The 144,179-nt window shown below is 39.9% G+C and overlaps 5 protein-coding genes across 12 annotated transcripts in view; all 5 read right to left on the bottom strand.

Annotated features, from left to right (window-relative positions):
- Positions 1-6,954, bottom strand: part of kcng1 (potassium voltage-gated channel, subfamily G, member 1) — an 11,621-nt gene extending 4,667 nt beyond the window's left edge. Inside the window, exons 1-2 of the mRNA XM_005740989.1 lie at positions 6,777-6,954; positions 5,682-5,815 (exon numbers count right to left, since the gene is read on the bottom strand). The gene's annotated coding sequence lies outside the window, so the exon portion shown is untranslated. The remainder of the gene's footprint in view (positions 1-5,681; positions 5,816-6,776) is intronic.
- A 27,818-nt stretch (positions 6,955-34,772) lies between these two features.
- Positions 34,773-53,406, bottom strand: nfatc2a (nuclear factor of activated T cells 2a). Of its 6 annotated transcripts, none has more exons than XM_005740986.1 (10): positions 53,261-53,406; positions 50,631-51,552; positions 50,356-50,524; positions 47,815-48,017; positions 47,543-47,715; positions 45,736-45,876; positions 43,834-43,889; positions 43,579-43,738; positions 42,802-43,482; positions 34,773-36,567 (listed from the first exon to the last, which is right to left on the bottom strand). In XM_005740986.1, the coding sequence occupies exons 1-10, from the start codon at positions 53,316-53,318 to the stop codon at positions 36,512-36,514; spliced, it is 2,619 nt and encodes an 872-aa protein (XP_005741043.1). In that variant the 5' UTR covers positions 53,319-53,406; the 3' UTR covers positions 34,773-36,511. The 6 variants fall into 6 exon arrangements, with proteins under 6 accessions (XP_005741043.1, XP_005741040.1, XP_005741041.1 ...); XM_005740983.1 differs by lacking the exon at positions 53,261-53,406 and adding an exon at positions 51,929-52,358; XM_005740984.1 differs by lacking the exon at positions 53,261-53,406 and adding an exon at positions 51,929-52,358 and having other exon boundaries at positions 42,808-43,482.
- An 8,817-nt stretch (positions 53,407-62,223) lies between these two features.
- On the bottom strand, positions 62,224-96,482 carry atp9a (ATPase phospholipid transporting 9A). The gene is made up of 28 exons (XM_005740982.1): positions 96,294-96,482; positions 93,785-93,929; positions 90,382-90,495; positions 90,076-90,184; positions 88,999-89,057; positions 88,033-88,084; positions 86,953-87,047; positions 86,569-86,649; positions 85,620-85,695; positions 85,098-85,174; positions 84,715-84,875; positions 84,472-84,614; positions 83,754-83,866; positions 82,870-83,079; positions 80,289-80,450; positions 79,619-79,711; positions 79,418-79,501; positions 78,289-78,459; positions 76,779-76,877; positions 73,973-74,062; positions 73,574-73,718; positions 71,987-72,051; positions 69,874-70,029; positions 68,396-68,460; positions 68,083-68,191; positions 67,935-67,992; positions 64,924-65,127; positions 62,224-62,588 (listed from the first exon to the last, which is right to left on the bottom strand). The coding sequence occupies exons 1-28, from the start codon at positions 96,359-96,361 to the stop codon at positions 62,452-62,454; spliced, it is 3,141 nt and encodes a 1,046-aa protein (XP_005741039.1). The 5' UTR covers positions 96,362-96,482; the 3' UTR covers positions 62,224-62,451.
- Positions 96,483-100,213: 3,731 nt separating this feature from the next.
- On the bottom strand, positions 100,214-127,559 carry sall4 (spalt-like transcription factor 4). Of its 3 annotated transcripts, none has more exons than XM_005740981.1 (4): positions 127,480-127,559; positions 101,402-103,834; positions 101,013-101,320; positions 100,214-100,904 (listed from the first exon to the last, which is right to left on the bottom strand). In XM_005740981.1, exons 2-4 carry the CDS (start codon positions 103,776-103,778, stop codon positions 100,467-100,469), a joined length of 3,123 nt encoding a protein of 1,040 aa, XP_005741038.1. In that variant the 5' UTR covers positions 103,779-103,834; positions 127,480-127,559; the 3' UTR covers positions 100,214-100,466. The 3 variants fall into 3 exon arrangements, with proteins under 3 accessions (XP_005741038.1, XP_005741036.1, XP_005741037.1); XM_005740979.1 differs by lacking the exon at positions 127,480-127,559 and adding an exon at positions 105,908-106,135; XM_005740980.1 differs by lacking the exon at positions 127,480-127,559 and adding an exon at positions 105,908-106,135 and having other exon boundaries at positions 101,013-101,317.
- An 889-nt stretch (positions 127,560-128,448) lies between these two features.
- zfp64 (zinc finger protein 64 homolog (mouse)) lies at positions 128,449-132,474 on the bottom strand. The gene is made up of 6 exons (XM_013912894.1): positions 132,225-132,474; positions 131,892-132,059; positions 131,671-131,814; positions 130,565-130,627; positions 130,223-130,474; positions 128,449-130,116 (listed from the first exon to the last, which is right to left on the bottom strand). Exons 1-6 carry the CDS (start codon positions 132,244-132,246, stop codon positions 128,705-128,707), a joined length of 2,061 nt encoding a protein of 686 aa, XP_013768348.1. The 5' UTR covers positions 132,247-132,474; the 3' UTR covers positions 128,449-128,704.
- Between the last annotated feature and the right edge of the window lie 11,705 nt (positions 132,475-144,179).

Raw genomic sequence — 144,179 nt, 5'->3', positions numbered from 1 at the left:
AAGCAATGTTTAAAAATCTCTTTAGCAACAGAGTCCTGACCAAGGTACAGTCAGCAGTATTACACTGACTAGTAATACACGCAGAGAAAGAAAAGTCCATTATTATTTGATAAAGAGTAAAATGCAAACAACAGACAAAGTTATGAGGTTCAATTATAAGGAAGCTTGAGACAAAAAAGTCATGGTGTCCAGGTCAGTTAAAATCATCATATCACTGTGAGAAGTACTTCAATTCACCTGCCAACATACTGAGCAGTACACTCTTACTAAATGAATACCATCACAATGCACTTTACTGCAGCAGGAGGCACTCGGACTGTTTGCATTATGATTCAAATGGATACGTGAAATTATAAGAAAAGCAGAGTGATATGTAAACAATCTCTGCCTGCAGAACAGCCCACTCACTGTAGAAATGAAAGCAAGAAAGCTGCGTGAAACATTACCACCAACACACTTTTCAGCTATTGTAAAGCTACAGCGGGGAAACTCCACCGAGCATAATATTAATATGTGTAAACATATTAGTGAAATCCTAGAAGACTGTTTTCATTAACATTACTTCCATTAAATATGTCACACTGACTTGTAATAAAACCTTAATATTCTTCTTTTTAAACGTGTGATGATTAAATAGATTAAAATATGCGCGTTTCCGCACTTGGATGGTGTTTCCTGCTTGTTCGAGCCTCGGGCTGAAGTTTGAGCCGCACTGAAGTCATGAAGCAGTAGCTTTTATTAACTATGCGCCGCAGAACACTGTGCCTCAGGGTTTACAGGAATCTGCAGCTGTAGGCATTTGTAAATAAAGTCTTTCTGGGTTTTATAAGGCCTTACTTTAAAAATGTCTTTCAACATTTATTTTGTCATAGTGCACTCTAGTTTAGTATCTAGTCCCTTTTAGAACAGCGCCATTGGAAAAAGTTTAGATTTTATTAGCGTTTTCCTACTTTCCTTATTACTACTTTAATGTTACAGCAAATATTTTTCTTTTCTTTTTTTGACTAATTTACCTATTTTAACTTGATATTATTGCTTCTGTTTGCTTCCTTATCTAATGTACTAAACATGAACCTCAAGGAATATTGTTACAACAACAATAAGTAAAGAAAGTATGATGATGATGATGATGATGACAATGATAATATTTATTGCTGTTGCTCTGCCTTGAGGTAAATGTTTAGTATAGTGAATTGCATAACTTTACAAGAGAATGAACTGAGGTGACATTTACATATTGCTGTAGGTTAATTTGCATACTGTTTATTTCCACTCATTCAAACATAACAATAGTATTCTGGTCGTTGAACGATATTTGCAGATATCTCCTTCCAGTGTCTGGCTCGATCACACACACTGGTCTCGGTGAATACACCCTGCTATAAAGCCGCAAGATGCAAATCCCAACGCTGGAGAGGTAAGCTGTATTAGCCAATGAATGGCCACTAGGGGGCAAAGATATCTGGTGGACATAAACAGAAATTCAACCCTGCTTTGCTACATGAGATTGTATTTACTGTATTATACGTTTTAAAATAGAATTTGTCCTCAGTTTAATGGCAAAACTGATACCACTCTGAGGTTTCTGTGTTAATTATGGAGTGACAGAGAGGCACTGTTCAACTTTACTTAATATGAGGAGACAAAGAAGGGGAAACAATGCTTTGGCGACAACAGTTTAACTTGTCATATGTTTTGAGTGGAATAAACTAAGCTTTGGGGGACAATATGTGGATTTGTGTAACTTTGGAATGAGCCTGACTAACTGTGTCCCCATTTCAAGACTTGATTCCATGTATTTACCCCAAAGTCGTACTGTTACTTTAATTTGAAAAGGAGGGCAAATAACAATGAGGCATTCGTTTCTTTGGACTGAGGTAACAGATCATGATTAAATGTTAAACTCTTAACAGTATACATTTATGTGGGCAACTATTTAACTCCTCACATTTTTGTATAAAGATTTGTCACCCAGTGATGCTGTACTGACTCAGTAATTCACTGATGTAACTGTTATCCTACAGATACTGAAGAGGCTGTTTTCAAACACACTTAATAATCCGTCTGTGCTATTTCTGGCTCTCTCACATTTAGAGCGGGAGGCTTTAAAACGCAGTTAGGTGTCGGTTGAGGTGTGTGTGTACTAACGTGCAATCACACAGTTATGCAGGCTGTTCCGAGTGCCAGCTTATGCACATTTACCAAAGACTCTTCGGCAGAACAAGAGACGAGCACGAGAAGAGGAGCAGCACTATATTGCAATAAGAAAGAGAAGGAACTGGAAAATGTTTACCACTTTATCACCAGTGCAGTGACGGCCTTGTGGCCTCTGTCCAAACTAATTTAATCAATTACAGTGATTTAGGGGGAGGCAGGTTAGCCAGTTAGAAATTAAAATGTCAGTGCCTGGATTGCTGCTTGGCCAAATTCTGAGTAAGGATTCTAAAATGGGGATGTGAATGTGTCAACTGAATGGTTATTAGGCACCTGCATTGTCAGCCTGTGTGAGCCACTGATTACAGTCAGCACCATCTTTCACCCCTGAAATCAGAGCAAACCCGCCCGAAGCTTTTCCCTCCAGTGCTCTGCCTTGTTGCATTAACTTCCTGATAATATAGATTTTTGCCTTTTATTGGACTCGTCACATGTGGAATACCCCTGAGGTCAGATTATAACAAAACCCCAGTGCAGTCAGGGAAATCATGCAGGCCATCAGCAGATTCACATTCAATCGCTTCCCACTTTTCTTAAATATAAACGCTCCCTGCAAAATAAACAGTAGTACCATTAAACAAAAGCCAAACACAAGAATGAAAATAAATTTTCAAAAAAGGCAAAATCCCTCCTTTTTGATTCTTCTCACACTCTCCCTCCATGCGGTGGAGGTTATCAATACGCCTACAATGCATCGCCGGTGTGGATGTGCACAAGCCTACGCCACTCTCCTACTAGATTAAATCACACTTAACCCCTTGAGGCTGTTTGATTTCTCACTTTGCCTTTAAACCGATTGTGCTTTTCCATCTCCGCAGTCACAGGAGCATTTTTTTAAACTCTTGTTTTGTTTTGTTTTCCTTTCTGTGCAATGTTGCGCCTCTGATGTTTCCTCTGGGGGACAAAGTCTAGAAGGAGAAGGAGAGATGAAACGCTGCAAAGACAGCGAAGGCTGTTCTCCCCACCAGATCGGCTGAGGTCTGGCCTCTTTCTGTGCCAGCGTTATCACAGCTAAGCCACAGGGCATGTTCTCCAGATTGCCTGGTGAGTCACTGGGTTGTGAGTCTCAGTTGCCTGACAGTATTGTGCATGCATTTCCCATGGTTCCCTCCTCAAGAGTCTTTGGAGACTTTTAATACCACCAATATTGACTGAGATCATTTTAAAGAGCCCACTAGTGATCATGACCACAAGATCAAAGAGCAATTAAAAAAAAATTGTAAGCTTTTAAAAATAAGGAAATGTTTTGTAACTGTTGAGATGTGTCTGTTATTTTCTTTTTACCTGCCTGCAGAGGCATGTGTTAAAGAATTTTGTTCAGTATGGGTGGTTCATATTCAAATTTAATAGTAAAAATGAACATCTGAAGAGTGTCTATGTGTTTGTCCCCGCAAAGAGATACAAATAGTTTACTTAGCGATGCCTATTTATTGCTGCATATCTCCATATTGCTGGAAGTGCTGTGTAAGACAGATTTTACCAATCTGTCTCTGAATCAAAGATTTGCAATTCAGCTTGACTCATTCTGTGAAATACAGACACATGGTAATTTGATGAGTATCGGATTTTTGTCAGTGTTTCTGATGAAAATCGAAACCTCTAAGCTTTCCAGTGGCAGCTGTTCAAAGTGTAGAGTTCGGTCTTATTTTCTTGCATGTAGCCCCTCAACCATATTTAAAGCAATGACGTGCTGTAAAATAAATGCTCTCTATAGAGATGTTCCAGAAAAGCGCATGTCACCTGACAATGAAGTCATGTCAGTCATGTCCTCTCAGGCTTAATGACCATTTAAACCACACAATGTTCCCTTTGTTCTCCCCAACAACCACTTCTGCTCCTATTCCCTTAACAGCTCACTGTTCTCTAATGGACTATAAGAGGATGGTGTTTCCAGAAATGGACCGCAAGAGCTGCCAAGACCCAACTGTCTCTCTCTCTCTCTCTCTGAAATCTGGTTAAACACTGAAACAGTCAGGCATGCCAGAAGCAATCCTACCCCGAAGACCTTTCCTTACAGTAATTCAAGCAGGAATAGTTGTAAACAAAAGTGTTTCTTTTTTGTTGGATGTGGGTGGTATTAATGCATGCCGAGAACCCTGGAAGAAGCTACAGTATAGCTCCAGGGCAATAAATGTCTCCCCAACTCTGTCTGTGGTCCACCACAGTGTGCTGCTCTCTACTTCTGAGGTACAGAAGTATTCTGTGCAGATAATATGTTTCAGTAATGAGCTATCTCAGCACTAATGGCCACTCTTTTTCATCCTGTTCACTGTTCAATTCAACTGGAGTGAAAAGCAGCAACAGAATGAAATGTATCTGTAAAATAAACCACCTTTCATTTTATAAAAATGTCGTTTGAAAAGCTTAAAAGTCAATTATTGAAATGCAATTCAAGTACTTCTTCATGTCTCGCTTGGAATAAAATGTCGTGTAACAAAGAGCAAATGAGAAGCATCACACCTCTGTCATTTTCTGTCCACAGTTTATTTTCCAATCTGTCCTCTGCCCGTCCTTCCTTTTTAAAGGGCTCTATTCCCCAGACACGATCTGAGCCGGCCCACCGACTCTCTAGGCTTCTACCTCACTGCTCCATATCATGCCTCAGCACTTCCCGTCCTCTGATCCCTGACAAACTGTGACACACAATATTTAGTCAGCACACAAAACACCTCAACATTACACCCATCACTCACATCCGATGTATAACGACAGCATGTGTTTTTCTTTTTCATCTCAGGAATTTTCCTGAGTGGATGATTGCACACTCTCACTATTTGCGAGTGCTCATCTAACTTGATTATATAAAGATTGCATAACATTAAGTTCTCTGCATCGTTTGCGTGCATTAACCGATACTCACTTTTCATCTCTTGCTGCCCTTTTCCTGTCGAGCTGCAATCATCCGACCACCTAATCTTTCAGGGCTGTGTAAATAATGTGTTTTTCACAAGCAGCAGATAAAAGACAGCGAGCATGTGTGCAGGCATCACAACCTCACTGCAGAGAAGACCCGACTGTCTGTCACTTTGGACAGAGTGTTTCAAAAGACCTCTGCACTAGGGCGCAGCGCAAGTCCCTGCAGGCTGAAGTGACAGAAGGTGCTCGCACCAGTCGCTTAAAAGATCAGCAAGGAAAAAAGAAGAACTCAACTCAACTTAAAATAAGCTGATGAGATGGTATAAATGGACTGTAAACTAACAGTTGTCCTTTAAGTGGGAAATTAGACACTTGATGGTCAGTGCTGAGTGTAGAAAATAAAAGCTTTCTTGTCAAAGGACACCACATCTGTGTGTTGGTTAAGTTAGTTGTATTTTTACATTTTACCACAGCTTGAACTGGTTAAAAACCTAAACGGTCAAATCAGAACATGAAAGAGCCAAGGGTTTTAGAAGATGGACTAAATTCACATCCAAGTCTGTGCAGATAAAAGACTTCAGAAGGAAAGACGAGGACTTTTTCTTACTTACACTTTCAAAGCACATCCATCGCCCAATTTGTATTGAGTCCGAGCCCTGGCTGCAGATCTCTTTGGGTACCCACTGGTGCTCAGGGAAACAGCAGATCAGGAGATGTCTCTCAAGCACCTTAAACGTAAAAGCACCTGAGAAGCATACTATAATTACTTTATGGATCTTTTTTGTGGAGTAGAATCAGAGAGCCACTATTAGTTATTAGAATAGGAAAAGTCATTAGTTCATCTCATTAGAGTCACAATTACCTGGTGGAGGGAGAGAGGATGATGGATTACATATCATATATCACTGCTCCAAGGTCTCCAAAGAGGGATTTGCATTGCGGACTCTAATCACATTATGGGCCATTATCTAAAATCATCTTCAGAATGAAACCATGTGCTGTGTTTGAACTGATCTCATATGGGTTCACTGACAGAAACATAAGCTGTGATACGCTGTTTGAGGACTTGAAGTTGTTCCCACGTTCAAAAGTTTCCCTTACATCAATTTTCAGTTTAAAATTAGATTTTGAAAAGTGTTTTTCATTTCAAAGGACACTGCAAAGATAATGTATATATATATATATATATCAAATATATGTCCCTCCTCAGAGAGCATGCCAGACAAAATCTGTCTCTGCATCGAACCCTGTCTCAGTAAATGTTTACACATCATACAGTGTCATGCTGCTGCACCCTTGTTACCATGGCGTACATGCAGCACATCGGGCATGCAAGTCTCGGTCATCTGTTCGAGACAGATAATTCCTCGTTCAATGAAAAGTGGACCTCACAGGAAACCATTAATTAGCTCAGTCTGATTACAACTGACACTGCTGATGCACCCTTCAAGTTACTTTAAAGGAAATACTGACAGCACATCAGTGTGACCTAAGAAAACACTAACAGGTAGGCACATGGCGCACACAGTTATAATATCAAGCCTGAGGAAGCAGCTATTTACATACATGATTTGGAATTTAAACACCGAACGCACGAATGAGAAAAACTCCCAAAGTGTCACCTACAACTAAGGAGTATTGTTTGTTTTTTTCTATACAACAAGCATTAAGTTTAAAAACATGTAAACAAAAAAATCCATACTCACTGCGCTCTCAAATCAGTTCCTCTGCAGCTGTTAGTTTGCTGAAGAAGCCTGAAGGCGATGAGAAGAATGTACATGAGGGAAAATGTGAAGTGTATTTTCAGGCACTGCTGCTACCTCCTTCAACTCTGGTCCATCTATGCAAAGGCACTGGGCTTGTGGAGTACGAGAACGCTATTTGATAATCATGAGCAACAGGCTGCCTCCCCTCCTCTCGCCCTCCCTCCCTCGTTCCCTCCTTCCCTTTCCTTTTCCCTCGACTCTCACTTTCTCTCTCGAATCCTTTTTCCTCCCCTTCCTCGAGCGCTGACATCAGAAGTGGGATGTGCCATTATACCAAAACCTTTTGAGAGAAATCCATGGCAACCACCATCTAGAAAGAGCCGTACTTCCCCTTCACCTTTAAAATGAGAATAATCACTGTCTTTTGATTGTAGACTCACACAAAGGTTTATATTTGTCCAGTGGGTTACTTGGCTGAGGGAGGAGGGGAGGGCCGGTTGTAGGCTGGCTCACACTCACCAGGGTGTCCAATTTTAGACAAGTGGTGGGAAATGTTAACATGAAGTATGATGATGAGGTGGAACGCATGGCTCATACTGAGAATGTTCATTGCAACCGGAGCAAATGTATATATGCAATTTTCCTTTATTTTTTTTTCTTAAATAAATACTTGTTTTGAATTGCCTTTGGATGATAATGCCAAGTTTTAGCAGCATATAACCACCAGAAGTGAAAGCCAAACATCATGAATAAACTGTAAAAATAATAAACAAAGAGACTGAGGAAATGAAATCCAAAAGAGTAAACAACATAAAATCAATCCATTCTGATTTATTTAGTTCTGCTATATGGTACCTCCACTGAGAATGATCACAAAACCTATTATCCCTTATTTATCTACTTAAATGGAAACTGCAGAAGTAAAGATATATCCACATGTGACAAGTCAATCTCAGCATATTATTCCCCCTTCGGTTCTGTTATGACCCCATAATGGTGAAAAAAAAATAAATGTGCACATTTTTTTGTATGTAAGAGTCCAATTTTGTTCCTCAGTCAGCGGTGTGTGACTGCAGTGTGTAAAAAGTACTATTATTTTATGGTTGTGCTCAGTATGTTTTATTCAAAAAGACATATTGGAAGGAAAAGCGTCAGGTGTAATTCCTGTGAGCTATTGTGTCTCAGAATAGAGTTGTTAGAGCTGCTGTTAGATGGGTGACTGAAGGCAACTAAAGATTGTGATACAGTCCTGGAATGGAAATAACACACTCACAACATTTCCTAGACAGAAAAAGAGCCAGAAATCCCTGTGGCCAAAAAAATCATAATATCGTTATAATAACCTCGCCTTCTACAATGCCGATCTCATACTGAGGGGCATAAGAGATATGTCTCCTCTCAAAACAAACAAACAAGGTTAAATGATTATCATCTCTGTGCGCTGTTGCAATCCAGACTGCACGTCAGTTTACACAGAACCAATCCACCGCAGCAAACCAGAGTATTGTGTGTCATGTGGAGATGTTATATTGGTTTCACTGGTAAAAATAAATAATTGAAATGGGTATATATTTGTTTTTTGTTAAGTTGCCTAATAATTATGCACAGTAATAGTCACCTGCTCACACAGATATCCCCCTAAAATAGCTAAAACTAAAAACAAACTAAAAACTACTTCCAAAAACATTCAGCTTTGATATTAATGAGTTTTTTGGGTTCATTGAGAACATGGTTGTTGTTCAATAATAAAATTATTCCTCAAAAATACAACTTGCCTAATAATTCTGCACTCCCTGTATGAAGAATGTCAGGTTTATTGATTTAGCACATTCCAAACAAGATGCACGGTCTAAATGTGTTTGCAAAAAAAGGCAGATCATACGTGACAGGAGCAAGGGTGTTGCCCACACTAAAAAAAAGTCAACTAAAAACACAAAACGGAGAAGGTAGCACAGCTAAAAGGAATCAAAGAAGAAGGAATAAAAAGGAATAATGACACTAGATTTTAAAATAAGCAGACCGCAATGAATGAATGTGATTTAAATTTGACTCTCAGTATAGTGAGGAGACATTTGTTTGACTGAGTGTTTATTCAGTGACATTGTCAACAATGGAGGAAACTAAGGCAGTCATATAAAAATCCATTACAAGTATGTCGAGCAGTGCTGGAAGAACATTTTATAATTTCACTGGGGGATTTTTAACACCTGCTTTTGTAAATCCAGGAAAGCAGCATTACAGCAATCTTTACTGGTAATAAATGTTTGAACCCCTTTTCAGACTTTAGTCTGCTTTTAGTTATCTAAATCTCGCAGATATCAACATCTATCATTCACTCGTATGTTTTGTGGCTTTACATAGTTTACAAGTTTACAAGTATGCAAGAGTTTACAAAGGAGTGAATCTGGTGCCTTAAGCCTTGAGACCTACCTAAAGAGTCTCTGATTCACCCTCATTTACCTGTATTTTTTCCATCACTAGTCATACACAGCTATTTTATTTTATTTTATAAAACTTAGCGAATGAATTCTATAAAACTGACCCAAGTCAAAGCATAGAGAAAATCATCCAGCGTAGAAAAAGCTGTGTTTCTTCAAAAATGAACATTTATTCTGTTGGATCTATTTGGCACAGATGCTTACGTCATTAACAGACTAACACGGTCACCTTTAGGGCTATGCTGCTAAAAATATGTGTGTGTTGCAGTCTTTGTCTGCAGAGCATTTTTATTTTCCCATTAAAGACAGCCTGTTGTTTTTCATGACTAAGTCTTAATATATGCAGATATTGGCTTGACACTTGAGTGGGCCAGTTTATGGGTGCTAGGAGAGCTCCAGCTATGCTGCAGCGCTCAAACAAGGGGCCTAAATAGATTCTGAAATCACAGTAGCAACAAATCCACCTTTGTTGGATTTGCAATTATTAATTATTAATCAAAGTATATTAGGATTGAGACACACTGTGCTTTCTCATACATATGAGCAGCAGGCACCGGGTGACTTAGTATGGAACATCATCCAAATATGATACAATAAGAGCTAAATAAAACAAGAATTGGATGCTTAAACTGGATGTTTAGTGAAGTGTTTTCATCAAGCCAGCACTGGCAGTGATTGTGTCTACAGGTGTTCATTTGCTGATTGCTGATTGCTAATTGCTGATACACTTTTAACCTTTTTGTTGAGAATTAATGTACTCTCTGAAATTACACCTCTTCATCACTTCTCTCAATGATTATTATTTTCACCTTGGTTTACTGATTTAAGGGTTGAATTTCCACCCTTCATTGAAGACACTCTGAACCCCTAAAAGTACGTAAAAATAAAATGCAGACCTCAAAGGCAACTTTATCTCCAAATTTTTACAGATAATGAAAAGTGACTTCCTGATAGTATCATAGGATCATTAGATACCACACATGATAAAATATAAAAGGGACCTTTTAGGCTGGGTACATGTGAGGAAATGAATCACTTTCTTGCACAGTATTAAAGCTACAGCCAAATGGCATGCTGTGTCTCAAATGTTGTACTTCCAAACTTGCATGTGCTATTTTAAGTGTATGCACATGTTAAAACTGACAAGTACAGTATCAGGCATTATCATTTCACATCTTGTCACAATTTTATGCATGTTTAATTTATCTTCAAAGGTTTTAATCAGTGCAGCGTCTCACTTTCATTTTTAGGGAAAATTGTTGTAGGCAGATGCACATCTGCTAATTAAAGCTGAGTAGAAAAAGAGATATTAGAAGTTCACTCAACAAAACTGAAGCAAAAAATTATTCTACAGTCTGTTCCTCACAGCGAGCCATGTTATTTGTTCCAAAACACATTAATGGCACCAGCATGATTGAGAGTCCCATTTCAGTCAGTTTGTCTATCTATCATCATTCTTTGCATATTTACCTTCATTCATTTCCTGGTGTTAGTGATGTATGTGAGACTTCTGCAGTTTTATGTTTATACATCTACTGGAACTGAAGTTCAGGTAGCGTCTTCCCTTTCTATCTTAGACATCCGACATTCCACTTCTAATTAGGATGAGTCTTCGGCAAAAGTGGTTGATGTGGAAAGCACTCCAAAGTTCTGATTACTCTGCAAAGTGAAATAAACTCAGCGCTTTCTGTCAAGTCAGGAAGTTTTTCTTACTCACAGCTATGAAATGATGCTTTGTGAATAATGTCTTTAAAGTGTGGCCGCAGTGGTCTTAAGCAGCAGGGTAAAGCTGGGGCACCACACTCATTATTTCCCTCAAGGCTAATTGACCTCAAGGACACGATCACTCAGACTGCCCGGCACATAAGAACTGACTTGTACCCACAATAACTGTGAAGATGGAGCCACTACGTTTCAAGAGTTAAATATCGATTTTATAAAAGCTTGTGGTTCTAAAGAATAAAGCCTGCTGGTAATTATTTAAATGTGTCCAAGCGTCTCTGCATTTATCCACGGGCATTTTAACATTGAACTGCTACAGGGTACTAAAAGCCTTTCGGCCACTGTTTGGCTCGACAGTTTCAACTATGAAGGGAAAAAGAGGAAAAGATACTCTGTGGGAGGCATTCTTTGAACATGAAAGATCTTTATTTCCATTCAAACAAAACAAACAAGCCGTCTTACTCGCACAACTGCATTGTTTCAACAGCCGCTCTTTCCCTTTTCATTGCCAACAGAGTACCCAAAATGGCTTTGCTTTTTTTAAACAGTCCTTTCAAATAGTTGATGCTGGTCATGTAGCGGTCCTGGTGACACTAATTTAAAAAATCCTCTGCAGTTTGAGTTCGACAAAGGCCTTGAAGCTAATGAGAATCACACTCATTATCTCTGGTTATTACCAGTTTTGACTAAATTGCAACATACTCGAGGTATTACTGTTTGGGCTTCTCATAATAATGCTCTGTATGATCTATCCAGCCTTGCATAATTTAAGAGACTGAATGCGAGTAGGTGAGATAAATGAGAGCGGTCGTCTAATTTTCTCATTAGTTGACCTGTTGTGGCGGGATAAGAACGTTTCTCTGGAAGAATTAGCCTGAAGGTTTATGAAGCCAGTGCAACAAGGTGAGATACAATCTGCCGCAGTGGTTACATTATTGAAAGAAATATTCAGATCATTTAACAACATTTGCCAACAAAAGAAAGCTAAAAAAAAAATCCATGTCTTCTAGGAAGAATTTTAAGGTAAAAATGTGTCACATTAGGACTAAAATATTGTTCTTCAACACTAAATATAAATAATATACACTATATGGATAAATATATTGGGGAATACCTTCAACTTTGTTCAGCCCCCTTGCTGCAAGTGTATCAAATCAATCACCTGTAAATGCAGTATGCCGTGTATTAGTCCTTTGAAAGAGTCCTCACTGCAGTAGGTCAGCTCCTGAAACATCTTCTCTCCCCAATTTTTGTAAGTTGTATAACTGCAAAGAGGAAGTGTTTAGGAACTACCACGTAAAGTAAAGGCGTCTGGTCAGTGTTTGCTGAGGATGCATAAGTGTGGAAAAGTCACCAACGATCTGTAGCATTAACATCGGCACACAAACTTTGTGCCTTCATGCATACATATGCTAATATATGAAGCCACTATTTTTTAAATACTTAATGTAAATAGCTTAATGCAGTAGTTCACAATATTTGGGCCTCGCTGAGAGCACACACGATAAATCTGTTGGGCTGTAGAGTTATTACAGTTTTTTGAGGTCTCAAGAATTATTGAAATTAATCTTATAAATCTTAGAAGTTTAGTGAGTGTTAACAGTTTCAACAGTATATCTTTGGTGAAACCACAACAACTGCAACCTGATTACTGCAAGCCAAAATGGCTGGGATCCACTGACTAAATCTTTAGTTTTACAAACGTATGTTTGATTCAATGAAATCACAAGTCACAGTGTATTTATACTACTTGACGTAACACATTTTATGTAATAAATATTCTCTGTTGATAATTGCATAGACAGTAGCTTATAAACAGATGGATAATTTTCAGGATTTGACAAAAAGCAGTCCAAAATGTGATTTCGCCACCAAAGAATCGCAGCTGTGTCTGTTTGACTGAGATCACTCATAAGTCTTTGCAACTTGGCAGCGCAAGTGTCAATATTGTAACTTCTTTGAGTGTGAGAAAATGGTAAAGATGACCTCAGTATGTGCTGGGATAAAAGAAGAGAGAGGAGAATTAATATACAATAGACCAGGGCCAGCTGTCACAGGGTGGAAGAGTATGAACACAATTTATGACAGTGTGTAAATGTGTGGGAGGTCTCTGTGACCCCAGCCTACTTTCCACAGCTAATGGGTCACACAGTTTTTTCAAACAATGCACTGTTAATGGTTTTTACATGTAAAAAACATGCAGTCTTCCACTAATGGCTGCACATTGTAAGCACCTTTGGTTACACAAGACGCTACTGATTAATATGGGAATTGAACTGCCTATTAATTAGTATTTATTTAAGCTAACTTGCAAGCAATTATTATAACTTCTGTTAAAACACTAACTCCACCTGGGTTTAAATCTACCATCTGGCCAGGGCCTGTGTAGTACTTCAGACTCCTCCCTCAGCCCAAAGACATGCAGTTAGTGGGGTTAAGTTAATTGATGACTCTAAATTGCCCATAGAAGTGCGAATGGTTGTCTGTTTCTCTGTGTTAGCCCTGCTGACGGCTGCTTTGGTACATGTGGTTTGTGGAAGGTGAGTCATCCATCTTCACAAACAGACCTTTTAAAACAAGGCAACAGATAAGCTAAATATAACAGAGAGAAAGGAATTGAAAAAGAAACAATATACACATAACGTAAGATATAAAAGCTAAAATGACCACACAGTAAGCCATATAATTTTTCAGATAACTGCATTAAAACACACCATCTTTCTGCACGGGTTTGCTCGAGTCCATAACATATAAAATCATCAACCTGGATGCTCTAAAAACTGCATGTTTCAAAATAACCCAAGGATTTATTTCAAACCCTTTTTTGGCAGATGTAATGGTCCATCTGTTGAGTAAAATAGTTTGGATAGTTTCTAAAATTTGAGCTCAGCTTGAACAGCTTCCTCTCAAAGTAATGCTCTATTAAGCAGGATAACAAAGACTCTGGTGAGCACACAGTGGGCTTAAAAGGCTTAAAAGCAGCCAGAGCACACCGAGGTTGGTGGTAAAAATATGATCATTTATCAGATTCAAGTGCATGGTTTTAAATTATCTTGAGCAGCGGAAAAGTATTATCAACCTATTGGATATGTTAAAACAACCTCTGACAACCTCTCGCCCGACTCACACCTGACTATAAACACCTCTCCAGATTCTGCAGTTAAGGATCGCAGCGTTAATTTACGTATGTGATTGAAAATATCTCTAGTAGACTGACAGTTATGTAATTTTACACTTTGCATCGTATCAGATATCGTTATTTCAACGCCCGTATTCAACATTATAAACACCTTGACAGATGGACCCCTGCCTCCAGTTTTATTGCTTTTTTAATAGAAAGATTAGATTGGAAGCGAAGAAACCACAAGAACATCTCCGACTGAAACAAAAGTGAGATTAATTGCTTTCCAAAGTGAACACAATACTTTTCAAAGTTTTAAATGATCTCAACCACAGAGTAAAGATAAGCTCAGCTCTTGGAACCACATTATACGAGGACCACTTTTTATTAAACATCATTAATCATTTACTAACTAGTCATTGTGGAAGCACACATTACAGAGAGTAGAAAAGAAATAAACAAATAAATATGGTCTTAAATCGATGTGATGGCATGCTGGTGTAAGGATCATGATTAGAAACTAATGCACTTCAGTTGGAAGCATGTCTCATGACAACACTATGGCAGTTATCGCAACTCTCTCTCAATTAGAGTGTAGAGCACACGAGGAAAGGACTAAGCACATCCCACAGCACTGCAGGCTTTCAGCACAACTACAGAGAGGTTTACGATGACCTGACCCAGCCCTGACTATTAGCTTTATCATTTTAAATTTTTTGCAGGAACTGACGGCGGCTCCCGGGCCTGACTGATCCCCATGTACCAAATAGAAGTGAAGAAGTTAAAGAATTGAAAGGGGAGTGAGCTTTTTAACACATTACCCCCACATGAGTATAATTACTCTAATGAAAAAACCTTTAATGCGCAACAATTTTCTCTCATTTTATACATTTTATACATGAATTCTAGTATATATATTTTTTTCTTATTTCTCAGTGACAGCACTGAACATTTTTGTACCTGGCTTCATAGCATAACAAAGCAGGGAGCTTCACAAAATAAAGTAGTGAACCAGCTCATATAGTTTCCCAAGCAGCAAGCTCGTCATTTCCTTTCTCAAATGACACAGGCCATTAACCAGGATCTGAAACAGAGGAAACAAAAGCCTCTTATTATGCAATTAAGTGTAAGGATTGCACAATTCTCATGGAAAGTCCAATATGTGTACATGGCTCTTAGAAATCATAGGAACATAACCTTGTATCGCTTTGCATTGAGTATATAATAACACACTGATGCACAGGGTTTAAAAGCTGAAGAAGCACATTTTATTAGACACTGACCATTAGACAGGGTATCTGTAAATGGATTTTTTGCAAAGAATTTAGAGGAATACTTTTAAAGCACAGAAACCTCCCACAGTTGGAAGCATTGCCCCTGCTCTTTAGTCTCTCAGTATGACTAAGCAGACCTTTGTGTCCTCTCACCAACGCTAGACATTTTCTTAGCCAGGTAAACAGACCTGTGAAGGTGAAAAGAGGAAGTTTAACAGTTTCTTCTGAGTCTCTTTGATCATGTCTTCAGAGGAAAATCAATGGCGGGATCGTGGCATTTGAAGACTTTTGGTAGCAGAAGGATGGTAAGCTAACAAATTTAAAATAAACAGAACGAGCATGTGCAGTGAGACGGGAAAACTACTCTCTTAGTGCTGCCTTTGGTATAAACATTGATTTTTAAGTTCAAGTCACACACTGCTCAAAGTGAAACCATCTCCCCTTCACAGAAAAATACATCCGTACATCATATCACTTTATAACCTCCACTGATTAACAGCTGCCATGTAACCCTCACATTCTGCAGTGGTAAATTTGATATGCAATTTACATGTCACTTTTCACTTGATGGGCTGATAGGGGAGTATTGCAGCGCAAATCTTACTGAAAGTCCAAAGTGAGACGTCTTCTGTCAGTCAGGGGAGAGAACAACCTGCTCAAGCTGAACATGACAGTTGGATGACTCTAACCCACTTGAAGCCCTGTCAAAGACTCATTGAGTCACTTTATTATTATTATTTATTCGTTCAATATTTGTTCACACACATATTTGATCATCACATGGATGGAACTCATACATTTACATTTAAATGTGTAGATTTGGTCAAGATGACCTGCTGACGTTCAAACCAAACATCCAAATGAGGGATGCTAAATATGCTGCTGTAATATTTTGGAAAGCGTGGATTTACTGGGAGTTCGCTAAAGTTTACAGAGAATCGTCTGAAGAAGGGGGAAATAACCAGCGAGCAGCAGTTTTATTTGTGAAAATGCCTTGTTGTTGCCAGATGTCGGAGGGGAATGGCTAAACTGCTTTAAGCTGAGAAAGGAAAAAGTAATCACTACTTACAAGCAACTATGCAGAGCATCTTTGAACACATAGATCAAACCGTGAGGCAGATGGGCTAGAGCAGTGTTTGCTCTAGCCCATCACATTAGAAAGATTACACGGCACACCACCAAACAAGAAATGTCACAAAAAGGATATTGACCTTTTGGCACGCACCAGGTATAGTGGAATTGGCTCTGTTTGTCCCCAGTATACCCCCAGTATTTTCTGCTTTCTTCTGACCACGACTATAGGGCCTTCATCTCAGTCAGAATTTTCTCCAGGACCAGGTCAGACTGACTACTTTTTCTTTTCAAATATTTATCCATTGCTATTACGTACTGCGTTGTCTCACTCCCAGCATGACTATTATGTAATTTCTTCTGCGTCTTCTTCTGTTTTACTGGCAGTTGGCAATCCATTTAATTAGAGCAGGTAGTTGTACTGCCCTCTAGTAGAAGAGAAGGTAATTGTTCTGCCCATTACTCACACTTCTCGCTTAGATTACTAATCAGGTGGAACCAAATAATCTTCAACGACACACCTGACCATTTCTCACAGCACACCTATGTGCCACGGCACAGTGGTTGGGAAACACTGGGCTAGAGCAACAGAAGACCACACCGGGTGCCACTTCTGTCAAGTATGACTGGAAAACTGTGATTACAGTTCACAAGGGCTCACCAGAACTGGACAATAGAGGTTTGGAAAAACATTGCCTGTCCTGAGTGTTTCTGCTGAGACATGGTTCCATCCTGGCTTGCATCAGTGGCTCAGGTTGTTGGTTCTTAGCACACTTTGATGCAACTTTAGTAGCAACTAAGCATAAAGTAGCCTACCTGAGTATTGTTACGAATCCTGTCCATACCTTTCTGACCTAACTATACAAATCTTTTGATGGCTGTCTCCACCAGTATAATGCAACATGTCATTGCACTCAAATGCCCTCCACAGTCAATGTATCTCTATGGGACAATCACATCATGGGCATGCAGCTGACAAATCTGCAGCAACTGTGTGACTGTCCTATCAATATGGACCAAAACTCTCAGAAATATTTGTAGCACCTTGTTAAAATTATGCCACAAAGAATTATGTGGTTGTGAAGGCAAAAGTGGGTCTAAACTGTACCTACTGGCAACTGAGTGTATATGTACCTGATACATAGCACAGTACCTCTAGGAATAATTAAATCTAAGTGCCTAATTAAAGATCTGCAAACCCTCTGCGAGTCCAGTAAATAGGGTAATTTCTCTCGGATTAGATTTGTTTCAGATTAATTTTACAAATTAAATTAATCATTTTCCCCGTAAGTACCATGCAGTAACATAAAGCATTATTTCATTTCTAATTATAAAACTGAGAAAAGCTATGGATTGTGACAGGTTAGAAAAACACCATCTGAACTACTGAATGACTTTTGTTTAATTAAAGATAAGCTTGGTGATTATGTGTTAAACAAATATGTCTGTAAATGGGAACACACTCACCTTGAAGTCAGTTTGAAAAGTGAAAATATTGCTTACAAATCATAGATTAGTTCTGCTGACTTCCAGTTATTATTTATTCCTTCTGTAGTCATGCAGGAGTAAAGTCGCTGTGTGATAACCGAATTATTAGATTGGTATTAAGTTCAGTTAATTTTTTAAATGTAGAAATGCTTTTTTTGTCAAAAAAATCTGTGAAACGACAGAAGAAAAATAACAAAAGAATCGTGTTAGGAATTCATTACAGCTTCACAGCGAGATCGCAATTGTAATATAACCTTATTCTTTGTGTTTGAAGCTTTTGTATTAGCAATAATACACATTTTAAAATAAATTGCCCAGAATTCACAAAACCTTATAAAACCGACATGACGCTGTGAGGATATGTAAGAATCCAGCACTGGGGAGCTAGCTGCAGCTGTTTGATGACAGAGTGCAATTATATCACGCCTTCACATAACACAGAGTCGAAAACACAGACACCATGGTTCTGTCATAGCCTCTGTATTGGCAGCACACATGGCCATAAGTCAGGAGCTCACAATTGGGCACCAATAATAGCAAAGTGTCAAAGCCAAGCAAATGATTAACCCGAGATGATGCGTTTGTTGTAACAGAATAATGATTTCTGCTTTCATCACTGTGTTATTAGCTGCATTTTTGCTGTGGACGAACTGGTTTTTCTCTTCCCAGAGAATTATTCTCCTCTCCAGAGAATAAATGTTCAGTGTGACCCGCATAACTTTATCCATAATTCCCCTAGTCCCCTAGAAGGCTAATGCTAGCACTGGAACTTCTGTTAATGCAATGCCATTAGTGGGCTAATATACAGAAAGAAACATCAGAATTGTGTATACAGTACTGTTTATGCTAAAACTGTTTCCAGTGAAGTAAATTATGAGGAAATGTTAGAATATATGGCCCTATTAGAGATAATTGTCAAGTGTTCCACAACTGCAAAAACTATTACAAGATTATTGCAGCAAGCCAGATTTTAACCCCTGTAACGCCAAGTGTATCATATTTGACACATGGGTTTTTTGTGAGTTTTTGAAATCTCTCCATCATCAGTGTGATTTTGTTGTCCCCTAAAAAACCTAAACTAATTCTACAATACATTTCTAAGCCATAAATTGGATAAAACTGCCAGATGTAGACATTTTTCATGTTGTGTTACAGATGGAAAACCCCATTCGGAACTAATAACACTAATGAACCATGCTTCCCGACATTGCTGTGTAACTGTCAGAGTTAATATGATTTGAATGTTAGTTTCAGGATGTGATGTGTGAAGCAGGCAGATTTAGGACTTGGAAGCATGACTAAACTTAAAGGCAGCTTTATTTTTGGGCAGAGACAGAATACAAGGAACTTAACTAGGACGCTATAAATGAAATACTGGACACAAAACTAGAGGAGAGATGAGAGAGATCAGAACATACGATAAGGGGAAACAGAAAGCTTAAATGTACATGATGTAATCAGAGAGATGGAACACACCTGGGAACACAGGTGAACTAAATCAGAGTAACAACAGGGGAAGCAAAACTGAACACAACACACACTGGACAAGAAACAAAATCAAAATAAATCAACAACAGGGACAGACCCAGAGTTCAGACATACCAACTTGGCACAGGGAGGAAAGTATCCCAAACACAGAGACGAGATTCAATTCAATTTTATTTATACAGCGCCAAATCACAACAACAGTTGCCTCAAGGTGATTTATATTGTAAGGTAGACCCTACAATGATATATACAGAGAAAAACCCAACAGTGAAATGACAACCTATTAGCAAGCACTTTGGCGACAACGGGAAGGAAAAACTCCCGTCCAACAGGAAGAAACCTCCAGCTGAACCAGGCTCAGGGAGGGGCGGGGCCATCTGCTGCGACCGGTTGGGGTGAGAGAAGGAAGACAGGATAAAAGACATGCTGTGTAAGAGAAACAGAGATTAATAACAGGTATGATTCAATGCAGAGAGGTCTATTAACACATAGTGAGTGAGAAAGGTGACTGAAGAAGAAATACTCAATGCATCATGGGATAAGGCTGGATAAGGAGATAAGACTCATTTAACAGTACAAAGACAAGACAGAGAAAACAAGATAGGTAAGGGGACACGACAGGAGAGACAGGCAGGGACCACTAAAAATAACTAAACAGATGAGACAAGGACAGACACAGGAACAAAGGCTGATAAGTAAAACAGCCAAATTTCCTTATGGATTACTAAAGTCTTCGGATTCTGATGGTGTGACAGAAGAGGATGCTGACCATAGGATGAGATGAAGGCAGATGATTCACTGTGGCGACTGCTTAAAAGGAGCAGCTGAAAAGCGAAGAAGAAAAAGACTTTTTATTTCTGAGTAATGAAAACAGATGAAGTCATGCTTTACCGGAAAACTGCAATCAAGTGGGAACACACACCCATCCACACAGTCAAAGGCCAAGAGACCAATAAGTAGAGAGGCTGAGGTCACAATAGTTTTTCACTGCAGCTTCATATTAAATAAGCATTACACTTTGAAAATGCTGTTGACAGTCACAGAGTTATTATCCTTTCTGACTCTGGGGACACCTTGGATCCACTTTTTAATATAAGTTTACCTCTTAGTAGCCACTGTGTCTGGATTTCATTTTAATTTCTCTTTTGTCCATTAAAAATATGTATGGAGGGATGACAGTGAGCTACTTTAAGAAATGAAATGGACATGCAATGGAAATTTCAGCCAGCTTCACCCTGGGTTCTCTTATGTTTAACTTGAATGAACTGGAGAAACACCAGAGAGGTTCAGCAACAAGGAATCGATGGAGCTTATAAAAGAGTGTTTAACCCTTTAAGACCTACCATAGAACCAAGTCCGCCAGAGCTTATATTATATTTTTACATGTTGTAGAGCCATTTTTGGGAGCATTTCAAGTTGCTATACATCAATACAACCATTACAGCCTAAACTTTAATAATATGCATGCATTAAGTGCATAGTAATTACATAAATTGCAAAAAAGTGCAATAAACTACAAAAAAATTTAAAATCGTTATATATATTTCTAGTTAGAGAAATTTAAGAGGCTTATCCCTCAAAACTGTAAATACAAAAAAGTTGCACAAACTAGTTTCCCACCACAGGAAATTTATTTTGAGTGTCTTCATAGTTTTGTTTTTGAAATACACCAATTTCTATACACTGCAGGAAAAACGAAAATAAATATTATAGTGTAAATTTGCAAAAAAGCAGCATATGCATCAAAATAAACTATTTCCAGCAGTGCAATATGAGTCCTAAGCATCCCAGAAACGACACAGAAAGTCATAAAGTCAAACATAACTTTTAAAAACAGCAGTATAAGCTCATGAGGCCTTGATGGTAAAAACCTACATTTCCGCGAAAATGACCGTCACTTCGGGCAGGGACATGCGATAGTTCAGCTGATGGATGTAGGAAGTGTTATGAACAGCTGATCGGATCCAAAGCAAGTTTCTGGAATATTATGTTTTTGTTGCTGCAAGTGCTTTTTATGCAGTTTTTGCAAAGCTATATGTGGATGGAAACCGTGACCTAGGACAAGCTGATGGCATAAGATGTAAGTACAACTCCTCCGGTTTCATATGCAAAAAAAATTATTGCACTAGCTCACATGGTTGCAGTGCTACCGGGATTTAAAATTAGTTACGCAAAACGGAGCGTGCCCGCTCTGACCGGTTTTAAAGGGTTAAACAAATTAATTAAACTCACCAAACCAAGCAAACTAAATGTATATTATATATAGGTTCAATAAGGAAGATCTGTGGCCTCACATCTGTCCACACGCAGGTGGTGCTGGCTAAATCTAAGCTTGCTCTCTCCGACCTTCCCACGCTGTCAAACTGTTTGTTTTATCACTGGTCTAGTCCAATCACCCTCTCCCAGCCTTCTCCAGGCCAATCGGCATTCATGACGCCTACTTTAAATTTCACTGTCCTTCTCCTTTGCAGACGCCTTTGTGCAATCCACCTCCTCCATATCTCCACCTCTCTTCATGTCAGGCTCCATACAAGCCACCTTCAGCTCCACCACCAGCATCTAGGTTCCAGGGGTCCTGCTCTAATCCCTTTCACAGCTGGGGTGCAGTTCTGCTGAGACACACCATCAGAGTCTAACCACCAACCACCTCTACCTAATTTCTGTTCATCAATAAATCTCGTTCATTCTTTCTACTGATCTCTCCCTATTGAAATAGAATGTTGACGTTGCTTTCGGGTCGCCACAGTAAATCATCTGCCTCCATCTCATCCTTCTATCCTTTTCAGTCCCACCAACTCTCTATCTTCCTTTATGACCTCAGTAAACCAGTGCTGTGGTGTTCTCCTTTTCCTTGTCCCTGGCAGCTCCACATTAAAAATCCTTTGTCCAATATATCCAACATTCCCTCTGCCACCACTGTATAGCCTCCTGTTTCAGATTGCACCTTTTACATACAATTTAGTCCACCTGTGTGCACCTTCCTCCACTCTTCACCCCTGTTCCTCCCTCTTGTTAACATAAGTTATCACTACAGCCATTTCAGTTATTGCAGCAGTGAATGCAACTATTACACAAGTGATTGTAAAGTTATTCGTTCTTCCTCAGCTCTGTTTTCATTCATGATTCCTTCTCAACAAAAAAGAAGAAAAAAAGTTGCTTTCCTGTTAATCGCTCCACAGGAAAGTGAGAGTTCCCACTGTGCAGCAAGTTTTTAAGACTCTCATCCTGCTGACGGTGAGCAGCTGATGACCTTTGGCTTCATGGACAGCAGCAGGACGCATCCCTGCAGAGACACTGTCATCTGGTCACCGGGAGAGTTGTGAAAACGAGAAACATGTACTGTACATCATCTTGAAAATGGTTTAAAAGATCTCTCAGACTTTTCTTTACAGATATACCTATGAAGCTTCTATAAACAACCAGTCATTCAAAGAAATATAAAGCAAACGCAGAGTGGACTTGATATCCTGCCTACAGTGTCTATAGTCTATAGTGTCTGATCTTCATTCTAAGTATGCAATAATAGAACAGTTTAAATCAATATGTAGGGTGGCTATAATTTTTAAATTATTAAACTTGCCAAGAACTGAATCTCAAAGACCAGAGCTGAAGACTATTGTGTTAAAAACGGTATCTGTTCAGGCTCAGGGGAGTTAAATGCCACTGTGAAGTATTGAGTCCAGTGCGAAGTAAAGTCTCAGTAAATCTATTTAGTCTGTTGAATAATTAACTTCTCTGCTTCTTAGTCTGGAGAATCTTTTAACAAGCTTAGAGCAATAAACGATTGAACATCCACATTTGATTTACCAATAAAAAAAAAATAGGCAACTCCATCCATTTAGGCAGACTCGAAATGAGATCTAAATGTATTTTGTTTAAATTAAGGTTTTGCTCAGCTTTATGTTTTCTGGGTTATTATGAAACTATAAAGACAGCTATAACTTTAGTTTCAATTGTCATTAGGACATTAAATAAAAAAAATATGTTGAAAATGCCTAAAAAGCTTTATGATTCCCCCCTAAATAAAGTTTAAAAACCATTTTTCCTTACATTTTTTTTCTATTTAAGATAAAGGGCATTCAACACTAAATAAAGTATATATATATATATATATATATATATATATATTTATTTATCTGGTGTTTTCCCAGCATCTTAAGTGAATGAATGAACCATTATTGCGTTCCAAGTTGCATTTTTTATATTGTTATACCTGAAACGAACGACCAGAACATCTCAGGCAGTCCCTCGATGAGTACAAAAACAAAAACAAAGAATAAGCTTTGCTAGAATAGCATTTTCTATTCAGGGAATTTGTTGATGAAAGTTTGTTATAAATATCCTTTGTTATAAATTTAATTCCGTTTCTATGGAGACCAAATCGTTGCTATGTGACAGAGTTGAGGCATGAGCTGAAGAGTGTAAATGTAGTATGCATGAACATGCGATGCACATGCAGTTTGATGAATTTGTATTTTTATAAACGCTGTATTTCCATCCGCCAACAGCAGGGGAGATCCATCTAATGAAACTGGTGTTTTTGGATACTTTTTATGCAACAGACTGAAAACAAATGTGTGTGTTTTTTACTAAAAAATACACATGAGATCTGTTTTCTAAGTAGATTAAAGTCAATTGTGGGGATTAACCACTCCTGTTGGGCTGAATACTGGATATGACCTGTTTGGCAAAGGGCTTAGAGTAACTGAATACCCAATTAGTTGTGGTTCATTAATTCAGCAAGGCCAGATCCAAGGTCTTCTCTTGGTTTTTTTGCATTGTTTGAAGCCTCTTTGTTTGCCTGGTTAGGCTTCACAGAAACACGTAGTGATTAAAAAGAATTCAAATTACCAGGGGAAAGCACAGAGATGCCAAAAAGTCGTTCTCCTCTCTCCTCCACTCACTCTCTCCTTCTACTCTGCTTTTCTCTAAATCTACTTTAAGCGCCAAGAGCCAACGTCTGCTGTTAGTGTTAAGGAGATGTCAGCTTATAACTCAGCAGGTCTGTTGATCACTATGGCTTTGATTATAGCTGTGCAAAATAACAGCCTCTCCTCTCAGCGCAATCTGTGCAGGCAATACTCTATCAGCTCTGTTGTGTGCCATTTAATGGGGTCCCAGGTCTCTGTGATGATGGCTATTATTAGCAAATTACAACAATGTCATTCTATTAAATGTAATGAAAAATGCATTTACTTATCTATTTTTTATCTTGCTCAAACTTTGTTAGAGAAATATCATTATTCCACGCTGGTCTTGTCACTGTCTCTGTAATTACTGAACGCATTAAAAAGCATTTAAAATGCAGCTGATCAGATTTTATATTTAATCAATGAATGTGAAATTGAAGATTTAGTAGTGGTGCTTTGGTTTTGTTTGTTTGCCAGCTCTCTCTTGGGGAGGTTGCGCAACTACTTAGATATTTATTTTATTTTTGTCAGATTTTTCACTCATTTTCATGTTTCCGCTGGATGTAAATTAGCTCTTGGATTTGATGTATAAGTGAAGTAACAGGACATCTGTGGTGTCAGTTTTCAACTTGACATGTTTTCCCGCTCTTTGCCAGTTTTTCACCATTTTCACCATTGAAGACGATATGGGTCTTCCTTTTTCATAATTAGGAATGATGGTTCAAAAATTAAAACTATAATACACAAATGTAACAAACTGAAAAAGGAACTAATTTTAAAAGCTGTGAAATCTGTTCAAATATTTTTTTTTTTCTTGTAAAGGAATCAAATACGGTATAATGAAGTATAGTCAACACCAAAATTGAACAAGGTCATCCCAAAAACTGTTAGAGATATTATTGATTTAATGTAGTTTGGGGCCAGATGAACAAAATTTTAAAAAGGCTCCATTCACAATTGTATACCCAGCTCTTTACGGACAGGCAGAAAGGAGGTTTGGCTAAATCAGACCTTCCCAAAGTGTGGGTTCAAATCACGGACAAACAGTATCCCACAGTTGTTTATGTTTTTAAACCCATTTTGTACAGAGAGGCATTTTTTTGAAAAATGCATTGATAGCAATGTTGAGTATTATTACACAGGGGGGGAAAAAACAAACAATACATGTAAAATAATCACACCGTGATGCCTCTGCCTTTCTAAATGGAGGGACAGTAACTGCGTGTGTATATGTAAGCGTGTAAAACCTGCAGATAGATTAACAGTATTTTGTCTCTATCTGCCATTCTGCAATTCATCTCATGTAAACAATAACGTGGCCACAGCGTGACGTGAAAAAAGGCACATACCTTTGACATTGCGTGACGAACTCTGTATTCCTCGTCCACACGTAAACGCAAAAAAGGAGTTTTAAATAATCTCCATTTTCGGTGATTCGAAACGCCGTTTACGTGTGGACGAAACAGCTGCGTTTTCAAAAATACCCATGTAGGTGTGGACGTAGCGTAAAAGAGTTAGTAGTTTACTTTCTTACTACCTGTAATTTATTGCAGATTACTTGTATTTGCTTAATTGTTTACTAAATGTTTGAAGTGTGAAATAAACCGCAATGGAGCAAAATATGGGTGTGTGTGGTTGGAGGACGTGTTTGTGCATGGGTGGGGGGGACGAACATTTTTCTTGTAGAACAAAGGGGGGCCCAGCAAAAAAAGTTTGGGAACCACTGGGCTAAATGATAACGTCTCACACTGGCAGTTATGACAGGGCTAACATGCTAATATCAGTGAACAGTCATGTGAAAAAGAAAGTATATTCTCTAAGGTTTCCTCTGGTCTTTACCAGGTTCTAAATTTTTAAATACAACCTTAGATGAATAACAACACATTACATATTGCACTGTTTCATTATTTATTAAATGAAAACTAAGCACATACTCAACAGCTTACAGAAAAACCTTTAGCAGCAGTAATTTCAAGTAATTGTTTTTGTATGACCGCAAGTCGTAATCAGAATTCTGACCCACTCTTCTTTACAACATTGCTTCAGTTCATTGAGGCTGCAAGTATTTCTTAATGCACAGCCCTCTTAAGGTCCCACCACAGCATTTTAATCATTTTGAGGTCTGAACTTTGACTGGAATAACTGGAACACCTTCATTCTTTTCTTTTTAGGCAATTCTTTTGTAGATTTGCAGCTAGCCTTGGGGTAATTGTCCTGTTTAATGACTCAATTTAGCCAAGCTTCACATGCCCTGAAATTTGACTGTAGCATACTTTGGTATAGAGAGGAGTTGTCAACTCGGTGACTGGGGGGTGGAAGATGCCCCGGCCCTGTGGCTGCAGAAAAAACCCAAATCATCCCTCTTTGCACTGACCATTGACAGATGGTAGGAAGTCCTGCTTGGTTTTCACCAAATGTGGCACTGTCCATTAATTTAATTCAAGTTCCTTCAATTTTATTTATATAGCACAAAATCACAACATTTGCCTCAAAGCTTTTTATCTTGTAAGGCAGAGGAGGCCAACTCCAGGCCTCGAGAGCCGGTGTCCTGCAGGTTTTAGCTCTCACCCTGGGTCAACACACCTGAAGCAAATGATTAGTTCATTCCCAGGCCTCTGGAGAACTTCAAGACATGTTGAGGAGGTAATTTAGCCATTTAAATCTGCTATGTTAGATCAAGGACACATGTAAAACCTGCAGGACACCGGCCCTTGAGGGCTGGAGTTCTCCCACCACTGCTGTAAGGTAAAGACCCTACAGAGAGAACAGAGAAAACCACAACTATCAGTTGACTTCCTATGAGCAGCAGAAAGGAAAAACTCCCCTTTAACAGTAAAAAAAAACCTCCAGTAGACCCAGGTTCAGGGAGGGGCCTTCAATTACAGCCTTTCCACAGTGGTCTAGTCTGTCCTCATAAAGCTGAGGCTTTCTCTTGCCAACATTTCCAATTTAAAAAAACCACATACTTATTTTGTATTGCCTTTAATTGTACTGTCATTAACTATAACATCTAATATGCTACCTGATGGATGTCTGGGATGTAGCTTGTAGGTTTTTACAATATCTCTGAACATTACATGGTCTGACCTTGAGGCAAATTTGCCAGGACATACTGGGAAGATCATGTTCAGTATTTTTCACTCGTGAATAATCTTTCTCAGTGCATAATAATGGACCTCAAATTGTTTTAAAATGTTTATAACCCTTCCCAGATTGATGGGCAGCAATAGTCGCTTCTCTAAGATGGTTGCTGATGTCTTTCCTCTTTGGAATTGTGTTGACATACAACTGAATGCTAAAGGTCTGTGTTTATCCAAGTTGCTGGGAAAATTATCATTCAGCTTATTACCATAACTTACTGTAAACACAATAAGTACATTTGGAATGAATCAGTGGTCTAAGTTACTGACTGTAAGTCTTAATCATATAATCATACAAAACAAAATAAATGATGTTCTGGCAATTTTAGTTGTATTCTTGAGTGCAGGACTGGAATACAGACTATTTATTTTTATTTTTTTCTGTGTCAATTTATTGTGGATATGTGTTTATTTTTATAAGCTTTAATAGCACAAATATATGTCTGCTTTCATGTTTTTACTGAGAGGGACAAATACACGTTTTCCAGATTTTGCAGGGCACATCTCCCCTGCTTCGCTCTAGAAAACTGCACATTTAAATGATGATTCCCGAGATAAAACTCCTGATGCCATTTTTATTCTCCTGAGGCATCCACGCAGTGAGTGCATGTGAAATGTGAGAGTCCATCATAACAGAGGTCTTGACTTACTGGTAGCACTTCACTGAAACACTCTCTATGACAACAACTAGACAGGAACAAGTGCAAAAAAGAAAAAAAGAAGGAAAAAGCACCATTGTGGGTGAACATCTTCACACCATCAAGTTCTTACTGCTTCTGTGATAACCAGAAATAATTTGAAAAGTGGAGGAAACAGTCATAGATAAGATCTACTAGTCTTACAGCATTATCAGCCATAGCACCACAAAGGCTTACTGTAGTTTGTAGCTTCAGAGTAGCATGGGCTGATGACTTTAAGCATAACTGTGGGTTAGAAAAATCAAGAAGGGGAAATTAAATTAGCTATTGTGTGCTCCAGAAGTCACCCACTCCTCTGCCACAAGAATAAATGCAGAAATACTTATGTAAATGTCACGTAACCCTCAAATGACACCTGTAACACTGCAGGAAAAGTCACATATATTCTATATTTGCAGCAAGAATGTAGTAAAGATACAGAATTATTGCAGAAATTCCATCATGTCAATATCATGTCAAGGGTAAAATGTTCAGTATGAAAATTCCTACTGTTATGTCTGTTTTCAATTGTCAAAGCATAAAATTAAAGCCAGCGAGAACAGTCTACAACAATGCTAGGTCTTAGATAACAACACTGAAAAAGTAATAATTACATTTAGAAGTTCAGCTCAGATCAGCAAGATTATTCAAGAGACATAATTAGCATTAAACACAACTAAATATATCTGTGAATGGAAATATCCATTTCATTCACTGTGGAAGCATCTTAAATGTGTAGTGTTCTTAATAGCCAGCAGGGGGCGACTCCTGAGATTGCAAAAACAACTCAAGGTTCAAGGTTCTTTATTTGTCACATGCATAGTTATATAAGTATAACACACAGTGAAATGTAGCCTGACACGCTCCTCGACATGTGCAAAAATTGGGGGGGAGGGGTGTAGAGGAAGAACATTATATATATATATATACATACATATAGTATATACACTGGGTGAATGTGCAGTAGTACATGAGCTTAGTGAACCTTTTCCTGGTCTCAATTGGTCGTTACTTCTTATTGAATCAATCCACCATGTTTTTTTGTAAATGATGGTCCAAGTTAGAGTAAAAAAGAAAAATAAAGCATGGTAAGGTTAAGTTTCGACCGAGTTTGTGATGTGATGCTACCATATGAGTCTGCAGTGTCCCATGGTTGCTCATTCAGATCCACCTGTCATGTGAGGTTTCAAAACATCAAATATAGTGATGGTATAAATGCACAGCTCAAAGTTGCACAATACTGAATAATTCAATTTAAATCACAAATATGAAGCTTTTACCAGAATTACTTTCATGATTTTATTATCTTTAATATCCAAAATATTACAGCAATCTCTCCAGTCGCATTGTTTTGAAAGTATTACAATCAGCCTTATGATTAAAGAAAGGGATTCGATTCCTCATAGACTTCATTAACAATACAATGTTGTGTATTTCAAACAAAGGCTAAGTCTATCATAAGCTCGCAAAACTAGATGACCACCAACCCTGCACCCACATGTATGCCCACCTTTAACTGAAAACAACAAACACACCTACTGACAGATGCTGGAAGTCGGTGTGAAAAACAGGAAATTGCAACGCAAAGAAGGCGGCACACGAAGGAAAAGAACAAAACAAACATCGATCATAACAATGGAACGATTGATTGCAGCTGAGTGTGTTTTGAGTGTATTATTATTTCTTCAGGAAAATATTTGCCTTCGACATACAACAGCTGAGATGTCACTAAGCACGGTTTCAAAATAGTGCCTTTTACATAAATCCACATATGTATATATTCAGTGGTTATCCTCCCGATTAGTCCCCTAAGGACTACAGTATGAAGAAAGCATTATGTAAACACAGGACCTTTAACACTGCTTCCTGTGGAAGGAACTATAGAAATGAACTATATATCAGTGCGATGCTTGTGCTGGTGGTGGGCGGCAGCTGTATTTACCAGAGGAGTCTGTTTCCTCTGATTTAATGAGCCTCTGGACCACTTCAGAGCTGATGTCACTGTTAACCTAGGAGCAAGAGTGGGATTTCGCCACCTGGTGATAATAGATAATGAACCATTAGAACAGTTTGTTTTGCTCTCCACATTCACTGCCTTTGTTTTGTCGCTGTAGGTGTAAATTAAAATGTGCTCTGCATCCAGACATTTATCATTTGGCACTAAAAATTTCTGTGGGGATGTAGCCCATTGTATAGCATTTATATATATATATATATATATATATAGTGGGGCAAAAAACTAACAAGCACCCGAAATCTAAAAAGGAGACAGACCCTTGCCGAAGCTCATCCCTCTTTCTTGTAAGCCCCACTAATGACTTGACCACAGGCAAACGCACCTGCTTCTTATGGAATCAGAAAGCCAACCCTGAATTCACGGCTTCACAGGGTTGAAACTCTGCTCTCCCTGGTGAAATTCCTCTGCACTAAACCCATTGCACCACCATAGCCTTTTCTCTGCATGAACTGCTTTGCTCTTTTTACTATTTTAATCTGCTTTCCTGATCTGATTTCTCTGATCAAGTGTATAAGATCTGTGTCCCTCACAGGCTACAAGCATGAAAACAAAGCCTCAAGGAGGTGCGCCAGTCTACTTCCCTCTCAGAGCACTTAAATTACACTGTGCTGAAAGGTTATTATTGATTTCTTTTGTCCAGTGATGACAAAACATAAAGTCTAATAGACTATTAAAGTCCGCCTGTGGATGTTTTTGGCCTTGATCTGCACAACTGAGAAAGCATTTATTTTGTTTCATTTGCCTTGAATGCAAGGATACGCAGCCTGAGGCATTATACAGTTCTTTCAGGATTTTCACATTAATGTATTGAAGGTGTTTTGCAAAATATAATTTGAGGATGTTAGGTAATACATTGAGGTATCAAATAAGGTATCAAATTGCTTGATGAGTAATGCAGAATATAAACCTTCTGTTTGTCAAGTCAGCTCCAGAGAACAAACACTAAAAGTCTAAAAGAGACTACAGAGGAGAGGACAGACAGTTGTACCACAGCCAGGAAGCCAGCCGCCCACTGGTGGAACACTGATGGTATTTTACCTTTGAAAAGAACAATGCTAGCCAAAAACCAACCCTGTAACTGAGTGGACTCCCAGTAACCAAACCAGTCGCACCTAAAACAAAGCAAAGCATTTAACTGTATCACTGTTTGGCATTTAAAAATAACATCCCCTTTCACTGTTCATCTTATAACAAATTTGTATTCTTAATTTATTGGTTGGCGTCAAATAACAATTTGAAGCGCATCGAACAAGAGCAAGTAACCTCTAGGGGTTAAGTTTAATATTATTGTATTATTAAATTACATCAACAGTTTGCTCTGTGCATTTTTATAAATTACTAACAGTTATTTGTATGTAGAGTTTCATTGTGAGCGCTTCTCACCGTAGTCAACTCCACAGTTTCCAACAATTCTTCAAGACTTCCAAAACTGAGGTGCTCAGCACTCACCCCATCTTACTGTCACTACATAACTTTAAAAACACTTAGACATTTAACAAGTTCCACAGGCGTTCAACTTTTAATGACTCTTGAAAACAAGTGTACACACTCAGGTCGTGGCCCTCACCTGACTGGTTTCTGCCCCTGCAAGTATTCCCTTTGACATTTATGCACTATAGCCATGGACGCTCAGTTGAGTTGTCACATAGGTGGAGAATAATCTAATAGAATATAGCATATACAAGTTACATACAGACACATACAATATATGTCATGCGGTTTTTTTTACAGTTAGGTCCATACATTTTTGGAGAATGGCCAGTTTTTAGAGGTTTTGCCTTGGTACATCACTACAGTGGATTTTAAATTAAACAATGGAGATGTGATTGAAGTGAAAAACTTTCAGGTTTCAACACTTGAAACTGCATTTAGATCTTTTCTCTAGATCTTTTGCTGCATAAAAGAAGAACAACAAGGAAGCAGGCCTCACCTGCCCATAAAACTGCTTGTTGGTCAGTTGTCTAATTATTTTTGAGCCTCTGAAAATGGGCAGATATGTATAAAAATGGCCATAATTCCTAAGATAGACTTTGTTAAGACTTTTGATGTAAAGCTGAAAGACTACACTTCAATAATATCTTAATTGCTATATTTAAAACACGTTGATGGTACACAGGAGCAAGAATACAACAAATGTGCAAAAATGTATAGACAGAACTGTACTTAGGAGTTAGATACATGTAAATTAGTTGGAAGACTTAATTTTTTGTCTTGTTCATGATTTGTATCCTGATGTAACAGCCACTGACTCTTAATTTTTTTAAGCTAACACAACTATTCTGAATCAGTTTGATACGGTTTATGCAGGAAGATAAATAATCATGTTAATTGTATTTCTTCTCATTCTCCATTCTCTGGAGTTTACTGTGCAGGCAGAGATTTGTTAACGTTTTTAACGTATTATATTAGTTATTGCAGTGTGCTCAGCGATCAGCTCATTTTCTAATGTAGATCTCAATACATCTTACATTTCTGCATGTTTTACAGTCTGCACAGCACACACATCTCTTACTAACCTATCACTGAGAGTCCTTGAAACACTGATGATTTAGGCTTATGTTATGATTACAAAGTGACATCCGCTGTGTATATTTCCCATGCCAAACACATCTGTAACTGTGCACTTCTAGCTAACCATAAAGAGGCTCTTTCCTGTTTGTCAAATCTATTTTTGCCCATCAGCTCTTTTATGTAATTTTCAGTCTTTTTTGTTCATCCAAGGGAAACTGAACCCCTTTTAGAGCAATGTGATTCAGACTTGCATTTGTATTTCATAAGCTGCATTTGCGGCATCTACTGTTTAGGTGCCAAAAATGGTTTCAGAATGGTATAACATCTTAAAATGTATTTAAAAGGCTAAATTAAGCATGCAGCTGCTTTGTCAAAGAAGCTTTTGTGAGCTGCTCATGTGTGCCCCGTTAAATTCAATTTGCAATTCTGAAGTGAGTGAATTTGCCAGTTCAGTGGTTGAAAAAATACAAAGCACGCTGTTGAAGTATTCCCATTATTCCAAAAACAGTGTACTTGTGTTCTGTACCTCAGTAACTGTCTCTTGATTCCAGTGGAGAGCTGTCAAACAGCCCCTCCTGTTTCAGAGCTCCATTCACAAGTTCTTGTCTCCCTCTGCAGGACATCAGCAGAGCTCACCATTTACTTTTAGTTTTCTCTGGTCTCACTAGCTGTCACTGTAATACAAGCTATAAATTGTGCATGTTATGTTTCATCATTTATAGCTGGGATACGCGATATTTATACCAGATTTAATCTTTTTTAAGGTCATTTCCCAATCTGTGTTTCACCTGAGTCAAAGTGAGATTATGATTAAAAGTTGGTCATTTTAAGTTCTGCTAAATGGACATAATCAAAAGCATATTTAATTTAAATAAAACCATAATATTGCCAAAATGCATCATGTCTAATTATGGTCTTTATTTTTTATTGCATTTAAAGTTTTTCACCCACTAAACCCAATACTACGAGGAGCAGTTACTCACCTGAAGCCCAGGACACTGACTCATGTCTGAAAAAATGAGTCTTCAAAGTGTCTGCAAGAGGATAAAGCCACCTTTATTCCACACAACTGTTGCTCAGCAGCTTCCACTGCCATATTTATTCATATTTCAACGCCATATCAATGCACCTAAACGGCCGGCTAATGAAGTAATTAGCCAGTTGTGCCTTGGGCATGTTTTAAATCTGGATTAAAGTGTGGCGTTTCATTTGCAGTTAACAAAATATATATTTTGTGCTCAGTTGAGCTTGATGGCCTTTTTGTGAGGATGATCTCAGAGCGCTTTTTTTTTTTTTTTTTTTGGAAATAACACAAAAATGAGCTGAATGAAATGCCATGCTCATCATGTATTTCATTCTTAACCGATTTCACACAGTTAATCTGTATGCACTCCAAACTCATTACACCATAGAGTTCTAAAGGGCACATTAGTCATCCAGGCATATCTGTGCGCGAGTGGGCCGCAGACGCCTCATGCAGAGAAGCCCACGTGCTTCTTTTTCACCCATGATGATGTCATATCCAGAGACTTCCTGAACACAAGGTTCATTCACACAGCCCTCCTCCCGAAAAAGGGCCGAACACCAAACAAGCTATCTCCATAGCAACTGCAGCCTCGGGGTAGCATGTGAGTCCCCTTCTTGTTGTTATTTGTTATTTGAAGGAGGATTCAAAACTGTGTGTGTACTGTCCTCCCTCACGTGTGCCCGTGTAAATACCGCATGACATTCAAAGGGTCGAGTTCTGGATATTTTCATTCCGTATAAGCTATTAGCAAACATACAGAGTCTCCGATGAATAGGACTACATCTGTCCCTGGCGCAGTACAGGAAGGGAGTAGTTGATGAGTCACTGTCTTCTTTGGGTCTATTAATTTACAATTTTCCTCTCGAAAATGAAGAGACCGTTTTAGCTTATATGCCCAGAATATTTAAGGTTGATCAGAATCTAAATGCATGTTAAATTATTCATTCACTCCATTAATAGGAAAAGTGACACATTTAAACAAACACCATCATAATGTGTGGCGGGATTATTTATTGCTTCATTCAGGAATACAAAAATGGCATCAATCGTTTTTTTTATTATTTAACTTTAATTTTTTAGAGGCACAAAGGCTCAAACAGATTGATGACAATTCTCATCATAGAAAATTGAATAAGACAGTATTAATAACATTTCCATTACCATAGGATGTAAAATAATAAGACAGACAAAAATATACTATAAAACTACTATAGGTAAGGTTAATGTAAATCCCTTCAGATTACAGATACATGGCAATAAAACAAAGACAACATGTGTATTCTAAAGAAAAAGAGAGAAAATGATATATGACAACAAATTACTTCTCTTAACGCTTTATTTACTATTTACACAAAAGGGGAAAAAGGTGTTTCATACAAATTACATTCAAGAAATGTCAGATGCACTTGTACTGCACTGGCTCAATGAGAAATATCCTTAAATGATCAATATTAGCTTTACGAATATAACAAAATATAGTTATTTTCTATCAAATAGGTCCACATCAAGTGCTAACTCTTGCGACTCAGGCCTACATTTTACTTTAATGTATTTTTACTGCTTTAGAGTTACATAACTGGCACTTTGTATTTAATGTACTACTGTTCACTCAGAATTACACTTAAACTTGTGCTTTCTATTTAAGGCGAGATATATGAGCACATTGGTAATCCTGACTGTATAGCTATTTTGTGCTTATGTTTTATGGCAATTACAGAAAATAATTTCTATGCTCTTTGCATCTGCAAGCACAATAGTTCTGAATAGACAGGCAATTAGCTCTAAGCATAATGATGGCCATTGTGGATAAATTCAAAATGCAGCTATTCACAAAACAATACACAGTTTAAACTTTGGACATTTTGTTGCTGAGTTGTTATTACAATTTTTTAAAAAAGAACAAAATATCAAATTAAATCAAATGATCTCACTTTAGTTTGCATGAGTGAGACTTAAGTTAGATTGTTAGCTGCAATATTGGGAAATAAAACCTCAACTATTGTGCATGGAAATCATTTAAAAATGAAGCACACGTCCCCATAAAGCTATCTTGGCACCTGGATATAATTGAATATATACTATATGAATAGGAAACGGTGCATTATTCACAAATAATATATAAAAATAATAATAATAAACATTGAAATCCCATTCTGAAAAACAGTGCATATTAGGAGATGTCACAACAGTTCATTTGTATATGCTTAAGGCAGCAGTGTGCGCTTCACAAGAAAACTGCACTTAAAATGAGATGATCAACACGTAAGCTTTGGTCAATCTTTACATGTAAAAAAATACATACAAAAAGACAAAACACGCACTTTGTGCACAAAGGATGGAAAAAATGACCAAAAAACAAAAAACGTTGTACGTGTGATGACTTTACATCGCGACATTAACCTGTTGATGTCGTCTTTTATGATAAGGCAAACCAGTGCGGCTTTCTTGTCTGGACATTATGGCTATGCTGTTTGTGGACTTCAACATTTTATGTTTTTTCTCTTTGGTTATAAACAGTGTTTCCACCTGAAAAACATCATGAACAACGTAAGGCACAATTTTCTGCCTTTCCTCAGTGGTGTTATCTGTTGGAAACCTGTCGGGTGTTGATGGCAGACATTACGGGTCAAATGAAATCTTCTGTTTGCCAAATGTTTATGGCAGGAAAACATCCAAAACAAACACAGCAGCCATATTTCTATCACCATGGGTAGCGAAAATAAGGAAGAGAAGGTCTGATTGGTAGTGGAAATGCGTCACCTCGATGGACTGCCCGTTAATGTCTGTCTGTTTGTTTGTCGGCGGGGTGGGGGGTAAGGGTATGTTGTCATTTCCTGCTGGAGTCCCTCCTCTATGTCTGACCTCTGGCCTGAACGCCCGTCAGATCCTTTCTTATGATTTCATTCACTGCAAAGAAAAATAAAGACGACGATATCAGACACTGACGCGATCAGTTTCACAAAGAAATTTCCAAATGATAAGAAAACAATGCCTTCCTGACAACGTAAAACAGTGACATTGATAACATTCCTATTGGAAATATTCCTCAGTGAGAACATTTACAGTCTGACTGATATCCTGTGAAGGGCGTCGATGGAGGGTAGACAAATGCTGCATTTATATAGAGTAACCTCTAGAGGTAGCAAGCAATTGCTGGTTGTTGCTCAGCCGATTACAAGTGTGTGTAAACACACACCGACAGCAGAGGAAGGGGGTTGAAATGGAAACTTTCATGGTGTCACAGCTCTAAAAATAGGAGCACTGTGTGTGTGGGGGGGCATACAAGTTGCATTCGAAATAATAATAAATACACACATAATAGGTGCAGTTGTTTATCTCTCTCAGCAGCACAGGTTTGAGTTCATGGAGTTTTTTTTTTATCTGCTGAGTAAAACAGCCAAATAGTAGAGACAAGGAAGTGTAACTACTTGCTGTATAGTCTTACTTAAACTTCCTGCCTGCTTAGGTAGTTCAGCGTTAAGAAGCTAGGAATGATGACTATGTGTAATATGTCACTGCTTCACAAGTGCCATGCCGTCTGTGTTGAGGTGTGGTGTTTATCTGGCAGCCTGCTGTGTACACTCTGGCTCTCAGACATTGTAGGCTGGTGCCACTGCTTCCACTATGCCCCGGGGAAGTCATTAGGACGGATGAGTAATAAAAGTATTTCAAAGAGGACCAAAAAAAGCTTCTTGCCTGTGACAAAGCCATTACAGAGCATATTATGCCTGTGATTCTGTAACCATGGTAATAGCCTTCATTTTAGGATTGGCTTATTGAACCGTTAAAATGTGATTATCCAGCTAGCGTAGTTCGTATAGCAGTCTGTCAGGTTTGCAGAGTTTTCTGCTAGAGTTTGTTTTTTTCATTCTTTTTTAAAAGGATGCTTCTGATTCTGTTTGACTTGGTATTCCTCATTAAATACACCTTAGTCAGATGTTTTATTTAGGAAATATGCCTCCTTATTAACAGGGTAAACAAGAAACCCACAACAGTCGTGAGCCAATTAGCTTAGGGAATAAAAGCATGCTAACCAGTCACCTAAGCTGTCAGTCATTTTTTATAAGAACCCAAACAAAAAATAATATGTTTACTTGTGTCATTTATAAGGATACCCAACCTTCACACACATTTTTACCTTAATTTCATGCCACTCGAATAAAAAACATGCTGGGTTTTTCTGCTCTGAGCGAGTTTTTGGCTTACAGCTGTTTGTAGGAGTCTTTCCTCTGATTTTATTAACTACCTGCAGCTTCGTGCGGTGCTACAGCAGCAGGATCCAGATAGTGAGACATCTGCATTTTTGTGTATGGCACAACAGTCATAATTTTCATGACTTGTTATTCCTAATACACAAAATAGTACGTTGCAATATGTACTTTTTTATGCCATTTACTGTTACTGTTGAAGTTGGTATTTCAGTGTCTGTGAAATCAGCAAATCATACATGAACCCAATAAAATGTCATCTATGAATGAAATATTTGAGTTATTGTGTTGTGGGAACCCAAGGTTAACATAAGTTGCCTTCTTTCTAACCTTACACAAAATGACTTGCTCATGCTCATTGGGCTACATATGTAATAATTATCCATTGACAAGAATACAAAAAAGTTGATATATATTAAGCTGCCTCTGTAACTTCACACCTACGAATATGAAATATTCAAATCTGATTTTCTAACCACTGTTAGAAAAAAAACTGCCATCTTGCTTTAGATAAAGATAGATTAACTCAGTTCAGCCCAACTGTGTATGTTCTATTTCCATCTTTAATTTACATAGTGTCAAAGCTAAGGGTGCGACTACATTTAAGCTCATGTAAAACAATGTCTGACATTATCTCACCCACACAGCTGCACTTCTGAGCAGGCACTGAGCAAACCGAAGACCACAAAATATATTAGAAGCTAGGAAGAGTCGTGTTTTGTTTTTTGGTTTGTTTTTCTGACTCGTTTTTGGTGGAGTGTTGTGTGGTTTTTAGGAGATACAAACTATAACTCTAATTCAAACTTAAAGTACCTTTAACCTTAACCCAGTCTTTGTTTCTTTCTCTCAGCCTCTCCCTTGTCTTCCTTTGTGAAAGAGCAGCTCAGCGCTGAGTGCATTTTTTCAGCCAAAGCAGCTTCTGAGACTTCCAGCACTGCAGGAGTAGCCAAACTGGATGCTCTGCTGTCGTCACAACATCGGCCTCCCTGTTTATTTTAGTCTGTAGTGGAATTCCCTCTGACACCCAATGCCTTAAAGAAACTTTCATCTATCCAGCAGTGCCACAGGATTTTTCCTGAGTATAAAACCAGCTTAGAGAAGGAGCAAGAGTGCCACAGAGGAGCGACATACAGTGGGGCTTTACTGATTCGAATGAAGGGTTGGCACACACTGGCAATTTGAGGCAGGCCTAGGGAACACTCAGACTAGTCTGTTCAATAGGTGAGTGTCTGGCTCCTGAGTTCTATACCAATGAGCTGGACTGTTTACCAACCAAAGGTGGGAAGAGAGGGGAGAGAAAGAGAGGGAGAGAAAGGGGAAACTCTGTACAGTAGCTGACTCAGTTGCCTGCTGTGAGCTGGAATGTGTGCGTTTGTGCATCTGCAAGTATCTGCATGTTTATACAGTGTACATGTTTGGACATACAGTATTTTTAATATTTTCATATGACCGAATCTATTTAAATGAAGCTCTTATTTCACTGCAATGACACTGAAGCTAAAAACACATCCACTGAAAAGAGAAAGTGGAGGGATCGGACTGACATCTAACTGCTATTCTAACTGCAGTTCTGGTGTGTCAGCACTTAGAGTGACAAGCTTGCATTTTCAACCAAAGCTCACACACACACAGTGAAAAAACCTGCTCGCGAGTGTTATTGTTATTTTTCTTGACGCTGGCATGAAGGGACTGATTTGAATCTGATTTGCATGAAAACATTCTCTCCATAATTCATTTTCTGTTCCTATGAGAGTCCAACTGTCAGATTGAGCCTTAAGTAAAAAAAAAGAAGAAGATTTTTTTATAGGTGTTAAATCCTTTTTGGTTTAATACATTTTGTTGCACATTAGCATTCAGGAGCAGTTTGAATTAAAATTAATTACTTCCCCCCCCCCCTCACTTGTTACTAAAAACATTTGCATTGCTGTATTCGTACTGCACACAGTGCAGACTGCAGATTTTCAGCACCTGAAAGACAAAACAAACAGAGGTTGTTTTGTCTTTCAGGTGCTGATGCAGCAGTTGGAGACCCAGCATGTCTGTTAGATTCATCCTAGACAGCATGTCTTTTGTCCCGTCTTCCTTCTCTCACCCCAACCAGTCACGGCAGCCGCCCCTCCCTGAGCCTGGTTCTGCTGGAGCTTTCTACCTGTTAAAAGGGAGTTTTTCCTTCCCACTGTCACCAAAGTGCTTGATCATAGGGGGTCATATGATTGCTGGGTTTTTCTCTGTATGTATTATTGTAGGGTCTACCTTACAATATAAAGGGCCATGATTTGGCACTGTATAAATAAAATTGAATTGAATAGACCTTTGTCGCCCCCACCCCTTTTTCCTCTCTTTTTCTATTCCTCCGCCACCTTCTCCTTACTTTAGCCAACCTGGCCTTCCCCCCATGTCTGCTCCAGCATAATACCCACTCTGATATTAATGCAAATAATAAAATAAAATAAACAGAGAGTCTATAGTGCTCCTCTTGGCAAAGCAAATGTGTTTGGCACAACGAAGCATTCAGACCATGATTCTGCTTGCTAAAAATGTCGGACTGGACAGGTTTAAAAAAAACAAAAAACAATTCGCATTACCGTATTCGTATTGCACACAGTGCAGACTGCAGATTTTAAAGCTGTATTGTAGCATAATCGCATCTGGAAGGGCGCGATTGAGTCTTTAAGTCTTTCAAATGAGATGTAAGTGAGCTGAGACTAATGCACGTCCACCAGGCTGTTGCTATGTGCTTTATCTTTCCTGCGCTGATCTCTACCTGCTGGAACAATTTCACCTGCTCCACTGCCTCCAGGCTTTATTCCACACCCACCAAATCTGTCACTTTCAGCCTTTGTACGCTGTGCCAGTTGTTCTATTTTTGCTCTGACAAACTATATGATATGTAGTAACTGATGGGGGTGATTCTTGACCTTTGCGGTTCATAACAAGGCAGGCTCTGACAGGCATCTTTCACCAAGTTGACTAGATAATGTAAATAAATACCAGTCAACAGAAGAACGGTCACGTCTGAATACCAGCAGAGGGCACGGGAACTTTTCGAAGGGCATAAAAATTCAAGCCCTCTGCATGGGAGAAATTAGAAGCCACACTTTGTAAGAGAACAAATAGCGGGTTTTCATTCAACACTCGTCTCTGGAGTTGACACACTTTAAAGTCCCTCTGAGATGTGACAGTTACGGACCACAACAGTGTGACGATACCAGGATGTGGCATCACCTCTTTTTCAAAAATGACTATAGACTTTAACACATGGCTTGATGAGTAATGTTGACAATCTCACTTAGGGCTATAAAACACTTTTTTACCTAACATAAATGAGTGTTATGCGGTCAGGATCAAACTTCAGCAACCTTCCACTCAAACTGGAAGGGATTTTTTCTGCCTCACCTATCTTCTCACCCCCTAAAAATGTTTTGACTCTTGGGTAATCCCCCCTCTTTTTCTCACTAAATAGCAATGATGGCATGCGTAGGTGGCCTGTCATCTGTTGGGAGTGATAAGACAATGGCAGAGCAATTGAGCTACAAATGCTACATAAGGTTAATAAGGTTTTTACATTCAGGAATGGTGTGAACTTATAGAACTGGCATTGTCATATTGAAAATTGTAAAATCACTTGACGCTCAGATTAATAAAAGACAGTTTTTAATCCCAGGAACTGCAAGTAGTTTTCATGAGATAAAGGGTTAAAGTTAAACTCAAGCAGGGGCACCTGGGGAAAATGACTGACCGTCATCAGCTTTTGATGATGGGAGGATGAAAGAGGGCCCCAGTTTGACCATTTCTCTAACTCCTTGTTAATTCACCAGCTCACAGCCCTGTTGCTGTTTACTGTGGAGGAAAATCCTGCAAGTTCCATCCAAAAAACACAAATTCCATTGCTAGCCTTTTTTCTTCGTTTCATTTTTTCCATTGAAGCACGCACATGTGCAAACACACACAGCTCCTTCCCTTTTCCTGCGAACTACCCTCCACCCTCCTGCTATCTTACAGGGATCAGGCGGGATCTCTGGAGGACAGCAGCTGCAAATAGGAATTTCTTGTGCCAGATTGGCAGAATCCCGTGGTCGGAAAAAACCTAAACCTCTGGTGGGCTCCCCGACAGAATTGAGGGGCATAGGGCCAAGGAGAAATCCTGGCCAACTATAACAAACAAAAAGGCTTTCCCCAGTTCTCCCAGGCAGCACGTTCCACTGTTTGACAATGGTTGCCATGGAAGTTGTTTTTCACTTCATAACAGTGTCAACATGTCCGGGCGGTCAGCACAGTGACACTTTTTTCTCCCTCTCGCCCTGTCTTTAATGCATGAAAAAGCTCATTTCCTGATGTTTGCCAGTGCCAGATGAACCCCTACGACCAGCAGAATGAGCATTTTTGAATGGAGCAGAGCATTGACGAGCAAAGTCTAACTTTAAAAACCACCCGGCTGACAAAAACCAAAGGTAAGAAAAATACTGCACCGCGTTCAGAGCTGCTGGTTTTATTTTAAAAGATTGGAGGTTTGGAGAAATTCTAAGGAAGAGGTATAACCTCATGCCTGCTGCTGGATGTGGCCTGACATTAATTTTGTCAGAGGGTAGTGGGGTTGACAAGCACAAGTATAAACATATGACTCACAATCCCTGTTATTTCCACCTTGAATGGAACATAACTGCACCTCCCGGCAAGGATTGTTTTAACAGTGCGAGTTTGTTCTGCTGGCTTTGTTCAGAGGAATACTATAGCACACAGACTGGATCAGGATATGTGAAAAGGAGATACTGTAAATATCCTTGAATTGTTCTTGGGAAAAGTCATATCTTTGTTAGTGGATCTTATCAAATCGGAACTGCACCTATCGATCACGTTGTCTGGCCCTGAATCTGGAGACTCAGACACAAGCTGCAATTGACCACTCACACTGAGTATAAAAGCATTAACTTACACTCACCATCATCTAGGTAGGCCTGGTCCAAATTCTCTTCCTTGACAGTCACTCGTCTCTGTCCATCTGCCGAAGCGTCCATCTGCCCCGTCCCAGCTGGAGTTCTGCCTTTCTGCTGCTGAATCACGGTGGGGTAGTGCTGCGGGTGGGTTACTGCTACCTGGGGGGGTGTGGGTGAATGGGTGGCAGCTGCCTGTGGGGAATAGCTATCGCAGTATATGATCTGCTGGTTGTCAGGTTGAGGCCCAGTAAGGGGTTGAGGTTCACCTGCTCGGATCAGGTGGTGGTTGGTGGGAGAGAACTGGATGATAGAGGGGTGTTGACCTGCATTGATTGGCCCCACAGACTGAGCCGGGGAGCCCGTGTGGACCAGGACCGATCTGTGGGGGTCAGGCATCATCCCTCCGGTCTGCCACATAGCAGGGCTGCCACTCAGACTCTTGCCTCCACGTGAGTACACGATGGCCGGGCTCTGCTGCTGGAAACGTGCATCCTGGTTTGGAAGGCTGGAGCTGAGGCGCTGGCAGGGAGCCATGCCAGAGACCAGGCCATTGTCTGGGTGGAGAATGCCACGTGGGCTATGGTAGTAGGAATGAGGAGATAAGCCCAAGATTTGAGGCATGGCAAAGCCCATGCGCTCTGCTTCATACTCATCTATAGGCTCCGTCTTAATGGATGGAGCTGAGGAGGGGAAAAAATGAGTAAGATGGCTGAGAACAATACCACGAAAATCATTTAAATATAATTCTTTAAAAGCAGTATGTGAAAAAAGCATACCAAAAAGAGGCTGAGCAGCATTCTTACATGCCAGTGGTGTGTAGGTGAAATGCTGAGGCTGGCTGCGCTTTCTTTTGCCATTGATGACGTAGAAGTTTACTTTGACAGGATGGCAGACAGATGCATCCCGGTAGGGCGGCACCTCCACAAACAGCATACTCTACAAGACAATGCTCTATTATGTACTGAAAGTGATTCATTTATTTGAACTAATGGGTAGATATCCAGAATTTAAGTATCATGTTTAATACATACAGGTTGGCTTTTGTCTTTATCCACCGTTGCTTCCATTTCCCAGATTTGCTGCCCATCTAGAAAGAAGGAAAGAGAAAGCGAAAACCTAATTACACTTAAGAACATGTGGTAATTAATTCTACAGGGTAAGTGAGGTCGATTGCTTCCAGATGTACTTGACAACGTGTAAATTTGGAAACCGGTGAAACTAAAACGATTGAGAAATTAATTTTCTTTCTTTTTCAAGTGTATTTTTGCTTATTTTATTTCACCAATTCAAACGTAGGGACGTGCATTACTAGACAAATCTACTGTATGTCCCCACGAGTGCCATTTGAGTTACAGTTCATGTCGACAGAAAAGGCATCTTTGTGCTTGGAGATGATATCACTTTTGAAACCACTTCCTCTTACCCCACAACGCACGCCCAACGATAGAGGATCGGTAGGTTTACCCCAAACACACGTACAGCCTTCCATTGTTCGGAAAGACATGTGACTTTTGAACGTCCTGAGCCGACTAAATAGTAACGTAACAAGGTAAAACACCTTGGATTATATCTATGGCGGTAAAGGTTTACGTTATCTCACACTTCATCAGATTTAGGTGCAGCTGTCATTTATGTGCAAAAGTTGAAAACAACATGTGCCTGCGAACGTAAACTCCACATGCCCCAACACATGACAGGACATGTGCTGCAGCGAGTTCTGTTTGGAGTGCAGTTGGGAAACCCTCTGTCAGATTGTGAATTAATAACACATGGCTAAAATGAGTCAGCAGGAGAAAAGGGGGGATTCCACACATGTTGACAACTTTTTTTCTTAGCTTTCTTTTTATGATCAACTTTCTCCACTGCTACAAAACGTGACCATTTCTGCTTTCTTGGCATTTCTATTTGTTTGCATTTTGTTGCAATTCTACTCCAAGGGATACCCCTGACTGCGTGTACTTTTGGAGATAATTGCATGTGGAGGGGGGGGAAAGGGGGCAAGGAATGGAGCTGGAAACAGAGAAAGAAAATTTACTTGGACAGAGAAGCTTTCCTTCTCTCCGTACAGCTTTCCCTGTCCAAGCACAGGAGTCAGGGGAGCTCCAGCCAATAGCAGCTGAGGGATTCAGAGGGATTTCACAGCCTCACTGATCCAGAACTTTGTGTCATACACAAACTCTTCAAAACATCGGCAACCCCTCTTTGTAAGATTTCTTTTTCCATCTCTGTATTACTATCCATTGCTGTTGTTTCATAACACAGCAGCAGGGAACCCCAAAGAAGAAGAAGAAGGAGGAGGAGAGGAGGGGAAGCACCTGCGATGTGCATGTCCAAGTTTTATTTTAGGTAGCCTGTAGATTTAAAAATACAGCATTGATGCCATTTAATCAAAATAAGGGAAACCCAGAACAGCAGAACTTCTGACCTTTGACCTAAGACAAGAACCATAAAAGCTCCCAATCATAGTACAAATGCTTCAGCCTGGCGTAAAAATGTCAGAAGGCAAGAAAAATTACTGCACTTCCTCGCTGCTAAAAATAAATCCTTTTGTTCCGTCCATTTGTTTCAACAAATAAAACAAACTTTTATGTGACACCATTGATCAAATAACGAGAGGCCTGTGTGACTGATAAGACATGAAGGTGAGGGAGAAAAGGTCAAAAGGAAGTCAGGCAGCAGCGTTATCCTTCAGATCATGCAAATAATTCACACAGATTCATCTATTAAATGAAAGCGAAGACACGTAACAGCTATGACCTCGTGCACAGACACGGCCAATTATGACTCATTAGTTGTCGTTCGTGTCGTGTTGTTACTGTCACACAATGTTGTGCAACAGTGGAATTGACAAATCGACAGACACCACAAAGATTTTATGAATTCAGTCACTGATTTGGTTTGAAAGCAAAGCATGTTTTTGGAATGCCGCTTACCCTGTGTTTTCTCCATAAAAATGACCTTGGAATCGGAGCTGAAGTTCTGCCCAGTCAGGATCATCTGCTGGCCACCCAGAACAGAGCAGCTGTCCATGTCCTGCTTCTCAACCATGGGAAGCTCGTGAGCTGAACGCTGAGCTGCAGGGACACACAAACGGGTGGCGTGCAACATTTACTGCCTTTCTACTGGTGTCACTTTCTCCAGTGTGTGGATTTTCTGTTTTTGTGAACATCTTTGCTTTCTATGCTGTTACTTGGACGCTATGCAGCAGGTATTGGCAGTTTTCCCCAGCTCTGACATATCACAGACTACATAACCAATTTTTAGTCATAGCCCAATACTGCAGAAAAGAAAAAAAAAGGCATGTAACAGATGATCTGAAAGTTCACTATTGATTTCTCACAAATGCAAAACAACTCATTACCAAGAAGTGACAGTGTTTGGCACTAAACATTTGATGCTGAGTCATTCAACAATCTCACCCAGTGCTTTCGGTTTTAATCAGCCGAAGCTTAAAATCAGTCAAATCACAACCTGCAAGAGCAAAGGGGAGTTGTTGCTGTCTGAGCCCATTTACAATCAAGTACCGTACAGACACAAAGAACAAAATAAAACTAACACCGAAAAGAATGATGCAACCTTTAAAAACTGTAAATGTGCTGTGCAGTCAAATCATTCAATCCGACAAATATTTCCAGTTGATTGAAATATGAGAACCGAATTGAACGTTTAGATGAGGCCGATACAAAAATGCATACAATACTCAAACGTGCGGAAAGAAATACACCTGCTTAACTGGAAATGGACATGTTATGTAATATGTATATGTTAAAGGGAAACAGATAATATTCCCGTAGCCATCAGCTTTGTATTCATTTATTCAATTTAAAAAAAACAAAACAAAACAAGACAGTTCCTCACTGGTGCCCTATTGTCATCAGTTCAGCCGTATCTCCTGTTCAGCTGAATCTCCACATTTACTGATGGGAACTGAGCTACTGACAAACACGCCGCTGACCTTTAAATCGGCCGGTTCAACCTACTACACTGCAAAAGGGTAGAACAAAGAGGATGACACAAGCAGGTGCCTCATCTCCTCAAACACCCCATCACTGACCCTCTGCTTAACAATACGCCTGACAGATGCAGCACAGGTGTTACTGTGCGCTGCTTTACGCTCGATTGGTTTTCACATACAATGATTTTTCAGAAATTCACCCTTTAAAAAAAAAAAAAAAAAAAAAGAGGTAGTAACTGTTGTTTCTCCCTATCTGTGATCCGCGAGCAGATGGAAAAAAATACTTACAACATAATATTGTATTCTGCATCATGACTTTTTACAATGGCAGGAGCATATTGCACGCAGATGGTGCAACACTTGACCAGGGTGTTGATTAAAGCCAGATAAAGGCCCTTCTTGTTTGAGTTTTGATTACACCAGGTGCTTTAATAACACTGTGTACACATTCGCTGATGTACCCAAACACAGACTTTACTACTGTGCACATACAAACAGGTACACAGACACTGTCACATGCTGTGCCCACCAACTGGATGGAAGCCCTGGTAGCATAAAGAGGTCTTTCATACTATCAGGCAAGCTCCAAACTCATTTGAATGTGGGTTCTTTTTTTATGTTTGTTTTGTATGAAGTTTTGTTAACTCTTGAAAAGCAGTTTGACCTCAATGGGAAGCGCACATGCTGAAATTCAAAAAGCTCATGGTCTATCAGGATGATATTAGTAGTTACAATAACGCAAAAATAAAACATATTGTTAAATGAAATTGTGTGCAGCTACTTACAGCACTCAATGGGATGTGAGGCCACCTGGAGAGAGACGTGCTGTCCTCCGGGCTGAGGTATGTGCACGCGAAACACAAGTCGGACTCTGGTGTTTTTCCGACCGACGTCCGTCTCGCCCTTCCTCAGCTCGATGTCGGCGTTCCTGAGCTTCAGGATCCCAGCACAGTCGATGCTGCGACGAGAACGAAATGTTCAGAACTTTAATATTTAAAACATTAGACTGCGAAAAGACAGATCTGGGGTTTAAAAGTGGACACTATGCTTATCTCACATTGCTTTCATGTTGTTCTTTGGCTCCAGCGGGATCTCGAGGACTTTGGTGCCGTTGATAATCTTTTCGAAGCTGGTGGTCGTAACTGTTTTGCCAGTGATGCGGTGGACTTGGTAAAAGGCATGAGGCTTGAGGATGCGCTCGTCAGCTGTACCGATAAAAATCTGCAGGCCAAGAGGCTCCTTGCCTCTATAGCCATGTAACTGTAAACGAAGAAATAGCACTCAGTCATTTTCTTTTCTTTTTTTAACTTAAAGCATCCTCTGGAAAGCAAGGAAGCAGAGATACAGTACGAAGGAAATATTTCAGTCACGTTTAACTGGTTGTGCTTCTCCATAACCGCTTTCTCTAACTCTGCATTTCCAGATGTTGCCCCCCCCCCCTCCAGTGATGGCAAATCTGTGTCAGACCCACGTGCAAACACATGAGTCTTTTTTCTGCAGCCTTGAACGGAAGCCAGCAGAGAGCTCAAATCCTACGGCCTTGTGCTTGTTCTTTCCGATGGGATGAAGGATTAAGCGGGGATTCTATCTTTTAAAGTTTAGCTGAAATGACAAGTACCATATTGATTAAACCGTGAACATGAAAAGACCGAGATGCTACTTTTAACCTGTGACTGCCTCCTAAGGAAACCTGCAAAAACCACAAAGCATCAACTTGCATCTAAATGCTGTTTTTATGCAAACTGTGTAGTGCATAACCTTTATCATAGAGCACAAACATGAATTGGATTGTGGGTAATGGAAAAAAAAAAGGCTTCGGGTCCCTCTGCCATTAGCCTGCAACACGCAAAGTTAATTTAAAGTTGTTTCGAAACATAATTTCCATTCAAAAGAGCTCCGTTTAACTGCGGTCAGGGAAAATAAAATCAACTTGTTTGAAGAAATTATCATCTCAGTGGATGCAACTGTCAGGCTTGACAGCAGCTGCTCAGTGTGAACAGAAGCTATGGCAACATGAATGAGCATGCTCCCCTCCAAACAGAAGGAAGCTGACTGCAAACACTCAAAAGGCCATGTGAGCAGCCGGCCAGTCGTCATGGCATTGGCAGGACCCGTGAGTCATGACAGAGCGCAGTGTAGGAAAAGTAAAGTGGAGGGCAAGAAGCTTAGAGAGAGGCAAAGAGAAGAAGAGAAGGAGGGAGGGGGGACACAGAGAGTGAAAGAAGGGCAGAGGAAGGGAAAGAGGAGGTGAAGGAGTGCAACCGTGGCTAGCCAGGCCTGACCATCTGATTGGCCGGCAAAGCAGGCAGAACTGACCTCAGGGTGAGGCCTTTGGGGATGGGCATAAAATGGAAAAGAAGCATTAGAAGCTTAATTTCCACAAAGTCCCCACAGTCACAGACAAACACAGCAGTGAAATGTTGCCACAGTAACACAAAGAAAAGGAAGTTGTATCTATTTATGGACCCCAGCTGTAACTGTGTCAAGGCTAATTTTAAAGTGGATATTTGAATCTTATTTTGTGACTAGAGAAAAACTAAAATATTAGTATTTTTCATTTTCGTCTGCAATCATTATAACCACAGGCCGTATTCAGTTTCTACACATAGGGGCTGAACGCTTCGATACTTCAACGCAGCTAACGCAAGAACCACACAGTCAAAACCTCTTACACAGAGTGCAAGAGGAAGTCAGAACAGCATGAGAACAAATATGTACATGTGGTTAAAACCATACGGCGAAGGTGCACTATTGCAGACTATTTTAAGCTTTAACACCAAAAAGAAAAAAAAATCTGAGTGTTAGAGTTGATGAGTGACCCGAGGGTTGTCCTGAGTGTGCACCCTGGTTTCAATGCGTCATTTGTCTGGGGTTACAGCAGCTATTTCAATTTGTTTTAGAAAGTGAAAAAAAATGGAGAGGTGCCATGACAGTAGCCACAATAACTAACACAGACTCATTTTCATACAGATGACCCCGGGCAACAATACCACCACTACCGCCGAGTGTATAATGAGTAGGAAATACTATTACACGCAAGCCCTCCCACCAGGGTTGCCTGAGGCTCTCGAGCTGGACGGCTAATTTAAAGCGGAACTGTTACTAGTTTCCTTATTCCTTACTTTGCTGCTGTGTATACTGTCACAGCAGTGGACGATAACAGAATTCAGACTGCTCTAGAAACTGTTCTAGGCACTTTTTTCTGTGCTTGGTTCTGTATGATGTCAGTTAAACGGACACCTGTAATACAACGATTTGAGGCACACAGCTCTGTATGTGAACACAGAATCTCCACCCGTGTTCAAACCTCCTGTTTACAAGGGCCAGCCAATCGGAAGAAAGTTGGCAGACCAGTATAAGAAAAATAAGGATTAGGTTTAGCTGTGAATCATTAGACTACTGAAGTAGAGCCCAAAATATGGGAATGGAAATAACTATGAATGTGCACTTTTATGAATAACCCTGACAACATGACTTCATATGGTTATTCACCAAAGTAAAAAACAGATTTATTCATATTTACTGATTTAGTACTTAAAAATAAATCATAGGCTTAAGAATTTTACTTAATTTTTTATAGTGATGCTTTTGGCCATACCTGCACAACAGGATGTCCTCCCGTGGGGGCTTTGACTGCACCCCTGCTTCCTTCTGTTTCATAGTGAGCTCTGTGATGTGGTTTAGGCTGCACATCAATGTGCAGTTCATACTGGTCGGTGCGACGAGGAATCGGCCATTCCAGCGGTGGGAGAGAAGCCACAGGGATGCTGCAAAATATTAATTATTCATAAAATTATAGAATTATTACATAAATAAACACACATGGAGAGTGGGAGCTTATCGGAGTGAAGCCTCACTTCATGGCCAATTTACCTGCAGAGGCTGGAAACCAAAGGCTTGGGCCAGACTGAAGGAATAACAAAGAAAGGCTCTGCAGCAGGTTTGGTCTTTATGTCCTGATCACAGGACACCATGTAGTTCCCATCACCATGATTCTCTGGATACAGAGTGTAAACCTGGTTGGATGTCTTCACTATTTTAGTGGGAACCAGGTTTGGATGATTGGTGCCAAAACCATTCATGGCATCAGTAAGGCTGGTGTGTGTATAGTGGGCGCCTATGTTGTGATCTTCATGGCCGTTATTGGGGGAAGGACTGCGGGACCGGTGCCCAGGGATTAATCCTGGGTTTCTGTACATGTCGTAGGTGCGTTTTCCCTGTGGGGAGGTGGAGCGAGAGCCTGGTCTTGGTGAGGGAGAACGGGGTCCGAGGCCGTCGTCACCTAGGCTGGTGTGAGGAGAGGTGCCTGGGGAGGTGCGAGGGGAGCCAGTGTGGATGTTCTGCAATCGAGGGCAGAGATCTCCAGGGTTCTGCGCACTGCTTGGGGAGACGCAAGGTGACGCCCAGGGAGAATAGTTCTCAGAGTGCCAGCTGGTGGAGGAATTGCTGCTGGCAGGACTCAGGCACTGGGGCTCACGGTAGGCAAGGTTTTCATGGCCCGGGACAGTAAGGGTAGGTCTGGGGCTAATGTTTAGATGGTGGTTCTGCAGAGAGTCCCGACCATGACTGTAGTGCTCACGTGAGGGGGTGATTTCAATGCGAGGGCTCAAGGCTGCAGGTCGGGTACTGTCCAGGTAGTTTCTGGCTTCCTGGTTCTCGTATCCTGTGAGAACTTCGATGTGCTCACTGTAGGCGGGGCTGCACGACTTGATACCATAGGGTGAGGTCTCCTCCAAGGGGTAAGCCTGCTCAGATTCAGGACTGAGGACTTTTGGGGGTCCAAGGTTGGAGTCATCTGCAGGGAACAAAATGTTTACATTTATTACAATGCACACATTTGAAAGAGAAACGGGCACGTTTGTTTTTAAAGAAAAGCTCATGTTTTTCTTTACCAATATCACTCAATGAATGAATGAATCTTAATCAAAGACGTGTTTCTTTTCAAAAACAACACAGGTTATTTTTAGCTCAAATACATTTATCAGCTGAAATATTGACCTTTTTTCCACATGGCGAGGCGTCAGAATCCTCATTGCGAAGTCAACTTTACTTCCTCATTTTTCATTTCATTCACATTAAGCAACTTTAAAGGCCTCGCTAGTGGTCAACACAGCAGAGAAAGAGAAAGGCACGCCAACTCAGAGTGCCAAAAAGAAAAGTCTCGGACAAACCTTGGTGCCCCCCTGCAAAGTCACTGCACGGCGGCTCATATTCAAACAGGTACTCAAACTGCAAATCCTCATCGGGGCAGCTGACTCGACTGAGCTCTTCCACCAAATCTTTTTCGTCGTAAAAGGAGGTCATCTGTCTATTTTCTTCCTAACTACTCCTCTGAGTTCACACGAAGCGGCAGGGACGTGGACGGCGAATTGCGGTGTAGATGTGGATTTGGGGAACCTGTTGTCAATTCATGCATCGGTGAGCAGCAGAAGGTGAAGCGCACACGTTTCCTGTTCAGTTCGCCGCGGTTATTTTCGTACGGAGGCGGGTCTATTTACACACTGAATACAAACTCTTTATGTTCATCCCCGAGAGTCCGATCACGCCTTCTCTCTATGCTGATGCGTCAAACAACAAAAAGCGCAAGTGCAGTTTGGACGTGAATTAACTGCTCAGATCAAACAGAATACTGATTTGACGGGCTACACAGCCTGTTGCTGCCCCCGGGTGTTTGACATGGTGACATAGCAGGGTGCCGACTATGTTCGACACCTGTCAAGCTGAGTTACCATTAAAACGCGGTTGTGCATCGCTTTTGCGTGGACTTAGATTAAAGAGGATAGATGGCTGAAAATAGAAACGTTTATTTTATCTGATGCATTATCTCGTCAAACAATAAATCCTGTCCCGGACTGGATTTCGTAGTGACGTACTGTTTTATTGTCACTGAAAACCCACGGGTTCTCCTGAGGGTATCCCCGGATTTACGCACGACGCAGCACACATACCAGGGCGTTCCTTACACCGGTAGCATGTGCTCTGTCAGCAAAAAGCTAAACAACGGCAGTAAACTTTAATTTTTCTGATCTCGTTGGTGGTGTTATATAGAAATCACAACTTTATTAAATCGTTGATTATAGGCTTATTTGTTTAAATCCTTAATGAAGACGGAAAGCGTGTATCCCTATCAGAGAAGACGATAGCATCTTCAAGTTTTCATTAACTGATGAGAAAATCAATCTCTGCATGAGCCTATCGGTCTTTGCTACGTTGCATTTGGTAGACTTGTGCAGAGTGCCCTTCTTTCTCCCGATCAGCATCGTGCAATCCAACAAGTAATTCTCAATGGCAATCAAAACTTTGTAGGCGACCGTGATTTCAAAAGCACGCGCTGTATGCTGATTTAAAGCGCCATCCCAACATCCCAGCTGTCTCCGAAATGTTAGACAGACAGCCGACAAATGACTGCAGCATTTCAGGCATGAACACACTAGTTAACACTAGTCTATAAATTAAAAATCAAATGGGTTGATTACCAGATAATCACAACACTTCAGCAGTACCTTGATCCATCGACCTCATGGTGTGGTACTGTGCCAGCCTCCAAGTCTCTCTGAACATCTGGATACAAAAAACTGGAAACGGGAATGTAAAAAAAAAAAGAAAAAAGAAAGAAATATCTGGAAAAACTAGTGTCCTCTAATAACCATAGCAGAAGAAACTCTCTTCGGTTAAAATGCTGAAAGCGGAGTAAAACAGGAAAGAAAAACTCTGTAGACGTTCAAGTTAAGGCTGCGACACGGCAGCTGCGCGCAAACTCCTTTTCTGTTCAAAAACATGCGGCCGCATCAGCAGTGGCTCTGGTATGAAGCCCCTCTTCCTAGAGCTCTATAAGGATTACTTGAGTATCGAGAGCAGCTTCCTTCCCCGCTCTGGGTGTTTATAATGGTCCAATGCTGTAAAATAACGGGATTCCCTCAGTGTTTCCTCCTGTTTGTGCGGCTTTGCCATGGAAACCTGGAGCTGGTCCATGTCGGAGACTCAGGGCTTTCCTGCAAAGCCCCACACTCAGGAATCCATGACGTCTCCAGCTCCTGCGCCAAGGCATTTCTGCGGTTCTCTCAGACAGTAGCACACAAGAACCTCATTGTGGGTATGAAGAAATTACTGTAGGACATTGTAGGAAAGAGAGAGAAAAATGAAAAATAGCTCTGAAGTCTAATCACAGGCTACGCTACGTGAAATTTACTTAACATAGTTCACCCTACTCATTCTTCTACAGTTCAGTTTGAACTATGAGAGACCAGGCAGTAGTAAGATGTAGCTTTTTGGAGCAAAAACTAAATCCTTTTTTAGGCTATGGCTAATTTTGAACATGGAATATGGAGAATTCCATTGCTTCCATTGTGGGAAGACGTTACTACCCATTTCCATTTTAAAATGGAAATCTGCTGCATCTTCTAATACTTGGCTGGAAAAAAATCTGAACAAGACCAGGACATAGCGTGTCCCCAACAGACCTGTAGACACATTTATAATTCATATAGAAGTTATATAACCCAGCATCTGAGGAGAGGAAGAATAATGCTATTTTGGATTTAACTGAGCTAAAGATTTGTTATGTATGAAGGTTTCTGCCAGACATCTAAATCACAGGCTCACTTCTTCATTCCAAGAAACTTCATTTACTGCATTGTGGAGGGAGATCACCTGAGGTCACAAAGACATGGGACTTTACATTGTAGACTTCATCTTTTTACTCCCAGACGTGATCTTTTTGGAATAAATCACAAAATAATGAATAGGAATGATATTTCACACAGCACAGTTTTTCTCGTCTCATAAAACTTAAAATCGCACTCTTGGGAATTCGGGGGGGTGGGGCTCATCTATCTACCTGCTGAGGTTTCCAGCTTCTGAACAAATACTGACAGAAAACTTCAGGAAGAATGGTTGTGAAGTTTTATCGTCATAAATCACCCCTAGCAGCAAAAGGTCTTTATTTTTCATTTGGACAGGAGAGAAAAAGTTTACGTTGTAGATCAGTGCTCCTGCTAAACCGCTACTGTTTCACGACCATATGTGATGAATTGCGATGTTTTTAAGAAGCTGAAGTTTATCCAGAATATATTTGCATAATTAAGAAACTGGGAATAGAACATTAAGACTTTCACATATTGCCCAGGAGAGGAAGACATGCTGAATAAGCCATCGAGAAGAGCCAAGTTAAACTATACATTGCCGTGTCAGTGCCAAGAACTCAAGCCTACTCTGCTGCATTAAGTGTAGTGTGTTACTTATGACATCTGTGGAGTTTGTATGTATGTTCAAAATACCCCCAAAATAAAAATTTGCCAGAAAAACTGAAGTTTTTATACTATTTCATTGTACAATGTACTACTTTCTTCAAAGAACAGCACTGCTGGGATGTAGGGGTTGAGGCCCTGCGAGGATACCTCTCACTTATCTTTGTATTCTAGTCCTTACTTACCACCATATGCGCTCTTCTGTAAAGGGAATTATGCACACTGTTATATGAATTCTTAATTTCTTTCAGGCACTGAACAGTCTTCATTTATAATAAGAACAATCTGAAGTGTTTCAAAAGATTTTGTGTGTGTTTGGCTATTTTGAGACTATATTTGTAACCAAACCCACAAAGGTGCTCCAGCTCAAACAGTCAAATGTCTCACTTCTTTAGTTAGCAAAATGGTTTTCAGCAAGTTCAGATATAGCCAATTGCATTAGCTAACACATTGTGCTGCTGGAACACAGGAGTGATGACATGTCCAGTTCATGTTAACGTTACCGGTTAAAGCAAATTTAAAAAGCACATTTGCTTTGTCTCAGACTGCATCTACATTTGGAATGCCGAGCCTCAGTATAACCTCAGGGAGTGATCCCATGCTTACGTTAGTCATATTAGTCCCAAGGCCAGTCAGAGGAAAATGTGTGTACTTGAGAGAGAGAGAGGGGGGTGTAATCAGAGGATTTATTTTGGATTGAGATATTGATCAGTCTGTGTTAGGGAGTTTGTGCTAGACAGCTGGGCGAACAAGGTGACTGCAATGAGTCTGTAAACCACAGTGGCCAGAGCCTACGTTTTGGGGGTAACCATCCAGCAGGCTCGTCTACCAGCTCTAAATTCCTCCACTGTTACGGAACACTTATGCAACTTAAATCATGAATGAGTAAATGAATATGGCACAGGCTTAAGAAAGGAAAACTGCCTGTGTCCAGACAGTCGAGTTTGCACTTCCGTTTTTGTCTTTTTTCATGAGCCCACTTTTTCCAAGGTCATGCAGTATTTTCCATCACTGTTAAAGAGCTAATTGAGGTAAAGTTGTCTGGGTTAGAGCACTGCCCTGTTAGAGTTTTCCAAGGGTAACATGTGCCGCTGAGCTCCTAAAACCAAGCATATGGAAATATTAAATTGTCCAATGGAAAGCTCTCCCAGGAAATTCAGGGGTCAATGAAAAGCATGGACTTTTGACTTTGTTTGGGTCTTTTGATCACCTCTCTTACTTGCCAGGTAAAGTATAGCTGCTTTCTATTTTGCAATAGCTCTGAACTTTTCACCTCTTGACAATAAGTGGAGTAACTGTAAATTTTCTCAGGTGAGCAGCAGGATACAGACCATAACAAAGAAAGAAAATTAAAAACATAACAGTATATCAACAGGTTTATTAGTTTTAGTGGGCTTAAGTCCATGTCATACACCGTTTAAAGCATGCAAACAATGGCTAAATACCAAAAAACAATCATATGAGAAGACTGACACCACTGACATGTTGGTACCCTGCAGGAAAAAAAAAAAAAAAAAGGCCAGAGAAAACTGGCAGTTAGCTTAATCCAAAGACTGGAGATAGCAAGTCTCTGCAAGAATGGAAGGTACCCAGTTGAATCCCCCGTCCCACATTCTTCTGTCAAGTCAAACATCTAAGTGAAGTGACACGAAGCAAAATAAATATGACTTTAATATTAGCACAAAGGAATCATTTTCAAAACTTATTGCAGAAGCTGTCAGCGCACACCTCAAACATTTATGGATCGCCTTTTAATGATGTGGAAGCCTTAAAAAATTAGAATGTGTTTCACAAGTATCACCAGATATTAGACAAGTGCTGCGGTAGCTGGCGAGACCACTACTGACAAGATTTCAGTTTGGGCAGTGCTGCCTTGTCATTGTGCAATAAAGAATCTTTATTTCCTTCCTGCCACAACTTGAGATCTGTGGAAAACATTGTCCTTCTTTTTCCAAATCGTGCAAATGAACTAATATGTTCCACTAACATGGAAACTACATACATCCACGCTGGACGAAACCAGCTCATTATGTAATAGGATTCTGATCAATACTGGAATGTCTGTAGAAAGAATTCAAGTGTCTTAAATCCAGTGGAAAAGTGGCAGACTGCAGCTCACGGATTTTCCCCTTTTCAGCACCACATAAAATCTCACGAAACAACATCGCCCCCCTTGTCGACACTTCTTTCTGTCTGTCGTCTTGAAGTTTCCAGTTCAACTCAGCAGTGTTTCATTAGATCTCTCTCTCTATCTATTATCAGTGCAAAAATGAAAGCATAAAAGTCAATATTTGGTAGTCATAACAAAGTTAAATAAATCCTATCCAAAACTGCAGCTAAAAAAAAAACCTTACTCCTCCTATTACAACTCCATTTATAACAACAATTGAAGGTATTTTGGGCTCAACAATCACAACTAATCACTCCATTTTTTTTAACTTATATTGCAACGAAAGTCTTAAAGTGTTTTGGGCGGTTTTGTTTGATTAGTTTGGGAGGTATTACCCAATGTGATTAGTGATCGCTGGGAGAGGCAGCGAAACACATATGCAGCCCTTCTTTAACAGTGGTGGGTGCCGAGACAAATCAAAGCATTCCAGGCCCACAGGGTTATAAATAGTGTCAGAGAAGGGTGTGTGTTCATGCCTTGCAAAGTTTCTGTGAGGAGCCTGTCATTGCCAAAATCCAGTGTTTACACAGAGCAATAACAGCGAGTAGTAAACAATTCATCTGCAGTGGCGTGTTCATTATTTTGTGTCGTTTCAAATAATCCGTCAATGGTTTCTGTTATTTCAAAGCAGCTCAGCAGATAAGCTTAATGTGGGCTATAATCCTAGGAGTGTTATTCAAATTTGGTCTATTGCGCGAATTCATTATGCCTTTAACCAATCCAGAAGCAAGGCTGACCTCAGGCTGAAACCATGCAGCAGAAGTTAGTGTTGTCTGTAGGAAATTGGCAATGGCTTTGGGACCTCGTTGATGTGGCTGCCTTGGCCTTAAAGTTGGGTATAGATCCCACATGTTTCCATGCTATCATTTGTATTAACCACTCTAGTCAGGGGCCTGTTACAGCTGGTGGTATATTCTGTAGCAGATTCATGATAGTCTGCTTCTCTATTGCGCTGTTCCACTGGGAGCTGTGTGGAGGATGTTTCCAAGCTGGAAACAAATTCATGTGTTGAAGTGCCAAAGATAAAATGCAGCGATGTTGTGGTAATTAGCTTAGATCTGTTACATAAAAGCTATATGCTACCTTTTTTTTCAAAGCCTTAAAGTCAAAATCTTGTGAAATACTAAATGTTAATTTGAAGATTTACTGAGATTGTTAACTGGATAGTGAACTTGGCAGTGAGCCAGCAGGAGCTCTGTAGCTGGCATCGGGACAGGAGGAAAGACCAAAATGTTGAGGTTAGCAGGCAGCTCTGTTGATTCTGGAGTGGAATTTCAGTTTTCATGGGACAGATTAAGTTAAATGGTTTCTTTTAATGGTATAACTTACGCATTTGGGCATGGAACAAGAAAAAAAAGTTGGATAAACACTGTAGTTTTAATTTGAACATGCCGTTCTGAGGCGCTTGACTGCATTTTGAAAAAAGGAAAAGGTTTTATGACTGAGAATCTAGTCCTGTTTAATCCTTGAGCTGAAATGCCAAGCAAACAAACACTTTTAACTTACATGAACAATTAATAAGGTTGCTTCTAAAAATTCTCACAGAGCATGGACATTGATTTAAAACAGATGCGTTTTCCACCAAGTTATGGATTTTATGAGCTGTGATAATATTTCTAATAAAGTCAGATGATATTTTGTGTTATATTATTTCTCATTAAGACTGAAATGAGATTAAAACATGCAGGTCGTGACCATGAATGGAAAACAGAAGTGTCTCTAGGTACCAGGGACTCCCTCCTCTGGTGAGAGAGAGCCAAACATCCAGGCTCTGTGTGTCCTGTGTAACTTGCACCTCATCAGAAACTGAAGTGGAACACAACCAGAGAAGCCAGGATTGCTTCAGCAGACAAACATAATTTGGTTTCAATCCAAACTCCATTAACAAGGATCGCTCAGAGGAAATGAAAGCATGAAAGTTTCATTCACAAATGTTTTCTTTATATACTCTTCTTATCATAGCCTGTTGCTGACCACTGACGTTTGGTTAGGCAACGCTGAGCAAAAGGGATTACAGTTATCACCTTTATTTAACAAGGAAGTCCCATTGAGAGCAAATCTCTTTTGCAGGAGAGGCCTGGCTTAGGTAGCAGCCATATCTACTCAAAACATCTCAAAAGCTCTAAAAGAAACCAACATAAAATAGAGTATACAAGTAGCCTTATCAGTGGCCTCTCAAGAAAAATAATCAAGAAATCTCCTTCATCCCCTTTTTTATTTTTTATTTTATTGGATAGTAGACCAGTGAAGGGGGAAGACACACAGCAAAGGGCCAAGGGTCACACTCAAACCTGGGCTGCTGCACTCTGGCAATGCTCACCTATTGAGCTAAAGTGGTGCTCATTTGTGATGCTTTTAAATTCACCACCAAATATATATCCATGTTTAAGTTTAGGTTTTTTGTAAATTATGCCATGTCCGGTGTGCATAGTAACAAAAACAAACACCCTCGTTAATTGTAACTGTTGGTACTGGGACAGAGAAGGGTACAAAGGTCAAATATAGAAGAGAAATATACCAGTGCTGTTTTCTGCAAGTTGTATTTGATGGCCAAACTACCAAATCATAAAGACATGGTAAGTGACAAGCTTTGTAATAAAATAATCCACAGTACAATAAAACATTTTTTTTCTTATAATAACAAATAAATTAACTTTAGTTTCTAAAAAGAACAAACAAACTTTACTTTGAGCTTAGAACTCAAAGAAAATTTGTGACATCTACATTAAAGAGAAACTTGTCATCTAATCATATACTGGTAAGTATGTACCCGTTCATTTACCATCAGATGTCACAAATTCCTGCATCAAATCATCAAATTCCTGCAGGCAGGAACATAAATTTTGTTAAATATTTAAAAATCACTTTTAAATACAGTTTGTAATGAATGAGTGAAATCCAGCCTGCCTGCCCCACAGAGGCAGCATGTGTGTACATGACAGTATCGTCAGCATAAAAATGTATTTTCGCAGGAATGTTCTTTACTAAAGCATTCATAAAACAAGGCAATAAAATAGGCCCCACAATAGAGCCCTGCGGCACACCCTTAGTTAACTTTAGGGTTAACAAATTTAGGGTCCTCTACATAAACACAGAGTTCAATTTACAAAATAATTTCAAAATCCTTTAGCCTAACAGCCTCAGGACCAAGAGTAGCATTAAAGTGCTTTTTTCAGGGGCAATCCTTGAGCCACTGAATCAAATGACTTAGATCCAGAAACAAGACAGCACAGTGTACTTTCCTGCCCACGGCACCTATGAGATCATTTATCACAGTTGTAGCAGCAGTAATTATACTGTCCCTAGTCGTAAAACCAGACTGAAAATAACCTTAAAATGTAAGCAGATTAAAAACTTTTATAATAGCAAACTTACCTAAGATTCAAAGATTTCAGGATGATCTCCACCTTTAAAGAAAGGGAGAATAGAGGCAGCTTTCCAAATATTAGGTAGGGAGCTGGACTCGTATTAAAAATGTGAGCGATTGGCTCGGCAATGATATCAGCTGAGATCTTTAAGATATAAGGATCAGGATCGTCTGGAAATCATGGTGTGAAGAAGAATAGTAAAAGTAAAAAAATATCCCCAAGGATGGCACAATTAAAGAAAACATGTTTATTAATTATCATCACAACATTAACATCAGCACAGTTCTCCCTTTTTTGTTCTGCTCATTTGAGTGCAAACAACATTGTTAAATAAAACATGGCAATAAATTAAAAATTATGTTATTTACAAGCAAGCAAACCATTTTAGCATCATTTACGCTCTGCACTTCAATTACAACATAAAAATATACTAATTAGTTGTACAAAAAAAAAAGATTCAGTGCAAACAGCTTGCTGTAGTCAGTGAAGACTGAAATTCCCATTTAGCATACAAAATTAATTATGGCACCCTGGATACTGACATATTAATTACATAAGAGAAAAGTAACGCCTTTTTAAAACTGAAACAATGTGGTCATGTTAGCTGCTGATTTTTCACAGTCCACCATCACACCACTAGTGAAATGAAATATGAGGAGTGTAGCATCGTGAAGCTTTTCTTTGAAGGTGCAGTACTAATACTTATTGACAATATTCACATTTGGATGAGTAGTGTGTTGATTTGATCCCTTTTTTTGTTGTTGCAGTGAGAAGTGAGGGGGCCCTGGATTAGCTGACATGAAAGGTGGCGGCTGGACGCCGGTCACCGGGGTATTTTCAGTTATGGCTTTAGGTCACTGTTACAGTGAGTCATCATGCAATGCTGAAGCGTGGCCGTTGCTGGCCTGCCCAAGTGGCCACATTAGAGACTGTGCATTCTCCTGTGAACAAACAGCCTGTCGGGAGCCCCGGCGGAAGGCTCGGCTGCAAATAACCGGCACTCCTTTGTGGTCGTTTTGACCACGCTCCACAAACAATAACAACTCAGGGTCCGCACAATGAGACAAGGACAGATTTAACATCAGACACCACGGGTCATGCTAAAATAAACTACCACACCACCTCCGCCGTGCTGGGATGTAGCTTCGAGGTGACGCATAAACAAATGCACAAACTTGCAGACGTCTGTTTTATGCAGTCTAGCCAGCAAACTTAACCGTAACCGTACAATTCTCAAACTCTGTTTAGAAATAACTGTTTAAGGAGAGTGTGACCCAAGTCCTGAGTGAAAATGCTACGTCAAATTCCAGTTCTTAGATTAAAAACTAATTTACTATTTAAGATGGAACTGGAAATTAGACCAAATTCCTTTGCAAAACCAGTGATACATCTACAGATGTCTAAATGAGTTAACTTTCCAGTGTAATTTCCTAAATATAGAACAAATTGGACCTGCAAAATTCACTGAAAGCTGTTTGTATTTTGCATTTATTACATTCAGACTAAATGGTTTCAGGTATATTAATGTTAGGGATGTTTTTAATGCTGACAGGACAACTGAAACCAGTCTAAGCTGGTCAATCTAATCCATCCCACAATTTGTTGCAGGTGCTCTTCACAATAACGATCAATCAGTCTGTCCTTTCATGAAAATACATGCAATTAACACAGTTTTGTTGTTGTTTTTTTTTTTTAAACTGACACAAACTCTCCCAACCAGTAAACAATCTGTCCCTGTCGATTCAGTCTACATTTGACATTTCTAACAAGAGTTTTTCAGAGAAAATTAAAGGGCGTTTATCTGTATTTGATTCTCTGGTCAAGGTGCAGGTTTGCAGTTCAAAGAGAGGAAAATCTTTGTGTTTTCCCGCAAAAAACAAATCCTGAGACCTCTCGGAGGAGACCTTGGTTTAAGAGGTCAGCTTGGAGTAATTGGGTGGAGAGAAGCGTCTGCGCAGGTACTTGAGGATGTACAGGGGCAGACAGCTCACCAGCGTGATGACAGTCACTTTCCACAGGAACGATACGGTGGTGATGAAATAAATATCTGACACAAAAAAGAGGTAAAGGTAAGATCGTTGTTATAGGATACAAACAGACATGTCCCACCATCATACAAGAGTTCAGGATTGAAAACATTTCTGTTCGCACCTGCAACTCAGCTAATTTTGCTGTGTTAAGAGTTCAGTTCTGACTTCTTTATGTCTGGGCTACAAGCTGATTGTTGTTGTTTTAGAGTGTCTGCAGGTACAGAATTTTAAATATCTTTTCAATGCCACTTTGAATTAAAATTAAGACTAGACTTTTAATAAAAATGCAAACTTGCAATAGAAATGCACATAAATAAAGTCTAAAACACATTCACACACAGTGCAGTTTGCTTTGTAAGTATTTCCAGACACTGACTTCAACCATCAACAGCAGCTGTTTTTCTTTTTGTCCTTAAACATACATCCTCCCAGTTTCACACACTGAATGCTGGCTACCAAGGTCTGTTTCATCACCTTCAGAATTTCAGTGTATTGCAAGACTTGGTGCTCCCTCAGGGTCAATGGGTATAAAATGACTTTTCCCCTTGTCTAACCTTGAGCCTAACCACCAGGGTTTGTTTGTTTTGTTTGACAATTTTTTAAGTGGTGTTTTAATTTTTAGCTAATGCTAAAAGCTAACAGCTAACGTGTACTAATGTGTCAGCCTACTTCATATTAGCTTGTGCAGTGGTGACACCGCTAAAAAGACTGAGGAAACTCCAACCTATGTTTAATGGAATTTAATAGTTTTGAAGGTGTTTTAATTAAAATGATGCATATTATTATTCTGTTGTAATTTCACTCAGTTGTATACAGCATTTGTATTCTATTTTTATCCTATTGTATATTTTATTCTAATGTATATAGTATTTTATTTGATTCTATTCTGCACAGTTGTGTACAGTATATTATTCTTATTGTATTCTAATTTTTGCTATATAACTTTACACTGTCCACTTTCTGCTGTGACAAAAACAAATTTCCCACATGTGGGACTAATAAAGGTTATCTTATCTTATACTCATGGGTGTACAGACAACGGTTACAGCGTTAGATAGTGATGGAAACAATAAGAGGATTTTCAGACAGGATGTGGGGTTATAAAGCTACATCATTTTTGTACTTCAAAACTATTCTTTGTGCAATGAAAATAGGAAATGAGACCATGATGATCTCAGAAAGCACGACCACACTGAAACACACTTAATGCGTATAATGCTTCTGCTTTCATTTTTGCATCAATAAGGCTTTGAAGTAGCCTCTATGCTGCTCATTGTTCTTCAGCAGGCCAAACTACTTCCTATTGTTTTTCTAACACTGGCATGCACTTATACCTCACACACACACACACACACTGCCTTACATCACACCATCTGTACCCCCGAACCCTATCAGTGTCTTACTGGAAATGCACACCTCGCAGTTTACAATTTTATGGTATACATTTTCCATATTTAAAAAAGAACACAATTTCCTTCAGGAGTTCTTGACCAAGTCTTTTTGAGTTAAAGCCATATGGGTACAGAATGCTTAGAATGCAGGAGACAGAAAAATAAACCCTGGAAAATGTCCAATTAAAAGTGTAAACTGCACATTCAGCAGAAGAATAGGCTTTAAAATCTATTCTAGTCTGACTTGAAGAGGGAGAAAACGTGTACCAAAAGGGTATTCTTGACCACATGCCAGTCATGATCCTCAGTGGTCGAGGTTGCAGGCTGAAAATGGAACTCCACACCCCACATAAAGCTCAAAATAAGACCTTGAAGAGCCCTTGGTCACAGTATTGTGTATGTCACGAATCTTAATATGGCACAACTAAAAATGCCTTACTGTTTGTCAACTAAAGTAAATGTGTGGGTGCAACAGGGCAATAAACTGTTGTTCTATGAATGTTTTTCTTTTAGATTTTTAATGGCTATAAATTTATTTATTTGGTTGGAACATTGTTTTTTTTTTGGGTAATATTCTCTAACACACCTTTGCTGTGATAAACACATAAACCTTGGAAGCTCACAGGAAACTAACTGGACTGTAGGCATTTCCTCTTTGATACTACAGCATGCCTGACTGTTGTCCACACCAGGAGAATTTGTCAATACAGTCAGCTTTGGACTTCCTAATATTCAGCATACCACTGTTTATTATACACTAGAGACACAATATGAATGAGCGGGGTCTCTGTACTGCTGACGTACTATTTCAAGGTCAGCAAAAAAACTAAATAACACTGTAGTGAAATCAATTCAGAAATGAATGCATTTTCCTTTGCTTCCCCAGGAATTAGACAGCGCTTCAGCCTGAAAGTCACTCTTTGTCTGATAAAGGCATCTGTGTGTGATCGTGTTAACTTACCGATGAACTCGTGCAGGAAGACGAGCGAGGCGATATAAGAAGCCAGGCTCAGGAGCTCGGCAACTATCATGAGCCAGTGCCATGTCTGAATGGTCAGAGCCACCATCAGTAGCTCAGTCAGGATAAGAGAGGTGAACGAAATAGCAACGATATGGACAAATTCGGACTCGAAGAGCAGCATTGCTCCATACATGATGATGCTCCCTGTGGAGGAAAAAGAGGCCTTAATGTAATTAAAGCTTAAAAATGTGATGATTTAACTTGATCCACCTCCTCAGCTCATCCACAGTTTGAAATAAGCTGTTTACCATTACACTGATACAATTTGTTTTTATTAAAATAATGACAATGAAGATATAAAATATTTATGGTAATCTCATCGTATAACAATGACAATAATGAAACTTCTGCTTTGAATAAAAGGAAAACTGAGGTGCTTAGTTCAAACTGAGAATCCAAATGGGGGTGTCTGCATGTTTGTGTGACTACAGTGACTTTGAATGTGCACAATTGTTCGTGACAGGAGGGCTGGTCTGAGTATTTCAGAAACTGCTGATCTACTGGGATTTTCCCAAACAACCACCTCTAGGGTTTACAGAGAATTGCCCGAAAAAGAGAAAATATCCAGCGAATGGTAGCTTTCTAGGATAAAATGTAATGTTGATGTCAGAGAAGAATGGCCAGACTGCTTCGAGTGACAATAAGGGAAGAGTAACACAAACAAGCACTCGTTACAACCAAGATATTCAGAGATGAATGTACGACACGCTGACATGCTAAGAACAGACACGCTTTGATATCAACTAAACTTCATTTGCATGTCACTGCCTAGCTGGGTACTGACGATAACACCAGCGTACCATCCTCTACATTGTGGAGGACTATAAATACCTTGGAGTATACATAGACAAAAAACTGGACTGGGTTAAAAGCACCACTGCACTTTACAAGAAGGGCCAGAGTCGTCTCTATTTTCTGAGGCGGCCGAAGTCCTTCAACATCTGTCGGGCAATGCTCAGGATTTCCCATCAGCCTGTTGTGGCCAGTGCTATCCTCTATGCTGTTGCATGCTGGGGCAGCAGGTTGACGGTTGCAGACGCCAACAGACTCAAACTGATCCGTAAGGCCAGTAATGTTGTGGGGATGGAGCTGGCTTCCCTTAAGGTGGTGTCGGAGAGGCGAATGTTGTCCAAGATAAAGACAATGTTGGATAATACCTCCCACCCACTCCACGACATGCGGGCTAGCCACAGGAGCACATTCAGTGAGAGACTGAGATTACCAAAAAGCACCACTGAACAACACGGAAAATCATTCCTGCCTGTGGCCATCTCTCTGTACAGCTCCTCCATCTAACACACTGTAAACACTGCAATAGTTACAGCCTTTTTGCACATGCTCTTTTCTACTATGTAAAATTCCTGTCAATTCTTGATTTATAATCAGGGGGTCCGCAGGTGCGCATTCGCTGTCAAAATAAAAGACGCGCACCAAATGACAAGTTGCAACGCGCGTTCACTCACTTATAAAAGGCAGTGTTTTTGTCCGCTAGAGTGGGATTTTCACGGCATATTCTGCACCACATCTCTGCGCGTTCATCATTTATTTGAAGCCAGCTCACCTCCCGCAACCACTTTTCCGAGAATACGCGCTTCTTTTGCAGTTCCGACTCCTTCTGACATTTCTTTGAAGGTGATTGCTTAAAGGCGCTTCTTCAACATCTTTAAGAGTTCTAAACAAACGTCTGTCCTCCTCCAGAAAATCTTATGTACGCAAACGCGCGTTGTGACTTCTTATCTGGTGCGCGTCTTTTATTTTGACAGCGAATGCGCACCTGCGGACCACTTATGTGCAGCCCTGTTTATAATTGCAATCACCTCTGTCAATCCTTGATATTAATTATTGAGTGATTTGTATATATTGTGCTATTTCTTAAATTTCCTAAATCTGTAACATATTGTTAAATAGTCTAGTCTGTTTCTGTTATTTATACTGGAGCAACTGTAACCACATAATTTCCTTGGGGATTAATAAAGTATGCTGATTCTGATGCTCGATAACAAACCATCGTGTCACAAAGTTCAAATGCTGTGAACATCGCAACGTGTTCACTGTACTCAATGTTCTCCAAAGTCAGCAGACATCAACCTAATAGAGAACCTTTGCAATGTGGATGTGGAGAAATGGGAGATTCAGCAACTGTTTATTTACTTTATGTTGTCTTGTCAATATGTACCAAAACTCTCAGAGTAAAGTTTTCAGCGCCTCGTTGAACCATCGCAGTAAAGAATTAAGGTAGGCTGACAAGGTATACCTAATAAAGTGGCCAATGTGTTTGGCTTATTACAGAGACTAAAAAAAAATAAATTAATCAAAATATTAATTTAAAAGAGAAAAATTTGCTCTTATATAAGAAGAATAAAGCCCACTTCATTACCTCCTTAAAACACCATTACATTTAGGCATTTCCTGCATATTATGGTTGTTATGAGAGATTTTCCAAAGTAATCTTTGGCCAGTAACAGTAGCACTCTTCTATCTAATAGAATCGTGCCTCCTTTAACATACAAGCATGAATAGGACCGAGAAGAATGATACAAACACACAGAAGTGGTTTGCAAAAAACGCCCTTACCACTGCTTGGATATACAGTGTTTCGACAGAAATAGACAAAAAAGGTTTCGGGGTGTAGTTTAGAATGCCCGCGTAAACAGCTTTCATTGCAACGGTCCATGTCGGAAAGTTACCTCAAGTTTTTCTTTAACAAAGTCCCTAAAGAAAAGAAGAAAGTGTGTGGGCTTTTCAAGAGTGATAAGTCATGAACCTAAGCAACTTGTTTGTTTGACGGGGAGTGACTCATCAGTCTGCCAGTGTAGACGTCTTGTACAGATACAAACATTTAAACAAACATATGACCTGAAATACAGCTTAGATGTTGTAAAGTACTTAAAAATTAAGTATATTTAGAATTACTGACTCATTGCCAGCAGTTTGCACAAACTCTCTCTTACCTTGATATATACTTATTAAAACCCATAATAGGAACGTCTTGAAAGATAGTGGTCGACCCTGTGAAAAGAAGACAGTGCGTTCATATTCACCGATTCAAAGCTACGTGCCTGCACAGCAATAGTTAATTTGCGAACATTTACTAGATACCTTCAAAAGATCCTTATACAACTCTGGGTATAGCATGGCAACCTCTGACTTAACATCTTTGTCCAACACCAGGGAGAAGACAGGGAACATGGTGTAGATAGTGGAATAGCTGAAACAGACAAAAATCGAGTGTGATGAATACTTCCCAGATAAAATGTCACGTGTACAAATTAGTTGAAATCTTTCATTGTAAGATTTTGCATATTTCCCCTTTTAAACATTTCAATAGTCTTAACACAGAGGAAATGCCAGGGACACAAGGCAGCTAAATGCTCTCTTGATAAGTCATCTCCATTCAGAGCGTGTATCTTACCCAATAATCAGGAATCCTTGGTAGAGTGGGACTGAAGCAAAGTAGAAAACAGAGGAGAAAACTGCCTAAAGAAACAGAAGAAGAACAAATGAGAAACTCTTATCTGAGATTTTTCTCATTTCAACACCCAAATGATATTATAAGCAGTATTGGAACATTGACACACTGATATTTGAACTCCATGACAGAAAAAACACCATACTTTCATTAAAGGAGGCCTTTTATACTCATTTTTAATCGAGTACTTTTGCATGATTCACAGTTTAAAACTGATTTTTAAACTCCTTACACCTTCCTTTAAGCTTTTGATAGGTTGCCCTCCATTAACAGAAGACTTGAACAGCAGGTATGGTTGTGCTCATAGATATAACTATGTGAGATTTTAAGGGTAACTGCTTTGGCCATCCTTAATATAACCATCCACCAATTCTAATAACATTTCTATGAAAAAAAAAAAGGGAAAGTATAATACGCCCCATTAAAAGAAACCCAGCTTAAACATTAACCTTCTGTGGGAACACAAAAATCAAAAGGTGACCACAAGGACATCATTCTAAATCAAACTACTGCAAATACTTGGACTACAATGGTAAATTCTACAGTTTAAAATGATGAGATGTCAATTAGTCAGACAGCTGCAAACTGGAGAGGTCACAGCTCCAGCTGTGGTTGGTGTTATTGTGAGACATGCGGAGGAAGGCCTCCCCAAAACCCCAAAGTCCACGATACAATGAGTCATGGGTTGCCCCTCCACCGCGGGGGCTGATGTTGGACTGGGACATGGGAACTAGACAGACTTGTTAGGCCTGGTGGGGGCAGTTTAGAAGGGCACCACAGACTGCCTTCTCTGAGTCATCATGCATCCCGCCCTTTCAAGACCACCCCTGAAACCTCTCCCTGCCTCTCCCCAAACTGATGCTCTCTACATTTAGATTTTAGGTGCTGTGAGTAAGAACAAAAAACACCTCCCTGCATTAACTTTAAGGCTGCATACACTTTTTTTGCAGTGTGGTTTTGGCTACAAACAAGCAGAAAAGGGCCAAACCGATTAGCTAAATTCAAACACTAAACACAGTCCTTTTGCTTGTAATCATCTCAACCTTTTTTTGACATTATGCAGTTGAGCATGGGAGTAAAGAAAATAAAGAAAAGAGAAATATCTCTAGATCACTGAAGTTTACTGTTTTTAGAAGGTTAAATTTAATTCACAACATACTGAAATATCTTGACATCCTGATTACCAGCACAATATTTAACACAGAAAAAAGCACCCTCTCAAGTGTGTGGTGCATTACCTAAATTGTTACAACTGGAGACTGATAAAGGAGTAAAATATAAAGTAGTGACAGTTTTGCAAACTAAAACAAGAAACTATCCCACAGCAAGTGGAAAATACTTGTAGTTCTAAGTTATTCAGCTTGATGTTTACATGACTCATGCACACAAACCAATACGACACTGTGTATTTGTTAGTCTACCTGCATGGTGCTGATGCACAGGCTCCTGTGGATGACAAACTGGCTGAGGGCCGCAGACCTTTTGTAGCTGTTCCGCCCATGGACCATGAGGAGACGGCCTAAATGTTTAAACTGAGTCACCGAGAAGTCGGCAGCCAAAGAGGCCTGCTTTCCTTCCTGCCAAACACACAGCAGAGGACACTGAGGACATACTGCGCAAAGACTGACCTGAAAAGCATGCTTTGATTTTGTACAAATAAAACAGATTTTTTTTGGGGGGGGAAACAGACTGAAGGTACAATAAGCATAAAGTTCATAATTAGCAATACAAAACCACAAAAAGCAGCATTGCAGATAATGAGTCTCCTGTTTAAAAATCAAGCAAATATTCATGTGTGAGATGTTAGAACCAGAGGATTTTCATATAACTGCAGATTTTCTGTTATTAAACCTTTAGCTTCCTCTCTGACAAGCAGCCCAGGAATAACTGTGTAGTTTTCCACCTTTTATTTACCATCATAAGATTATGTTTGGAACATACGGAAAAAATGTATTTAAGATGCCAAGTGCGCCATCTTCCTTCCAAAATCCAAATGGTTTTCAGCTTTTTATGCACATTAGTCTGAACGAGTTTGTCTATGCAGTATGCATGAAATGAGAGAGTTAAGATCTGGCAATGATGCCCCCTATCCCAAAGATTGTTGGGATAGGGGGCATCATTGCCAGAATGGTGGTACTGTAGTAAGCAACCATTTCCTCACAGTAAAAGGTTTCTGAGTTCCAGCCTGCTGTTATTTGTTTTCATGTTCTCTTTGTGCCTGCATAGAATCTCCCCTACAATCCAAAGTTGAACATGTTAGCTTAGATCAGTGGTTCTCACTGCAGAAAGGACAACGATGCCATGCTAAAAAATATGGAGAAAAAGTTGTAGGAAAAACTTGATTGACTGTGGTGTGAACTTTCTCAATTTGGACATAGCAGAAGAAAAACCTGAGAATCACAGAATCTGCATTGGTGTGGATGTGAGTATGCATGGTTGCCTCTGATAGCCCTGTCTCGGACTTGTCATCCTTTACCCAGCCTTTCGCCCCAATATCACCTGGGACAGGCTTCAGCTGTGTGAAACTTTATACGGATAAGCAGTTAAGAAAAGCGATGGACGATAAATACACAGAAGATAGCGGAAAAGATCAATTGTGTACATCAGTGGAGTCGTTTGGTACAGGGCCACGAGAGTTGAGGCCCGGGTGTGAAATTATGGTTTTTATCGTTTACCCGGTTTCCCTGGGTCTTTTCCCGTGTTGTAGTTGTGTGTCTTATTTTGAAAGAAATGTTTACACGTTACCACAGCAACCAAAGAGCATTAAGGGGCAGAGAGGAGGATGTTACTCTCATTGTTGTTGGCGCATTTCAGGAGGACGCTGTTAATAAAGTTACACAATTACACAGTGAATTCGCGTTTATTATTATATTTACAAAATACCACAGTTTTTGTCTTGGTCGTATCATTTTATTTTGTTGTATTTATGTGCGACACCTTAATGGTCTGACATTAAACCGGTCTGTAGTGCAAAAAAGGTTGGGGACCGCTGATGTATGTCACCTACAGCATCTTTTAGTTTGCAACCAGATTTGTAAGTTTGTTTCTCTTCATAATAAAGATAAAATTTACAGTCAACTATTGAGCAGTTTTTAACTTTTAAGGTCAGCTGTACTAAACTCCATATTTTAATATGCTTATTTACTTTATGTTAAAAAGTAAAGAGTAAAGACTAAACCAGGAGCACAGCTGCACCGTCTGCTGTCGGTAATTCCACTGTTGTCACAAATACAAGGATCCATGTCTGAGCATACTAACCAACTTGACAGGCAACTTTCAGAGAGAACAATGAGAAGTAGAAGAGACGGGCTGATGGGAGATTCTTACTTTTATGTTAAATATACAATACAAAGCACAAAGCATCCTGTCATTTTGTTTCCTCTATTCACACAATAGTTCCTCAAAAAGAGGAATCATCTGTGTGCATGTCCTTTTACAACTCTCTGAATGTGAGAGAGATCTTGACAGGAAACAGAAAGCAAAAATCTGTGCGAGTGGCACGTCAATGTGAAGCGATGAGATGGAGAGTCTTACTTTCCCCTCCACTCCCACGCCACAGTCCGCTTCCTGGATCATGCTGACATCGTTTCCTCCATCCCCTAAGAGAAAACAAAAGCCATAGAGGTGTCAGGATTCACATCAGTGACTCACCAATACAAACTTTTAGTGAAAGTATCAAGTGCATGTTCACAAGACACTCCCTTAATTTGGCCTGATTAAGAGATCCAAGCTCCTACAAATTCACTGGGTTGCAATTTAGAGTAACGCATATATATATATATACACATACATACATACATATATATATTAGGGGTGCAACGATACACAAAATTCACGGTTCGGTTCGATACTTTGGTGTCACGGTTCGATATTTTTTCGATACAAAAAAGTGTTCATGCCTTTTTAATTTGTCATTTATTAAAATTATAAATATATATTTTATCTCAAAAGTGCAGTTTTTAAATTTAATGTTGCTGAAACAACAAAGTAATAAATAAATAAATCTATCTGATCGAGAAATCACTCATCTTTGGAAAAGAGAGTTTATTACAGAGAAATGGCTCTTTCCAAAATAAAAGTTACACTATACTATACGCTTCTTCTGGGCTATACTCTCAGCAGCATATTACACATATCAGGTCCCCATAAGGAGAATCATGTGCTAACGGCTGTCTAAATGACTCGGGTTAAGTTTGTAGCATGCTTGCTTGTTGTTTTTGTCTGCTTCCACTTGTCTTTGCACTAGGATGATGTCGGCGTAAATGTGCAGTCATATTCATTGTGTTCCCACTAGTGCTGTCAGCGTTAATCTCGTTAAAAGGACATTAACGCCATAAGGCGGCAAATCTCCGTTAACGAGTTACCGCGGATGGTCTCGTGCGTGGGGCTGGACGGTCAACATGTTAACGAGCTAACTGCGCTAACGCACTAGTTCCCACCAATTGAGCATTGCGTGGCACATCCGACATACTGTTTTACTTTTGTCCATGACGTGCTTACCATCAGGGTCATGCTTCACATGAAAACCAAGATAGTTTCAAACGCCAGATCTGAATGAGAGTGGGGGAGGTTCAATTTCGGGTAGCGTTGAGGCAGTTGCCATGTTGCAACGAGCTTAGCTTCTGTCTTGCTACCTTGCGCTGCGCTCAGTGGATCTGCACTCGACAGTGCAGCCTAGGTGGAGTAGTCGAACGCAGATCCACTGAGCTCTCAACACAGACAGCATCGTCAGAAGAAAAGTTGATAAAATACATTTTTAAAAATTGTATTGTTTGATACATATGCATACCGAACCGAAAGCACTGTATCGAACGGTTCAATATCTATACGAGTATTGTTGCACCCCTAATGTGTATGTGTATGTATATATATCTATATATATATCTATATATATATAGATATATATATAGAGAGAGAGAGATGTAGATTTATATATAGAGAGAGATATAGCTTTTTTCATTATTATTCATTATTATAATAGCATAACAACATTATAAAGTTGGAAACACATATTAAAACTAAAACAAACAAACAAACAAACAACAACAGCAAAAAAACAGTGCAAGGAAGAACTTTAAACAAATGAAAAACATGCTGGCCCAGTTTAAATTTTCCACTCACCTACTGCACAGGTGAGTTTGCCTGTGCGCTCTTGCAACAGTCGGACTATCTGAGCCTTCTGAGTGGGGGTGCATCGGCAGCAAACCACAGCGGGACACTGGCACGCAAGCTCCATGAACTCATATTCATAATACTTCAGACAAACCTGCAAGAAAACCAGCATAATGGACAGATAAAACACTCAGGCACCCACATTTAACTGCTTTCAGCTGTGGCGCTCGAATACCTCCACTCAACTTACAGTTTAGCTCCTATTGTGGTTGAGATAGTGACTCTAACCACAGACACCACTTCCAGAGTGATATATTGTGCACGCTTCATGCAGAATATATGTCAAAGTTTCATAAGGAGATATAAGTTAATGGGATGTGGGTTAGACAGTCTGAGTGGCACACTTACCTCAAGCGAGTCCCCCGATATCACCAGAGCGCAGTCATGCTTTCTCCTGAAAGCGTTGAGCTCCAGGTGGGCTTCCCCTCGTGTTGTCACCTATACCAATAGCAACCACATTGTTAAATGCACTTGTATGCCCCAACAAAACACTCTAATGTAGAATTATCACAGGGGAAAATCTGCCAGGCTTTGCATGTTTGTCTCTCTGTTATCAGACAGAAGAAGGGAAGCTTGTCTCTCTCCAACTGCAGCAATGACAAATGTTAGAGCAACCAAACACCTAGCTGACATTCAACCAGCTAAATACACTAGAATTCAGTCACACAACTCACGAGTGTGAGTTGTGTGACTGAGGGGGCGACCGTGGCTCAGCGGGTTGGGAAGCGCATCTGTAACCAGTTCGATCCCTGGGCTCTCTGTCCTGGTTGTTGTGTCCCTGGGCAAGACACTTCACCTACCGCCTACTGGTGATGGCCAGAGGGGCCGATGGCGCGATATGGCAGCCTCGCTTCTGTCAGTCTGCCCCAGGGCAGCTGTGGCTACGACTGTAGCTTGAGTGTATGAATGTGAGAGTGAATGAATAGTGGAATTGTAGGTCGGGGGTTCGATTCCCCTGAACAGCTACCCTGAGGTACCCCTGAGCAAGGTACCGTCCCTACACACTGCTCCCCGGGCGCCCAATGGCTGCCCACTGCTTCACTGAGTGAATGGGTTAAATGCAGAGAGGGATTTTCCCCACGGGGACCAATAAAGTACACTTTCTTCTTCTTCTTAGTGGAATTGTAAAGTGCCTTGAAAAGCGCTATATAAATGCAAATGTTTAATTTATTAAACAGCACCATGTAGCTACTGAATAGCAAGTATAATTCGGCATATAGGTTCCTATCTCTACTTGTGTTTGAAATAAAATTGGAGTGACAATTAAATGTTTCTGTGGAGCCTACAGGCGGATATCAGGTTGATGTAGGGAATAGAAGTAAAGAGCAGGATGAGCCTGAAACTTCACTCAGTTTAAAGCCTTACTGTTTCCAACCGTCAAGTTCCACTTTATATCCACGCCTGTCCATCCTTACAAAATATCTTTAGTTACGATTATTAATTGAGAGGTCAGAATCAAATACTGGTGACACAAATTGAGCATCTGACCACATGTGAAATATTGCTATACTGGTGAATAACTGCACGATTTCTTTTTCTTGCAGAACAAGATGATGTCACAGTGAAAGTGAGCATTTGGATACAAAATGTGCAGCACAAAGCAGATGAGAAGAGCACAAAGACATAGGAGGTTCAGCCAAATAATCAACTAAAAGACACCGCACAGACTGAAAATGCAACTGTTAGACAAGTGCATAAAAATTTACCATAAATAGATTGTGAATTCTTGAGTTTAGGCCAATTTTGATCTTGTACCTCAAGTACAGTTACATGTTTTTGCCACATGTAATTACTAAGAACATTACGTCAAAGCGACTTTGACCTTTTCCCATGAAAATATAAGTAGTTCTTCTCTGAGTCCAAGTGAGTATATTTCATTAAATTCCACCAAAGGTATCAAAAGCTATTGCATTTATGAGAATGGGAGTGACACACGACCTGAAAAAGAAGTAACTGAGTCCACAGATGCAGGCAAGGCTGGTACAAAAAAAACTTAAAATTGTAATATTAGAAAATATTAGAAATATTAGAAGATTTTAATATCACAAAAGTTAGACTGTAAATGACTGAACTGAAAGAACATAAGATCATTCAGATTAAATTTAAAAGTAAAATTATTGACCTTTTAGCTGAGCACTGTGTCTTAAAGAGGCATGTGTTGACACAAAAAAGGCATAAGGTAATTTCACCCTATTGTAAAAATGTTTTTATACTTACCACAGAGGAGGTTAAAATGAAAATTATGCATATGCAAATTATTCAGGGTTTGTCCTTACATTTGCACACAACTAGCCTGTAGTGTATTGTTGATGTATTACAATGCAAATATGAAAAGGGTGTGTTAAAAGAAAAATGGAAAGGGGAAACGGGATAATATCCTGCATAAAAAAATTGAAAAAATAAACAGAATTTCTTAACAGTTGTGTCAGGTTCAAATATAGACTCAAATTCTCCAAAAATTCAGCACTGACAAGGCATGGTGTTAATCTGTCAACAAAAGCTATGCTCTGGAATGAATATCCTTCAACCACTGACAATTCATACGTCAGTCCAGTTCAGGCCATTGGTGGCCACCAGGAAACTAATCCAGATGTGTGTGTAGCAGGCCCAGTCAGCACACCCCCGTCCCCCGGTGACAGAGGTTTTTAAGCACTGCCAACCATTGTTATTCTCTTCCAGTAACCACAGTTGTACGCAAGTTCTAACCTTCCTATATGGCAGACGCTCCTTCTGCTCTGGCATGGATCCAGAGGTTAAGGCAGAAGGGGACTATCAAAGCAGCTACAGTGCCTGAAACCTGCAAAACAAATTAGGAAGTGAGCCCTCTGCATGTTCCCTCTGGGAGTGGTTCAGCTGGTTTCTCCTCTGTTTGAGCGAAGGGCTGTTTGTTCTCTTTGACAGTGGCTTGGATGCTTTCACTGGTGGGAGGTGATTTATTCAGCTGTGGATGCTGGCTCGGCCTGCATGCGTAGTTGTGTTGGGCTGTATGACCACTAGCTAATGGGCCTTGGTCACAGAGCCTGGATGCCCGTGGGTTGACAGATTCAAGAAACTGTCAGGGCAGCTTTGAACTGACATCAGCCCTGGAGTAAAATCAACTATTACCCACTAGATATGTGCACAAGAGAAAGATGGGTCTGTTTCCTGGACTTACTGGTCTGAAGATATGAATGTCCTGGTTGCGGGTGATCAGATGGGCGTTCTTAGCAGTGCACGTGGCCGTTTCAAGCTTGTCTCCGGTCAGCATCCAAACCTTCACAGGAAACAGAGACAGAAATCCCACTCCAGTGTCTTTAAACCCAGATATAAGACTTTGAGAATCATCTTGATAATGAAAGCCTGTAAAGATTGCTCCACAGGCTTTTAAGACAAAGCCTGTGGAGCAATTTTACCATTAAAAACAGTGTTAGTTTAGATCTTGTGCTTCAAACAAAAATAACACAAGTCATCACACAGACTGGTATCACAGCATCCAAATTCTTTCTCATTAGTATTTTGGATCTTGCATATAAGAGAATTGACATGGCTGATTCATCAATATCACAAAAAAGGTTTGGGGGGATTTTATCCTCAGATCTTGACATTTCTGACTCCACCCAAACACAGCTGAATTTCATTTTAACAAATTACATGAGTGGTAACTTTTAAAAAGCAATGTTCTGTTCGTGTGGTTTATTTATAAAACACACACATTTATTTTTTTATTGGATGACTTTTTAAAGAAGAAACTGACTCCATGTTCAGTAGTTTGTCAAGAGTTTTGGAAAACTACATAGCCGCTGATTTTTAAAAATTTTTAAATGCCATGACCCAAAGAAATTTGACTCTATTTCTGTCTGGTGTACTAAAGCAGAGGATGAAAACGGGCTTAGAGTAAAGACTTAAGACTGTAAGTTGAATCGTTATCATATTTGTTGCCATGGTCACAATAAACCGGAGAAACTGAGATTTGTTACTTTTTCTGAAGTTTAGTTTAAGTGCCTCTTGTTTACCTTTTGGTGTGAAACATATGAGCTACGCTTGTGCTTTAGCACCTATGAAGAGCATACTGGGAAAGAGCATCCTTTTCAAAGACTGACGCCGTGTCCACACTAATACATTTTCGTTTGAAAACGAATCTTTCCTCTCCGTTTTGGCCTTCCGTCCACACTGAGACAGCGTTTTGAAAACGCTGTCCAAAGCGGATACATTTGAAAACGCTGTTTCTGTGTTACTCGCAGCAACAACTCCACCTCATTGTTAGTCCATTTAAAAAACTCGGTGCTTTTCCTCAATATTTTGCGTTTCAAAAGACGTTTCAAAGAGCCAGAAAGTAAATAAACGGCTGACAGAAATGAGGTAGGTCGAATCGTCGTGCGTTTCACGCAAGCGCAGTACTGGAACGTAAGCGTTTTTGGCCGAAAATGATAGTGTGGACACGGAACGTTTTCACGAAAACGCCATTTTCAAATCTATCTGGGCTAGTGTGGACGTCGCCTGAATTGAACATCTAAAATCATCAGCAAATAACTAAAGTGTCAGTTTTAAAGTTTAAGGGATGGAAAAAAATGAAGGCTGTATTGAGATACATACAGCCAATATGAAAAACATATGTGCTTGTCTTCTTAGTTTGTTGCTACTGTGCACTGTAAGGCCATTTACCCACTCCACCCCACCCCACAGACCTTGATGCCTGCATTGCGGAGGATCTCCAGAGTGGGCCTGACATCAGTCTGGAGCTGATCCTCCACCCCAGTCAGACACAACAACTCCATCTCCATCTCAAGACTCTCAATCACTGTGGCCACCTTCAGAGAGCGGTCATGGACGCTGAGCTTGGCCTGCACGTACCGTGCCTGGAGAGTCGTAGTGGGAGGATAAGAAAGTTTAAATACTGTGAAATTACTGCAAGAAGTGAAACAGCCAGGAATAAAAGAAGAAAACAGGAATGTGGCTGTCAGCCAGGAGAGTCAAGAAAAACAAATAAGGAATAAAATGAGCTAGGAATATGTCATGCATTGTGCATACATAAGGCCAAATTTGCAGTCTACCTACTATATACCATCCTAAATGCACTGATACTTTAAATACAAAAATAGCAAAATAAAAAATCTGTGTATAAATGTAAACTGTCAAGCAGCCCTGAAAGCTATAAATATAGCTTTGTTAAACAAAATAGCTATACATACAGCACACTGTACTTACAGCATACAGGACAGACATAATCAATCAGTTAACGCCCATCTTTAGCATTTCAGCTCGAGGGCAATTTGTGAGTGAGATAAAGCAAAAACAATCTGAGTGTGACTCATACAGGAACATAAACTCTGTGTGTGACTCAGTTGGTGACTCACTGCTGCCCACCAGCTCTGCTCACTCAATTATACACTTCAGTAATAGGCCTGGGGCTAACAACTGCAGGGAAGACAGCCATGCCCTGCTCAAACAATGAGGGGGGCCTGGTGTATGTGAGGAACAGTGGGGTAGAAATACTGAAGGGGGGGTCAGAGGTTAGTCTAATTACCCAAGGACACACTTTGACATTTAGAAATGCTGAACATGTCTCCTCCAAATATCAATATCATGTGTAATGCTTGTCAGTCGACAGATGCTTAATGTAACTTGAGCATGTTTTACTATCACACTGTTGAAACTGTAATGGCTTTACTAGACAGGGACCAAACAATGCATGTATAACAACGCTCGTAAACCTAAGCACACTTCAACAGCCCCATCTTCTCACACTTGAATCTGAAACCCAACTCTGAGCTCTGTCTTAGATTGCTGTAGGTCAATTTCATGGAGGGCTGTTACCTCAAAATCCTGATACTGCTCCTCTGTCAGCGACTTTTTGGAAACCACGAGGACTCTCAGACCTTCCCTCGCCATGTTCCCACACTAGAAAACACAGACAACATCTGCATGTGATCTAAAAGTATGTGATTTACTATTAACAGGAATAAAATCAGTGTCATCAGGTATGTGGCATGACTCGTGGGAAACATAGAAACATACCTCCTCCTCCAGCCAGTCGTTATACTGGACGATGCCTGACATCACCACATCGGCACCTTTCATGTAGAAAGTGATCTCTCCTGTTGATTCATCCTAGAAAAACATTGATTTGTGCTTTATCATGTGCAAACGGTACATAAAATTTTATTTAATATTTGGTACAATGATTACCCAGCCGTGCTTCTTGCAGGGGGATTTCTACTCAGCGTGCACAAGCCAAAGTGCACGTGCGCCATTCTATTATTTAGTGTTGCCTAGAAATTCATAACTTATTTTGGTATCCACAAGAGAGTTTAAAAGTGTTTGAAAATATTATCAGGAGGAAGTCAACTTTAAAAATCCCTGGCTTCCTGAGCAATATCCCAGCCAGCAATAATAAAGTTAGTCATCCGACTTAGTCAGAGGTCACAAGGTGAGGTTTTTCTCAGATTATACACTTTAGCACAAATCTGTTTTTCGTTTGTTTTCCTTGTTAAAGTCAGCACCAAGCAAGAATCAACATCATAGCAACAACCACTGACCTACATTGACTGTAATTGAAAGTAATTTCTAAGCAATAGAGATGTGAGGAAATCAGTACATTTCCTTTGTATCAAAATATATTGAGCAAGATGGACAGCAGCCACTACTAACACTAACAACTAGTAATAATATTAATTTTGGCACTCACTCTGACTATAATCCCCATCCTTTTGCTCTCATAAGTGAAGGGAAATATCTGAAGGATTGTGAAGTTCAGTATTTGGCCAGTAGGGGTCCGCAGCTGCATGGATGACTGGTCTCTTCCTACAAGTGTAAGGCCGACGCTCTCAGTCCACTGCACCAGCGACACCTATCAAAAGCACAGTGTAAAGGCTTTAGTGAGCGGTCATTAAAATGCACAACTGACACTAAATATATATAGAGCACAATAAGAAGGCAAAATATGTAGCTTTTAGCTAATAACACATATTTCTACTAAATAAAATATTATCATCATTCAAGAACCCATTAAGAGAAAGTGACCTCTGCATGGGTCATTTTATTATTTTCATGGCAAAAGCATTGTCAATATGATGTTCCATTACTTGAATTACACAGAAAACAGCGAAGGCCACTTTGAAGTAGACTGTCAGAGAACATCAATAGCTCAAGCATTTTCAGCACTTAAGACTATTGATTGAAAAACTGGGAAGATGTCCATTTCTTAACTGAAAATATAGTTTCTGCTTGTTCCTTTCTGAAGGACACAACAGACGACATCCATTAATACAATAGAAGCATGTGTGCGGGGGTGGTGTGTGTGTGTGTGTGTGTGTGGGGAGAGAGAATGAGGGGAGATGGCATTGCCCAATAACTTCCAGACTAGAAACCAGATCACATTCCCAATTCATCATCCATCTTCTGCCAGGACGAACAGCAGAGAAGCCAAACAGATGCAGATAAGAGACAACAAGGGAGACTGCTCTGCTCCTACAACAACTTTAAAATCACTGATTCTGGGATACCAAAATTACTTATTTTGGAAATATGCACCACATAGCCTAAAAATGTCTGACCAGAAACACTTTAGCGTCATCAAAGCTCTGACTACTGAAGTGTTTGTCATACAGGTTGGGAAGTATGAAGATTATGCTTAGTCAGAGTCTAGAAATATTCACTGTGGAGGAATTTTTGGGATCGGGTGTCTGCCACAAGAGCACTACCTTAGAATAGAAGCATCTGAGTTAGCGGCCCATTTGTAACTGGACTGAATAATGCTTGACCCAGATGGCTTGACTCACAAACACCACATGGCTGACATGTTCTTTATGAGCCGGAAAGCAAAGTGATTCAGATTTCACTCCTCGTTGAACCAAACCATACAAACGAACATTTATTAAAATTTTAATAAATGTTGAACAAAAAAAAAAGAAAAAAGAAAAAGAAAAAAACTACTTTCATCTGCATGCGGATGGTGGCAAACTGTCAGTTTACATTACAGTAGTAGAAACCATACATTTAACAGTCACTGACATTGCATCTAATGTGCTCACACGCAAAACCAGATCTATAAATAAGACTTCCTGAAAGCTGTTGCAAAGCAAACTGAATCTGCCTCGATTGTATCAAACTGACTGAATGCAACTTTCAGGTCTCAGCAACTCAAAGCCAACTGTTTTATCCATTGTGACCTAAAACAATAAAACGGCTCCATTTCCTACCAACAACGCAAACCACCGATGCTAGACTTTTTTCTTTTTTCTTTTCTGGTGACCACCACATAGTGTATTGGGTGCTATTAAAATGTGCTATCGCACAAAAAAAAAAAAGAAGGAAACTCAGAGGGGGCTAAGTGCAATGGGCTGAGGAGCACATTAAGGAAATCCGTATTTACATGGCAGGAAATGGATCGAGTCGAAGTCCGCAGCCTTTTTCCTGACGTTCAAAAGAATTCATACTGATCAAGGACATCAGTGTGGACTGCATTTCTGTGAGACTCTCTCTATTCAAGAAATACACACACTCTTGTAATGGCCTTGACCAAAAACACAAACCTACGCATCTTATATGCAGAAATCTGCTTCCTTGTTTTGCTCTTGGTCTTAGGTTTGGGTAGAGTAACTACATTTTAAACATTTCAAACTGAAACATCAAAAAATAAGAGTTCAGCTTTATATATTAACATATCGTTAGCTTCATAGCATAAGTGCCTAAGTCATTTTTTTGTGATGACATAGGCAGACGGACAGGATGATGCAGCAGTGGTAGGGGAGTAAAGTTAGGCAAAAATCTCAATTTGACCAAAAAATGACTTAGGCACTTATGCTATGAAGCTAACGATATATCATCTGATGAATGAATAATGAAGGTCTAATCACACTTTCAACTTCAGCACGTTGATATGAAAACAGTCTTTTAGAGTCATCATTTGTGTACGGATCAAAGTGAGGTAACAACAACCACAATATACTTATATTAGTTACTAGTTTTACACCAGGGGTGGGCAACTCCAGGCCGGTGTCCTGCAGATTTTACATGTGTCCTTGATCCAACACAGCTGATTCAAATGGCTAAATGACCTCCTCAACATGTCTTGAAGTTCTCCAGAGGCTTAGTAATGAACTAATCGTTTGATTCAGGTGTGTTGACCCAGGGTGACATCGAAAACCTGCAGTACACCGGCCCTCGAGGCCTGGAGTTGGACACCCCTGTTTTACACAATAATAATGTGCATATCATTATATGCCTTATAGGTTTATATAAAAACAGCATTTTCTTGGACTGGATACCTCATCTGGGCTGGATGCCTGGTAGACTCTGCAAGTGTCTTCGTAGTGCTGCTCGGCCTCGGCCTGGTCCGTCACGCCGTTGGACTCGTACACGGGTGTTACGTTGTGCACCAGGGCGATGGCCTTCACAGCCTCGTGAACTCTACTGCTGATGGTTTTTCGAACCTTAGTGGCTGCTGGAGCCCTGGAGGCTGGAAGGTCATGGGTGGGCTGAAGAGAATTAGAGAAGGTACTGTTAGTGCAAGAAGAACAAAGAATATAAACGTTTTAACAGACTTCTTTTATGTGAGTCTTTCACTGTTGCCAGCTGTCAAGAGAGGGGAAGTATTCTAGCCAACAGAGCTAATTATCAGTACTGTCAACTTTAAAAAAAAAGATAAAAAAAACATGGGCCACTAGTGACTGAGGGTTTGTGAGGAAGCTGCATTAACACTTGAAATGTTTCACAGACTGAGGAACTAGCTTCTTCATTTCAACAGTTTCCATTATCGCTATGTTAGCAGCCTGTAAACATAACCAGATGTGTAGAGTAAATATGAACTATTTGCTTCTGCATTGTGAATTTGCTATTTTTAGAAGGCTGCATGTTCTCAGGGTTAATGATGGTGTCATTAAAGGAGTCCGGTCAGTGCTTCGCTTGTGGGCTAATCCTGTTTCCTGCTCTACTAACCTCTGGTGTCAAGAGGGATAAAGAATGTCATTTGAGGTCAGGAAGCATTCAGCTGAACAATAATCACAAACTAATACATTTTGTAAAAAAAAAAAATTGCTTTTTTAATCCTTTCAAGAGCTTTTTAAATTTGAATCTCTTCTTCTGAATACTGGGACACAGTTTGCTCAATTTAGTCACTTTTTCTTCTTAAGATACACATAACACCTTTCACCTGCGTGTAGGCACTGAACACATGGCTCTGTACTTCATCCATTGAGTCCATCCCATATGCCACAGTTCCAAGATGGAGCCGTCTGAACACCATTTCATTTTGGGTAAGAGTTCCTGTTGAAAGTTACATTACAGACATTTAAACAGTAAAAGTTATCACGCTTGACAGCACAAATTATGACCCTATTGTAGAGATTCAATTATCTAACTAACAAACAACAATCAGTCACCTGTAACAGCCACATATGGTGACCAGAAAAATGCCAGAAGCATTTGACACTACACACAACCTCCGTATCCTCACACTTACTTTAAAAGCATTTCTGCCAGTATATCAAAAAGACTTCAGGGGACTTACACATACATTAGTGTGACCTGAAGACCCCACTGGCCTTATCGCTCTCTGGATGTGGAAATGGCCGATCATTTTATTAGGCATGAGGGCTGTAAATCTGACGAGTAACACCTCCTGCCTCTGGAGGTTCACTGGTGGAGGTGTTATGCTCTAAAGGTGTGTATAGATGAGAGACTTTGATTTTTTTTTATGATTTAAAGGTCCTGTAAGTCTCAGGGAGCAAGAAACCCACCGCATAGCAACGCTGCAGGGTAGGAAACAGCTAAACTTTGTCTTACAGAATACCTCCTAGGAAAATCCTCACCACTTTATCCTCTCGTGTTACTGCTCAACTAGGTCAACAAAAAACGGTATGCTAGGTTACCCGTTTTGTCAGTCAGCAGGTAGGAGATCCGTCCGAGCTGTTCAGGTATGGTGCTTGCCCTCACCACTGTCCCAGGGATCTTTGAGTCTTTCTTAATCATCCAACTGAAAACCATCTTTCCCATATCCAGATTTACACGCAAACTGCATCAGATAAAACAAGGAAGCACGCAATTTTTCATTCCTCACATGTAAATATAACATAGCACTGCAGATGCCATTAAGAAAGAGCGTTAAGTCGGACCTAATGGGCACAATGTGGGAGAAGAGCAGCAGGAAGCGAAAGATTTGCAGGTACCAACGGCCGGCGAAGTGCTGGAGGGCCACCATGACCAGTGACACCACAACCAGGGCTCCAAACAGGATTTTAGTCAAACAGTTCACCTCTAGGTCAAACAAACCAACCTATAAGAGAAGCAAACATAAAGCATCTACTTACTGTAAATATAAAAGATCTGTGTACTGACAAAATGTAAATAAGTGAAGCAACAAATGAATTTATCTGAATAATTAAGTTAAATCCAATCACACATATACTGTATAAAAAAAACACATACTAGGAAAAACACCTTCATGCAATTAAATGATCAGACTTCTGTCTTCTAGCTCTGGCTTACACTACTGTACCTTGTGCCTAGGGTTGGAGGTGTTCATGACACTGCGCAGCTCCTTGCCTGTGTAAATCACGACCCCCACCACTGTGCCTGGAGTAAGTGAGGCAGAGACAAAAAAAAAGACCAAAAAACGGCCTCAGGGCAATATAGTAAAGTTACAACATCAAACACAGCATGTCAGGAAGATGTTTTCCAGACTTATAATCTTGACATGAATAGATTTTTCCAAATGAAGAATGACATTTTGAATGGAGGACGCAGATTTCTAATTGCTTAATGAACAACACATGCTTGTGCCGGTTAAAGTGGATTCACTCTCCCACAGATGAAGCACACTTTCTTTACAATTATAGTTAGCGGTGCCTCTGCGTTTTTAGAAAGGGCTACCTCATTGGGCTTTTTTTCTAGAGTGTAGATTTGATTAGATACACCATCAAATCAACAGCTATGAAGGATCAGTGCTTTAGTGAACACGCAGGTCCTGGTTACTTGGATATTAACAGCTTTATAGATGCACCACCAGTCAGATATTTACCAGAGGCAATAACAGTGCTCGCCCACAGGGTGTTTTCAATGCTGAGGCTTTCATTAACTGGTGGGTCTCCATCTTCCTGTAACAGTTGATACAACAGACATGCAGAATGATTACTAAGGACAGAAACCAGCTTGTCCCTGCTTCTCCTAATTGAGCCACAGATAACCTATTAATTGGTTTTATCATTCAATGCTTTAGTAGTCAGCTGAAACTGAAGAAGTCACTTGGATGAGTGACGAAACATTTCTCCCACAAAACGCTACGTCAGATGAACAGAATCAACTTTTGGAGATTTACTTACCTGGATGATTGAGCAATCATCAAGACATTCAATGTTTTAGAATATATAACACAGCAAGCGCTAGGGAGTTAAATTTGGACTCTTTTACTTGTTGGGGTGTGCTATATGTTAAGAGTTTTGCAGGATTTCAACTTTTTATCGATGTAGCTGAGTGATTGTTGCGGTGGGGTCCTCAAACGCTTTAAGGAAACTCATTTTTAAGTCTGATCTAATATCTATTCAACCATTTACCAAATTCAGGATTGCTGAAACTGGAGCCTAATCCAGCTATCACTGGGCGACAGGCGAGGTACAATCTGGAGAGGTCACTATTTTATCACAGCTCCTGATCTAAAATAAGACATTCAACAACTTAAAAGTGTCACTTTCACAGTTTTTATAGATGAAACCAATAAATTGTGTTCTATAAGACAACAATTGAGAGCACAAATACACTTCAATGAGCATTTTTCTTTCTGCATGCTTGTGTTGAGGGGTATTTAACAACACTGATATCACTGTACTCAGTTCAGACTTGTGTGTGCTGCAAAGTCGAGCACGGTTTCTGTTACAGCTCGAGCATAAAAGTGACAAAGACTCAGATGTTGGAGATGAGATTAACATGTCTGAAGGGAGATTAGGGTTCAGCGTAACAATGCAACCACTTACCCTGGTAAAGGTTCCGATAAAGTTGTGGATATCAATGTTTGGCTCTTCTGCATACACGTATGATCTGATTTGGAGAAGGTCCTGTGAGAGATTAGACAACATGACTTAAAATTACCTGAAGAAGAAAAGAAAAGGCTTTACAAGTCCTACATGGTGCAGAACATTGTACATGCAACAATTATTAATGAATTTAATATTTAGATTGCATACGTAACTTAGCATGTAGTGGCTAAATAAAAGACTTGTTTCTCTCAGTTTAAATTACTCTTGTATTTATTAGTTGTTATAAAAAAAAAAGAAAAAGAGAAACAACAACAACAGGGCAAACATTCAGTTTCCAGTCGAATCGTTACTGCCAGCCTCCATCTACAGTTTACAACTCACGCCAGCAGTTGGTAGTCTCTGCGTGCAGGCCACTGGGAGGCGTAGTTTCCAGTCCGTCTCTCCATCAAGCTGGTCAGTCCGCAGGAAACAGGAGCCTGGAAAAGAGAGGACAAGAGCTGCTACTGACGCCATATGAAAACAGTCACCTCTAGGGGGCAACAACAGAAAGGTTTTTATTTCAAAGAAGGAAACTCATAAGCTCCATTATTGATCACTTCACTGCCTACAGCAGATTATCAACCATACTGAAGGCTAGACTGCGAGTTCATCATATTCTCATCTTTTCTAATAAACATCCATTTTTTAAGTTAATGTTATGTGTGAATTTATTTTAACATGGGGTCACAGATGAACACTGACTACTGAGAACAGGACTGAGCAGTTTATTGCTGTTGGGATAGAAGTGGAAGCGTCTACCAGACCCCTTCCCCCCCACTGGCCAGCATGAGTCATCCTGCCCAAAACTCTAAATCCTATCCTAGGCCCTTCATAATTGACCTAATGGCCTCCACATGGAATGGGAGATAACCGAGCACTATTTCCAGTAAAACAAAGTTGATGTTTTTCTTCCCCCAACAGGAAGACGCAACAACAACAAGCATGTAGCGTTTCTTTCTTAGTCACATTTGGATTTCTAGGCTATAAATAAAACAGCAGCAGCCTGTGCATTTCAATTTAAACCGCCTTAGTCAATGTTTGGTGTCATCTCCCACAAATGATACACTAATCCATATTTGATTATTCAGATGAGGGATCTTCCCCTCTTGTCTTCTTTTTGTTCTTTGCATTTGATTTTTTTTGTGTCCCTTGATTTTCCTTTTCATTATCTTCTCATTTGAAAGACAAAATTAGTCAGAGACAAAGATGAAAATCAAACAATGTTTTGTCTATGTGGCCGTGGCAACTCGCCACAGTAACTTTGAGTGATAACTTAGTAGTGGTCACGGTTCCGATTTATACAATGTAGGACTTCCTGTCGCAGCTCAGGGCTAATCCCTGCACCTCAGCGCCTTTTTAAACAACTCATTTCCCCAGCCGGCCTGTTGTGGATATATGGATGAATGACCGGCAGATGTTTACCATTTCTTTCAGAGGTCCTTAGAAAGATCATGTCAGCAGGAACACGCTGGTTCTACAAAGAAAGGCAGAAAGAAAAAAAATGGCGTGAACCTTACATCCTGATTCTATACTTTCCTTCTCCCTCCTTATGCTCTTGTGACTTTTTTTCCCTTCATGTGCCACATTACCAACAGTCAGTCAGTCAAAAATATTAAGCCCCTCAGCAAATCATTCTGTCATGGCCCTAAAAGGACCCAAGCCAGCTTTTACACTCAGCCTGACCCGGCCATTTCACTCAAGATATTACACATTAAATTCACATGACCGCTTTGGCAAAATCTAACTGTTTAGATGAGTTCACGTGATTAATAGCAGTTTAACAAAGCAAGTCGCATGGCTTTTCAAAGTGGGATTTATTTGAAAACTTTTGCCATCACCTCCACCGATGACTTTGTGAATTGTAACCCAGATGACTCGGAATCACTCGGTCATATTAGCAAAATGTGTAGGACAACATGTGTGACCTTTCCCTCAACTGCACTTAATGAGTGATTCAGAGAGAAGCCCTCCGCTGGAAACTGAAGACAGAACACGCTTCTCACATTTCATGTACAAAGACCTCAGGGACTCCAGTCTGTCCGCGAGGGGAGCAACACAGCAGATCCAAAACTCACACAGATATCGAACTAGAAACTATAAATGAAATCTCGAGATAAAACTAAAGCGCTTAATTGAATTTGTATTTCAGATCTAATTAAAAGGCATTTCATGTTCACATATGCCACGCGCGCATCGAGTCTGACAGGCCGACACTCAGCATTGATCACAAGATTACAAAATCTTTACTAACTCTTTTCACCTCAGTCACCAGCGGAGCACAGAAGATTAACAACCCCCTCATTACTAGCTGTCATATAAACGGTAACTTGACAGGTCTAAAAAGCAAAACTATTCACAGATGTGGATGAAAAAAAAACTTCAACAAACCTTTTCCACAATTATTAGATCACCAACTTGAATGCTGCTGCTTTTAACCTTCACAGTGCCTGAAATACAGAAGAAAACATAAAGTTAAGTGTTTGGCAAGTTTGAATGTTGATTAAAGTCTCACATACACAAAGCTATTTGAAACTTTTATGTGAGTCATGTAGTTAAGAATTTAAATGGAATCTAGACCACCCAACATTTAGATTTTTGTCTTAAAAGTTTCCCTAATTATAAGCTAGTGAGAGAATGTGGTATTTTTTCAGCAAATATGTCTTCACAAAACCCAGACCTCTGGGCGAATTGCATGGCTCACTAGTCACCTGAGTGAATCTGGGAAAGTAAGTCTCCATGAAGATTTGAAAGAATGCTGGGGGAGTTGAGCCTTTTCTTTCATTCCACTTGGAATGAACGGCAAAATTGTTTGGAAGAGATCACTGACCCTTGAACTCTGCCGTGACCTCTGAGCTTTGCATATGTAAGACATTAAAGCACATTAATATCGCTATGCATTCGGGTTCATGGAACTTTACTCTACAAATGCATTTTACATTTTACACGCAAACACAAAAAAGACCTATTCGGTAACACTTCACACCACAGTTTTTAGCAGAAAAGCATTAAGTGATGAAAGGTTCTAGATGGTTTTGACTGATCATATGGCAATATCTCATGCACGTGTATTCATAAACATACAATTTAAAGGAACTTGGACAAAATAACTGCAACCAGTACACCGAGTTCTGACACCATAAAGTTTCTATAAACCACAAAATATGCAGAGGGGCTGCCACCATGGAGGCAACCAGTCATTGTGTTTATGGGTAAAACAAGCTGCCACATCAAAGAGGCAAAGTGATGGAAACCACAAGAGGTCCCATGCTTTTTATTGCTGGTAGCACTTTATACCAAGGCCTCTTATGTACACTTTTACATCTCTGCTTTGAATTACCCACCATTTCCCCCAGCCCCAATAAGTTTTAACAGGACCAACCTCCTCCAGTTAATAGACATGTTTGCTAAGAAAACAAAAATGCAACACAGAAATCGACGCAGGTAAAACCTGCTTTCAGTTCTTACCTCTTGTTGAAAGCTTGCTGTAAATCTGAGAGTTCACTTCTTTGTCTCGAAGGTAGCACCTAATTTCTTCAATTGCCTCTCGCATGATGGTAATGATCAAAACAAGACCCTGGAGAGTGACAAGTCACAGTGAAAAAGTAACTAATAAAGTTTATGTGAGTGCTGCAACTGTGGAAGTGAAAAGAAATAGCTAAACCTTAATTTTCAGCAAAAGTACATTTTAAAAAAGCATTGAAGAGGAACACAAATAATGGAAAATGAAGCTGATTGACCTTAATGATTAACAGTAAGTGAAATGCCACATACCAGAGGGACCCAGTAGGTGTAGAGAGCACCTAAGCGTAACTCCTCGACAAATTGAGAGCAGGCCAAAAGCAAAAAGTACAAGTTGAAGAAGTACTTGAACTGATTGAACAGCACCTGAGAACAAAAAGGCAAAGGATCAAGAGTGAAATATTCACAGTTTCGCAAAGCAATGTGCATATGGAGGCTGTTGTTGAATATACACGATTTTCAGTTTCTGGCTTTCCCACAAAGAATAATAACCAGGACTGTGACAAACAGAATTCCAAGTATTATTTTAAGTAGGGTTTTGGAGCTTCATGGTGTAGTACACATTTGCCTAGCAAGCAAAAAATCCCTAGTTGGATCCCGAGAGGAGGCACAAATCCCCCGGGGGCTGCGTTAGGAAGGGCATCTAGTGTAAAAATCTGCTAAAATGCTGCTCAGATATGAGGACCTCTTGTGAATAAGGGAGTAGATAAAAGCAGCTTTCATATTAAATAGGGTTTAATTTACCCAAAAATAACATGTGCTGCCATTTCCCAGAAAACAAAACAAAACAGGAAAATGCTCACTCACTGCCTGAACCATACACCATCACCAGTGTCACAACCTTCCCCCTCAAAAGTCTACTTTCCTGCTTGACAGTATGTGACTTAATAGAGAATTTATTTGTCATCTGATCATCAATGAAAATGCCTTTGAGTATGCCTGAAGGATTTTTTTTTGTAGTTTCTTTCCGTTATGTTTAGTTTTGTGTAACAAGTATAATATGTTATTTAAAACAAATCTGTTTTCACTGCAGTTCCTCTAATGACCACTTGAGGCTGGCTACAAAAGCGAGTCATTTCCCATCTTAAAAATTACATTACAAAGTACGTTTACAAGCTTGAACAAAAACTGGTTATGGTCTCAACCAGTAGCTTTTCCTCCATAACAAATGTGTGCTGCATGAATCTTTTAATAACACATCCATATTGGATGCTGCTAAGTCTTAAAATCCCAGCTGTGGAGTCTTTGATTGTCAAGTGTGCCCACACGAGCAGCTATAGCTGATTGCTGTCTCCTTGGCCTTATCTCAGTTAATTCACTGAGCAGAACCTCTCTTCTACTTTTAACAGGGTTTTCTGGCAAACACTATGAGCTGCTTTGTCATACAGCTTATCCAATAAGTTTGTGATTCAGCTTTGTTGAGAGATATCTTTGTATTTTATCGGTCTTCTACTTTTATAAATCATCAGGTATCTGCATCAGTACTTTTTACTCATCCAGTTTACAAATGCAGCACTTAGCACTCCGCCCTCTCATGCAAATATGATGATTTTTAGCCTTAGGAAACAACAATGGGCGCATCCAAAACACTAAAAATAAGGCCTCAAAATGTGGACTCGCCACCAATTAGGTGACGTCACGGACGCTGGATTCATCTTTCACTATTACTGACATGCAGCACCCAGCAAAACATTGTTCTCTCTAACGGAAATGCTCTCTTGGTTGAGATGACGATGTAATCTGAGTATACCAGAGCATAGGAAGACCACTAGCTGTGAGTTTGCTAGCCTATTATCTTCAGTAGTCTTCCTTTGCCATAAATTGGGACAGTCAGACATCACCTGAATCTTTTCCACATAGCTGGCAGGTTAAAAAGCGTTGAATGTCTGACCGTTTGTGTAATTACACAAATATTACCTCTGTCCGAGAATGTCTAGAACAGCTGGAGATGCAGTAGAAACAGCTAAAGGCTTGCCTTTTAGGAAATGCAACGACACAGAGTTGAAAGTGGCAAAAATAGCAGTTTAACTGGCAATATGTTAACGCGCTAAATTGATAAAGAATGAAAATGATCTGACACTGCAATCGTATCCTTTTGAATGAATTACAAATCAAAGTTAAAAGATGTTAATCTAGAACTAAAAACACCACAATTAACTGCAACATTGTCCACATTTACACACAATATTCTAAAAAACCAACCACAGACGTAGCATTGCAGCAAATCTGGCAGCATCTATAGGTGTATAATTTCACAGCTCATATAAGCATCTCACGCACCCTTACTAAAGAAGTACACTTTTCAGTTAGGCGTACAAATCTTTTCATGAACCAACAGATATGGAGCAATGTGCAAACACATATGGCTACTTTTCATCTGCCAGCGTCAGTCTAAAATTCAACACACACACTACAGCTTTGCTCAGTTTCATTACCATCAGCGTGTGAGATTACTACCAGAAAAACTTTTCCTCCAAGAGGAAAGCACATGAGCAATAAATATGTTTTAAATATGATCTAGAGAAAAGAAGTTCTTCACATGAACCAAAGTAAATAAAAAGCATCTTGATTTGCAATGCAAAAAGGCTTTGCTCTTGTCTTTTGCTTTACAAACAAATCTGAGCTACTTTCAACGTCTGACTCCATAAGCAAAAATAAGATCTTAAGACAACTGAATGCCTGGAAAACAAATACATATGTAAATAAGTTAGGGAAAATACAAAAATCAAAGGCACATAGCTCGGTAACTGCCTTCCATGCAATATCCAACCAAAGTCACATCTGTCACGCAATATCAAGAAAGTGCTTGTATAAGACCTGGTGCTGCGCAGGCGCTGGTCAGCTGATAGCTGAAACTATGACGCATCTCTCATTCATTCGAATATGCAACATTGTACTGTTTAAAAATGGCAAATTATCTCTTTATACTACTTAGATGCAATCGGAATAAAGTAATTAATATTGAATTCACAAAACAAGCCCGTCCTGCATATCAGGGCTAAGACCACACAAACAGTGCATCTCTCATATCCTCACATGTATCATCTAATGTTTTGGGTTAGGTTTAGTGTAAGCATAAAGACAGACTACAGTAGTCTTATAGGAAACTAAAGAACCAAAAAAGCACTTGTCATTCATAAGGACCTGATCTTATCTGGAGATGCATCACTCGGTCACTTTCTTTATAGTCAGCTGTTTTTACAAAACAAACACTTCACTGTGTTCTGCTTCTCTTTATTGCTTACTCCTGTAAAAGTGACTTTTGGTTGATTAACAAAACATGACATTAAATACTCACAGTTGGTTATGGTGGATGAACCCAGATTACACCCTACTCTATTTAGTGTTTTTATTAATACTGTCATTTTTCAACCAATGCTAAAAATAACTACTAGCTGCAGGCCAAACTAAACCAAACCTGATACTCTGAAGCAGGATAATTTGAAATGAGCATCAATGCCTTGCATACTTACATTACAAGCAACCAACAGGGAGGATTTAAAAAATATCAATTAAGACAGACATATCCTATGATGCTCTGAAAATGTGCCGATCAAACAGACAGTGAATCATGACCAGGAGGAAAGAGCTGGATGACGGCTTCGGGGGGTTAAATAAAGGGCAGGTGAAGCGGTGACCTTTGACTGGCACTAACCCCAGGCAGGAAGGTGAAGAAGTTGTACTTCTGGTTGTTAATGACATTCCTGGGGTACCTCTGCTCCCTTTTTTCTGGGTGGCCGAGCCACACGGTGCGGGGACGGAAGTCACCCATGCCACAGCATCTCGACCACGGGCAGCACCTGAGAGGAGGAGGAGATGGAAGACACAAGTAACACTTCACATTTAATTCCAGTGTTTGATTCTGTAGTAAGGATGCAAAGACAAAGACTATTATGTGACGAAAAGACAATTAATATTTGGGAAGTATTTGAATTCACTCTCCACACCCTGAGAGAGCTGCGTTGAGGTAACCCTAATGAATTTCCTCTCACATCTTCTTGTTAATGTGTTGCTTATTGTAGCCAAATCCCACAGCGCACACTGCACTGAGCTACAGACCCATGACCAAAGGTGTCTGGAAAGATCATGCCGTGAAAAATAAATATTAACTTTATCTTGGAAAAGCTGGTCACTCCCTTCAGACTAAGAAAACAAAGCATTTCGTAAAATCCAACGAACAGCTCAGTGGCTTTGCGATTAATAATTGAACCTAACTGTAAACAACATATTTGACTTTTATGGCAGATGACTCAAGTCTTAGATGCCAACAATATCCTGTCTGCCAGGCCTGACAAATTAAAAGAAAAACATCATAGCACCGTAGCAATATTTCAACAACCCTGCAGTGATAATATTTACATCACTTGGAACCAAGTAGACCCCCTCATACTTGCAGACATAGAAAGAATGAACATGGAAAGCATAACACAGGCCATTAATCTGACTTTGGTGCAATGGCAATTCAAACCCACCCATCCAGACAATTTAAATTGTATTTGTTATGCAATACTGTGTTTCCTAATTAACTGTTTAGAGTAGTATCAGGCATATATAATGAGCAGTCATTATGCTAACCTGTGAAAAGTAGCTAAAACACCCAAGCTGACATATTCAAAATGTTCTCCCTTATGTTAATGAGTGTTACATGTACGTGTTATCAAAATACAGGTTAGTACTGTATATCAACTCATTATTTTTCTAATGCTTTTTAGTCTTTCTGTATAATTCTATATTTACATAGAGTGGCTGTTTATTCACTAATAAATGGGACACCTAAATGTGGACTGTTATCAGCAATGAGATGACCTTTCCTGATGTCGGCTGCCATGTTTATCCGTTGTGCTGGATGAACTATGTGCCGGAACAAAGTTCAAAGATAGCGTGATGGAGAGATGAAAGACTTATATTAATTATTTTTTCTCATATTATTTTTTAACCTTTTTTCACAAATGGGGGAAACAAACAATCCGCCCAATCCCGAATTTTTAATACAAATTAAATGTGTAAGTGCTTTATACAGAGCTCTCCCACTCCATCAGTGTTTTTATAAAGATCACTTTAAAATATTGATATAAAAGTCCACTCGACCTCCTGAGACACAGCACCGACTAGTTTGTTGATATCTTTAATTAAAAAAATTACTAAGGAGCTTTACAAAGAAAGTCATGATCCACCTTTGCTTAAATGCTCTAGATTATTTAGTTAATGGAAAACAACAAAATCTCTTTATGTAACATAATCTCAAAAACACAGAGCTCATAAACAACGAGAAGCAGATAGGCATAATGTTTTGGGCATCCACTGGAATGTGTGTGAATGTTAGACAGAAAGCAAATGAAACTAAAACCTCAATCATTTTACTTTATTACACCAAATCCAACTTATACGTGTTTCTTTGATATCATTAAAGACTTATGCAAGGCCCTCAAATGTCTTATTCAAGTGTGCTATACAAATAAACCCTCGCCTTGGCATGCCTCACTCTGTAGGAGGCAAAGAAAGTGCACTGGCTGCACTAATGGTCACTATATATCACACTGCCAGCTAGAAATCATACACCCATCATCCTTGTATATATGCAGGCCTTTATTTCTGCATCATCATAGCTCGTTCGAGGATCTTGAGTCTTTATAACAGGAGGTGACATCACCATGGCAGCCTGATCAGTCTGCTGGAAGCATTTCAGCACTGTGTCTCTCCACTTTCTCCATCATTATTTCTTAGGCCTGCCCCTTTTTGTGGTGGTCAAATAACACTACAGAGGATCACTTCGTCCGTATGTAAAAATTAGGGGCAGAATGTATTTAAATCAGGGCAGACAGCCTGAACTTAATGTCAGGCGAGCAAATATTGACAATGGGCGTTAATATGCACTTGCTACTGCAACCCCGGAACAAGGATGTGTCCGGCTAACATTAGCCGTTTCAAAGCTACAATGAATAGCTACATCATATTTATTAGTACATCTACGGGCTGCTTGTCCTTATGTTTCCCTCCGTACTGTTATATTTTACCCAGAAAGCTGCTTAGCTGGTTTCTGAGACAATGTCGACGCGCTCCTGTAAACACTTTTAACCGCTACAGTGACAGCAGGAGATGCGACGAGCGAAGCACGTAAACAAATGGCTTCACAGTGATAATACCGAGCTGTATAACGCCCTTACCCATTTCTGTGTTTACTGTCGTGTCTTTTCGGTCGCCTCACGGGTTGTAGAGGGATATTGTCGGTCATTCCTGCAGCCCCTTGTCGCGGGTGGAAGCTGGAAGGAGTCCGCTTGGCTGTGGAGCTGCTGGGCGGAGGCTTCCCTGAGTGACAGCAGGGAAGCAGTGCTGGGACAGTGCTACACCGAGCAAACCAATCTCCCACTGGAGTACTATACCACACTCGTGTCATTAATTATTACTTGTTGTATTATTTTTTCAAATAAGGTGTTTTAGTTTTAATAGTATAGTACTAGTAATAGTATTTTTTTTTCAATGGGGTGGCACAGGAAAGACCAAAAACGAACGAGACACAGTGAGGAGTACAGGAAATCCAGGACACATTACATTAGAAATAAATACAGTAAAAAAAATTATTTTTTTTAAAGAAAATCGAGAGAGACAAAAAATTTAGCAAACCGTTATCAAGTGAAATTTGGCACTAAAAAATTTAAATAGCTGAATTAGTGTCATAAATTTTATTTGACATTAAAATAGACAAGCTGTTGAATTTCATACATTATTTCTGGACTGTCTTGACTGAGGAGTCTTCTCTTTTTAATCAAAAATTATTGGCTTTATTATTAACTCTTCCAACCCCTTGTTTTTTCCTTTTTCATTATTTCTGTCATTTTTCTGACATGTTGATAGGACCATCTCAAGGACTGCTGCTCTGATACTCAGCTGTACAATATCTTTTACTTGATAAATGTTTATATGTTTAATAAAATGTTATCGTTTTAATTTCAATGCTACCTGATGACCGCAAAGCCTGCAGCAAAGCAGCCCCAAACCATGATGTTCTCGCCACTGTGCTTTACAGTTGGGGTATGGTTTGGGTGACAGTAAGGCTTTTCTCCAAACACAGGTTTGTGCAGTTTTTATGACCCATATTCGCTAGCACTATTCTTATTCAGCATGGTTCTTAAGACTGGAAAGGAGTGGTATTGATTTGTTTTTCACTAATTTCAGCATCTTTCCAAAATACCCACAAACAATCTGAGTAGAAAGTGATGTGATCTGATAGACTGTAATGTGATTAACACATATCGCTCAATCCATCCATCCATCTATGGCAGAAGGCTCCCTTTCCCTGAGCCTGGTTCTAAGAGGTTTCTTCCTGTCGAAAGCGTTTCTCTGTATTATTGTAGGGTCTTTACCTTACAATAAAAACCACCTCGAGGCATCTGTTGTCGTGATTTGGCATTATGTAAATAAAACTGAATCGAACCCATCCATCCTTCCATCCAGGCGTCCAATATTAAAACACACCCCAGTGTAATGCAGTCAAATGGGCCAGTCATCAGCCTATTGGGGCATTTTTGAGCACATTAGAAGAGATCTCATAAGACTGTAAAAGTGCTTATTTAAAAAGGCTTGAGCAAGGACAAAAGGGTAAACTTAAACGACTGTAGCAAATTGTAAAATTTGTATAATGAGTTTAACCTACAGCAATTAAATTTGCATCCCACAACTTTGACCTCAGCCTGTGACAGAGAAAGAGTCGATTGAAAAAATGATGCGAAAAGGCAGCCACTATGAAAGCATCTATCGTGCGCCATATTTCAGATATACGCATAAAACATTGCACTATCTTTGTATCTTTTTGTTGTCTGTAATGCTGCTTCCTTAACCACAAGGCTTTTCCCAGCAGGTAGCTCTGCATGTTTTGATTTGGCAGATTTTTACACTAGATGTGCTTCCTGACACATCCCCAAAGGGATTTGTGTATCCTCAAACTGGGGAGCTTTTGCTTGGTAGGGTGAATGTGTAAACCACAACACTACAGAGCCATCTTTTTGTTAGCCCTTACAAAATCTAAAATGATATTGCATAAAAGGTACTATTAAAATGAGCTGACATGCAAACAACTCTCCTCAACAAAGACATCTGACGGTTATGATTGCCATTCTGTATTTTTGCATTACAGGTTTCTCTGTATATCTGCTCACTCTGTTTGCCTGGAACTACTTTGTATTCCATAGGGAGACTTATGCAAACTAATGGATCATTTCAAAATTCCTCAGGAAGAGGCCACTGTGCTGATTACCGAAAATGGACGATTGGACAGCATGCTTCAGTTGGGGATGCAAATCGTTTTTCGTTGAGAATGCAAACTGGCAAAGGATTAATAGCTCCTGTTGGGAAATGAGAATTTAGAAAAAGAAAATAAAAATTGCAGTAGTTATCGAAGGGTGAATTTATGTAAATAAGGGATTTTATGTACATTCAAACAAGCCTGTGTAGCCATAAATATTAGCCTAGAGGTCTGGCTAGCACAATGCTGTCTAGTCTTAAGGCTTTTTAAAAATGTATTTATTTATTTTCATCGCTAAAGTTCGATGATCTTTGAAGTAATGACAGGAGGAATGTTGAAAAAGTCACCCTGATTTTATTTTTCAAAAATCAGAAAACATTTATGTGAAGGAAACCTTTGAAAAAAAAGAAAAAAAAAAAAGGAAGAAATATTTACACTGTAAACGGATCAAACTGGCTCAACATTACTTGAACTGTAGAGACAACTTGAAAGCAGTTTCTGACATGGTTGCTAAAGAAAGGCACAACTTGGCAAATGCATATCAATAAGGAATGTACAGCAGGGACCTACAAAGCACTTGGACCATTCTGAGTTGTGTAAAGTGTCAGACATACATTCATTACTGTTCAACTCAGCAGGTTGAGAGTGAGAAATCTTATCGCATTATCGGAAAAAAAACTAAACTAAACAATGTACCCAGAAACGTAGAGCATTGCATTGAGTGTAAGGGGCATGTGGGACAACTAAAATCTAAGAGAGGTAGAACTTACCCCTAAACTCAAGCACTGTGTAATATAAATAAATTAATCATGCTACAAGTTGTATATTACCGTAAACAGCTGTTTGTTACAGGAAGGAAATACACATACAAATGTTGGCTTGACCTCTTCCCCTTTTAGCCAGTACAATTAAGCAGTGATGTAAATGTATCTATACAATGTAAATGAAACCAAAACCTTAAATAAAGTGCAGGCATGAGAACATTAAGCATGGGATAGCCTTCAGAGCTCAGCCAACAAAATTTTACTCCGTAGTTGTAGAAGTAGACTACGTGGGTGTAAAAAATGATTTTAGTAAGCTGACAAAGATGTGATATACATGCCATGTCACAACACAATATCTCAAGTCAAACAGCACCTTTGTTACAACCAGATGGTGCCATGAAATCAGACTAGGCACTTGGAAAAGGGTACAAGTTATTAACTACTGTATCCTGGCGCCAGTGCAACCAAAATTCAGCTATGACTGAACTGTTGCACTTTGAGAGATTTTTGCATTGCCCATTACATTAATCTGATCAGAACGCCTCTTCAATTACAGACAAGCTAATAACAGTTACCACTACAAATATGTACAATATCATGTAACCTATGGCACACAACAGGAGGGGGAAGTAGTATGGACACATGTGGTCAAATACGTCATTATTTCTGACTCATCAGGCTGGCACGTTCAGGTTATTTTCCTATTAAAGTCAAAATCCTTCAAAAGTATCAAGGAGACAGTCTTGAATTAAAGCAGTTTCAAGTAAGTTATACATTCAATTTCTGGAGAGACAACAAAACAACTCACTGGGGAAAAAAAGAAAAGAAAACAAATACCCGCATATATAATTACATGAAATAAAATACAACTACAGTAGTTTTTAGGGATGCACCAACTGGAATCATGAGCTTGGGATATTGTCATTCTCCTCCCCTTCTGTACCAGGGAACCAGAGAAATCTTTTTATAACTAAATTAATAAAGTTTTTCAGCGCTTCATCATGCCATCAAAGTTTATGCAACAATAGACAGACATTAATCGAAAGATCAGCAAGTCTTCTTTGTCAATGTCCTTCAAAAAAAAAAAAAAAAAAAGCTGTTGTATTGATGCATCCCTAGCAGTTATACAGATTTGACTAGTAATAACACTTAAGAATCACTGAGATCAGGAGGAAAATAGCTGCCATAAAGTTAATTGGACATTTTTAACCAATTTAACAGCAAATCAACAAGGATTTCTCAGAATATTGATTGTACCTCAATAAAGAAGAGAGACATTCACAAAAGTGAATGTGTTTATTACCTGATGGATAAAGAAAGAAAGACAAGGGAAACTAATTAACTGCTATTTTGCCCTCTTCCATGAAATGTGGAAACTGTGATTTTGGCACACTGTCTGAGCCATTTTTCTCAATTTCAGCCATGGTGGCAGGCAAGCCTGAGTGGGATCCATCAATCTTCATGAGGCCTCCAGTGGAGCCAATCAGGGGCCCACCAGCAGGGCTCCCAGGGAGTGGGATGCCACCTCCCTGGATGACAGAAATTTCGTTGGTCTTCATGGTCAGGCCACCACTGAAGGTAGCAGTCGCATACTGGTTCCACAGAGATGGGTCAAAGTTCATCGGAGGAGCGACCAGCTCTTTGGGGGCCTGCATCATTTCTGGCATCATCTTTGCATCTGGGGTCATTGCAATCAACGCCATGGGATTATCTAGAGACAGACGCTGGCCACGCCTTGATGAGTTGTTCCACATGTGGGTGCCAATATGAACCTTAAAAAACAAAAAAACAAAACCAAAATGCTTATTTTTCAGTACATCATCTATATACATGAACTCTAATGCCTAATTTAACCATTTCTCAGACAAGTGATGACTCACCTTTAGATTTCCCTTTGTTGTGAAAGCCCTGCCACAAATGTGGCAGGCGAAAGGCTTCTCTCCTGTATGTGTGCGCTCATGGATCTGCAGGGCACTGGCAGAGGAGAAGTTCTTGCCACAGACATGGCACACATGTGGTTTGGCTGATCGTCGTGGTGCAGGGGAGACTGAGGAGGGCATGGCTGTTCCCTGAGGCACATGGGAGCTGAACAACCCGTGAGGGCCCAGAGGATTCTCTGGGGGAACCTTCATCTCTAGACTGGCCAACGTTGGTGGTATCCTCATGAAAGGCATGTTACTGGAAGCTACTAATACAGAAAGATTGAAGATTAGGTCTACACATTCAAGATGACAGCATCTAATACACTTCACTCAACTTGTAAACTTACCATAGTCTCCATTTGAAAAAGACATGCCAGGCTCTTCCTTAATTGCTTTTGGGGTGAAGCTGCTGGAAGCTGTGAGGTCAAGTGCGCCACTTGACTCATCTTTAGCGTCATCTGACTCTGGTTTTGACCCGCTCTGGGGAAATTCATCAAGAGCAGGCTGAGGAGATTTGCCATTAATGTTGTTAACTGGAGAAGAGGAGCGAAAAGACGCAGCCGAGTCTGTGATGGAGGGACTATGGCCGTTTTGATACTCCTGCTCTCTCTGAGCTGGTGGGGATTCTTTGGATGTTCCTTCACTTTCTGAAGTAGTGCTATTTTGTCGTTTCAGTGCAAGAGCATTTGAGAGATTCTTCAAAACATCTAGGCTGGACATTACAGGGGCTGCAAGCTTCTGTGGTTGCTCCTCAGCGGCAGATGGCAGGGAACTGGAGGAGTCATTTGCTGTCTTGTTAAGCTCTGGCTCTTGATCTTCCATGCTGGCTTCAAATCCGTTGGTGTCAGTAGACTTCTCTTCTGGGAGAGAAGGCACAATTGCTTCTGCTGGTTCAAACTGGTTTTCTGGCATGGGGGTGTTGGGGATCTGCCCACCCATGTGCATGCGAATGTGCTGCTGTAGAACCACTGCATTTGTGAACTTTTTCTGGCAGATTGGGCATGAGTGTTGCATTTTAAGAGGAGTGCTAGCCCTGTGCACACCATAATGAGCCTTGAGGTTACCCTTTGTGGTGAATGCGCGGCCACAGATTTTGCACTTGTACGGCCTTTCGCCAGTGTGTGTGCGATAATGCATTTTGAGTGAGCTCTGACAACTCAGTACCCTATGGCAGATCACACACTCATTGGGATCACCAGTCTTCTTCTCCAGTCCATCCACCATCTGCTGAAGTTTTGCTGTTCCAGAGCTTTGCTCTCCTAAGAGAGAATTACCATTCATGTGGTGCAATGCTCCAAGCATCTCTTTAGCATCTTTCTGGTTTGGCTCCAGGCCCACGTCTTGGCCATACACAGACGAAACATTTGGGGAGCCATTACTTGTTGATGGCGAGGGTCTCTGGGAAAATGGATCACCCCCAAAGCCATCAAATGTTTTGAACCCTGGCATGGATGATGGGCTGAAAACAGCCGCTGGGTGACTTGGCACAGGCTTCATTTCGGTTATGTTTGACTCATCCATGGGTACGGACATACCAAAGGGAATCCCACTGCTGGTCGGAATATTGTCAAGGTGCTCGGGTACAGGATGAGGATTCATGCTGATGTTAGGATATTTGTCTTTATGCCGCTGGAAATGCACTTTGAGGTTTCCCTTGGTTGTGAAACGGTTTCCGCAGATGTTACACTTGAAAGGCCTCTCCCCGGTGTGAGAACGCAAATGAATCTGGAGGGCACTGTCATTGCCAAAAGTCTTTCCACAGTATTTGCACTTGTGCTTGTATAGTGGGTCCCCACTCTTTGATTCCGGTGGGATGTTCAGCATCTTTGGCTTCACTTTTTTGGAGGCATCGATCCCTGCCTGGACTCCACTGAACACACTAGGGAAACCCAGAACACCTGAAGACTGTGGCATGAGTACTGGTAAACGTCCGGCTAGATCTGGAGCACCCTTTAAAAGGTCTGTGTTTGACGTCATCGAGCCCATTCCTGCATTCAGAGCAGGAGACATGCCAGTGGGTAGAGGTAGTTTACCTTGCTTTAGTTTCTCCATGGAAAGGCTCTGACTGCCGGTTCTTTTTCCTATCAGTGCTGCTGCAGCAGACAGTTGCTGAGAGAGATGTGCACCAAGGGCTCTCAGAGGATCCATTGTTGACTCTACTGATGATTGGAGACTCTGTGGGACCATCATGGCTATTTGGATTCTGATCTGTTCGGTGAGCTGGATTTGCTGTAGCTGTTGCTGCTGGAGGCACACTAGCTGTTCCAGGATTACTGGAATGGCCTGCATGGCATCCTGTGAAGTCTGAGAAGTGTTTGAAGGAATTTGGGAAACTGCCACTTTAGTGTCAGCCATGGTTTCAAGAGTAACATTTGAATCTTGCCTTTTCGGGGAGGGTTGGAAAGTCATCTCAGGACTAGCAGACATCTCTCCCCGATCCTGGTGTCTGGAATCATCTGCATTTGCACTGGACTCCTCCTCCAATCTTTCCAGCTGGTCTGTGTTGGCACGCGATGGAGAATGATTGCTGGAGTGGCCGTCTTCGTGATCACTGGCAAGGCCTTCAGAAGAACCCTGTGAATATTTCTCAGGCTCGTCACTGCCGTCTCCATCTTTCATGATGACCACTTGCTGACTTTTTGTGCAATTTTTCTCATGTTCAAGAAATTCTTCTTCGTCGAAGAATTCAGCACAGCACTTGGTGCACACTCTGGTTTCATCCATTCTGAACCTCTTTACTTCATTTCCAATCTCCTCAGCGGAATCACCTTGATGAATCCCTTCAACGAGAGAATAAAATATTTACATGAATACTTCTCATACAATTACAACCATGTTCGTCAAATCAAATAATGTAATTCCTGTAACACATTAAAGGCTACAATGTTTTGTTCATTTGTCAAGATCTGAGATTTTGCTGATTTGGTGTAATGTATTTATTCACTGGCTCACACCATCACATCTAAAAGGGTCCCCCCCTTGTTTTGTCCACTCTCTCTAGGTAACTGCACCAGGCTGTAAAAATTGTGAATTGCTCTATTGTCCAAAGGGCCTGTAGAGGGCAATCATTTATCTTTGGCTACCTAGAACAATGTCCACAGAAACAAAGAGCTACAGATTGAGTATCAAGTTACACTCAAGTTAGATTCTGAAAAAAAAAAAAAAAAAAAAAAGACCCCCCCATCAAAAAACACACACATAAAAGGAAACACCTTACACTAAACTAACCCCAGTTAAAGATCAATTTTATTTCCACAGTAAACAAATAGAAACAATTTCTCTAAATTGCAGGTTTTATATTGTATAAATGAGAATGGCTCAAACACAAGACAGCTTTACATTTATTAAAAAACTTCCCAAGCATTTTTCAGTCTTTTGAAAGATTGATAAGTGCTCCAAGTGAGCATTTTAATTTGTGTGCTAACCAAGAGACCATTTTACAACTGGGTGTATTGTTAAATGCTAATGCCTGGAAGAATGGGGGGTAGACCACCTGTTTGCATTTGCCCAAGGAATCTGCTGGACTTGTTAATTGCTCACCAGGCGGCACTGAGGCGGTGTCACGAAAAATTTGCAAACAGCATTACATTCTGATCCATGAGGAAGCGCTAACTATGGCTCTGCAACACTGTTAACGTCGACTGGAAAAGCACCCATGATGCAGCTTAGCAGCATTTAAAACTAAAGAAAAAAAAAAAGTCCTTATCAGAGCGGATCCATCATTAGATAACTACAGGACGCAGCACACTCGCTCGCCACTTGACGGCGCATGAGCCTCCTGTGATCACCTTTGGTGGACAACATGAGGAGGTCAGAGATAACCGTTCAGCTTATGCGGGCTGAATAAGATTCATGCATAACCTTTTGGCATTTTATGCCCTACAGTTCATGAAAAAAAAGGGAAAACTTGTCATCCCAAGTTTTCTAATTATGAGGGCTACAGCGGCGCTGAAGTTTGCTTATGGCAACACCAAAACGCACCCCCACCCAGTCTCCACAAAAAGGCCACTGCTCCATCCCCCACCTCTCCACATATGTACGAAAGGAAACAGTCATGCATTAAACTGGGGGATTTATTGCCTTTAGGTCGGCTTACTACAGAGTCATATTTCATACAGTTTTGGGTACCTTTGTCTGAAACTTCCAACTGAGGCGCAGATTTGCAAATAAACTCTCGCCAGATTACACAATTATTAATTACAAGGGGCAGAAAGTACGGATAATTATAATTACAGCAGAATAAACTGTAATGATACCTATGGGAATCCGGCACAAAGAGTCAAAGGTACTGCGCAAAATCTAAAAAAGCCGATTCAAATTTAACAGTAAAACCAGCTCGCAATACGTGAATGAAATAAAGTTACACGACAGGCATCCTGACCAAATTAGGTAATTATTCTAAATGTAAAAAGCGTAAACAATCCAAAATGTAGCAACGTGCCCTTCAATGAATCAACAAAAAGTTCAAAGTACTTTACCGTCTTTAATTTAGTCCGCGAAACAACCTCAATTTATTCATTAGAATCAAACCGTCAATATAAACAACGAAACAAGACAAAACAGAGCCAAGAATAAACGATGCTTTTCGGCTTTTACCAAAAAAGAGAGAGACAGAAGGCTTACAATGTTTCAATTTAAAAGAGCCCCTCGTGGAGCACCTGATTTCTAAATGTGTCGCTTCTCGACCGAAGTTTTAGCCCCGGTCAGTTGAGAGGGACAGCAACAGGTCAAAGTGCGAGGAGGACAATGTAAAAGCAGCCCCTCTCCACACTTTTAAATAAGATGTCGATACTGTGTCATTCCTACATGTTAACTTTTCTTGCCAACAAGCTCATCTTTTTGCGTAAACTTACCATTTTCCATCGATCCGGGTTCGTCGGAGTTGATGTGCTGCGGTTTGGCTTGCTTGCGCCGCGACATGGTGCGACCATCAGGAGCAAAGAGTTACAGACAAATTTCCTCCCCTTCTTCAACAGATTCTTCGGCTCAGAAAATTAACCCCTAAAGTAGAAATGCGCATGTCAACGTAATTATTATTATCAATAATGCATTGCGATTTATCACGGTCCCCTGACAGCTGATTGGCTCTGATCCAAGCGCTCACACATTATTTAAATGCGCTCCCTATTGATGAGCGGAGCAGAGTGCCAGAAGGGGGCGGGAGGAGCCATGCTAGTGGATGGCGCTCTGGATGGAGGCAGGGTTAATAACACCCAACTTATAGTACTTTTCCTTGTTCAGGAAAACTATATTTTGCCTGCCACAGAAAGACAAAGGCGACCGAGAGTTCAGCCAAATATTGTTTCCTTGACTTTAAACTCAAAGCAGCGAAATTTAATGATCCGATCCTACTTTATGCCATTTACTTTCATTAAAGCAACTTATTGTTTATGGGTTTTTGGCCATCCCCTTCCAGGAAACTCCACATATTTTACATACAGCGTTTTGTATCCAATAGCATCACTGTAGACTAAGTAGGATGTTCCTACAGGGAAATATGGCAAATTAGTTCTACAGAAAGTCAGTTTATGCTCATCAAAACATAGGCTATAACCATGTACATGCACATATGTGCCCCTCCCTTTAATCTTTTTAAAAAAGAATATTGTGCACTAGTAAATGTTGATCTCCTAAATATGAAGCGTTAGAGTAGTTTTGTCTCAAGGATGTACACTAATGGAGGGAACACAGTCATCTAAGGATACCGTTGAGCCATAACAGGAAACAGAGTCAAACATGAAATGAAAACAACGTCTTGTTGGTTATATTTGAATGAATGAGAAAGCCAAACGGTCAAGCTCCCCCACTACGCAACTCTTTTTTCAAAATAGCTCAAAATGTGTGGTTTTGCATTGAAGGAGCTGGTCAATAAATTATTGTGATGCTAGGTGATGTCCCTAACTGCTGTGTGGTTAACCATTTGCAGTGGTGTATTATTTATTAAAGAGGCTGAATCTGTCACTGTATTTCCTGCTGCTGTACTCGCCATAATAATGTTGTTTTGTCAGGGGGGGGAAATCAAAATAAAGAAAAAAAAAACAAGGGTTCTGTTATGGGATCAGGATGATGCTGGAATGACTCTGTTGGTCCTGCTTCACATTAGCATTCACATTGTTGGCACAGTCGGTGTGCCGAAAAAACATTCCAGGAAGTTCACTACACATCACAAAGGAGAATTTACAAAGGGGGAACCTTTATTAATGCAGAGCACAGTGATCACCTCCTGCATGTTTATAGCTCACCACACAACAGCAGTCACCCACAGATTTCTAAAGGGTGCTATATGTTCCGGTGGAAACACACAGTCTTGCTGCAGACTGTGTGTGTGGGGCAAAGTATAGGAATAACAGAATATGGTTGTAGTGTAACCTTGGAGTTCTATTTGTAGGTCTTTTTCGCAGATTAACTCATGCAGACATTAATTGGTATACCAAGGGCATACTAAAGTGTTGCTTTCATAGAGGACAGTGAAGGTCACTGTAGTTTGACAAAAGTGTATTTTGAGTAAAATTATGCATGTTGACAGGAAAAGAAGCAACAGGCATACAGATATAAAGCTTGTAAAGGGATTAAACTGTTCGTGGAAGCACAATTGACACATAAATGCAGATCTTGTAGTCTATTAGGCAAGTTAGGGCAAGTGTGTTCATGCTTCATAGATTGAGGCTTGAATGTTAAAGTTTTAAGAAAAGCAAAAAACAAAAGTATAAACCGCAACACTGTAGTTAAGGCTGGTTTTCATGCAACTTCCTATGTGAAAATCAGATCAGCTTGCACTGTATCCTTTGAATTTTTTTTGTATTTATACAAAACATGTTTTTGACCCTGATAAGTTCAGGAAACATTTTTAATTTGGATTTTCCTTTTAACAAGTAGCTCCATGCATGAAAGAGTGATTGATACTAGGAGAAAGCGCTGATGTTCATTTAAGAAAATATCATTTAAATGACCTACAGACAGGAGTATGCAAAGTTTCAGTAACTCTTGGTGATACTGGCCTTTCTACCATTCTCTATCACTCTAAAATGCCTCAGTAAGTGTTATATAATGCCACAGCTGATAAGTGTGAGACAAAGACACGGCATTATATTCAAATAAACAAATGTCCTTTAAGGGACTTGCTGAAGGTGAAAAAGAGGGGAGTGTTGTCTAGACAGTTTATAGCCCCAATAAGAAACCATACTTCAATACGCTCTTCTTCAACATTCAATCTATACAATTTAAACTGTGCACAGTTGTAAAATTTGGAAAAATGGCTGACTGCTTGGGAAAAAAAGTCCCATAAGTAAATAATCATAATTAAATATACCAGCGAATTAAACTAAAAACTGTTTTCTATTCGACACACATTCTTGCTTTGTATAATGTAATACACCATCGAGACATGTAGATTCAATGGCCTTGTGTTGAGGTTACACGCGTTTGTTGGTGCCTGAAATCTATAGTGATCATTTTGCACTGTTCAGTTTCAGTTATGTAATTTTTGAGAAAACAGAAACGGCAGTAGAAGAGGCAGCGAACGCAGAAAGCAAACCTAATACTGTGTCCTTGACCAGGTCATGTATCTGACAATAGTATATCTACACTGGTGACAGAAGGTCTCATAAACGGCCAACAAGGCAGCTTGAAAACAGCCTCAGGACAGTAACTACTGAGTTATTATTTTCTATATCCTGGCCTAATTTTCACCCCCTCCTTGTCTTTTCACAAGAGAGTGCTGTGGGATAGAGAGACTTTAAGTTTCTCAGATGTGTCACTCGATGAGCTTTACGACGACCTTGCAGCGGACAAACAATAACAGCCTGACACTTGCTCAGGAATTGTGAATTGAACATGTGTTTTTTAGGACTCAGTAAAAGATGAAAGGCACAGAGCAATCGGGGAAGGGTGAGCCATTTCACCTCAGTGTGACAATCAGTGCTGCTGTCAAAACAAGCAGATTTGTTTTTTAGCTTTATTTCTGGAAAACCTTTACTCTTCCTTGCTGTCAAATAAAGTGATATAAACAGAAGCTTGCAGAGTTTGAAGAAAACACACCACGTTTGGCTTTTTTCTATATATTCAAGTCTAAAATAAAAGGTAGAGGTTATATTATTTTGTAAAATTGTGCATTCTTGTGATAAAACCTAAAGGCTCATAGCACATAAAAGCTACTATGCAGTATCATTAGCTATGAATCTCTTTGACATGACCCTCATCAACACTCTTGATGACATTTGAGTGTCATTCCCGAGCTCCTTGATTAAATCACCGACATTACACGTGTTAGATTGCAAATAATTAACTGTCTACTGGAGAAGCAAAAGGGAAAAATGGCATTTTTGTTCTATGTAAAGACCTAAAAAAACACCATGCCAGGCTGTCTGACCCTTTTAGATGTTTTCTCACCAGCAGGACACCACAAATAGTCTTTTAATGGTTGACTAGCTTCTTGCTCACTGACATCAGGATTTCTTATGAGTGTATTTCCCAGATCCTGTTTTATTATTTTATCCTTTGATGGCTTTCTTCAGGTGCCCCTTAAAACATTTCCTCCCTTGTAGTCATAAATAACGTCATTAAATTTACACAAAGGACAAAGGGGAATAGTTTTTTTTTTTCATGCAAGACTTGAGTCCCATGGAAAGGGTAAGCAACGCTGAGGATAGGAAAAGAAAATGAAAACAGTTTGGGTGACCTTTTTTGTTACTTAGGTCCAGTGATTTCCCCCTTCATATTTGTCATATCAGAACGTGAGCGCTGCTTGAAGGCAATCAATGTGCCTTTTCTTAAGACTATACAGTCATTTTCCCTGCCACTGTTGATTTTCAATCACCTAAACATGGCATTATCTAGAAAATACAAGTATAGTGGCTCTCTGCAATTACTATAGTGTCCGACTGTTTTCGTTATTGATCAGCAAACACCCTTTGCAATGTCCTCCTTTTCATGAACATGTGTATTTTGTTCTTTTGTTTGGTAGCATCGGCCTAGAATAGAGGCTGAGGGCACTGAGGTGACAGGCATTGGATGTTTGCTGGCTGTTCCAATACTGTTTTTCCCAGTGAATTTTTCTGTTTATGTAGAGCCTATTAGATAAACCTGCTGGCTAATTTTCTCCATAGATGCAAATGGGTTGTCTCTAATAATTTCTTTCTTTTTTAAAAAAAAACAACAACAACAACGACAACTTGTCTCTCTATTCAAAAATGGACTGCACGTTTTGTTACCCTTCTTGGAAATTTGACCTTCACTGTGCAGAACGTTGTACGTGCAGAGCTGGATGCTAAAAGGCTCTTTTAACATTTGTTTGCTGAAGGGGGAAATTTTTCTCTGTCATCGTCGTAAATGTGAAGTTAAGTCCAGGTTCAGTCCAGGTCCAACATGCAGCCTGCAGTGTGGAAACCTGACATTTCCAGTGGACATGTGAACCTTTCAGAGAAACAGGACCCATCTGTGTGCATTTAGTGCAATAAAAGCAGTTAAGCTTTTTAAACAAAGAATGTTTACTTATTTGTGCATTCTGCATTCTTCAAGGGCCACTGAGTGTGAGTCTAGCTTTTTTTTCTAAGAGGTGTCTTAATTATTTTGGGATATATAAAATATATCATTTCAAATAAAATTTCAAATATATACCATTTCAAGTAAATATAAAAAAACCCCCATTTCATCGAGGGTACTTGATTATAAAATGTTTAAATTTAACAAACGCGTTTCCATGTAAAGAGTTTAACCGGAAATTGTTATGACACCTGGGTGGAACAGGAAGTATAAAAAACTCTTTAAACTAGATCTGTGTCTTCAGAGATAGCGAGATGAGTGCTTATTTGTCTCACACCACTGACTGAGAGGATGGGGGGTAGGGGCTTGAGGAGATTATGTGCTACAGCATTCCACAAACAACTTCTACTCTGCTCGTGAATTCTTTGATTTTAGCTTTCGGGTGTAGTTTCTGCCCAAACTGAAGTAACTGTTTCGGCACACAATTTTAAACAATTTCAGGCGCTGACATCACAAAATGAGTCAGTGTTGGTTTTATTTGTTAAGTCCTGGTCTACAGTGATGGCAACAGTTTAATATCCAGCTCAACTCTGAGTGTGGGATCTGTGTGAATGTGTGTGTCTGTGGCACAGGGGCTAGCGGGTGAGGGGAGAGATCAGTGGCCCACACATGGCTGTAATTTAATGGAGAATTGCCCAGTGGTTCCTGTGCAGATGTAAACACAGCAATAGTCAGGCTTTTGTTATTGCATGACTATGACAACTGCCTTCATCAATAAACAATAGAGTGTTGGGGGAAACAAGGGCTCACTGTATGAATAGAACCCCACTGTGTCCACTTCTCACTCTCGTTTTTTTTTTAGTTAGAGCCACAATAAAGAAGTCTGTGCAATAATAAGATTCGATACCTGAATTTACACATTAAAGAAGTTAATGCACAACCACAGATATATCATTTTTAAGATGCTGTTTAAGAAAATAAAGATGTCAGGGAGAAAAGCATTACAATAAGGCACTCTTAATTTACAAATCTTGATGGGATTATCTAAAGGAATTATAGTTTGGGGGATGAGGAGGTGAAACTTAAAGAATCTGCGACACAATAAACAAAGAGATAGGGAGAGCTGGGCAGTCCACATCAAGCTGTGAGTCAACAGGAGGCCAATCATTCAAATCTGAGATGCAATCTGGGTCAGGGCCATAAAGATTTACAGGGTGGGAAGTGGTGAGCAGAGGGGCTGCAGGATATCAGTCCTCTCGCACTTCTAATTAGCTTATGAGAATATAATGGTTATACAGCAGTACAGCGCGCCATCCAAATTTGGTTATATATGTTCATTTAAGTTAATGAATAATCACTCTCAAGCGGCGGGATGAAGGGGAAAACTATGTACAAATAATTTAATTCTAACATTTCTCTTATTGTGTTCTTTTGGAAGATCACATTGTTTTCAGTGTCACCTGAAGAATGAAACTAACTCAGCTGGGTCATGGGGGATGAGAACATGTATGGTATGGTGCCAATGAAACATTAATGACTGTAACACGTCTTTGTGTGTCAGCAATGATATCATGCGGACACACATGCTGTTTTTGCAAAAAAGCAGAAAGTCTATCTGGAATTTCTTATTGAACATATAAAATCATATTAACCTAAAACTGCTTAAATATGAGAAGACAAAACTGAGTGTTGCCATAATGCTGACATTGTCAGACATGGATTTTTTTTAAATATCTGTGAATAAACCTTTAATTTTTGCATTACTAGTGGCAATGCAACCAGATCTAAAAGAAAAAAAAAGGTAAATTATTAAATGCAAATTAAGTGGTAGATTTACCATCAGCTGAAAGCACTCTAAAGGGCCCTTGGGAATCGAAAGGGTAAATCTTTTCTAAATACAAAAGAAACTGGCAGCCTATAGCACTTGACAGTGAATGCGGTGGCCCACAGACTTTAAAACACCTGGTGGGCTTTGAGTCTCTGGGTGGAGGTTTACAGTGGCTGCAGACAAAGACAGCCGTGGACCTGACGTACCAGATGTACTGACGGCTTTTTATGAGCACTGAATGAAACTGTTTATCCCCTCGGCTTCTGCCTATTGTATTCAATAGTATTTACTTGGGGGCACTTAAAAAAATAAATCTATTTGCATTTCCTGTAAGACGAGCAGCCTAAATATCATAGTTCTTATTACTGTGTGCTCATAAAAACTTATTAGAAGTATCTTCCTCTTGTCCCATGCAGGCTTACATGTTGAATAGCACTCTGATTAAAAAATTACAATAAAAAAAGAATTGAATAAGACTGCTAATTCTCATTCTTGTGAATACAGTTTAAAAAAAAATCTGATCTCATACTACCACAAGTACTGCACAGGAACATGGATAAGAGTGCATTATGGTTGTTATAGCAACCACAGAAATGGCTTTTCTGCTGAACAATAGTCAGATGGGTCTTTGGGGAGGCCCAGTGGCAACTCCCCCCCTCCACACCCACATCTGCCGCCCTCACATAGAGACTTATGGGATGTTCTGCTGATTATTTTCTGTCCTGCTTCCCCCTTTCAAAACTGACAGGCTGAGAGAAAGAGAATAAAATTAGGAATTCTGCCAACATCTGTGGAGGGGCTGTGGTGTGGTAAGCTCTGCTGTGACAGTTTAGATAGAAAGTTTGGGAAAAAAAGAAACATTTGGAGAGTGTGCTGAATTCATTCGAGTCAGTGGAGTTGAAAGGTGTGTGACAAATGGTCTTATGAGCTTTGCAAGGTTTATAATGGCAAACAATTTAGAGGAAGAGTCAGTAACAGGCATCTGAAAAGGGCTGTGAATAATAACTTTGCATAGGATCCAGGATAAAATGCAGGACATAGGTCACGGTATCTATTATTCTCAGACTGAATGTATACATTTTATGGTACAATTACTTTTTAATGTTTCCTCTAGCAAAAACAATGAATTCGAGGGGTGTAAACAGCCTCACTCTCTCCTGTAATATAAGGAATTGTTTGAAGTATAGAGAGAAAAGGGGTGGGGTTACTCTTTAACAAGCAAAACTGTAAATTAAAAGCTGGATAGAAAGGAGAAAACCCTATAGTGCCTTTGTCTTTTGATTTCTAGACAGCAGCCTTGGAAGAATTGGATCGAAGCCACCTGCGTGTCTGCAAAGACACCATGCAGACCGAATACAGAAGAGACACTTTTTTTAAATGACTGTGCTTAGTAGAGTCACATAAAAGATCCCAAAGCTGGTGAGTCCTAATATAAATAAAACTCCCAAATCTAAAAACAGGATTTATCATTAACAGGGCTTATTAAGCTCTCGACATCAGTTTTATTTTTTTTTCCACGAATTATTGACAAAATTTTCTCAAGCTGCATTCCAACCTTTGCAGCGTATCACACTAATTACTTTATTGATTCATACAAATACAACTTAAAAGGAGGGGAAAATGATCAAATTCAGCTAGAGCACATGAAAGTGGATTTTTCTTTCAGAACAAACATTCAATAGATGTTTTAAAAAGAAACTCTCTGCAATGAAGCACTCAAACTTGCATTGCTTGTTTGAATCCCTGCCCTATCCAGTTAACTACTGATAAATAAGTGCTTTCTCTCAGGTATGCTTCTATTTAGCATTTACATGCACACACACACACATGCAAGCACAGATAAACAGAAAGTGATCTTGTCGTCATCATAGGTAGTGACCAATGATGCATTTACAGGCAGGAAAAGAAGGCAAAAGAAAGACTTTAGACTTCCCCCGCATCCATATTGATTAAACAAATTTGCCACAAATCATTTTACAAATGCCCAGCGGGGGGCTATAGAAGTTGGTGGAAATACCCCATTCATGCTCCGTCCTCCCCGCAGGGCTGGAACCTCGACTCTTGGCTCGTTTAAGCGTGCTGACAGTCTCTGATCCTCTGGCCATCTGCGGGGTGGGCTGGTCAGCGCCGAGGGGTCTTTGTGTTCTAAACTTTAGGAGATTTAACAGTGAAACTAGGAGAAAAAAAACCTCTTAAGGTGAAGGATCCCCCCCATAAATCTGGTTTCTAGCTCATTTGCAAGACACACAAATCAAACTGTGAAGTCAAAATGGCGAAGAGCTAAACTGAAAGGATGCCTAAGTGAAAAACGTCTGTATGGTGAACAGTTTCAGTCAAACTTTAAGTGATTTTTTTCCCACTGTAGCTGGAAAACAAGTGGCATTCTCTGCAGCACATGGCACATGCCTGTTGTGCTCTTTCAGTGACTCATACAAATTTGGAAAAAGATTAGCCCCGCCTCCCTACCCCCCACCACCACCACGCTTCTCTTTGTGAATGAAAATGGGAGGAGACAGCTTATGTGGAATCTATGTAAGAATGACTATTTTTGAATGCAGGTGGGTGTGTACATGTGCTGAGTTGTTGTCTGACAGAGGAAAATAACCAAAACTGCTTCGATTTTCTTCTGTTTGCAGCGGCTGCTTTTCAGCTGTTGTCATTGTTATCGACTACTTGATTTTAGCTTTTTGATAATGCAAAATTAACACAAAGAGGCAGGATACAATGCAAAGTAATGCAGCACTGTGATTTGACCTGCCTGATGAAAACCCTTTAAAGAAACTTTTATCATTCACACTCTCCAGGTCCTCCAAATGTTGAAGTAAACATCAGCAGTCCTCAGTGTGGCTGTTCTGTGTAAAGAGGCCATTCCTCCTCTTCTTATAACCTCAAACACATGGTAAGCTCCTATTATTTTAACTGCTTCCAGTTACTTTAGATCTCACTCGACCCCTGAGTGCAATCAGGGGAAGGTATGGCCACATTAAAACAACCAGGCAAACCACAGCTTAGGTTACCCTTGTTATAAAAATTGATAACATAAATGATTCATTAGTGATGTTAATTCATAAATAATTCATCTTGAATCTGGGAACAATTGTGAATGCTTATATATAAATCCTTCAAATTATATTTTAATTGAATATACATGACTAATCTGGTCTCAGATCTATTTTAAAACTCCTGTTTTTTTTCTCTTACTAATCATTAGATACATGTGTCTATTTTTTTTGTGCCTCTGTCTATACAGAAGTCCAAAGATGATGATGAGTGGGCTCAGAGGGAACAGCTGAGTTTGTTTCTGTAGAGAACAACAAACTGGTAATGCTTACAACAGCTGTGCGACCCGAGCGTATAAGAAGGCGCTACTGAGTGGGATTTTCACCTGTGTAACTATACACATAAAGTAGCTTTGTTATGATTAGCTTCGAGTCCGATTCATGCACGTACAAGCACGTGCTCCGGATTATGCACAGCTCACGTCCCGTCAAACATTTACTGGAATATTGAATCTATTCCTGTATTGCACAGCTCATAGACGGGCCCTAAATGCTTCCCCAGAAACTCAATCCAACAAAACAGGCCATCGCTCATAAAGATGCAACATGAGTGATGTGAGCAGAGCAAGTTATAGTGACCCTGGGACACACAACTCTTCCCTTCCCCAAACATGCAAATTCCCCTGCTTTCTACACATTTTTGATCTTTAGTAAACAACACATCGGATTCATTACAACATGTGTCCATACACAAGTTTTGCATTACTTGTAAAAAGTTTCAGAAGAGCAGCAGCTTCTTTCAACAACAGGCTGTTCATTTCATTCTGCTGCCGGTCGCTATTTGACAGCAGGTTGTTTGAGCTGCTGAGTCGTTTTTCCTTGCTTGCTGCTGCTGTTTGCATTGGTTGCAGACTGGATGACTGAGTAAACAAGAAATTGCTAATAATAATTTTTAGAGCAGACAGTTAAATATCTTGCAAACACATCGCTCTGTATAGTTGGATGCTGTGTGCATGAATATGTTTTTCAGATAAATATAAAAGTATGTCTAATGAACCACCTCCAGTGGCTTAAAACATGAGAATGGAGCTCACGTTCAATAATTACAAATTCATATTTTGTATGCTCATCGATAGTGCGTAGGTTCCCACGTGCACACTCTGCTATGTAACTCGTCTTCAACTCTTTCTACCCGATCTAGTCGGAAGTTACAGAGGCTTGGTCCTCCAGACAATGAGATAAATATACTACTCCACCCTTGCCTGCAGATTTTTCTCATAAAAAACCCTTTGATAGTTTAGCCATCTGGCTCAGCCAAAAAAGTCCTCATAAAAGAGGCCCAAATAAGGTCAGGGGTCACTCCCTCCCTAGGTCAGGGGCCCTGGAAGGTTGTTATAGTGGACTTTACTAAAGTTGTCAGCTCAGATCCCCTTGACAAATTAAAGCACATTCTTCTGTTTTTTACTAGTATTCCATTACAGTCAGACTTCCCTAAAGGAAATGTTTTTCAGGACAGATGAGAGGTCGGTTACACTGATATGAAATATGAACTCACCTGGGTAGTGTAGGTTGGGACATGAATCATTCGTTTTTCATCAATATTTGATGATCAAAATCCAGTTATTTATCAGTGTTGACCTTTTTCTTTTCAAAACCATTATCTATGTGCGGATGAGAAAACGGCCTTTACTCAACACGTAGTACATTAAAGGTGCACTGACAGCCTGTCATTAACCCTGACCTGTCTGAGCCTCTGTCCAAATGTCCAGAGGATGAAAGGCTCGGACTGGAGTTATCTCGCAGACGCATTTAACTGACTGCTTTCTGTGTGTCAACACACAGAAACTGCCTGCTAACACGACGCAGACACTGGGAAGTTTCATACACAGACTGCAGAGATTTCAAGCTACTGTTTCCCATTTGCAAACTTAAAATTGGACACATTTTGATTTCTTGCTCAACTATTGGATGTTTGACTCATGTTTGTAAGGTTAATATGAGGCTACGGCATAAATCATAGCTTAGCATGAATACAAAGAAAGAAATATGTTTGGCTGAGTCTCTCCACCGGTTAAAGCAAAGTAAACAAACAAACTGCATATAACAGATGGCATTTAGCCACTGAGATATCACTGAATAATTGTGGAAGTTGGGGTCGTAACCAGGGTTAGCACCTGTAATCTAATGACCAGTAGAATGACCAGCTACACTTCCAGACCATATTAACCTCACAGCTGTTTTTAAAGCCTGTATTTTGATGGCTGACAGTGGGGAAGAAATAGTAAAACTGTGAGAAAGACCAGGGGAAAAACACAGCAGATTGGCCTTGGTATGGAGTTGAACCCAGGTACCTCAGACTTATAGCATATCTATGCAATCTGCTCAACCCAATGAGCTAAACAAGCACCCTCAAATACTTTTTTAATGCCCTTTGGGGCATTTTGGCCCAAAAGGAAGCCACTACATTTTTGTTTTTCTTTTTGAAGACATTAGTGACCCATTTAGAGAAGATGGTTGTCAGCTAACGCTAGCAAAAATAATTAAAATTAGCAAGGTATATTTAAAAAAACCCTCCAAACATTTAAAGCTTTTTGAAATAATATATAGTATATATTATAAATCCTAACGCTTGATTTTCATTTTTATCATTAAATGAAATTTAATTTGCGTTCATTTCGCGTGTCACGTTCAATAGCTGTCACTGCTAAATAAAGAATTGAGATTATGAAAGAGCGGCTGATTTTCCCTAACAATAAAAAAATATTCTAAATAAATACCTGGAGGAATTACCAAGATGGCTGCTTAGTGGTGAGGCTTTCAGATGGACTTAGGTTCAACCAAGGAACAATGAGGTCACATACAAAGACACATTGTTTTTTCCTACAGATCTGAACCAAGCTAGCAATTTAGCAGATACAAAGCACTGTTATTTACAAATGTACTACTGCCATCTAACTGTAAGGATGAATGTAAATATACTGCTTTATCAGCCATAAATATAAGACAGATGGGCGGAAACATCTGTGGCTATATGACAAAAAAGGCGATTCTTCTTAAACAGGCACTAAATCATTACAGAGATGAGGTGGGAGAATAGGAACTGAGCATTCATACATCTGTCTTTATACCCTGCGACTTTCACACATCTAAGGATGTGTTTGGTTTCACCCCACATGCATTCAAAAACCCATTAAAAAAGTTGAGCAAATGCTGAGCATATGACAGCCCCTATGCGACTGTGGGAAGGACTACACAAAGGCAAGTGTTTTCCACCACACAGCTGCTCAGTTGGAAATTTGTCTTGTTCCTATTGTCTTACTCTTTAAAAGAAGTGCTAAAGCTCTCACTCCATGCTCCAGTCACTTCCTAAGAAAGGTGCTATTGGATGATACATGTGGCAGAGTGTCCAGTTTCAGGGGAAATGGTGAGAGAATTAGTAGGGGACGATGAGCTCCATTAAACACTGAAGAAGTGGACCTGGAAAGGGTGTCTGGAGTAATCAGCGGTGCACAATCTACAGGTGGGGTATGGGAAAAGAACCCCCGCCAGACTAAAATCATATCTTTAATGACCACAAAGTGTATAATTTTTTATTATATCTTCTTAAAGAATTAACAGCATTGTTATTATAAATAAAACAATAATAAACTACAAAAGCAAACATTGCTTTGAGGCGTTAATAAATGATTTATCATAAAAAAATGGCCTTTTTTTCCTTATATTTTCTGTAAAATAAAGTTTAAAATTGATAGAAATAGAAAAATAAAGCCTTCAAATTCCAAACAGACAAATCGGCAAACCTTTAAAAAACACATCCCTTTTGACGCTGCGACTGAAAATGAGAAAATTTTTCTCACAGAACTTTTGCCTGAGGGTCCGAGTATGAGGGGGGGCTCCATCACAGCACGCTGTTATTAATCTTAGTTAATTGTAGGCTTCTCCATTCAAACACCACACAGCTGTATTTTTCATCATTAAGCCTGTGTTTATAGTTGGAGGAAATTGGCCTACAATGTAAGTGATAGATAATCAAATCTCAGGAAAACTAACAGCTTGTGGTCAGCTACCACAAACCACACACTGTTTATCCAAGCATTCATGCTCTGAACATGGGAGAATCTATTGAAATATGCTTTAAACGTGAATTAATCAGTTACAAAGCAATCTGAGCCATTGTAACTGTTACCTAATTTACAGACTGTGGTTGTCTGTACAGAACTTTTATTTTTTTTAGTTATTATCCATATACTTGATTTTCACTCAAATGTCACTATTTGATCTATTTTACACTTGTTTTTGCAGTGTTTCAGGGAAAACATCTTACTTTTTAGTCGACCATATTGGTTAAAAGGAACTGTAGTTACTTGTAACAAGCATTTTAGTTGTGCTCCATCTTAACCAATCATAATTGATTGATTGATATTTGTTTTTGCTAACATCAGCAGCATCCCGACTGAGGAGATTCTGCATAAAGAAATACTACTTAACTTCAAGTAATGTCTTTTGCTTTACATGTTTTGTTCTGTTTTTATATTGTGGTCCTAATAAATTTATAGAACGCTTCAACTTATATAGTTTTTTTAAAGCACCTGATTTAATGTTTTCTTTCATGTACTTTTCTGTGAGTTGGATGTGGCATTCCTTCACTGGCCATAACACAGCTTGCATTCCATTTGTTGCACGGTGATGGCATCCTCTTTTGAAAAGGAATGCATCATGGTGGAATAATTGCCCTACTGCTCTCAGTCCACTTAGTTAAAAGGGATTCAGATGGTTTGGGATCTCTGTCTCTCTTCCCCCTCCACCATCTCGCCTCTCATGGGGCAAGGAGAAGAGGAGAGTCTGAGGGGGATGGGTGTTTGACTTGGGAGAGCAGAAACTGGGAGGGGGGGTTGAGTATTTACATAAATGGCCAATCTAAGTTTTTCAACCTCCATTTTAATCTACAGAAACTAAAGGCAACCTTTGCCCTAAAATGACGACCCCGTCTTCTCCTTATCGATATCTAAAGTTAACACGTAGGCTGGCATTCCACAAAGATTCAGAGCATTAACTTTCCAACAGAAAGTGACGCGCACAACTAACAGACATGGATATTGGATTATTGCGGCATTTTAGAGGTCACATGATCCTCTCGGATCATGCGCACCTCTCGTCGGCTGCTGGGAGGTCCACCAAGTCTCGGTGGTGGAACAAGTGATCGCATGAGGCTGTGGCTTATCTCAGCCTACACATGCATGTTCACACACACCCCCACATGCACGCATCTACCTACATTGCACTTGTTAAGCATGGTTTAGCAAGCATAACAGGTTCTAGAGTTTTAAAGTAATTTGCTTTTTAAAACTTTCTAGTGGGTGTATCGCTCATGAAATACTCATTAATGCGCACTTAAATTAGTCTCTGGCTATTCAACTACAGGACGATACTTCTAATGGAACAATAAATAAATAAAATATACTAAAAGTCATAATTTTTATTAGGAAGAGTAGCTGATTTTAAAATAAGCATAATTAACTATGATTTAAAAAGGCATCGTGTGCTTTGGAAGTTTCAGTTATCCATAAACATTTAGATGCTTTTATAATATTTGAAGTTGATTCATTGCTGCTTTCACATCACTCACCTTTTCAATTATATCACTGACTGTCATCTGCAATACTGTACTATCATACTTGTGTACTTTTGTCCATCCTACTGTCTCAATCTTATGTTTTCGACTTCTCCCTGCTGTGGTGCTAATTAAAACAATTTCAAGGACAAAAGAGGAGAAGCTATTGTATCGCACAACCAGCAGTGCAACAGACATGGTGTCAGAGGCGTGCAGTTGTCAGGGATTAGCTCTCCTTTGCTGGCACAGATGGATACATCAACCACCACCAGTGATGAGTGGCTGAGCATGGACAACTGCCTCAAAGGAGCTTCTAGCAGGAATTTAGGTCCAAAATCATACAACAAGACAACCACATCTGCATTTTAGGAGGATGACACGAAACAAAGGGTCAGTTTTGATTAACCTGTTGCACTGCAGATTTGTGGCAACAGACTAAACCTGCTGATCAAGATAAACATAACGCATATTCAGGCATTTGAAGCAGGTTTTGTTAGAAATAAAGAAAGTTGATTGGAACCACCAAATACTGGCACCACTACTTTGTCCCACATTATGAAATCATTTTACTTATATATTTTATGTAAATTAAATTAAAATCCTCTGTATTATATCAGTTAATAATGGAGCTATAATAATGCAGCTGGAATAGTATTATTAGCTGTTCTTCCCACCCAGAAACTGGCGACTAGTCGCTCCTATTTATGGGAACAAACATTCCCAACACCCAGATCTTTCTTCACATTCCTGAGCTTTGTTGAGCCAACCCCCTTTCTAAAACAGAGAGATCTGATGGTGACAAATCTTCAAACCAACTTCCTCTTTTTCCTTTCAACTCAAGTAATGGCCCAGTGAACTGGATTCTCTGTCCTGACTCACATCCTCTGTGCCATAATATTTATGCTGCCTATTCAAATGGTGGCATGATCAAATTGCTGCATGAATCACACCACAGGCACCAGCTCACTAAATTACATCCTGACTAAGAGTCTGAATATTAGTCTGGGATAATGTGATATTAGCAACAATGGCTTACTTTCCCTGTATTATTTATTAAGTTAATTTATTGCACCTCTGATGACCGCAGCTGCTTGCCTAACCTGAATTGCGTATGAATCTGGGTGGAAATCTTGCTAACTGTGGCACTGACAGTCAATGCCTCATCAGTGCTTTTAGGGCATTGTTGTTATCTCCGTGGCCAGGTCAGACTTATCTCACAGAAGGAACTGTATGTGAACAGAAACAATGGGCTTGATTGAGTGCATTCCCCACAAGGTGTTAGGTTACACGAGCCTGGTCTATTTAATAGATGATATCTGTCTGAAGGTACTTTGCCACATGATCTTTATCGCAAGCGAAATGGTGCATTATTCATAAACTAATTAATTTTCTGTCATGAAGACGTGATAGCAGGAAACAACCCGAGTCGACTTCATAACAGGGTAATACAATCGAGTTCGAGCAGAGAACTTGCAAGAAAAAAATATGTAACTAATCGATTAGTCATTTTAAAAATCATATCCAACAATGCCAATTATTTAATTTACATGTGAAGAAAATACATCTCATCCATAAGTCCTTGTGCATTCATTCATAGGCTCACATACCCCCTACTTGATTTTTAAACAGACACAATGCAATTCAATTAGCTTAACAAAGAAAATGGTAATCCACGAGCCGGTATGAGTGCATGGGTGGGGTGCATCTGTAACGACCCGAGAATGACTCTGAGAATGCTTCTGAGGAATTTTCACACCAATAAGCTGCAGGAGAGCCAGACTGAAACAGCAAAGTAGTGCAACTGAGAAAACAGGGGGAAAAAACCCAACTTCCATTCAAAAAAGCATGAATTTCACAAAGCCTGCCTCCTATGCTTTAGTCAGGGGTTCGAATGTAAATGTCTAAACATTATTATGAAAATAAAGCCATTAATTAAACGGCGCAAAAAACGCAAGCCACTCATCCCAGTCTGTATTTACATTTATCAGTAACAGTAAGATCCATTATCAGACCACCAGCAGATACATAGCTGGGGGTAGATTCACATATGCTAATAAAGCAGATGTCCAGAGTCCTCAACACATTCCAGGCAGCCTATAAAAACAAAGTGTCTTTCTTCCCCCAGGAGCAGTGCCCCATCCCTGACTGTCTCCAACAGTCACAAAGATTCATATAAACACTTGGTGTTATAACCTGATGATCCCAGCCGTGCTCATGCTCTCCCTGCCACTGTCCCTAAAACAACCACAGCATTTTGATCTCTTCAGACTACAGCTCCCCTCGTTTTGGGAGTACTCTGCATGTTTGGCCAAGATGTTGGTCATTGTTTGAAACATTTCTATGACACTGGAAGTTTCGGCCAACGTCTCTGTGTCACTGCTGTCCAGTGTGCTGGACTCCAGCTAAATTCATCAGCCATTGTTTTCTCTGAGCAGGCATTTATGATGTCACTGCAAACATAAGCTTTGTCCTCAGATGAAGGATCAGCCAAGGTTCGTGCCCTTATGGGGTCAAACAAACATCAAATATGGACAGGCTATGACTTTCCATGGGGTTGGGTGGACATTATGGTGGCACAAAGACAACTTTATTTAAAGGTTAAAAAAGGCTGGCCATCCCCAGTTCACCAAAGCTTTTTCACTAGTAACAGTAAAACTGGAAATGTCTTCTTCTCTATCGTATTAATTTTAATATTAATACTAGTAAAGAGTCTAAATCTTACCCTTCATCTCTTCACCATTCCATTCCTGAGCATCTCAAACATTTCTATGGCTCTGCCAGTGACTCCTGCAGTGCAGTAAATGATCAACAATGATTATTACACAAACAAGATACACTGAAGAAATTATAGGTAGGATGCAATAAATGTATGTAGGGCCACCACAACAGATTTAGAAATATAAAAGTATTTCTGCAGTTCATTAAAAAGAAAATGTTTTAATTAAGTAAAATACATCAAACACACAAAAAGAATAAAAACTGGGGAGATTTTTGACGGGGATGCAGTTTTAAAACCCCCACATTTCTCAGGTGAAGTGTTTCAGATCCACCAAAGGCTTCAGTGTTTCCCATTGTGTAAGAATTATTGAGGCAGCAGTATCTGTGCGCATTAAGCACTCTGAAAGCACACATGGTAAACAAAGACTTAAGCGCATACACAAGCATGTGCGCGCACACGCACACACAACAATGGCTTGTATGTCAAAAGATTAGATTTCCATCGTGTTTGTTGTTTTAGGATAAGGCATGCGTGAACAGAGAAAATATTTTGCTTGCTCATAGGCATCTGCTGAAAACCAATGGAATTTCTAAAATTGTAAATAGGTTTGTTTGCTTATGCAACAGTTTTGTTCCTTCTTTGAGGACAATATTCACAGTTAACACATAAGTATTGATTCAAAAGCCACATGTGTAAAAAGCAACTCCTACCAGGGACTAACAACCAGTGTGTCCTTATAATAAACACATCAGTAATTGTACAAATACTCTTATTATCAAACTTACTATGACTGCAATTATGGAATGCTTAACAACAATCAAATCACCGTATAAAGGCAGTCTGATGAAAACAAATGTTGAAGCACACAAAAACTGACTGTGCTGCTCTGCAAACTATGAGACTATGCGGACAGAGAACACACAAAGCAACATGCTGACATATGAGAATGATCAAAGGTTGTCGCAAAACCGAGCATAAAAAAACAAATCCCATATCTGCGCAGAGCCAAACCTGATGGCCCAAGACTAACACTTGGCTCGGGTTCCCAGCAAAACCTGCATCCGACCATATATGGAATAAAAGAAAACAACTGAGTGCTTGTTTCCCTTTGAATATATGGCACTGATGTGCACGGCCAAAATCATTAAAACATGCATTTGTATAGGGTTAGCGGCACAGAAACAAGACAGGAAAACAATAGCTAAATGTCTTTGTTCCTGAATCACAAAAGCTGATAGCCGGGTTATTTGCATTCACAAGATTACGTGCAGCTATCGCTGCAAAACGGTGAAGCCCACATTGTCACAGAGGAATAAAAGACATTATTTTAAAAGGCACTGGCTCTGTGTTGAAGAGCAGGAGATACTGTAGCATTCTTTTGTCCATTAAAGGACTTTTATGGGCTCTTGTGCTCCCACTGAAGCCATGCCTATTGGCTCAAAATTATACTTATTTTGCTGCCCCCACCCCGAGGACTGGTTTTAAACTCTGCTTTCAATCTTAAAGTAACAACAACAAAAGGGCCTGTCAGAGTAATGCTTCCTGACAGCCCAAGATAGACGACAAAAGACAAAAACAACACCCCAAACACTCAAATGCTAAATAAATACCACAAAATAGTGTCAAAGCTTTGAGAGAGTGTGAAAAACTCAAGAATCACAGGAACAAATTTGAGCAGCTTTGAATTGTGCCCGAGTTCATTAAAGAAGAACAAACATGCAGCGTGAAATATACAACCACCCACAGAGGCAAAGTCATTTTAAATCCAGAGTTTGCCCTAAAGTGATACTATCGATTCCTCTCGTAGACGCTACAATAGCCTAATAATGTCTCAGCAAATAATCACATTGCATTCAGAAAAGCAAATTGAGGTGTCTTTTTGTCCCTCGGCTGATCACATACCGCTTTCATCATGAATTTCTATCAGAAAGACAAAAAGAATTGAACACAGACAAGATAAAAGCCTCCAGTGCACTAAGAAATCAAAATTCACTTAAGATGTCAATAGTGTCACAGCCAAAAGATGCCTGCATCGGAAAAACAAATCCATATCAATACTTCGCCAATCAGTTAATTTCATTAAGGCATTCAATGCCATTTACTGATGGGATTGCAAATTGTGTGCAAACAAACCAAAGGTCAGAGATGCACTGTTGAACCGAGGGACAGATTGTATCTGAAGGAATGAAAAACTGTTTGGACTCGGTGGCTGATTAATAGCTACCACTGATGACAGAAGTGAACAAACTCAATTCATTTAGGTTTATTTTACTACCATTTTCACACTATTTAGAGCACCAGGCAGTTTTTTGCCAAAGTGTCATCTTGCTCTGGTTGTTGTCCATCTTTCCATCACCTGGTCCTTTCTGGATCTATTTATGTCCAGAAGGAATGCATCACAAGTTACGATTTCTTTAAGCAGCTGTGAGTGGAAATTGCTTTTTGGGAAGCCATTTATGGCCCCCATTCAAAGGCTGGCATCTCAAACACAGGAAGGAAGGAACACAGAAGTGCTATACAGTATGAAGAGCTTCATTTTAAACTCATCCTAGCATTTATCAAAAAAAGAAAAGCAAGCAAAGCTTTAGGATTTGCCAAGAGAATGCACTCTAGTTAGCTTTGAAATATGAAAACAAGCTTACAGACCAAATTGGGTATGATTTATACTGTAACCAATTCACTATTTTTCCAAAAAATGTAAACAGAATAAAATAAATAAATATAACATCAACTCTCTTCAAACCTTCTCCCCAAGTAGGGCTCTTAAGACATTGTAACCCATAGAAAAGGCACTTAACCCAGCTATGACGTCACATGTGGAAGAGGAGAAGGGGGAAAGAAAGGGTCTGTCCTCCTCAAGGGTGCTTAGGATTATGGCCTGGAAGTCTGTTAGATAATAGATCAAAGAGATACATCAGAGTGCTTTGTGGTTTTCCCACATAACACTCATCTTCATGCATAATGGAATTTCAGGATTTTTTCCCCCCTAGTTCCACCTGAAGAAGAGGTGACACAGAGTGGTTCGAAAAATCTGAGTTTGAGTGCAGGCACTCATAATGCAACCCAAGTGCAGAACTGATGCAGATTTAGTGTTTGCATGCTGCTCTCTTTGTGGTACATTCTTCACTATAAGCTGGCTTTATGTTGCTTAAATCATACAAGAAACAGAACCTAACTTCAGATTTTCCCTTCTATTTAGGAGCAAAATGAGTATTTTGATCTGTCTTTTAATTTCAAGGTAGAAAATAGAGAAATAGTAGAAAAAGCACAGCAAACAATCTAAAGAGCTTGCTTAAGTTACATAAATGCACAAACAAAAACCAAACATGGTAACCACCATCTACGAATAAGATTTTAGTAGTAGTTTCTGTGGCATCTGGTGGTGGCGTCATATTTATTAAAAGTTAGCACTGTTATCTATGGAAGCTTTTTTCTGTCACTGGAAATAATTGAAGTTGAAATTTTAAGTTATCCTGGGTTATACAATGGGTTATATTTCAAACGATTAGATTTCTACCATGTTTGTTGTTTGAGGACCTGCGTGAACAGAAAATAAGTGTAGCATTTTAATTTGATAGGTCAAATACTGCATTCACACGTAAAACAATTATTAGCAAATGTGGGCTAAAGCTAGCACTCTAACCAATCAGCACACAATTAGCATAGTTTGGATACACCCAAGTCTCTAAAACAATACGCCTAACCCTTTCATAAGGATGTCTCAAATTAGCGCCCTTAATTTTCAGTTCAAAGCAGAATTCACAAAATAAGTAACTACGCTTTCTTACCCAGCTAGGCTAGCTGTTTTCCATATCCAGTGTTTATGCTAAGGTAGCCGTCTCCTGCTCCTTTATTGACAGACAAAGCAGTCATTTCATATCAAACAGTTCTTGGCTAGCACTTTCAAAAAGACAAAACCTTCAAGTGAGTAGCAGTCGTATCTTATAGAAACACAATGGTATAAAAAAGTGCAGCATTTTTTAAGAAAATTAGTAGTATGGGGATATTATAGAAAAGCCATCCTTCATATATTTTCAGTGTTAAAGCACACACACTACAGTAATACCCTTACTAGCTAGAGTCCCCTGTCTAAAACAGACACCAACTCTCTCAACCTACAGTTGCTGGCAAACATGTTTTTTAAACCATCAAACCACTTCATCTGAGTTTGTGGCCATGCTGAGCGAGAAAATGTAAGAGTCTGCTTCAGCAGAGCCATTAGTGCTCAGAGACCAGAAAGAAATCAATGGTCAAGTGTTTACACAGGAGAATCCTATTCAGGTGCAGCATCCGCTCTCTGCAAATACTAAGTGCTTAAGTCTGAATGTAAAAATAGGAAGAATAATAGAAAGCAGCAAGCAAAAAACTGGCTCTTTATTGAAAAATCTATCGGGAATGCGAGTCGCCTTTTAGAAGGTAAGACCTTGATATGCAGCCTAATGCTTTCTACAATTGACATCTACTTTTTCAGATTCAGAATGAGGGCTTGAAAAAAATATTTATTTTTAACAAAAGCTATACATACAGAATATGTATAATCAATACCACGGGGCAGCAGTACACTTACAGTCTGAATACTCCATAAAGCAGAGCAAGTTTCATTATATACTCTCATCACTCTGCTGCCACCTAATGGACAAACATAAAAAATACATCATACAAATACATTCAGTCACTTTCACATTTTGTTCATTTGCGGTATTATTCTTTTATTTTTTTGTATGATGTTGCTTTAAATTAAACCTGATTTCAATTAAATATTGTAACTGAAATATGGTTTAATTTCAATTTTATTTTTGATGCCTGCAAATATAACACTTGAAAATACAGTGCATGAAACAATGTTAAAATTGATGTTTTATTCTAAAATGTTAAGACTAAACAAACGACACCTCCAAAGCCAACAGTCTTGCTATTTTAGTGGTTACCGTTAGATCTACAAGTTACTATCAGCAGAGAAATAGCTTATGATGCAGTTACTGTCTTTTAACTTTCAGAAACACACAACGCTGTTCACTGTGGGATGCTTTCGAGTGTGTGTGAATTGGAATAGAGTGCATGAGGGGAGAGCTGATCCACCGTGCTCTGCTGAGGAGACACTATAAGTGGAACGCCGTGGATGACCACATTCTGGCTGCCCAGGCTGATGTTTGGCACCAGTAATGCACTTTCCTCACAGGGTAAGGCACTCTCCTCAACCGTCACCATCTCTGCTGGCTTGGACATGTCCACATCAGGCAGAGGTGCTGTGGTCACCAAAGCAGAGTTTCCTTCCGTAACCACTGTAATCTCTGTGCCACCTTCCTGGATCAAAGCATTGAGCCCCTCCAGTTCAGAGCAGGTGGTGATGAACGTCTGTGTGCTGCTGCTCGAGTCCTGAGCGGTTATGGCCGTTTGCATCAGGGCCTGGTGGAGCGGGTTGCTGGCATCGTCGGTGCTGAGTTGAGTCAGGAGGACAGTCTGGGGTTCAAGAATGGCTTCTGTGGTTTGGGATGAACCGAGTGGTTGTACAGGCGCCAGCAGGTTGACCTGCTGGATCATGGAGTTAACTACCATGTCCTGGTTTTCTGGGCTAAGCAAGACCATGTTGCTCTTATTCTGGCCATCCCCACCAGTTGAGAGCAAGGGGTTATCCTGGCCTAACGGGTGAGCTACAATGATTTTAAGCTGTGTATTACTATAAGGAGGCATTGGGTTACACGGGATAGGAACTTCGAGCTCAGAGCTGGTTTGTGACATGGTAACGGGAACCAAGTTAACTGCTTCTGCTGGGGTAGAGAGCTGGAGTTGCAACACACTCTGAGTGTCCCGATGCTGCTTTTTGTGACTCCGCAGGGAGTCCTCCCTCACAAACGAAGCGTCACACGAGTCGCAGCAAAAGGCTCGAGCTGCATCTAGTTTGGCTCGATACCGAGAGCTGACAGGCTTCGGAGAGTCGGTGCCTAAATTTTTGCCTCCACCTCTGCCTCCTTTCCCACCGCTGCCTTTTTCAAGCTTATCCGACTGACACTTCTTCTTGTGAATGACAAGATTGCTGCGCTGCTTAGAGGCAAAGTTGCAGAAGTCACATTTGAAAGGGCGGTCTTCAGAGTGGATCCGCTCGTGGACCTTGAGCGCCCCCTTGCTGGAGCAGGAGTAAGTGCACTTGGAACACTGAATGGGCTGAGTGGGTTGGTGTTCTCTCAAGTGTTGTCGCAGAGCAGTCTTGTTGGCACACTTGAAATCACAGTGCACGCACTGAAAGGAGTTCTCCGTACCATGTTTGATCTGAATGTGCGATTTCAGGTTTCCTTTCATGGCGCAGCAGTACTCACAAAAGTCACATTTGTAAGGCTTTTCGCCGGAGTGAATCCGGATGTGCCTCTTCAGGTCTGAGTTTATTTTGAACTTTGCATCGCATTGTTGGCACTGAAAAGGTGCATCCCCTTAGAAAATAAATACATAAACAAAATAAAGCCAGTTTTAATACCAGTCTCTGAGCTACAACTGTCACACAGCTGCTGACAATTTTGGATTTTTTTGGCTACCTACCTGTGTGAGAGCGGAGATGCACGGTAAGTTGGCTGGAGTTGCGGCTGGCGTAAGGACAGATCTGGCATTTGAATGGCCGTTCATCATAGTGGATACGCAGGTGCTTCTTCAGGCTGCTGCTGTCTGCTGCTGCATAGGGACAGTGTTTACATTTGTGTGGCTTCTCACCTGTGTGCGAGCGGCTGTGCATGTTCAGCTTGTCCCGCCGACTGAAGCGTTTGTGGCACAGTTCACATTCAAATGGCTTCTCACCTGGATGGCAGACAGAAAAACAACTGGGGTTAAACCTTACTCTAAAGGGGTTTTGCAACTGAAGAACATATTTTGAAAGCATTAGCGTACCGGTGTGAGTTTTAAGATGTCGCTCCATGTCTTTTTGGCCATACTGTGTCTTGAAAGTGCAACCTGTAGATTGTAAAAAAAACAAAACAAACATTTTCTTAAATTGTGTGCAGCCTCTGCATTTGTGAAAAGTCCAATCAACACTGTACTAAATAAATACAGTGCTGTGAAAAAGTTCCCGATTTCTTTCTTCTTCTTTTTTTGCCTATTTGTCACTCTGTTGATGCTTTGTGCCCATAAATTTGTGGGGGTGTGTTTATAAAACTCTGTTATGGTTGTTTTTACTTGTGTCATTTTGTACATTTTAGTTCTACTTTACTGCCTCTCTTTTCAATTTTTTGCTGATGCACAGCATTTTGTGTCAGCGGTGGCTGTTTTACAGCACTTTCCAAAACTGGAATGGAATTTTGAACTTGCCAATGTGTTTTTTGGATCATTGTCCTGCTGCATAAGCCAAACTGATTTTGTAGTAGAGAGCAGAATTCATGGTTCTTTGAATTATAGCTAGTCATCCAGGTCCTGAAGGAGTAAAGCAGCCCAAGACCATCACAATACCACCATGTTTGACTGTTGGTATGATGTTGTTTATGAAATGCTGTGACAGGATGCAAACCTGCCAAAAAGTTAAACTTTTGTCTCAACAGTCCACAGAATATTTTCCTAAAGTCAAGTTTTGCACAGTCTCTTTATTATTGTTGAATAATGATCACTAGCTTTAACTGAGGTAAGTAAGGCTTAGAGTTCCTTAGATGCTTAGATGGGTTCTTTTGTGACCCCCTGGATGCTCCATTGATGCACTCTTGGGTGTAATTTTGTTATTTATGGATTACTTTGCTTGATTATCTTTTCACACAGGGCAGCTTTGGATAGCCTTTTTATTCTAATAAATAATAAATGAAATTAGCTTTTAAAAACTGTATTTTGTATATACTTGGGTTTTCTTCGTATTTTACTTAATAAAGTTTGTTTGATGATATGGAACAGGAAAGTGAAGGAGGCAAATACTTTTTACAGCTATTAATGGTATGGGGCTTGAGTGGCAGGAAGTGCAGTTCTTCCTGTTAGAGATTGAAGATCTGTGTTCATCAGCAGCAAGAGGCACCAACCTGAGAAACAGCAGCTGTGTCTCTTTGAAGTCAGGGCAGGTTTTAGTTTTTTGGAAGGTGTCTTTGGGGCTTTGGTCATCTTTTTGACACCTCTCACAACACAGGTCTGGTAGGTCTCCTCAAAAATAAACTCAGTGCTGGAGTCTGAAAATAATTTGACAGGCAAAGTCAATTTTTCATTCAAATTATGGACAGCAAAAGCAGAAAGAGGAGTATGTTACCTGTGAGAGTGGATGTGGCAGTAGTGGTTGGGGTGTCAGGTGTGGACAGGAAACATTCATTTTGCTTATGGGCGAGAAAGACCTTATAATTATTGTACTGCTTTTTGCAGGAGCCACAGATGTGGATATCTGGGCTCACCTCCACCACCACAGAATGACCTGCAGCCACTTCGGATGGCAGAGAACACAAAACAGGAAATAATGACTTCATAGGACGTTGCATAATGTACATCTGTGAAAGTGATTACAAGATAGCTACAATAATTTGGAGCTAAATCGTGATATCATAGATTTGTCTTCCAGTTATGAATTTTAGCAACTGTTTTGTTTTACCTTCAGCGGTGTATGCAGCCATTTTCGAGGTGGTTTTGCTGGAGATCAGCTCATTTTCTGTGTCCTCGCTGCGTCCATTGTAGTTTTAAAACATGCCGACTGGGGTCAAAAAGTAGCCAATGAAACATCACTACCTATTTCCAACTGCGAAATCTACCACGGTTTGCATATCAATAGAACTAGCACTTCACTTCTCTGCCGACTCCACGTTTTACGACATTCTACGTTGGGTTTGTGGCAACCGCACAAGGCTTTGCTTCTGTCGTCATATGCTGCTTTGAGAAACGTGGGAAAATCAAACTACAAAGTCTGATCACCCAAATCAACTTATAAGTCATTAAATAATACTATTAATAAAGCTATCTGACTTAGTGTTTGACTGTCCTATTTAGAATAAACCAATCTCTATTTAACACTGTGTTAATTCTTTTGCAAACCGGGATTTTAAAAGCTGAAATTGCGTATTTATGAGCACTTGAACGCAACATCGTTGTGTGGTGGTGCCCCCGGCCCATTCGAGGTCTTCAGGCTCTGCTTTCCAGATGCTGAACAAAACTAAATCTGATTTCAAAATTTTAAATTCTTTAAAAACAGAAAGTATATTATTTAAAGGTTTAACGAGTAGCTGCATTAGTTGACTTGGAGAGGATAGTAGCTATTAGCTTACTTCTTTGTTCCTAGAAAGCCACCAAAACGGTTACTACTTATTAGAAATGTCACAAAGAGAGGCAACGATGGCTTTTACATGCATGTTGAAACTATTTGTTGGGCCATATAAATGTCAAATTCTAACTTACGTAGGCACGGAAATCAGCAGTTAGCTTTATTGTTTACTCTAGGCAGCAGAATATTGCCTTAACACTTGCTGTGGTGCCTGCAGCGACTTAATAGAGTATTGCTCGTGTGCAAGGTAAGCTTTCAGATGGTAGGCTACTTAAATATACATGCTCTACCATTTTCAAGTAAGGGCAATTTGCTTGGTTGTTGGTGTGAGTGAATGAGAATGCCTCTTTTTTTTTTATGCCAGAGCAGTTGTGCTAGTGTGAATAAGCCATGAAAGTGACTGACATACAGCTCCATTTTCAGTGGCAGGTCCTTAACTGCCTGATTGCCACTGTGAAGCTCAGGAATTTCCTTACGCTGACTTTCCTGCATGGCAAAGGCATAGGACTGATTCCTTCCCTGCTGAAACAGCAAATCCTTGAGACAGACAGGAGGTACACACACATATTTAAGTACACTAGACACATGAACACACACACTTAGACTTGCAAGGCCTTTCATAGCCTACCCACATGAATGTGACTAGTTGATTATCACCCTATTTGACTTATGATTTCACGTATAATCCATAAATGTTCAGTTAGTGATATGGTAAATGTATTGATGATATTATTAACAAAGTACTGTTTTCTTAGCAGTTTGAAATTTGATGACACAGCTCAGAAGGAGACATGGAGACATGAAAATGAGCTAATTAAATAAATAATTGCATCTGACTAAAGAGTGTGCAAATTGCATTCACATAAATCCCCCCCTCCCTCGCAAATTCAGTATACTTAAATGTACATCAAAAGACCACATTTACATGTGACACCCAAATGATTTAGTGGTGGTGTAATAAAAAAAAAAAGACTTATGTCCCTCCCGCCCTTCTCCCAGCAGTGAAGAACTGGCCAAAATGCTCCCTACTTTGATCTAGAACTGTAAATCTGTTTTTCTCACTTTTCACACTCGAAGCTTAGGATTCTTCTTTCTCTCGTATGATTGAGCAGTTTGGTCACTTCGTTAAGTTCAGAAACACTGCAATAACCGCAGTGAAAATATTCCCAAACAACAATTGTAGTCATTTATTATTTGGGCAGATCGTTTTTCCACTTAATGATTTGAAATATCAGAAAGTAACAAGAAGTGCTCATCACAGTTTTCCCCAGTTTATATGTTTCAGTTTCTGCTCAAAATAATTTAAGATCCAGAGATATTAAATTTCAGTGATATGAAGAAGAAAAACATGTAACAAGTTGAAACCAATGAAAATTTGTTGTTTTACATCCCCCCAAAAAACCCAAAACAAAAGAAAAAAAAATCCATAAACTGAATTATCTAATTGTTGTCATTGTTTTCACTTGAACTAATCAATCAGTTCACTATTTGATTAATTTCCAATAGCTCCTGGTTGAGCATGCTGCATAGTCTTGATTGTGTTTTCCCTAGGCTTCCATCTCTTGTTAGAAAACAATAAAAGCACTTTCAGTTTTTGCATTCAGAAACAAACTATCATTTGGACATCCAGCTGTGCCAGTCCTAATTTGTAGACATGCCCCTTTCCCATTCATTGAGACACCCGTGTATTTGGTGAGTGATGTAATGTCCCTCTTTTCCCCAATGAGACAAGGGCAACAATAGGGGGGAGTGCCTCTGTCACATTATTTTCCCCCACCGAGGCACGCCAGCTGCTTACAGTTGCTTAATGGCTACGAGCTGTCACAAGGCATCACAGCCCACTGCCACACAGGAGCGGCAGATGCTTTAATTGCACAATGACTTGTAGGTTGTCAACAGCAATTATACCAGGCTTCCACCTGAGGGCACCCAAAGAACACCGTCGACTCACTTCACAGACATAAGCCTCAAAAGCCGACTGCTGCACGCAAACCTGATCTCTCTCGCTTGCATCCAGATAAGAGCTGCCGATGGATTCCAAGTCTCCTCTAAGCTTAATGGTTTACCCATGTTCTGCAAGGATAAGGGCAGCATTGTCAGACAGAAGACTCAGGACCCCAAAATCATATTTAGACATAAAATATTTACCCAGCTTTGTCACCTTAGGGCCCACTGCCCACCGTGCTGCGGCAGGTTGTGGTGTGCAGAGTTTGAGTAATTTTGCTCATTATTAATTCATGCAATTTTTTTTTTCAGGCGAAGCTCATTTGCTGCCGCCAGTCCTAAGATTATCATCATTAAGAGGAGGCAAATAAATTGGTGAGTTCAGAGCTGTGCTGCAACCTGCTTCAACCCGCATTTGTTCTTATATGTTAATGATTTGTTATTTGTACAGTTCCAAGAAAATAAGATAGATTTGTTGTCCGTTCTATTTCTAGACAGTCCTTAACTCAGGAAACCAAAACACGCACGGCGACCTTTGGTTTGTGTCGTGTCAAATTGAATGGCTAAAAGATGTCCCATGTCCCGAGTTTGTTTTGAGCCATAAGACAAATTATACACACATGTATGAATTCCTTTGGTCAACAGCTGCCATCTCAGCATCAGATAAAACAGAGCCAAAGTCTGGGAACCATCAGATGCCTCTGACACTCCCACTTTATCATATAAGAAAAAAAAGACACTGTACACAAGCATGCGCACAAACACACACATTTGCACAGCAAGCAAGTGCAGCCGTGCTACACACAAAAGGCGCACATGCTCACACGCAAATCAGTGCTATGCTCTTTGTATCTGCCAAGTGATGCAGATGATAGGGCTGCATATGAGTGCATGCAAACCAGAGAGGAGAGGGTACATGTGGCTTCATAGACAATAGCAGGCCATAGCCCTGGGAGGAGTGTGTGCAATCCCAAGGAACATGCTGGGATATAAATTAAGACAAAAATGTAAACTCCCCCCCCCACTTTAAAAAAAATGTAGTTTAGAATTGTCTGTATTGTCAAGTATTAAGATCTAGCGTGGTAGCATGCATTAATGCAAATGTGGCCGTAGTAGCAAATAAATAATTAGGTTTCTTCTCTCCATCTTTAAGGTGCACGTCGCTTAAAATAGATGATATTTTTGTCATCTGTTCTGTCATGTTTATCAGTGCAGTCTGCTTTGGAAAGAAGGTTCTGTAGGTTGTGTTTCACTTTAGTGTCAGCAGGGGGTGTCCAAAAGCAGTCCAGAGAAAGAGACCCCTGTGCTTGTTTCAAGCAGCTTACAAGGCACTGCTCCAGTTTGTAGTAGCTGACATTTTGGAACCAGTGGGTCAGCAAAATGGAGAAACCATGGAGATGTATCAAAACCAGTGAGACTTTTGATCACAGGATTGTTGTGTGTAATTTATTATGGGCCTTTGGTTATTCTTTATCGCGAGTCCTAATTATTTTCGGTGGGAAGTGACCGTTACTGTGAGCGCACGAGTAGTTTTCAGGTGTTGCTTTCTTCTTCCAAGTAGAGCAGAGGAGGAAATGAGGCCATGGGCCGAATATTTCAGGTTTAGGCCGATCTATGGAGCTAAATCTAAACAAAAGGCATGTGCATGCTGTGTGCGCGTGTGTGTCCGTGGTTGTGATATGTGAGTATGAGTGCGCGTGCATACATTTTTTTGTGTGAAATTGTCAATGATGTCACAATGGAAGAGAGAATCTTGATAGTTAGACAGATAACAATGAGGGCGGCTTATTCATGCCCTCCACACACACATACGCACGTGCACACACACACCTATAGTCACACACACAGCATCATCATCGTCACAGAGGGAGCAAGGCTCATAATTGGACAGAGGTGTCTGTAGATAATGAAGCCAGACCTCACACCTGCCAAACCTTGGGGATTTCTCTTGACTGGCCACTTAAATCTTCCTCACTCTGTGGGTCTGGAGGGCAAGAGAGTGAGTAAGGAACTAATGGAAAAAAAGCATGCGCTACAGGGAGGATCCCTGTCAGCACGAATGTAGTGCGGACCCCCACCCCCCACCCCGGCTAACGCAGCCCCCACAGCTCGTTCCATACAGCACCCACCTCACTTCACTTCACTGTAAATCCTCTGGTGTCAAGGATTTCAGACGGAAATGGGGAAATGCTGCACCAGCTATTTTGTTTCAAACTCTCAAAACACTCGCTTCTCCCAAGTTGTCTTTGGTGACAGCGTTGTGTGCGGGAAGCGTATTGTGCCAGCTTTTAGCGGGGTGTCATTCGAGGTGCTGAAAGGGAAATCAGATAGACGCTTCAACGGAGAAATACTTCTATATAGAAAGTTTACCTGACAGTCATCAGTGACGGTGTGACACTATATCACTGGTAGCAAAAAGCTACACCAATTAGGGATCGAGTTTACTCTGGCAAAATCTTAACAATTTAAGGGCAACAAAATGGGATTTTTACTCCGTCTTTCTTCATGACTCGATCCGTAAATGAGGGTTGGAAATCATTGTCATTCAGTATACAGATTAGGCACGGATATAAAAGCAGTGGAGAGATTTCTGCTTATATGTTATTCTTTTGTTTTTGTGTTCCATAAGACCACAGACAGCAACAAGACACCAGGGGGTTATCACTCTTTGTTAGCTTGTCATGAAGTCAGCCATGCCAGTTTTAACATATGAGCTTGTGTCTGCTGTCAAAGGGTTGTAGTGGTAAATGGTGAGAATCAATAACTTTGTAGTGCTAACAGACACAAATAGAGACTGGTAGCTTTGCTTGTTTAGCCGTATCCAGATGGCCTGAGTATATTTGTCATATTTTATTCTTTATCCTGCAGATATTGGATAAAAAGGATAAACACGCACCTGTCAAACTCTGCTGTTTTGTGGAAGCTGTTTTGTGCTTCTTATGCTACCCGACGCCAAGTCATGCATTAATGCTTTGACTTTAGGGCTGGAACAAGGTTACAGAGGGAGCTTCAATCATTTTTCTCTGTTTTCAGGAGGAATTTTCATACAGAGACAGTAGCGGTTCTCCTGATGGAGATTTGCATGTGCATCTAAATAGACAACAGCGTTACACGGAAAGAAACAGGATAATGTTCACAGCAGGATAATGTGCACCATTTGATTGGGTGCAATGAATGAATGAAATCATCACCTTTGGAATGAGGCTTTTATTCGGAATGAAAGGGGTCAGAAAACTTCTCTTATCTTGGATACTTTCGGGTCATTTTTCCAATGTCCAGGGCAAGTTGGGAGGTAAGTGAGCCCAGGTGGCTTTCCTGGACGGTGATACCCAGGAGGGAAATCTTGTAATCAACGGCAACAAAACCAAGCTTCCACGGTGACGGATAGTCTTGCATGTCCACCTAGTGTCTGCGCTAGGAGTGCTCAGCATACGTGGGCGATAGCTCACCTCATCCTCCCGCGTGATAGATGGATATGGATAGACAAAAAGCTGTGTGAGTGCAGCCAGTTTTGGGAAATTCGCTGTAACCGTAGACCCCGAGTCATCATCGTCCCATCTTTTACCAGCTTTAGACACTTTTAGTCGTCGGGCAACATTCGCTAATGTGGATCTTCTTTCCAAATTGCGATGATAAGCAACGCTGAAATGTGCCCTGAAATGAAATCACACGGAAACCGAAAGCTTATCAAGATGAAACTGTGCAATAATACAAGAATTATCCATCACCATCCATCATGTATTTGTTTGCAGGAAACAGATTACATGGATCTTAATTGAAATATTATTTTACCTTCATTTGAATTATTTATGCGTTTGCTGACTAGATTCATACCTCAGAGAAAAACATGAACACATTATGTGATGCAAGAATGTGAGTGTGTATTTGTGAGTATTTCTCATATATTATTCAAAGTGTAGAGTCAGAATATGGTCTTACGTAGCCATATGAAGGATATCAAAGGGCCCATCTTTGATACAATTTATTTGAGATCCACTGGCCAGAGCCGAGCTGTCCATTGGCCTTACATCGCTAATGAGATCGGGGGTAAAATTGAGAGTGGTGGGCTGGCTGTCATCCGCTAGGTGATGGTTTTAAGACTAAGCAGTGATACTTCATTAATTAACCTTCACATTCTATGTAGATCTGCTCATCAAGATGCAGTTAATTAAAGAAAGGTCATTCCAAGGGCTGCTGGGAAGCGGCATTATTACAATGGAGGGATGGCACTGCTTTGAGCGAGATAACACGGGGGAGGGGGCAGGGAGGAGGCGATCACCCAGTCATCACTGAAATGGCAGAGCGGCTAGCCAAAGCCAGTTTCTGAACTCCTGATGTGGACCGCCATGGTTCAAGAAAAAGGAAAAATGTATTTTTTAGTTGTTTGTGTTTTTATTTCTTAGTTTCCCTCCTCTTTTTATATAGAAATACACTGTTGAAAGGCTCTAATGGAGAAAACCTCACTAAAATATTCATTACACTCAATCGACAGCATCTATCTTTTAGCATCTCACTATAGTTTTTCTGCTTTCTTTTTGCAGCCCTGTTTCTTTCCTGCCAATTCCTCGGATGAATTTTACTTACTCTGACCTTGCTCGGTGTTCAGAAAAAAAAATGCCATCTTGAAATAAATAAAAGGCCAGGAGCTCAGCGACATATAAAATAGTTATGTGTCATCTGTAAGTGAAATCCACTTCAGGTTAGTGACTTATTCATTTCAATTTCCTGCTGTCTGTCTATATATATATATATGTATATATATATATTTCTATATATGTATCTATCTTTGTCACTGTCTACTAAAGCACAGCTCAAAATATGTAGTCTTGTTTCAGAAAGTGGATCAAATAGGTACTGTGTTTTGTTCTAAAAGTCACTGGTATATGTCAATATGCCTCTGAGGCTTTTATCAGTCACAAAGTGATTGTTTTTGTGCCGGCCTACATGCCAACCTAAGGACAGCAGCAGCTGGAGCGTACTATGAAATAACGCGTCTATACAATTGCCTCTTGGCCAATCGCACAAGTGAGATCAGACTTAGTGTTACAAATGGCTTTCTGTAATGTTTTTGCCAAGTTTTATTTTTTGATAATGGCACCCCCCTCCCCTCAGCGCTGTCTTGTTTGGAACCTTGGTGTCAGTTTTTCAAAATGTTGCTCTGCTGCAAAATTGCAGCGAGACATTGGCACCTCCCCTGTGTCCACTCAGTCCTCCTGTAGTCATCCCTGAGTGTCTTTTGGCATTGCTTCCTATGGCAGGTGTAGAGACAAACGAGAAACAGTGCTCAAACCTGCACGCGCTTGCATTCAAGGATGTGTGTGTGTCTCTCTCTATATATATATGTGTGTGTGTGTGTGCGTGCGCGTGCATGTGTGTATATCCCTCCTACTCTGCAACGATACAGTAACTGCTGACCCCGGACACAGTGCCATTATGGCAGACGAGCAGGGCTCCCCTGGCAGCGGCTGGAGCGGCTGGTTGCTAGGTGGAGAGACATTACCGCGGGCCTCTGCAATAATTTATCCTAAGAGCGCGGCGAGCCGTCATGTAGCCCCTGACAGAGAGCTGCAGTACTTTATCTGCCTGCCTGTAAATCAGCCATGTGTGGGTGCAGACGGCAACATTGTTTGATCTCTTTCAGACACTCTAATAATCTGCTCCCCTCTGATTGATACCTTCACACAACAAAGCACATTACACCAGCACACCACAGCAGCCATCAGTGTGTGCGTGTATGTGTGAGTGTGTACGTGCATGCGCCGACGTCTAGCTGTATGAAAAGTGTTCACGCTTGTGTGTGTGCGTCTTTCTGGTGGTCATCAGTATTGCCAGTGGCCAAGGGAGGGAGGAAAGGGGATGAATTAGTCTTCTGCAGAAACAGAGAGTCATTTGGAGTCTCTAAACCAATGACAGGGTAAAGGGTTCACAAAACGATCACTGGATAAAAGGAGGGGCAGGAAGGGAGAGGAAGTGCCACAAAACTAAAAACAAAATACAGCAAAGAGGATAGCAGAAACAGTTATTCTTCTATTAAATAGTGGCCGCTATCACAAGTGCTATTTTTTTAAGGAGTAGAGCCCGCTGTTGATGTAGATACATGCAATCAGAAGCAGCTTATGTATGAAAATATTTAATTCAGGCTTTTATAATTGCAGACTCTACAATGTATTTTCTTGCAAGGAAAAAAATATATTTGGATGAAAAACGTTGCCCTCTTTGGTTTTCAATACAGCAAACATGTTTGAAAATGAATGTTTGGTCTAGGCTTTAACAAACATGGAACTACACAGCTGAATGCTCAGATTTTTTCCCTTAAAATGCTGATATCTCTTCATCCCATCCATGGCCTTCTTTCAGCTCAAAGTGAATTGCATCCTTTCCAAATTGCCTTCCAACTCCTTGCTTGATATGGCTCATATACAAAGGAGAGCAATGTCCCGTCCAACAATACCCATACCATTTGTGCTGCTCAGCTTCAGAATGTCATTGGTTTGAGTGTGACAATAAAACATAACTCCACCTTTTCTGTGGGTTGCATTGGAACATAGCTTCCAATTATTCAGCCCCAAATTCAATAGCAATTTTCTGCTCAATGAAATAGTGGTTTCAATCTCTAGAGTAATGTCACTTTAGAGAGATTTTCAAAATGGCATGTCTGTGAGTGAATAGATGGACGCGGGAGGATTCATTTTGCTTGAGGAAATGATACTTGTCTGCTGAAGCTTGTCATTTATTGATGAAGAGAATTCCTCCTCACATACTATAGAATGGACAGACATAGTGTACAGACGTAGTGGGGTTTTTTCTGGGCAGATTTTTAGTTTTTAGTAAGTGTTTCTAAAAAGGATAAAAGATGCCAGCCAGATGCATAACGTTACGGTTGTGTTTGGTCAGATGGAGCCCATTTTGCTTCAGTGCAGCATTAAAAGTAGCACTGAACAATAAAAAAATGCAATTATAAGTGTGTTTGTGTGTAATGTATCAGTAGCCCATCCAGGGCCCCATAATGAATGCAATGCAACGTGCGATCACTGAGCCGTGCGTATGCCCCGCTCAATGCATCTCTGAAAATAAACAGAGCAATGGAAATGGTTCTCATTAGTGTTGTTTTCATATTAAGTCCCTCAGACAAGGTTGACAAACCCAGCTCCCTGTGCCAGGCTCCTCGGGGACCATCGCTTCAATACAGCTAGGGCAAACAACACCAGCCGATACCAACACCATTACCACCTCCTATAGTTACTTATCCTCCCCTCCCTCCCTGCGGAGTGCTCTGTCTACACAGACCAGAGGAAAATGCATTAAGATCTTCCAGCAGCATAGAGAAAGAGTCCTGCTTTCATTTATCACTATTGCTATTGGCCCTAAAAGGGACAAATGTCTGTTCTCCATCTCTGAGCAATTGGAATTGGAGAAATGTGTGCTGTGTGTGTGAGATGGAAGCTATTTTGTGCTCCAGAGACGATCCACTGCGAGGCTGTTTAGCAGGAAGGGAACAGGTGTGCTGAGCTTCTGGCTTCCACCATGTGTTCCAGTTGTTTCATCTGCACCTGTTTCCCCGAGTCCTGTATATGATGATCAAAACACTTTATTAACCATAAAGTGCTCTCGCTCATATGCCACAATGTCACTGCCTGTATCAGGCACATATCATTAGAAATAATTAAGTCGTGTGGCGCGTATTATTGTGTCACAAGTTACATTAACAAGGAAAACATGTCCAACCTAAACTTGAATATGCTACTTTTGCAGATTAATAAATAATGATTTAAACTACAGTAGAAATAGCTTGTGCAAGAATACAGTCGGCAGCAGTAAGGAGACGCAGGCTCCATGGCGTTGTGATCTGTTTATATTAAAGTACGGCTTTCTAAACAATAACAGTGGCATTGCCATAAAGAACCGAAAGAAGTTGTGCTGTGTCGGTTACACATATTTCTCAAATACATGAAAGCACTGTTTCATCTATATGTGGCTGCATGTAACAAGTTTGATTGTAATTGTGATCAAAGCCATGCTGAGATGTGATATTTGCAGCAGATAAACAAATTTGAAAATCTAAAATTTGTCTAATAAGATAAAAATGAAGTGTGAAACTTGTGATGGTCTTGACACACTCATGATTTTAACTGAGAAGTTATTTGTTCAAGGCAGACAAAATGAAATGAAGTGAAAATATGCCATCGCTGCTTAACTTTAGGTGCCTTGAGACTACTATTGTTGTGAACTGGCTCCATATGTACATAAAAGCCAATCAGTCATGTTGTTCATACATAAAGTTAGAGAGATACAAGTTAAATCTGGATTTATGTTTTGTGTAATTTGCCGGTAGGAAAGAACTACAAAATTAAACAGGTGCATAGCTGCAACTTTGAAGTCAGCCGATAAGTACACTATGCATGCTGAATGTGTAGTGTAAAACTACCCCAACACATGTTCTCACGTAACCATTAAAATGTGAAAAAAAAACTTCTTATAAAGGACTGTAAGTGTTTTTCCTCCAAAATTGGTTAATATCTTCATATGTTTTTTAATTAAAAGATGATGAAAAATACCAACTTTATAGGGCAAAAATGACACCTGTGGACTTGTTGAGTTCAACCAAAAATAAAGAACATAATGGTTATCACTTTACTTTCATGTAACATAATCAGAAGCTTGAACTTTGACACCTATGACTGTTTTTAGGTTGTACAGAAATGTGTCTTTCTTGAATGCCTGAAGATAATCTTTTCCAACCTTGCTCAAATATCCACTCAAACTCATGCATGAACTCAAATCTCAGGGTCGCTGATATCTCATCATGGCAGCATTCTTGTAAAGTCACAGGAAAAAAACTGTTTTGCAAAAACATGAACTTTGGCTGAAGGATGAACTGGTTGGAATTTGGTATTTGAAGGTCAAGATCACCTTGACAAAATGTTTTTTTGGTTATAACTCAGTAATCTTCTAACAATGGTGGTACCATTTTACCAAATAACTCACCAAATATTATAATAAATAATAAATAATGATGTTTGGTGGTTTAAAAATTTATAAAAAAATTTGATATCCTGACAAATCGCTATTTTTTTCCCTGACATTTTATATTTATAATTATTTATTTGCTCATTTATGTTTTGAGTCTTCTCAGATTGGCTGAGTGTTTGTAGTGTTTTAAACACCTGTTGTCAACAGGGATGTTACAGAGTGCCCACTGGTGGACAAAGCATGCAACAGCCACACTTATGATTGAAGGGTGTTTCTCTTGTCTCCCCTGTACTTTCACATTTTAATATATTGGTAGTTATAAATGCTGATACTGGTAGATCAGCAAATAGCTAATATTCACCAGTAATACTGGCCTGC

Source organism: Pundamilia nyererei, unplaced genomic scaffold, assembly GCF_000239375.1.
Source record: "Pundamilia nyererei isolate P.nyererei 1_Seehausen unplaced genomic scaffold, PunNye1.0 scaffold00106, whole genome shotgun sequence".
Classification (NCBI taxonomy): domain Eukaryota; kingdom Metazoa; phylum Chordata; class Actinopteri; order Cichliformes; family Cichlidae; genus Pundamilia; species Pundamilia nyererei.
This window is presented reverse-complemented; position numbering and strand designations above follow the sequence as displayed.

Bases quoted from the DNA above. Each gene is read 5' to 3' on its own strand.
- nfatc2a (XM_005740983.1), bottom strand. From the start codon at position 52,061: ATGACCTCCTTTTACGACGAAAAAGATTTGGTGGAAGAGCTCAGTCGA. The intron at 50,525-50,630 runs GTAAATTGGCCA...AATATTTTGCAG, and splicing joins TTGGTTTCCAGCCTCTGCAG to CATCCCTGTGGCTTCTCTCC. The intron at 47,716-47,814 runs GTGAGATAAGCA...TTCTCGTCGCAG, and splicing joins AAGAACAACATGAAAGCAAT to CATCGACTGTGCTGGGATCC.
- atp9a (XM_005740982.1), bottom strand. From the start codon at position 96,361: ATGACCGACAATATCCCTCTACAACCCGTGAGGCGACCGAAAAGACAC. The intron at 86,650-86,952 runs GTGAGTTGTAAA...AATCTCTCACAG, and splicing joins AGAGACTACCAACTGCTGGC to GACCTTCTCCAAATCAGATC. The intron at 79,712-80,288 runs GTGAGTGCCAAA...ATGTTTTTCTAG, and splicing joins GGATGGGGATTATAGTCAGA to GATGAATCAACAGGAGAGAT.
- sall4 (XM_005740979.1), bottom strand. From the start codon at position 105,974: ATGTCGCGGCGCAAGCAAGCCAAACCGCAGCACATCAACTCCGACGAA. The intron at 103,835-105,907 runs GTAAGTTTACGC...CTCTCGTTGAAG, and splicing joins ACCCGGATCGATGGAAAATG to GGATTCATCAAGGTGATTCC. The intron at 100,905-101,012 runs GTGAGTCATCAC...TTGTTTTTTAAG, and splicing joins CAACAAAGGGAAATCTAAAG to GTTCATATTGGCACCCACAT.
- zfp64 (XM_013912894.1), bottom strand. From the start codon at position 132,246: ATGGCTGCATACACCGCTGAAG. The intron at 131,815-131,891 runs GTAACATACTCC...AATTATTTTCAG, and splicing joins TGCCACATCCACTCTCACAG to ACTCCAGCACTGAGTTTATT. The intron at 130,475-130,564 runs GTACGCTAATGC...TCTGCCATCCAG, and splicing joins ACATCTTAAAACTCACACCG to GTGAGAAGCCATTTGAATGT.